A 144,179-nucleotide genomic window follows, 5' to 3' on the forward strand; every position below is an offset into this window, starting at 1 on the left:
GTTTCAATTATCTCTGGAAAAAAAAAAAGGATGGTAAATGCATGGAAATGCTATTGGTTAGGGAATATTTTGTCCCCCTCTATGTATCCAAAGTGTTTTTAGTACATTAGTCCAGCACTATTTTATGTTCATTGCATTTAAAGTTCTGATTCAACTCTTTCCCCTGCAAAACACCCATGGCATTTTGGAAGGAGAAGAATGCCTATTTCACTTTTTTTTTTTAATTTGAATTTTAGTTCTTCTTTTCTATCCTCAGGATTATTTTTAAGATTTTGTTTGTTGTCATTTCTCTGGTGACTAAATCGTGGAAAAAAACTATGTGCATGTGACAACTAAACTTCAAAATTCCTTGTTAATACGAAATTTTATTCTTTGTGGACTAGAAGATGCATCATGCAATCATCTATTGAGTCAAATACTTTTATTTGGTTACAAAATTTTCTTAAGTTTCTTTCTAATATCCACACACATAACCACGTTTATAGAAATTGTATGACAATGAAGCTTATTGTATATAACTTTATGAGTTTAACATTTTTTTCTTAATCTCTCTGAATTTTCAATACGTTTTAAACAGAACATCCAAAAAGCTAAAGCAGAGTATTAAAAAAATATTTTGGAAGGAAAACATTGGATTGGTAATGAGACGGATTAGATTCATTTATTTTGCTGAGGACGGGCTGAATGGGCAATTCTCTTTGTTGATGTGCAATTCAGTTGCCTTTTTTGCAACATGAGAAGATGGGTTAAAGTAACATTAGGAACTTAGTTTTATACTCCATATGCCCCATGATATTCACCACAATAAGAGTCATAAAGCGTTAAAAAGATTTGGGATTAAGATATTGCAAATACGTTTGGACATGCTGAATTTTAGATGGCCGCTACAGGTTTTTTGAAATTCTTCACAAAACCTTAGGAGGTAGGTCTGGGCAGAACACATAGAGAAAGAATAGAAAAAACATCTTAAGTATTTCATGTCATTGTCTTCTAAGATAAAGTGTTAGTGTCAAAAATTTTGATGGGTACCTAATATTCTTCCCTTTATGAGTGACTTGGTTATTTTACTTGGATGCCAATGGCTATATTTTTTTTCTTTTTTTAAATTGTCTTTGTATTACAGTGTCTTAATATTGCTGTAAAGGGTTAAATTTACCAGGTATGTGATGTGTCTGGTAGATATATGATTCTAAGTCAAATTTTTTTTTTTTTTTTTTTTTTTTTTTTAGGGCCACAAGTGTGGCATATGGAAGTTCACAGGCCAGGGGTTGAATTGGAGCTGCAGCTGCCAGCCTAAGCCACAGCCATGCCAGATCCAGTACCATCTGTGACCTACAGCACATCTTGGGGCAACACCAGATCCCTCACCCCCTGAGTGAAGCCAAGGTTTGAACCCAAGTCCTCATGGATAATAGTCAGGTTTGTTTCACTGATCTACAATGGAAATGCCCAAGTCAATTTTTTTTCAAATCTCAGGTAAGGTTCTGGGAGTTCCTGTCTTGGCTCAGTGGTTAACAAATCTGACTAGTATCCATAAGGATGCGGGTTCAATCTCTGGCCTTGTTCAGTGGATTAGGGATCTGGCATTACCCTGAGCTGTGGTATAGGTCACAGAGGTGGCTCAGATCCCACATTGCTGTGGCTGTGGGGTGGGCCGGCAGCTATAGCTCCGATTCAGCCCCTAGCCTGGAACCTCCATGTGCCGTGAGTGTGTTCCTAAAAAGAAAAGAGAAAAAAAAATCTTAAGTTACAGTTTCAAAATCGATTATGTTTTATCCTCTCATTTTCTTCCAAACCAACCCTTTATTAGATATACTTATAAATTTAAGATCTACTTGTTAGATCGTCTTTGCTTATTTTCCATAGTTAAACAAAACATTTATCTCTAATGTTTTGTTTTGTTGGCTTGACTTTTTTCTCATTTCTGTCTTCTGTTTTTAAAGATGCAATCTGTATTTTTTTGGTTTTTTTTATGTGTCTTCTGGTTGAGTCCTCATTTGTAAAATTCTTTTTTTAATAATTACTTTCTGAGGAGTTCCTGTTATGGCTCAGGGGTAACGAACCTGGCTAGTACCCATGAGGATGCAGGTTCAGTCCCTAGCTCTGCTCAGTGGGTTAAGGATCTGGTGTTGCCATTTGCAGATGCAACTCAGATCCTGTGCTGCTGTGGCCTTGGTGTAGGCCATTAGCTACAGCTCCAATTTGACCTCTGGCCTGGGAAATTCCATATGCTGCACATGCAGAACTAAAAAAAAATAAAAATAATAAATAAAAATTATTTTCTGAGTTATAACCTCTTTTATTTAAATTTTTCTTTCCTGCAGTTACATAATTTATGAACCTTTTTAATTTTTGATTTATGTTTTTTTTCACAGCTTCTATCATTTTTCCAATGACTTTAAGCTTTTTTTTAAAAAAGGAATATTAGTTTAGAGTTTTTTAAATCTGTTTCATAGAATTGTATCTTTTTTTTTTTTTTTCTTTTTAGGGCTGCACCCATAGCATATGGAAGTTCCCAGGCTAGGGGATGCATTGGAGTTACAGCTGCTAGCCAACGCCACGGCCACAGAAACTTGGGATCCGAGCCACCTCTGTGACCTACACCACAGCTCATGGCAACATTGGATCCTTAACCCACTGATCGAGGCCAGGGATCGAACATGCATCCTCATGGATCCTAGTCGGGTTCATTGTCACTGAGCCACGATGGCAACTCCCTGTAATTTTTTTTTTTTTTAAAGATTTGTATTCTTGGCAGAGTTTCATTGTCCGTATAGATTTTATACCTATACTAATACTGTTTTTCTTATGCTAATTTCATATATAACTCTTTTCTGATTCTCATTTTGATATGAAATGAGTTTTCCTGTACTTTTAGAAACATGGTAGTGAGGTAGGACAGGTTTTTAAGTTTCACTTCTGTGAAACATTCGCTTTTGTTGTTATTGCTTTCGTTTTGACATGACAAAAAAATTTTTAACTTCAAACTATCTGATTACTCAAAATTTCTGGATATTTTGTTCTTTTTCCCTGTTTTGCTTCCTCTGCTCAATTTGTATTCTCCTTAAAATAGGTAATTCTCTCTATGGGGCTTTGTCCTAGAACAGAGCTTTGGATTGCTTGTTTAGAAAAGTCATAGGGGTCAGACCACTCCCGCCTTTCCCAGCAGTACCCTCCCATTTGCAAATAAGTTGGGGTCTATAGTGGAGATTCCCAATTTTGCTGGCTAGCCTGACACTTTCCCAGGAGTACGTTTGGTGGACTCAGTGTGGTGCTAACCAAATTCCTTTTGATATGAAATCCTGCTTCTTCCACCTGCTGGAAGTATTGACAAAAGATGACATCAACTATTAGCCCTCTATAAGCACTGAAAGAGCTGAGAAAAACCTGCTTCGCCAGAGGTCCTGTAGCCTTGTCAGATTTGTTCGTACTCAATGACCCATCAATACAGAAGTATAATCATATCCAGGCAGCACCATCTTGGGACAACGCTGAAAGTCCATTCCAGCTCCAGAGCTCTCCAGATGTGCTATCGCCGTCTATAACTGCATCGCAGATGAACCTCTCCCCTGCCCAGCGGTGTTTGTGTTTTCTCCCTTCCGGAGGGATAGATCCTAAGAGAACTCCCCAGTGAATGTTTAACACGCAAATTGTCCTGGTGACGTACACTGCAACGATACCAGTCTTGCAGCTTTTCTTCTCTTGGGGCTTCCAGATGCCCCACTGCTTCCTCCTTGCGCTTTCCACCATGCAGATGTCAGTACCTCTCATTCTCACAGTCATATTTAGGGAGCGTGTGAAGATCCCTAATCACTTGGTTCATAGAGTTCGTAGATGGCTCAATGGGTTGAGGGTCTGGTGTTGTGACTGCTGTGCCTCAGGTGCTGCTGTGAGGTGGGCTCAGTCCCTGGCTTGGGAACTTCCACTGGCTGTAGCTACAGCCAGAACAAAGTTACTTGGTTTTACTGCAGAAATTTTCCATTGGCTTTTATTATGGTATCCTAGTTTTTCTCTTTGTTTTATTTGGGGATGGTGAAAATGGAATTCTAGGAGAACCAAAAACTATTTTGCTTCCATTATTTTCTCCCAGTATTATCTCTCACTCCACAACCCTTTGGAAAATATTTGCCTAAAAACAAGGATGGAAATGAGGTGGTGGCTTGAGAAGGAAGCAAAGTTAGAAAAGACATTTTAGGATAAGAAATGTATGTAATTGTGCTCTTTAATTCAATACAGAATTGAGTGCTAAGGAAATAATGTGAAAAGGACATGTAATCATAAGTCCTGAGTTCAAGTCCTGGTTTTTCCAGGTGCCTTGTGATTGGAGTAAACTGCCTAGTCCAATTAAGTGTCCATTTCAGTATCTGGAAAATTCAGATATAAATATCTTTGCTGGCTAAATCACAAGAGTATTGTGAGGATAAAAATGCAATATTTCAGAGTTCCCTTATGATGTCTCAGGTTAGGGATCAGAGGTTGTCACTGTGGAGGCCTGGGTCCGATCCCTTGCCTAGGAATTTCTACATGCCATGGATGTGGCCAAAATACTTGCAGTATTTCAAGTGGAACCTCCAAATAAACATGAAATAAGAGAAACTTTCCATCAGAAAGTCATGTAGAAGGTGCACAATCGGACAAATTCAATCCCTGATGAAATTGACACAAAGTCAATAAGACAAAAGAAAAGAGACTAACGGGCCTGCATTAACGCCAGTAACACAGTCTCTCATGTGATGCCAAGTAGGATAAAAGAAGACACTTTGGATTTCTCAGTTTTACCATCAAAGCCTCCAAAGAGTTCAAAAAAAAAAACCAAACAAACAAAAAAACAGATTTTACAGAGGTTAATCTATGGCAAGCACAGTTGACTGGTGCTGTTGACTTCAGAATGCAAATGTGTTTGTTTTGGCAAAGGGAATGAGGATGAATAAAGAGGGCAAACAAAAGAGCTCATTTCTTCTGTACATCTTTCCATGATCTTGCAACAGTGAGGACTGCCTCTCCTGGGGAGACAAGTTTCCTAGGAAAGGATATGAAAGGAAAAATTAAAGGCAAGGAAAAAATAACAAATAATGAAATAACCTTAGGGCTCTGTGTTGTGTCCTCATTCTTGGCTTTGTTTTCTGTCTTAATGGTTGCTCTTTTATTTCTATTTTTCATAGTAAGTTTTCTGGGAAAAGTCACAGATTTTTTATAAGGTAGGTATGCAATCAATATTCACTACAGAGCATGTGGCTCCAAGCATTCTTGCATAGTAATTTTGCTAGTTATTTTTTTAAAAAGAAACCATTGTCGTGTAACCAAAGGCAGGATTTGAGAGCAAGACAGATGATTTTACTAAGGAGCGTTAGCAAAATCATACAGAAAGGATTCCAAATCACGGAATTTGGCATGATAGAAATACATAGGACTGTGGGGCATGATTTGGACGTATTTAAGACTGAATGATCCATTCATAGACATAATCTCATCACCAAACGTTTTTAGGATGCTGTCATCTTTTACTCCAACAAGACTACCAGGATATAGCACACTAGATGTAAAAATACCAAGATACCACGTGTGGCTAAAACGACTAACTGGGAGCAAGACAGCAGGGTCGAGGTCCAGAAGCAGCATCTGTGGCTTGTTAGAAGTGTTGTGCCTGTACAGTATAACAGACAAAAGCGACTCATTCCACACGAAGTCATAGAGAGAAGCACAAAGCCATTGACTGTGAGGAAGACAGAACTGCGACCATACCAAAGGGGCTAAGGTTTTCTTCCTTCTTCCCAAATCCAACAAGACCAAATGCCAAACACGGGTTACAGAGTAAAAGAAACAACTTAGCACACAGAACTGATACAAACTATGGAAGAATCTAGGTAGGTCATAGAAGGGCTAAAAAAAAAAAAAAAAAAAGCAGATGGTCCTTAATGGAGAAATGGGAAAAACAAGATCCCTAGGGAAGAAAATGCACCAGAAAGGAATTGAGGAGATCTGGCCTGTGCCATAAAAATTAAACATATGACACTGGTTTTCTTTTTTTTTTTTAAATCTGGAAGTTGATATCAGAGAATCATCATCAGAGATTAGACTGGAATTCTGAGGGAACAGATTAGATTCCTAAAGACTGCGGTCATGCAAATATTGTTCATTTTTAAAAAATACTTTTTAAATACAAAAGGTAGATGCAAAATATTGAAGTTAGTGGTCAGACACAAATATTTAGTGTCATGCTTATCACAGAGATTTCTTAGAAATAAACATTTGCTGAATGATTAAATGGATTGTTATTTATGTAAAAGCTATGGATCAATTAAAAAAAACAGCACTAGTTCATGAAAAATGGGTGAGGGCAAAGTAAACATAACCATTTTTGACAGGGTTATTAGACTCAGAAATAGATACATATTTTAATCTGGATTTTAGAAGACCTTTGGCAAAATTCTCATGGTTACGTCCTTTTCAAGATGTAGAAATGTGGGTTATGTGACAGTATAATAATTTAATTCATAGGTGATTGCATAAATCACAAAGAAAGCATTAGTGGATCAATGTCAAACTCGACAGAGGTCCCTAGTGATGCATCTGAGGGCTTTGTCTTTAAGCTTGTTCTATTTAATAGTTTAATTAAACAGTGTTCTGATTACAGGTATGTGGATGGATGTAGATGGCATGCTGGTGGCATGCAGTAGGGAGCGTAAACTATCCTGGATGAGAGGGTCAAAATCCTCCAGAACCTGATAATGTCTTGTAATTAGGGAAAAAACAAAACAAAACAAAACAAAACAAAAAACTACATAAGGAAGAAAAAAGTATCATATCCAATGGTCTTTTAATTTTAAATAAAAATTCATAATGGGATCTTGGGTCCTTTACTCTCTGCACCTGTCTACCTCCTTCATCTCTCTGAGGACCACAGGATACACATAAGCAAGATTCAGACTTACATGTAATTCTTATCAATGTATGCGATACTATCGGAGCCAAGTCATTGTTTTCTGGCTCAAATTGATGATTTATCTTTTTAAGGGACATGAAATAGTCCCTTCTCTCTCTCTCTCTCTTTTTGTTTGGGGAGTGGGAGTGGCTTTTAGGTCTGCACCCACGGCATATGGAGGTTCCCAGGCTAGGGTTCAAATCGGAACTGTAGCTTCTGGCCCACACCACAGCCACGGCAATGCAGGATCCGAGCCACGTGTACGACCTACACCACAGCTCACAGCAGCACTGGATCCTTAACCAACTGAGCAAGGCCAGGGATCGAACCTTTGCCCTCATGGATGCTAGTCAGATTCGTTTCTGCTGGGCCACGAAGGGAACTTCTTCAATTTTTTCTTTTTGCTTTTTTTGTCCTTCTTTTTCTTTTCATTGAAAGTTGGAGATAAGTAAGCTATTTGTTTTATTTTCTCTGGCTATGCCTTTCTTCTTTGAAATTTTAAAATCCAAATTTAGTATCCCATCCTGCAACAAGATAGACATCCTGAAATACAGATTCCCTCCTGCATCGTATCATCATCTTTCATTTTGTTCCTGTATTCATTCATTATTTTACTAATTACAGAACATGAACCAAGTGCCAACTTTGTGCTAGAACAAATTAAATTCATAAAGTAACTCTTGTCCTTCATAAGATCATAAGTGATAAGGAGGGCACCATAAACAGTAATAAGTAATGATAGTATAATGTGAGTTCAATGATTGAAGAAAACATGGGAGTTTGGGGAATAAAAGGAAGAAAGCGTAGGAAGTTCTAGGGTAAAAACCACAGATAGACTAGCAAAGTTTCCAACAGATGTTCGAATTAAACCAAAAATTAAATAATACTAACACTGCTACTACTACTGACACTTAGAAAAAATTAGAGGCAGAAGTGGGGTAAAGAACTTTCCGATCATAGACAGTCAAAGCTCATTCTTTAGGCGATCTAAGGGAGCAAATCTCCTCTTGCTCCTTCTTCGCAAAACACTGACCTTTCAAACTCTAGACCCAAAATCTTGGCCGGCACTCTCTCTAGTGGCAGACCCATGAACTACCCCTCAGCAGATTCCTAAGTTGCAAGGACAGGAGGAAAATGAAGATACCCAGAATGAAAACAAGTATTTAATAACTCTTTGTTGTATCTGGGTAAGGGTAAATACATCAATACTGTAGAAATAGTTCTCCAAGAAAGCAAGTTCAAGAAATAAAAAAAAAAAAAAAAGAAGTACCCATGCAATCTCATCTAGGGAGAAGTGGCACCAGCCAGAAAATACACATGATATTCAGAGACCTGGAAATCTACAAAACAGTAAAGGACCTGGAACAGAGGGGGTCTGGTTTTGCTTCACAGCAAATTTCCTGGCTGCGGAGGCTGAGGAGTCATTTCAGCAGTCTGTATCTTAGTTTCCTTAATTGATATATTTGGGTTGACCATATGTCCCAGTTTGCCTGGCACAGTTTTGGTTTATGTCTGTTGTGCCCGGTAACAGTTAATAACATCTTATTTTACTCCCTTAATGTGCCTCATTTGGGTTATAAATTATATGGTCACCCTAGTTACATGATCGAAGGGTAACATCCTTTTGCTTTTATGAAGAGCTTTAAATGAGCTTGGGGGTAACAGAGGTTCAGCCATGACTTAGGTATTTGGTTCTTGCTGAGTGTGTTTTTACACTAAAGTGTGCCCTATGGGGCCAAACCCCTCAATGATTCTGATTAGTGTTTCTCTCTGTCTACAAGGTGGCATATTAAGGATGAATGGAGAAAGTGTGACCTGTGAATCTTCTCATAAAATTCATAAAGTTAACTTTACCCAGAAAATAAAAGCCCTCCTGAACCACTGGTTCCTTTACAAACTCTGGACTTTTGGAATTCTTTAAAAAATTTTTTTCTACATCTTTCACAAATAATGCTGAAATACTGCATGTTCACTCAAATCTAAAAACCTATGGAAAAGGAAAGAAAACCAGGAAAATGAATGCCCTGTATTTTGGGTTTGGGTTAAGCTGGGCTTCCCCACAGCTGCACATTTAGGCATCTAAAAACATAAATATAAAACAACCTTAATGTCCTAATAATCAGTGACTCGTGGAGTAAATTACAGAGCATCCATACAATGGGACACACTGCAGTCACTAAAAATGATGGTATAGAGCTATATTTATCGACATGGAAAATGGCTCACAGGATATTATCAAGTGAAAACTGCAGGTGATGAGAAGCAGGTGCACTATTATTGTAAAATTACATAAAATTATATAATACATAGTTTATATGTTTATGCATATAGATACAGAAATCTCTGAAATGCTCATCAAATGTTAATAGTGGTTATCTCTGGGTGGGATGATTTCAGAGGACTTTTACTTTCTTTTCCTTAAGTGACAAAAATATTTGCTTTTAATGAAAACATAAACTCTGTGATTTACATGAAGTTACAAAAGAAATATCCCTTAAACTATAGTATCAAAGGTTGCAATAACTCATGCACAGATGATGAGATTAGACATTGGACATAAAATAATTAGAACCTACACACACTAGAACTCTTTAGTCTATGAGGGGCTCAATAGCCTTTCTGTAATTCCAGTTCTTATAGCCACCTTATCCCCCACCTCAAAAAAGATAAAAATACGAGATTCTTAATACTAACTCTACAGTTCTTGAGGATGTTAGCTTTATTATTTTTTTAATTTTTAATTTTTTTTTTGTCTTTTTAGGTCTGCATCCTTGCATGTGGAAGTTCCCAGCCTAGGGGTTGAATCAGAGCTGTAGCTGCTGGCCTATGCCACAGCCACAGCAAAGCAAGATCCAAGCTGCATCTGCAACCTACTCCACAATGTTGGATAATGCTTAGCCCACTGAGCGGGGCCAGGGATTGAACCTGCGTCCTCATGGATACTAGTGTGGTTTATTACCACTGAGCCATAACAGGAACTCCAACTTTAAATATGGCCCCCAGTGGTCCCTAACTCCTGGCAGTAACATCCTTGTATAAACCTGCCCCACTGAGTGTGAGCTAAGTTGGTGCCTAACTTACAGTGAGTAGAATGGACCAAAGTGAAGTGTGTGATGTAGAGACTAGGTCATTAAAAGCAGAATGATATCAACTTTTTCTCTCTGTATTACTCACTTTGGGAGAAGCCAGCTGCCCTGTCATGAAAATATTGAGCAGCCTAGGGAGAGGCCCAGAGGGTGCGGAACTGAGATCGCCGGCTAGCAGCCAAGGAGAAACTAAAGTCTGCCAACCACACAGATGACTATAGCCTTTGCCAACAGATTAAAGCAATCTCGTGGCAGACCCTGAGCCAGAATCATCTAGCTAAGACACTCCCCAGATTCCTGATCTACAGAAGTAGAGTAAGATAATAAATGTTTATTGTCATAAGCTGGTGGGTTTATGTCATAATTTGTTACAAGGCAATGGATGACTAATGCAATTCCAAACTCACTTGACAAGATTTCTTTCTGGAAGTATGTAGTCAAGGGACCCTAGGCTCAGCCAGCATGTCATGTTAACTCCCTCCTCTACTTGAGTTTCCTTGAATTGGCTCTTACGTGTTTTTATCAGTATCAGTCATATTTCATGTTCCCAGCACTGAGGGTCCAAGTCAGATATCTCCAAAGTATGTGATGGTTGGTTTTAGGCCGAAAGCTTGCATGGAATCAGGATTCCAGATGCATCACTTGTTCTGACTTCTGACCCATCCATTTTCCCTCGGGGTCCCTTCCACTAGAGCTGACTCATGACCCAAGTTTCTTTTCCACATCCACTCACATGGCTCATAACTCAGCATGTAAAGCACATCTCGTCCTGGCATGAAAGCTTAAGGTTTAGGGAGTAATTGTTAGTCATTGGAAATGTAGATGATTTAGTATTGAATTGCAAAACAAATAGGAAAGCCCTTCCATTTTGGTTATATGGCTAATGAATATTGGATTTATTCTTTGCCTGTAAAAGCAGCAACAATGACAAACACCAGAGAAAGTATATGAAAATGGTTTTCACCCTTGGCAACAGGGCTATGGTCTGTAAGTGAAATAAGACATAACAAGGAAATGAAAACAGATGAGACAAATATTAAATAAGAATAGGATAAAGTTCAGTTATATTATCTTTCAAATGATATATAAATGAACTGAATATTCCAATGAACGGCAGAAATTAGCCAGCGATGAATAAACAAGACCTCACTGTGTGTTGTTTACATGAAACACACTTAACAAAAAGACATAAATAGGTTAAAAGCTAAATGATGGGAAAATATATACCTTATAAACACTAATCAAAAGAAAGCTGGTTTGGCTATAGTAATATCAGATAATATAGACTTTAAAACTAGGATTGTTACCAGTAATAAAAAGAATTTTACAATGAAAAAGCATTGATTTTTCAAGGAGATGTAAGAATCCAAAAGTGCATTCAAAAATAGAGCTTTAAATATTATGAATAAAAGCTGATAAAACCAAAGCCCCAGACTTTTTAAAAAATAAACAACTACAGTTTGAGATTTTCAATATTTCTCTTTCAGAAACTGATAAACAAAAATATCACTAAAGATATAAAGAACTGAGAAACATTATTAAATAACTTGACCTAAATTATACTTATAGAATACTTCTCAAAGTGTAAGATACACAACATTTTTAAGTGTTATAAAAATTCACCAATATAGTCCATATCCTGGACTATAAAACAACTCAACAAATTTTGACTAAATTAAATTACACAATTTGTCTATAATGAAATTATAGTTAAAAAAACAATTTAAAATATCTGAAAGGTAGTCAGATATTTGATAAATAAATGAGAAGTCTACAAAATGCCACATGGATCAAAAGTAACTTGTCATATTTACTGTTAGTTAGCATTATATTAATACCAAATACAAAATAGTAAATAATAAAGATAACTTTAAAATAATAAATAGTTTGCAGAGTACAGTGAATTTTTCTTTAATTTTTCCCTTTTTTATTTTAGGGCTGCACCTGCTGCATATATAGAGATTCCCAGGCTAGGGGTTGAATCAGAGCTACAGCTGCTGGCCTATGTCACAGCCACAGCAATGTAGGATCTGAGCCACCTCTGAGACCTCACCACAGCTCACAGCAAGGCCAGATCCTTAACCCACTGAGTGAGGCCAGGGATCGAACCCACAACCTCATGGTAACTAGTTGGATTTGTTTCTGCTGTGCCACAATGGGAACTCCAAATGTTTTCAATAAAGATACAAAATTTGTGGATACGACTAAGCACTGGTTAGAGGGAAATCTATAGTTTCAAGTGATTCTATTAGAAAAGAACCATAGGTTTGATAATCTAAGTTTAAGACATTAAGAAGCTAGCAAAATAAGTGCAAATTAAATGCAAATTAAGTAGGAAGAAGGAAATAACATAAATAACAGCAGAAGTACATAAAATATATGAATAAACAATAGAGAAAGTCAACAAAGGCAACAACATTCTTTGAAATGAGCAATAAAATCAATAACCCCATAGTTCATGAGTCAAGAAAGAAAAGAGATGAAACACAGATTACCAGTATTAGGACTGTAGGTGATACCATTACTGAGAGTCTTATTAATATTAAAAGAATACTAAAAGATGATTATGAAGACCTCTGTACCATTATGCTTTCCAGTTTAAAAAAATATAAGAATTTCTTGAAGACAGGCATTGCCAAAACTGTCTCAAGAGGAAATAGAAGATCTGAATAGCCCTATATCTATGACAGAAAGTTACTCTGTATTTAAGTATCTTTTCACAAAGGAAATTCCACACATAAATGTCTCCACAGGTGAAAATTCACAGGTGAAATTCAGCAAATATTTAAAGTGTACTTTTTTTCAGAAAATAGAGGGGAAGGAAGCATTTATTTTATGAGACATGATTTGTAGAACACCAAAACAAGAAAAAACATTACAAAAAGCAAAAACTCCACACTGATATCTCTAACGAATAGACAAAAGCCTTTAACAAAAATGTGTTAACAAAATCATTTCTAACAGTATATGAAATTATAGTATACCATCGAGTCATATTTTTTTAATGCATGCAAGGTTAGTTTAACATTACAAAATAAATTAATCTATTTTACCATTTTAGACAAAGAAAAAAATGTGCATAATCATCTCAATAAACATGAAAAGAAAAAGAATCCACAACACATTGTTTATCAATCTCAGTAAATATGGAATGAATGGGACTTTTCAACCTGGTAAAGCCCATCCATAAATAATCTACAACTAACCTAGTGGTATTAAAGACAGGACAAGGATATCCATTCATCACCCATGTACATGAGTACATGGCCAATACACCAAGATAATAAACAAATGGCAGATGTACATTTTGCAATGTATTAGAATAATAAATTACTTAGAAGAAATAAACTCAGCAAAATATCTATAAGACCTTCGTGAAAACTATAAAAGATTACTGAAATAAATTTAATAATCTAAATAACACACAAATATATATTTTCTTGCTTTTTGAGAATACTTCTCTAATGAGTTTTCCATACTGATCAATAGATTCTACACAATACAAAGCAAATTATAGTAGACTTTGGTTGCATTCATTTGCAAGCCAAATTTTCATGCCAAACCTTAAAATTGCCAAAACTATCTTGAAAAAGGACAAAGTGAAATTCATCATAAAGATACGGTAATCAAGAGTATGTTAACTTGGCATAAAGATAGATAAATAAATAATTGTAAGAGATTGATTTTCCTCAAATACAGCCACAGTTATCAAGTCTATTAATTTTCAACAAGTGGTAGAAAATCAACTCAATGAAGAAAGTGGTTTTCAATAAATTAATCAAAATCAATCAATCAATCAATCAATCAATTCAATAAATTAATCAAAATCAATGGATATATATATATATGTATATATATATATATATATATATATATATATATATGGAATAAAATGACTCTCAACCCTTGGTTCACACTATGCACAAAAATTTATTTGAGTGAACCAGGCACCTAAATTTAAAAGCCAAAATTATAAAGTTTCTGGAGAAAATATAGGAGAAACATGTTTGTGACTGAGTGGAAGACAAATATTTATTTGAAGACAGACCCAGTATATTTTATTTATTTGTTTGTTTGTTTTTATTACTCAAATGAATTTATCACATCTGTAGTTGTATAGTGATCATAAGAATCTAAATTCACAGGATTTCCATCCCACAGCCCAAGCACATCCCCCCACCCCCCAAACTGTCTCCTCCCGAGACCATAAGTTTTTCAATGTCTGTGAGTCAGAATCTGTTCTGCAAAGAAGTTCAGTCTGTCTTTTCAGATTCTACATGTCAGTGAAAGCATTTGATGTTGGTGTCTCATTGTATTTTAAAACATACCAAATCGAGCTTTATAAAAATTAATTTCCTTGGTTCATCAAAGGACCCTCGATAAAATAAAAAGGAAGGTCACAAACTGAGAGATAACAACATTTGCACAGACATCTGGGGAAAGGAACTTTTTTTTTTTTTCCAAAATAAAGAATCCTATGATTAACCAGCAACCCAATTGAAAAATGGACAAAAGACATGAATAGACATTTCTCCAACAAATATTTACAGATGGCCAACAAGCACATGAAAAAATGCTCAACATCATTGATTATTAGAGACATGCAAATCAAAACCACTATGAGGTACCACCTCACACCAGTCAGAATGGTCATCATTAATAAGTCCACAAATAACAAAGGCTGGAGAGGTTGTGGAGAAAAGGGAACTATTCTACACTATTGGTGGGAATGTAAATTGGTACAACCACTATGGAAAACAGTATGGAGGTGCCTCAGAAAACTAAATATAGAACTACTATATGACCCAGCAACCCCACTCTTGGGCATATATCTGGACAAAACTTTCCTTGAAAAAGACCCATGCACCTGTATGTTCATTGCAGCACTATTCACAAGAGCCAAGATGTGGAAACAACCTAAAATATCCACTGACTGATGAATGGATTAAGAAGATGTGGTATATATACACAATGGAATACTACTCAGCCATAAAAAAGAACGAGTAATGCCATTTGTAGCAACATGAATGTAACTAGAAACTCTCATACTAAGTGAAGTAAGTCAAAAAGAGATAGACAAATACCATATGATATCACTTATACCTGGAATCCAATGTATGGCACAAATGAACCTTTCCACAGAAAGAAAACTCATGGACTTGGAGAACAGACTTAATGGCTGCAAAAAGAGAGGGGACAGGGAGGGAGTGGGATGGACTGGAAATTTGGGGTTAATAGAGGAAAACTATTGCATTTGGAATGGATAAGCAATGAGATTTAGCTGTGTAGCACTGGGGACTATATCTAGCCGCTTGTGATGGAGCATGATGGAAGATAACTTGAGAAAAAGAATGTATATATGTATGGGTGACTGTGTCACTTTGCTGTACAGTAGAAAATTGATAGAACACAGTAAACCAACTATAATGGGAAAAATGTAAAAATCATTTAAAAAATAAAATAAATAAAGAATCCTATGATTAAAATAAAAAGGAAGATATATAAAGACCAATAAGGAGTTCCTGCTGTGGCTCAGCAGGTTAAGAGCCTGACTAGCATCTGTGAGGATGTGGGTCTGAACCCTGTCCTCACTCAGTGGGTTAAGGATCCGGCATTGCCATGAGCTGTGGTGTAGCTCATAGACATGTCTCAGACCCTATGCTGCTGTAGCTGGGGCTTAGGCAGGCAGTTGCAGCTCTGATTCTACTCCTGGTCTGGGAGCTTCCATGTGCTTCAGGGGTGGCCCTAAAAAGAAAAAAGAAATACCAATAAGCACATATAAAAAATATTTAAGTGCTGAACCTCATCAAAGAAAATGAACATTTAAACCACAATAAGATACCATACACATCCACAGAAAAATCTAAAATCACTACATCAAAGTGTTGGTGATAATGGGGAGCAATCAGAATTGTTACACATTTTCCTTTTACAGGTTTAAAATATTATTGACACTTTGCAAAAAAACCTCTTTTCAGAATTCTTACACATTTTCCTTTTACAGGTTTAGAATATTATAGACACTTTGCAAAAAAACTCTTCGTCAGTTTCTTACAAAGTTAAATATACAACAACCCAATGATCACATTAGTCTCCTCCAGATATTTACCCAAGAGAAATGAAACCATATGTCATAAAGAGGCCTTTGTGAGAATGTTCAGAGTGGCTTTTTTTTTTTTTTTTTTTTTTTTTTTTTTGTCTTTTGCCTTTTGTCCTTTTTTAGAGCCTCACACGAGGCGTGTGGACATTCCCAGGCTAGGGGTCTAATTGGAGTTACAGCTTGCTGGCCTACACCACGGCCACCGCAACGCTAGATCCGAGTCACATCTGTGACCTACACCACAGCTCACGGCAATGCCAGATCCCACTGAGCCAGGCCAGGGATCGAACTGGCAACCTCATGGTTCCTAGTCGGATACGTTTCCACTGCACCAGGATGGGAACTCCCCAGAATGGCTTTATTTACAAAAACCAAAAACCAAAACAAACCCTTCTAATATCCAATAACAGGATGGTGAAATATTTATATAATTAAATACCACTCATCAACATATGAACTTATATAAAATATATATACATAAAATGGGTATATGCAACCATATGGATAATATCAAAATCATTGCACTGAGATAATAAATTCTGACAAAAAATACATTTTGTAATATTTCATTCTATTATAGGAAAAACTTAATCTATGGTTATTGAAGCCGGTACAGTGGTTGGTCTCTGGGTGGGAGAGAGAGGTCAGATTTTCTTGGGAGGTCGCAGTGGGGAATATTCTAGATTGCTGTGGATTCCATCTGTCTTAATCAGGGAGGGGTGACCTGAGCACATACGTACACTAAGAATTACTACAAGGCCCACTGAAGCCTGTGTGTGTCATGGCATGTAACTGCGTTTGTTTTCTCAGGCTAACATAAAAGAATGCCACGGACAGGGTGTCTTAAACAACAAAGATACATTTTCTCACGTGTCCAGAGCCCAAGATCAAGGTGTCTTCAGAGTGGGATTGTCCGAAGAGTCTTTTCGTTTGTGGACACCTGGCTTCTCCCAGTGTCCTCTCGGGGACTCAGCTCTGTGTCCGTGTGGAGAGAGAGCTCCAGCTTCTTCTCTTCTTATAGGGACGTCACCCCGTTGGATGAGGGCCCCACTTTATGACTCCATTAATCACCTGCTTAAGGCCTCCTATTGCGCTGGGGGTTAGGGCTTCACCTCATAAATTTGAGGGGGGGGGTCCCATTCCATCCATAACAGTAATTTACAGACTTAAAGAACAAACAAATGGGAATTCCCGTTTTGGCTCAGTGTGTTTCAAACCTGACAGGCATCCATGAGGATGAGGGTTTGATCCCTGCGCTCGCTCAGTGGGTTAAGGATATGGCATTGCTATAAGCAGTGGTATAGGCTGCAGACGTGACTTGGATTCCGCATTGCATTGGCTGTGGAGTAGGCCGGCAGCTGTGGCTCCGACTTGACTCCTAGCCTGGGAACTTCCATATGCAGCACGTGAGGCCCTAAAAAAAAATTTTAAAAAAAGCAAACAAATCCTAAAAAACAAATACAAACAACAACAACAAAAACTGGGGAAAGATATATTTCTATTCTTTGGGGATTTTTATTTCTAGTGATATGAAGACTTTATAATATTCAGGGTCACATTTTTTATAAAAAGTGCAGCAAAAAATGTTCTGAAGTATTAATCAAAGGAAGAAGATGTGATAGTCTGGAATTCACACAATTGAGCTATTTTGATTACCCTGGCCTTACTGGCACTAATATTTAGTTAGGGAAGGGTTCAAGTATGAGGTAGCTTCTGTTTCAATAAGGCTTTTGATTAGGCTGGGTTAATGCAAAGCCGCACCTACTACTCTGAATAATAATTCTCACTAATCTTTTTGTCCTTCTGACGAGCTAGAGCTATTTTCCAAAATTCCACTTCAACGGCCTATCTCCACGTATTACACATGTGACAAATTACTATTTGATAAAGCACAATTGAGCTGCATAGAGTCAGAGTTGAGCAGGAAATAAAGTCTTCAGGGCCGGGTAAATCTGGGAAGTTCAAAATGTTAATATCTATTTTATTTTATTTTGTTTTATTTTACTTTATTTTGCTTTATTTTACATTTTATTTTATTATTTTATTTTACTTTATTATTTTACTTTATTATTTTATTTTATTATCGCTTCCATAGGAATCCTTGAAGAGATCCATGGGAAATGCCTTTTTGGAATCTCTCCCAACGATATCCCCCAAGCTACGCCTGGAAAAGGCAAGATCTTTTTTTTTTTTCTATTTCTCCCCACATTCATAAGGGGCATGTCCTTTGTTTTGAAACACCGTGGTGGGTACAGGAGAGGAGAGGTGAGTGTGTTTTCTGCCATGAGAACATCCACATGTAAATAGATCTTTCCACGAGTTGTGCTGACAAAGGATCACACTGCTTAGGATGACAAGGCGAGCAGATGTGTGAACTTCAACTGTCAGAGTAAACTGGAGTTTGCTTTGTGGGATAGAGAGAGAATGATAAGAGAATTTGAGGCATGAGGAAGAGAGCATGACATGTGGTCTAGAACTCAGGGGATAGGTACGCCTTTGTGGCAAACAAAAAAGGAGAGGAGTTCCCATTGTGCCTCAGAGGGTTAAGAACCTGACAAGCATCCATGAGAATGCAGGTTCAATCTCTGGCCTTGCTCAGTGGGTTAAGGATTTGGCATTGCTGCAAGCTACAGTATAGGTTGAAGATGAGGCTTGGATCTGGTGTTGCCGTGGCTGTGGTGTAGGCCTTCGGCTGCAGGTCCTCATGGACCCCTAGCCTGGGAACTTCCATATGCCACAGGTGAGGCCCTAAACAGACAAAAAAAACAAAAGTAGTTAGAGGAAAGGTAGAAAAAAATACATGCTGTGAGCATCATGCTAAGGAAGATGAGCTTTTATTATTCTTTTCTTTTTCTTTTAGACATTAGGGAGCTCAAGGGTTTGTATGGTTAGGATTCTGTCTCATAAAAGCCAGAGTCACCTATGTGGAGGGTGGGTTCAAAGAGTTCTACCTATGAAGCCGTTGTCATTCTGCAGTTGGATTATAAAGAGGCGAGTATTAGAGTTGTTTATGATTATACCATTAATTGATGTGCTACTTAGCAGAATAAAGGGGACCAGCTAGGTGCAAAAGGTCTGTTGGAGGATACGTCAGTGCTTTGGCCCCTGGTCGTGTTCTTAACCCACTGAGCCACAGTGGGAACTCCTGCATCCTTTTTTTTAGATTCCATGGATAAGTGATTTCATACGATGTTTGTCTTTGTCTGACTGACTTCACCTCATTCCATTATTTCTTTTACCTGCAGCTCAACAGCATGGAGAAACCAAGTAAAATTACTCTCCTCCACTTTACAGCTGGAAAACAAGGGCTCCGGCTCAGAGTGATTCAAGGACTGACCCAAGGTCAGACCAGCAGTTAGCCGCAGTCCCCAGTGTGGAAATCAAAACACAAGGCTCCAGACCTAGTAGGGAATCTGCAGACCACACGTTCACTCACACGCCTCGCTCCTCTGAACGAGCTCTGCATACAGGCAGGGTGCCTTTCTAACCTCAACCTAATAATGTGATAAGTTAGATAAGCCACAGTCACTCAGAATTTCTCTACCCATAAGCCACGATTACAGAGACACTTAAAGGACTGGGAACAGGTCTCTTGAAAATGGAAGGATGCAGGTGTGGGCCAAGTTTGGAGATGTGCCTGCGAGAATGTCCCCTGCAGCCCCCAGGAGCCCACAGATTGGTGTCTCAATGCAAACAGAAACAATGGAGTGCCAGAGCCAGGGAGATTAAGGCCCACAAGGGAAATTTGTGGTCCCTTGTTGGAATTAACTGAGAAATATGTTGATAGGTGCCATTTTATTAAAAATGCTCTATCTGCCTCATGGCTGTTAACTCTTTTGTAAGTTAGCTTCGCTTCTCCGTCAGGTTAAATATACCTCTCCTTTGCTGTCGAGATCACAGATGGATCCATTTCATGTGCAAATTATATGCAGTTAACTTTAACTGTGCTGAGCTACACTATGGCTGAGTTATCTCAAGTTTCAGGCTCGTTATGCAGCCTTGCTGAAGTTCCACAGACAATTTAGGGGTAACTTCAATGGCTAATGAGTTCAGTTCCTTCCTTCTTTTCTCAGTCAGTTTTCTCTTACACCCTTAGCCATTCAGTCATCCCAACGACAAATTCCAAACCTAGAGCTGCTGGTGGTCTGACATTTTCTAGAACCTGCCCAGAGGCATTTTCTCCCTGGCTCCCCTTAAAAGCTGTAGAGCTAGTAACAGGTACTCTCTTTCCAAGAGGAAGATACAAGACTGGAAGAATTTTGGAGACAGGCCTGAGGTCACACATTGAATGCATAGCCCACATTGATGAGAGTGCAAGCATTTGAGGGTTTCTCTTCTGCAGGACACTGAATCTGAATATAAAATTGCAGTTGATGCTGCCACATAGTCGTAAAAATTCTTTATATATGAGGGTGAGAGGCAATTCAGATGCTTCCCTATACTGCTCTTGTTTCAGAACCAACTTTCTTTCACTCCTTCCTATTAACCTTCTCATGCTGAACAAATAAACCCATTCTTCTCACAGCAACTTTTGCTTATTCTCCCACCCTTTTCCTGTATACACTGTACTTTCCCTTCAAAGGAAGGACTTGTCATTCTGAACCACAGCTGTGTTCTCTCCTGTCCCAACAGACAGTATTTCTCTGCTGCCCTGCTGCCTCTCCTCCCTATACCTGGTGAAAATCACTACTTGTGCCTATTCAGGTCACATGTCAACTCATTCCTGACATGCTTGATTCTCACTCTCTTAAGGTGTAGCGCTAGAAACTTGAAGTCTAGAGAGGGTGACCAGTTGACCTGGTTTGCCAGGGCTTAAGACGTTTCCTCCATTTTTAGACTTGAGTGCTAAAAAGGAAAATGCTCCTGGGAAAATTCTTGTTTATCCAAGATCTAGAGGAAACTATTGACCTCAAAGGTGCCCTCTCACCTTTGCATATTTAGATATTGCCTCCTTTGGGTTCCTTGGTTTTATTTCTACTTTTATCTCATTGCTCTAAATGTTTTCTTACAAAGCGCCCATCACCTAAAAAGATGTTGAAACCTCGTGGGGGAGGGCAGGGAGTGCAGACCTTGCTTGGCTCATCCTGGCTCCTGGCTCTTTGCCTGGCACACAGTGAGTATTCTTTAGATGCTTGGCAAAATGATCTGCAGGAGAGAACTTACATTCCCCCAAAGGACTCAGGAATTGGATAGTGGGTGTTTTAGTTAAGACAGGAACATTCTGTCCCCTGAGAATGTCGATGGGCCAGTTCCTGAACCCTGATATGCTCCATTCTCTAGGGTCCTTGAAATTTTTTTAGGAAAGCAAATTGGGACGGAATCCGTTCGGACAGTTACATAAAGTAGATGTACCTGAAAGGGATGCAAAGAAGGCGTGTCAGAAGAATTAGAATGAAAAATAAAGACAGTGTGTGAGTAGGAGCATAGGATCGCTAATTGTATAATTAATGTGTTTTTTTAACTCAAAATATATGACTATTAGATTAAGGATGGAGTGATTCTCAAGAAAAAAATGGCTAAATCTAACGGCAAAAATTTGGCACTTTGCTCAGAAGGTATTACAGGCAAGTTTCAGTAAACGATCAAGATTTGGAAGAGTTAATCTGAAACTTACACAAATTGTTCCAGAGAACGGATGAACGAGTAATCCACCTAAATTTATTTTATGAGGCTGAGATAATCTTGATATCAAACTGGACAAAAGGCAGACGACAAATAAAAATGATATGGCAATCTCACTGAGGAACATAGATGCAAAATTTTTAACAAAATATTGGCAAATTGATTCCAGCAATAGAAATAAAATCAAGACTGCTTTGGGTTATTCCAGGAATGCTGACATGGCATAATATTAGAAAATGTTTAAAGTGATTCACCTCATTCATTCATTAAGGGAGATACACCATTAAATGACTTCAATAGATTCAAGAAAAATACTTGCTAAATTAACTTGTTAAAACCTAATAGAAAATATAAAACCTTGAGAAAAGTGTATGTCTAGATAAGCATTTTAATAATCATGGATTTCAGAAGGAGGATATTTTACACACAATGCCAAAGCACGAATTGCAACATAATGAATTCTATATCAAAGACACCATAAACATGGTACAGGAAAGGTCATTAAATGGAAGAATTATTGTTATTTTTTTTTGTCTTTTTGTCTTTTTCTAGGGCCACACCCGCGGCATATGGAGGTTCTCAGGCTAGGGGTCTAATTGGAGCTGTAGCCACTGGCCTACTTCAGAGCCACAGCCATGCCAGATCCGAGCCGAGTCTGTGTCCTATACCACAGCTCACGGCAACGCCGGATCTGTATCCCACTGAGCGAGGCCAGGGATGGAACCCGCAACCTCATGGTTCCTAGTCAGATTCATTTCTGCTGCGCCGCAACGGGACTCTGGAAGAATATTTTTGTAATATGTGTAGCCAACAAAAGTCTAGGATTCAGAGTATATAAAAACCCTGGACTGTACCTCTGCCTTAGCACTAGTGCTTAAATGTAAACACTTGTGTTTTTCTCCCACCTTTAAGAAAATGTGAGAAACTTGACATGAATTGGCTCTAGATATTGTTGTATTCCCAGAGAATAGCACAGTACCTGCCAAATATTGGTACACAGCCAATGCTTACTAAACGGGTAGAAATATTAACTCTGTGGAACCCCCAGCGTGGGTGGTCTGCCATGCACACGATGCTGAGCTGAGTCCCTTTCAGGGGCTTACAAAGAGGTCACCCTCCACATCGCTCAGGGCTTTGGGTTGAAAGAACACAGTGCATTCAGTCTGCTATAGCAGAGTACCATAGCCTGGGCACTTTACACAGACATGTATTTCTTACAGTCCTGGAAGCAGGGAAGTCCAAGATCAAAGCATGGGCTGATCCGGGGTGCAGAGAGGGTCCTCCTTCTGTTCTGCAAACAGCAGCCCATTGGTTGACCCCTAACGTGGCCAAGAGCAGAGGGAGAGGAAGCAATTCCGAGGTGTCTCTTCTCCTAAGGGCACTAATCTCATTCGAGAGGACTTCACCCTCATGACCTAATTGCCTTCTACATGTCACCACGGAATACCACCTGACTGGGAGTTGGGGTTTTAGCACAGGGATAGGCGAGTACACAAACAGGCCGTCTATAACACAAACCAACTTGAGCGACTTTAAGTGGAAAAAGTATTTACTGAGGAGACAGGGAGCGATTTGTTTCTTTCTGCAAAGAGGGAAAACACAAACTCAGAAAATAACAGAAATGAGGAGAGCCTTATTAGCCAGAACAACAGCACACACAGAGTGACGCAGCTAATTTAGGGAGAACCCGGGCACTGGATCCCTTGAACAGCATGCAGGACCTCCAGTGCATTGTGGGCTACCCACAATTTGATGTTATTGTGGTAATTTGAGGTTCCTGCTAAACCTGCTTCCCACCAGAAAATAAATTTCTGGGGTTCCCATTGTGGCTCAGTGGTAACAAAGCCAACTAGTATTCATGAGGATGTGGGTTAGATCCCTGGCTCCACTCAGTGGGTTAAGGATCGGGTGTTGCCATGAGCTGCGGTGTGGGTCACAGACATGGCTTGGATCCTGCATTGCTGTGGCTGTGGCATAGGCTGGCAGCTAAACTCTGATTTGACCCCTACCCTGGGAACCTCCATGTGCCACGTGTGTGACCCTAAAAAGAAAAAAAAAAAAGAAAAGAAAAAGACAAGATATTTCTTCACTCCCATCACTCACCCCAGATACACATTTCTGGCTCCTGAGTGAATGTGCAGACCTTAATCTTCATTCCCTTAAGAGCTTGGAAAAGTTAAATCTGGACCCTCTTAACCTGTGGTGACAGGCAGGGATTATATAAACATGAGGAAGGGATTTAGGTTCTGGGCTACCAAAAAAAAAAAATATCAGATGTCCATTATACAGCCATTCTTATTTTGCCCACTGAAACCTTATTTTTCTTCTAAATCTAAGGGTATATTCAGTACAGATAAGAGAAAGGAGTTCTCAGATTCCTCGTAAGAATCCAACCTCAGCCACACCTGGATATAAACCCAGAGGCTCCTGGCACTGGTGGTAATTCCTCCCTAGGAAGCATTCGGGAACGTGTGAAGGCCTTTTATAAATTCACTGTGAGACCTCGTAGACTTTCATATTGGGAGGAAGTTGGAAACCATCCTGCAGGGCACAGAGCACTCCACCTGGCAAGCACTTGTCCCGCTTCCTGTGCCCGTGAAGCCCGGAGGAATGTTGGGCCTTGTTACCCATGGGGGAGTGGGCGTTGTCACTACATGGCTAGTGCTCCCCTCCATGCAGGAGCCCAGGGTCAAGGTGACTGGGGCCTTGGGGCATTCCAGAAGCAAAATTTGTTATCTGCCTCAGACTAGAAGAAAGGAGAACAGACTGATCTGAAGATGCTTCCACAAGAGTAAAGGTGGACCAGGAATCTGGTCTGTTTCACTTGAATTTCTCCTGAATTGAGGGGACCCTCTGAGAGTAGCTCAGGCCTCAGGCTATAAACCTAAGAAAACTCCAGACTCCCTCCTGCTTAACCTACCTGCAGCTGATGGGGGAATTTTTTTTTCTTTGATTTTTAGGGCCACACTTACAGCACATAGAGGTTCCCAGGCTAGGGGGTCTGATTGGAGCTACAGCTGCTGGCCTACAACACAGCCGCAGCAACATGGGATCTGAGCTGTGTCTGCAAACTCACAGAAACACCAGATCCTTAATCCACTGAGCGAGGCCAGGAATTGAACCCACAACCTCATGGTTCCTAGTCAGATTCATTTTCGCTGTGCCATTTCCTTTCCTTTTTAATGCTATGTGTGTGTGTGTGTGTGTGTGTGTATGCTAATATAAGGGTCTCTAGACATTGGGTCACTAAGAATGTTTTATTGAAAGCAACTCTTTCACATGCTGGGTCAGTCTGTACTTTCTAGCACTCACAGTGGTGTTTACAATTGTGGCCAATTTTAAAGACCATATTATTTGCTCTGAATAAAATATAAATGAAAAATAAAGGCATAAACAAATAAATATATATAAATGTATATACAAAACACTCCAGAATTTGTATGATATTAGCTTCCTTAATGTTAGTATTTAAAGTTTTTCACAATATTGTTCATGGAATTATAAATAACAGAAATTCTTATTGATAACTTCCAGCACTCTTTTCCCTAAAAAATTCATAATAATAATAGCAAAAGTTTGCATAGCGCTTGATGGTTTATGGAACCTTTTCAAATGCTACACACCAGGGAATAGGATTATTAATGATGCAGCTGCAGTTGATAGAGTTTGAAATCATGTGAAGAGAGCAATGCAGCTTACACAAGTGGGAGCCAAGATGTAGGCTAGGTCTTGTGTCCTTCCAACCTTTGCTCATCACTGTCTGCCAACGGCTTCCACTGAACGCGATTTTGAAAACCCGGGCCTCATTCCTAAGGCGAAACTCCAACACCTCTTTCCTTCTCAAGGGGAAGGATGCTCACAACGTTTATTCTTTACACCATGAATACCTTTAAACTTGTGAAAGAGAAAACACAAAGAAAGCAACAACATAATTAGAGTAAAAAATCATTTCTCTTCCTCCTGTTTAATATGTATATATACACGCTTGTTGCAGGACAAGCATTCTAGGTGAAAGGGGAACATTTAACTTGAAACAACGCCAATAACAAACACAAAATCATTAAAGAGCAGGACCAAACTCTAGTGTGTGTAGCAAGCCTCCCTGTGGTTTGATAGTTTCCTGAGCTGGTGGCAATTTAAACAACACATAGAAGGACAGTGGTGGAAGAAAACGCAATAGCTATATTAACCTACATTTTGATAAAGAGGAATTTTCCATTCCTTACATTAAAGACTGTAATAATGAAAATAAAATTAAGAGAGCGTTCTGATGAAGGCGAGAGCACCAGTGGTGACTTTTCTATCATTAGGAGGTACGTCTGGAAACTTTTAGTGCCTAGACTTCTTCTAGTCACATATCAAAGGTCTGATTTCTTTAGTGGGTTTAGCATATATTTAAGTGCTGACTTTCTTTATAGAAATTTTATGCATAAAACATTAGCATAAAAATAATATCAACCATGTAACAGATCACTCTTTTAGTTCTACGTCTGCTGGTGTCAACATTCGTGTAGGCATCAACATTTTTTAGATAAAAGCAGTTCTCGGGGCATTTGATCCTAAAATATGCACATATAAGTATTTTTAAACATTATTATTATATACTGAGACCGGGGACAGCTAACACTTAATCGACCTGCTTAATATAATTCAGTGGCTTGTAAGGAGCAGAGCTGGGCTGGAACCTCACCTCTCTGGCTCCACACCCTGAATTCTCCAGGGTGATGCGTCCTGCTGTTTTGCAGCATGTCAAGATTTTGCCACAATACGAGGTAACCCATTGGTGACCTTTCTTGTTGATTTTCTTTTCACTCTAAATATACTTCCAGAAACATAGAGTCCCTCCCTGTCACATCCTCTGGAAACCTTAGTCATTCTGTTCTATGCCAACACCTTAACTCGTTCTGTTTCTACCACTCTGTGTGGCTGGCTAACAATGGCCTTCTTGGCAATTAGATAACTTTGCTGTTTATTTTTCCCAAAGTCCCTAAGTGTCATCTCTGGTCTTTTCAAGTTTGGAGAAAAGAAACCAAAACAAACACAGTAAGTCTTTTGCTCTAAGTATGGCATAATATTCAATTCTCCCTTCCTTAGTGTGAGGGAGTCATAAAATAAATCTTTTGTTTAAAAAATGCCCTTAACTTTGAAAATAAAGATTTTGATCCAAACAAATTGTCGATAATATTTCTGGGGAATATCGGAGGAAGGTATTTGGCCATATACATCTTTTCCAAATTTATAGAGAAAGCTAGGTTAATTTTTAGAATTTTCTCAAGTATGAGATCTTCTCCCCCTAATTTCTTTATAATAAGGCTAGCTCCTGTGAAGTATCAACAAAAGACAAACTGAATGCACATAGAGTGCATAAGTAAGCATCAACAGCAACAACAAAAAAATTGGTAAAACTTTGTTGAAAATAATGGCCTCCAACTACCTTCTCTGTAGGTCTTATTATAACAATATGATTTTCATGTTGCATTCATCTACCATAATCACACATTCTAATAGTAAATTATACTTTATTCTTTTTTTTTCCTTTTTATAATGGCATTTGCAGCACAAGTTCCCAGGCCAGGGGTCAAATCAGAGCTGCAATTGCAGACTATGCCATAGCCATGGCAGCACCAGATCCAACCCACATCTGCAGCAACACCAGATCCTTAACCCAATGAGTGAGGGATTTAACCCGCATCCTACCAGAGACAGCGTCGGATCCTTAACCTGCTGAGCCACAACAGGACCTCTGTACATCTTTATTCTATATGAAAAATTTAAATATACAGTATTAGCATCATATCAAAGAATTTCATAAAGATACTCAGATTTCTAAGAGGGTTATCTCGTAAATGAGTTTGCAATCCATTGAGCTGGATATATAAGATCTCCCATGAAAGCAGTAATTTATAGAATGCAGTGGGCTTTTTGAAATCAGCCCTGTACTAGCAAATCAGTCAGATGTGATAATCCCCATACAGACAAATTGAAAAAGTTAAAGAATAAACACACCTCAAAGACTTTCAGCATGACCAAACTTGAGAGAAGAGGAAGTAGCCCCTTGAGACTATTTGTACTTTTTTTTTTTTCAAACAGTGGGGCTCCAGAGCCTGTACATGTTGCTGGGTGTGCAGTAAACACACAGAAAACAGTATATGCCCACCCTGCTCGTGAAGAGGGAGTTGCTGAGTCTACACTCTGTGCCATCTACCATGCAATTCACCACAGTAATTTCGAATAGCTTCTTGGGTCTTGCATCATTTGTGAAAGTGAAGCAAACCTTCCTCTACTGTACAGAGGTAAGTGCTGCAGTATTGGCACCTGTTATACCATTCTATGTGAGTACCAGAGAGAAGAGGATGGGGGATTTTTAAGCTTGAAAGTACTAAAGGAAGTGTAGGAGACAAAGAAGTTAGGGAAGATGAAGGGTGGGGGTGGAAGCCGAGAGACCCCATGAAGGCTATTGTAATCACTAAGAGATGAGAGGCTCTGGACAGAATCAGTGGAAGTGGGCTTGAAAATGCGCGACCTGATTTAAACGGGTTTGAGATGATGAAAGTAACATATTTTCTGCCAGATAAAATACGGGATAACTAATAGAAAAGTGTCCTGTGTACAACTTCCTAGGTAAGAGAGAGGTATTTAAAAGAGGCAGGATTTTGTGGGAAAGGAAACAGGCTTGCGATGCCTGATTTTGAGGGGCTTGGGGGACATAGAGCTAGATACCTAACGAGAGCGCCTAAGTTCCCATTTCTGCACTAGTCCTCTTCTCCCACACTCTTTCCACGTTAGCAGTTTCTTATGGGAACCCTATTACTAAGATGACACACATTTTCCCTCTCCCACTGCAGACTGAAATTTAATGTTCAGAAATTAAACGCACTGCCAAGTTAGGAGATTGGGAAATGTGGCTGAGACCGTGTCTCCCGTTTGCTGGGGGCCATTCTGGTTGAAAGTCTTGTCCTAAGGTTATCGACACTGTCCTGGGTGGGTCATCTTGGCCATTATAATTTTCTTCATCACCACCACCACCGTCATTTTAGGGATGCCAATAAGTTTTACTTTACATAGCTTCTAGTCATTTAAAAGCATGTCAACATGCTTTGCCTGTTTTAATCCTTGCAACATTCTTGTGGGCAGGTGGAGGCAACATCTGTCCCCATTTTCAAGGAAAGAAACTAGGATTTCAGTATCTTCACAGTTCAGATGGCTCTTTGGTATGGAAGCAGGGCTCGAATCCCTGTTTTTGAGAGCACAATTGTGAGTTTTCCCACTGTACCATACTACTTTCTGCACTTGATTGTCTCATGACTTTTTGACTGTACGATCTGGTGGCCTGAAAAAAATCTGAAAACCCCAGAGCAATGGGAGATTATCTGGCAATGCACCACTGATATGAACTGGAACATTTTGAGACCCACCCTGGGTTCACAAATTCACATAATCTATGCCCAGATGTTTCCTCCTGCTAACCACGGCCTCTTCCTCCTTATCAGCTTGAAGGCTGAAGTCAGCAACTTTTCTTTACCCCTTCTGCCTGGGCAGGGCAATAGGAAATATTTTTTTAAATCCTCAAAGAGGCATCATATTTAAAAGGAAATCCCATGAGAGGAAACAAATCTTCGAACAAAGAACCAAAACTTTTACTTGGCACCGAAAGATTATTACACACACATGTTTATGTTTCTTTCCTAGTTCACAGAACATACCTACGGATCTTCACCCATTTAATTTTCACTCCATAAGTTACGAGTGCTGACAAGTCTAATGCAACCTTGGTCTCTCAGCAGATCTTCAGATTCTGAGCTGCACACTTTCCCCACGTTGGCACCTGTTTTCTCTAAGTTGAACTTATGCTCCCAAATGTGTGTGCAGTGGCACTGTTCAAGTGCATCTTGCCTGCCCTGGAGACGTCTTTGGGGTTCATCTCATACTGAGCTGGGAAATCTGAGATCCATCTCGAAAAGACCAAAAGAGACTTGACCTTGACGGTGACTTTGCTTCTCACGGAGCCTCAGTTTGTTTATCCAGGGCTCAGTCATCACATTGTGGTAGGCGCCACTGGCCATTTCTCCCCTCTTGCTTCTACTCTACTCAACCATTGTCTAAGCTCAAAAGCAGACATGGACTAGACTTAGGTTTTTTGAAGAAGGCTGTATTCTAATAAAACATTATTTACAAAAACAGGTGGCAGGCTGGATTTGGTTGGCAAACCAGAGTTGGCCACCCTTTTGCAGGGCAAAATATCCTCCACTTCACAAGATTGTTCTGAGAATTGCATCGCCTGAGATGTACAAAGGGCTTGATAGAGGAGCTGATGTTAAATATGACGGGCAATTTCTTCCTTTATCCATCCCAGCTCACGGCAGGTCTCTGTGGGCTGTAAGCTCTTAAAAAATGGAACACTGTCGGCTGCTATCTCATATTTGAAGCAAGCCTTTCTGTCGTTTCCTTTTAATCTTAATATTTTGGGAGAAAAAAAACATAGGGAACTGAAGATGTGCAGTTATTAACCTGACAAATTTGTGAAATTAAAGCTCTATTCAACGTCATTTTCCCCAACATTTATTCCTTTAAAAATGATACTCTAGAACAGAATTTTTAGTGAGATTCACAGCGGATGCATAAAAGAGCGTGTGGTTTGGGCCAAAGGTCCAGGTAACAGCTGTGGCTCTTTGTTGGAGTAACAATAATAATGAAGAGTCAGCCTCACAGGCATTTATTATTTCAAGCTTGACCTCTGATTCCTGCATTTCATGTTCTCCCTTATGCATCTCTGGGAGCAGTCACTAAACTTGCCCCTTAATTTCTGGGAATTGGTGTAGTGTTCTTTAGAGTTTATTCTTTTCACCTCAGTTTTAAAATTACTTTTTTCTAACGGTTTTACACATCTCATTTGTGTGTGTTTTTTCCCCATATGCTTTTAGTGTATTAATGCAAAAAAAAAAAATCCACAAATTATTATAATACACGAAAATACAGTAAGTTGAAGTAAAAATACACTGAGATTGCAGCCAAATGACTCCAGTTCATGATCTAACTCTATGGCTAACAATTTACCTGACCTTGAACAGACTGCTTCCCCAGAACGAGCCTCAGGCTTCTCATCTGTGATTGGGAATAGGAATTGTTGTTCTTGCTACCTCACTAGATTTCCTATGTGAATAAAACGGACACTAGCTGTGAAAACAAGACACCATGTAATTGCTGGTAATTTATTTCTTAATTTCAGCTGTTACTAAAATCAAAATATTGGCTGTATTTTACATAGCATTCGTTGTGGTCCAGGAAGGATATTACACGTTGTTCATAAATTTATTTATTAATCTTCATAAAAAATGTGTGAGGTAACTATTTTCTTCCCCTACTACAGACGAATAAAACCAGAAGCCCAGTGGTCAGGTAATATGGCAATGTCTCACCTTAAATGGATGAGCTGGGATTAAAAGTCTGGAATACAGAGCTCCAAAGCTCTTCCTCTTAACCAAAATGCAACTTGACGTGAATACAAAAGTTTGCTTCTTTTTTTTTTCTTTAATTTGATTGTACTCTCGTTGACTTACAAAGTTGTGTTTGTTTCAGGTGTACAGCAGAGTAAATCCGTTTACATATACATATATTCATCCCTTTTCAGATTCTTTCCCCATAGAGGTTCTTACACAGTATTGAGTAGATGTCCCGGTGCTCTACAGTAGGCCCTTGTTATCTATTCTATATATGAGAGTGTGTATATCTTCTTTATCAAACCAAAGAAGACCTAAGCATTCTGCATTCACCTTATACAATATTTTAAGGTTTACAATAAAATAACACCATGAACATTTTTTTTTTCTTTTTGGTCACATTTTATTCTAAAAAATAGCTTAGGAGTTTAAGATTAACTTATACACACTACTATATACAAAATAGATGACCAGTAAGGACCTCCTGTACAGCGCAAGGAACAGCGCTCAATACTTTGTATTAACATATAAGGGAAAAGCATCTAAAAAGTAATATCTATAGCTATACAATTTTCCTGTGCTCCTGAAACTAACACAACACTGTACATCAATTAAACTTTTAGAAATAAAATAAAGAAATCAAATGTAATTTATGAAGCAATAATTTCAAAGTTCATCAGGATATGATCTGGACCACAATTTTTACGTACAGTTTTATCAGAAAAGTTTATATCAAACAGAAAACCATAAGTAAGTATAAGAAAAACTTGAATAACAAAGTCAAAAGGCTGGAGCAAATATTTATAGAGCAGGAGAGAGAAAGAAAAAACCTTACACAAAGGAAAAAGAATACTTGATCTTTAGAAATATAAATTTTGGTTATAAACTATGCTATGTTCTTTATTGACGTATAGTTGACTTAGAATAGTTTGCTAGTTACAGGTGTGTAACGCAGTGATTCAATATTTTTATACATTATGAAATTATTACCATGACGACTCTAGCTGCCATCTGTCACCATATGAAGCTATTACAATAATCTTGACCGTATTCCTTGTGCTGCAGCACATTGCAGTGACTTATTTTACAACCAGAAGATGGAACCTCTTAATCTCCCTCACTTATTTTACTCATTCCCCGGAGAGCCCACCTCATTTGTTCTCTGTATCTATGAGTCTCTTACTGTTTTGTTTTCCTTTTTATGGTGGTACCAGCAGCATGGGGAAGTTCCCAGGCCAGGGATTGCCTCATTAGAATTGTTTTATAGTCTATTTTCTCTGATATAAATATTGCTACCATATCTTTTTATTTTCATTTGCATAGAATACCTTTTCTCCAGCCTCTTACTTGCAGTCCATGTGGGTCTTTAGATATGAAATGAGTCGCTTTTAAGCAGCATAGATGTGTCTTGCTTTTCTATTCATTCAGACACTCTTTTTATTGGAATTTTTAGTATATTTTCACTTAAAGTAATTAATAATAGGTATGTACTTACTACTATTCAGTCAGTGTTTTCTGTTTCTGGTTGTTTTGTAGTTCTTTTTATTTATTTCCTCTTTTTCTGGCTTTCCTTGTGATTTGATGACTATCTTTAGTGTTGTGTTTAAGTTCTTTTTTCTTTCTTTTTTTATTTTTATTCTATTCATTTATTATTATTATTATTTTTTGCTTTTTAGGGCTGCACTAATGGCATATGGAGGCTCCCAGCCTAGGGGTCTCATCGGAGCTACAGCTGCTGACCTACGCCACAGCCATAGCAATGCCATATCCGAGCCAAGTCTGAAACCTACACCACAGCTCATGGCAATGCTGGACCCTAAACCCACTGAGTGAGGTTGGGGATTGAACCTGCAACCTCATGGTTCCTAGTTGGATTCGTTTCCACTGCACCATGACAGGAACGCCTCTTTTTTTAATGTGTATCCATTACACATACTTTTTGGGTTTTGGTTAGCATGCCATGAGGTTCATATATAACATTATTTTTGTTTGTTTTTAAGTTGATAAGATGCTCTCTTATGGTTTGAATGTATTCTGACAACACTGCATTTTCTACCACTCCCTCAATAATGAATGTTTTTGATATCATATTTACATCTGTTTATTTTGCATATCCCTTAACTACATATTACAGATATAAATAACCTTACCATTTTTTGTCATTTGACCTTTACTGAAGAGACTTTTTTTCTGTAATATAGTTCATTTCTAGTTATTTCTAGTTTCTGTAATATAGTTCATATTTCTAGTTATAGTTCATATTTCTAGTTTTTCATTTAGAGAAGTCCCTTTCACATTTCGCATAGAGCTGATTTAATGAGGCTAACCGTTTTTTTAGCTTTTACTTGTCTGAAAAACTATTTCTCCTTCAAATATAAGTTATAGTCTTGACAAGTCGAGTGTTCTTGACTGCAGGTTTTCTCCTTTCAGTACTATGAATATGTGCTGACAATCCTTTCTGTCCTGCACGAGTCAGCTGACGGCTTTACTGGACTTGCTTTTTATGTAACTAGTTTCTTTACTCTTGCTGGTTATAAAATACTATCTTTACTTTTACTTTTTTTCCGTTATGGTTATGATGTATTTTGGTGTAGACCTCTTCACATACATCTTATTCGGGGCCTCTACTTCCTGGATCTGGACATCAGTTTTCCTTCCCAGGTTAGGGAATTTTCAGCTATTATTTCTTCAGATAAACTTTTTGCCACTTTCTTTCTCTCCTCTCCTTCTGGGACTCCAATAATGCAAACGTTCATATGTTTGATGCATCCTGGATGCATCTTAAATGATCCCTTTTTGAAAAAAAAAAAATTCTTTTTTTCTGTTCGGCTTGTATGATTTCTACCACCCTGTCTTCAGTTCACCGATCTGTGCCTCTGTACCTCTAAGCTACTGTCGATTCCTTCTAGAGTATTTTTAAGTTTCAGCTATTCTATTCTTCACCTCTGTTTGGCTCTTCTTTATATTTCCCGACTCTTTGTTGATATTCTGACTGCGTTTATCCATTACTTTCCTGAGTTTATTAAGCATCTTTGTGATGCTTGCATTGAGCTCTCTATTGGACAGATTGCTTGTCTTCACTTCACTTCGTTCTTACCCTTCGGTTTTGCCTTATTCCTTGGTATGGAACATTATCTCTCTGTCTCCCCTTCTTTCCTACTTCTCTGTATTTATTTCCATGTATTAGGTATGTTGGTTACATTTTCCAAGTGTGAACTGGCCTTATGCACAAGATGCCCTGGGGGTCTGGCAGCAGACACCCCTCTAGTCACCAGAGCTATGTGCTTCAGGGGTACCCCCTGTATGAGCTTCATGGGCCTTTCTGTTGTGGAAAGACTGAATTATTGTGAGTTTACAGTAGATGGGGCTGGACCCTGGCCTGTTTGGCTTCCAGGCCTTACCTTTTTCCATGGTTGCTAGTTCTCCAGTTAACAAGATAGCTGGCAGTGGGAACCAGTGGGGCCTGGCACAGGAACTGTCCCATTTAGTGGATAGATCTGTGTTCCAGGGCCAGCCATCTGCTGGTCCCTGCGGTCCCAGGACTTGCATTTGTTGCTGGTAGGTGTGTCAGCCCCCAGTGCTAATAGACTAGAAAGAGAATTCCAAAATGTTACTTGCCATCACCAGCATCCTCATGGCAGAATGAGCTCCCAAAGTGACTGCCACCAAAGTCCATGTTCCTGGAGGAGTCTCAGTTGTCAACTGCCTCCCCAGGAGGATCTTTAGGATCCATAAGTAGGTCTGACCCAGACTTCTTTCAGACTCCTGTCTCTGCATGGAGAATCGAGGAGTATGAGATTTTGCATGTGCCCTTTAAGAGAACAATCTCTACAGTCTTCTGACTCTGCCATGCACATAACCCACTGGTCTTCAAAGCCACATATTCTGGGGGCTTGTCTTCCCAGTGTAGGACCCCTGGGCTGGGGGACTCAATGTGGGGCTCAAACCCTTTGCTTCTAGGGATGAACCTCTCCAATTGTGATTATTTTCCTTGGGGTGTGGGTCTTGACTATATGGTGTTTCCATCCTCTTATCTACAATATTCTGTAATAACTTAAATAGGAAACAAATCTGAAAAAAATGGATCCATGTATATGTATGACTGATGTACTTTGCTGTACACCTGGAACTAAAACAACATTGTAAGTCAATTACACTCCTATAAAATTAAAAAAAAAAAGTTAAAAGAAAGTTGAAACATATTATTTAAAAACCTAAAGAGAAAAAGACACAATGTTAATGCAAATTACAAACTGTGTTGATCAGAATTACAATGAAAATGCAGCATTGTAAAATCTGCACTATGCAGTTAAAATGATATCAAAAATATGTACACATCCTTAGCTATGTGATATCAAGAAGTGGAGGCAGAAGCAGAAGATGGTTCCAACAGAGAAGAAAAGGAAAAAGTAGAAGATCTAGGGTTCAGAGCTCCTCCCATGGGGAGATAGGAAAGGAGATAAGCATAAGGACAGCGTTTTATGGCTGGTGTGCTTCCTCATATTCCAAGAGGTAGACTGGCCTTATTTCTGAGCATCCTGTTGATATTCGAGGAAAATGGGACTGAGTAGAAATGAGGTTATAGTGTGTGATGTTCAGAGAGATTAGCTGACTTTCTCAAAATCATGTGGCTCTTATCAGGGTTAGTGTTTAATCTAGCTTCTCTGAGCTTCCAATGAATTTGAACACACTTTAATGCCCTTCTCAAAAATCATAAATATTTGTTTAAAACATACATAAATACATTATTTTGATAATGCATCTATTAAAACTATATCCATGTGCAAATATCACTTAGACTGATATGAAGCAAGGCATGGCTCTTCGTTTTCTTTGAAAAATGTGCATATTTTTTCATGTACTGTTTCACTTGCTTCTTTGCTGTAAACTCATAAAAAAAAAAACTTAGGAGTTTAACTGAAATGTAGAAGAAAATTTGAATTGGCATAAAGCTAAATGAACATACATTAGCCTTTAAGATGTCTTTATTAGCAACGAGACTCTCCAATTCTTTAATTGCTGAGTGAGTTATACTTACTGTTATGCAGTAAGGGGCCCAGAAAACTGAGTTATAGGGAAAACCACCTAAGGACACGAGAAGACTGGCCTTTGAATTACTCTCTCTGTGTGTGTATGTGTGTGTGTAAATATATAGTGTAGTGTTAACACACTCTTTTGCTGTGCCTGTTCATCTGAAGGTCTTTCTTCTGTATAGTTCAGGCACATTATAAGTGTCATCCTATAGTTATTGTATTATTACCCAAACAGGGCTGCTTCTAACACTTTCAGGAAAAAGATCTGAATGTTTGAAGTCATATTACAAGGTAAGGGTTTGTACCAGTTTAGGACTTATATATGTCCAAAAAGATACAATTTAGTGCACGTTTAACCTTGAAGCACTGGATAGAGAATATATAGATTTGACCACCCCCTGTTTTTATCTCTTTGAAGTATAGGTAAAAAAAATATGTTTACACAAACAAAAAGGACACTGAAAATTGGAGGGTAAAAAGGGAATCAGGAACGATCACACAGTGGTACACTGAGTATGCCTTGAACTGAGTTTGGACAATTGCTGGCTTGAGGCTCAATTTTTTAGCCAAGGTCTTACTTTAGCCACAGACAAACTAGCCCATTCAGAAGGAGGAAAAGAACCTGCCAGCAAATCCCTGGTTAGAATGTCAAACTTGTGCACTGTCCCATGGTTCCATAAGCATCTCAGGGTTCCTCAGACATGCTCTTGCTTAAACTCTGGGGTCTTCTCTCTCCTGGTTGGTGAGGTATACGGGCTTTGGAATTAAATTGCACAGGAACAGAGAGAACTACTGAAAATGGACCATATCAACCAGTGAATTAGGTATCATTCCAAAAGGGAGGTGTTCTGAAGACTTATTTCAAAAAGACACCTTTGTGAAGGCAGCAAAACTGAGCAACCTGGAGTTTCTGCTGTGGCTCATTGGGGATGAATCTGACCAGTATCCATGAAGACGCAGGTTTGATCCCTGGCCTTGTTTAGTGGGTTAAGCATCTGCTGTTGCATGAGCTGTGGTGTAGGTCACAGATGCGGTGCAGATCCTGCGTTGCTGTGGCTGTGGTGTAGGTCAGTGGCTAAAGCTCCAATTTGGCCCCTAACCTGGGAACCTCCCTATGCCATGGGTATGGCCCTAAAAAGGGGGGAAAAAAAACTGAGTAAACTTATGAAAATCACCAGCTGCAGTATAGTACAGACCTTTTTCCAAAATGGGATGGATTGGCTCTGTCCAGTTCTAGAATCTGTCCTCCAGAAATAAAGCATAAGTAAACATAGTCTAAAAATATACATATTCCAAGATATGACATCATCATTTAATTTAAAGTAAATTCCTAGTTGGTCTTGCTATTAGATGGGCAGATTCTTCATGAACTATTCTGGCATCAGATTCACTTTGGGTTGTTTCTCATACTAAGGTTAAGTTCATCATGTCTGAGAAACAACATGTCTATTCAACATGTCTATTGAATGACTGTGTCCAGCAGTAAAAATATAATAAGGCCTTGTCTGGCCTCACTTACCTACAGTAAGTTAACATACATTACAAACATATACAAGTTGGAGGTGATATCGTATGGCTTGCTGGACGTGTACAAAATAACAATACTTCAACCGTGTTCTTTTTCTTGAAAACAGTGTCTGCATCTTACTCGTATTGCGAAGAGTCTAGAGTTTTGTCTGATATTTATTAGTAGCTCAAAAATGTCATTCTCTTCTATTTCCACTTCTCCTAAATACTACATAATTGATTTCCAAATGGGCGCCATAGATTCAAAGAAGGACCAAATTAGTTTAATAACAGAAACGTAATGCTAGTACAGCACTTGACATAATAGGGTATCAGGGATAATTATTTTCTGAACCACTTTAGACGGGTCTCTGGCAGCTACATTGTCTGAGAGTCTTTGGAATTCTTAATTTCAAGTCCTGAACTTTTTGAATCCCCATTTCTGCAATACTCATTGGAAATTTTGATGACTTGTAAAAACACTTTTGATTTCGGGACCTGTCTAAATACCTTTTCCTGTGATGGTGTCATCTGTAACCTACATTGTGTTTCATACCTTGTTCCATCACAGCATATGCATTGATGCCCATAAATTTAGAGTCATTAAGGAAGTAACTGTGCTGTTAGACTCGTCTTACACAAGACACATCTCGACTCAACATGTCAATTTGAAATAATCTTCCTTTGTCTTAGAGGGCATATGTGCAAGGGGAAACGTGGTCACAAAAATGCCTAGTTTTTGGGCCACACCCATGGCATGTGGGAATTCCCAGGCCAGGGTTCAAATCTGAGCCTCGGCTACTGCGAGCTACGCCACAGCAGCTGCAAAGCCAGATCCTTAACCCACTGTGCCACAATGGGAACTCCAAAAATGCCTCTTTTAGAACTGAGATCCCATGTGTGCAGTTGCTGTAGATTCTCTGAAATAAATCCATATTGTGAAAAGGGATTGGCAGTTTTTGTCAATAACGCCCATGCGAAAAGTTGGCATCTGCATATTTTTCTAGTTAAATAATCCTAGAGCACTAATATACTCTAATGATACAGACTTCCTTTGGCTTTACAAAACCAGACAACAGAGCGAAAGTAGCTTGGGTATTCATGGGATGTAATAGACAACATTCAGTGACAATGCTCACTGAAGTTTAAAAACAAAGGATTCAAACAAATGTTAAGGATGAGGACACTGGCCTCAGAGCTCTCGCCCTAAATGGCAATTTGAATTTAGTTACAAATGATATCTCTATACATTTTCCATCAACATTCAGAAAAACTCTCAGCCTTGTTCTTCTCTGCTACAGCACTTCTAATTCTTATTTGCATTCTGTGATTGCCTAAACCAAATCTTTTTGCCATTATGTGTTTATAAATCTTTCTCTTCTACTGAAAAGAGACTGAGGACAGCAAATGTATCACATTTGTTTCTGTATCCTTAGAATCTAGTCCAATGGCTCTTAAGTGTTATGTGAATAATGTATATATATTGAAATGATGTAATTGCCTTCTTTCCTGAAATTCAGCATAACCTCATTTGCCTTAAATGTCAGTTCTCTTCTATATTTTTTTCGCAGATTTTAAAGCACTTCAATTCATTAACTGCAGAGATAGCATTTGATCACCTAGCATGGATTATTAGCTGTTTTATTAATTACTCAATTGTTTAATGCATTTATTATTATATTACTTCATCTAATAGTCAGATATTACAGAGTTTTAATTAATTACTTTATTTTATTTTTCATTTTTTTTAGGCCACAGGTGTGGCATATGGAATTTCCCAGGCTAGGGGTTGAAATGGAGCTGCAACTGTCCGCCTATGCTATAGCCAGAGCAACACAGATTCAAGCTGCATCTCGACCTACACCACAGCTCAGGGCAATGCTGGACCCTTAACCCACTGAGTGAGACCAGGGATTGAACCCGCATCCTCATGGATACTGGTAGGGTTTGTTTCCGCTGAGCCACAACAGGAACTCCCGGAATTTTTATTTGTTAAGGACAGACAAGGCATCTAGAAAATAATTTTTTAATTTCTAAGGATTTCTAATCCAGTGTTATTATGCACACTAACTGTATAAATTTGAACAAGTCACCTAACCTCTGTTTGCCTCGGTTTCCACTACTGTTAATTGGAAATACTGCATTTGTATTTGTGGTAAAGATTAAACCAGCTATATAGGTGAGGTGTAAGTGTAGCCACAGAATAAGTTATTACAGAACTTTTTTTTGTTGTTATGATAATAGCTGACCACCAAATTCATACAAACCTTCCCAAGATCACATACTTTGAGACTGGAGAGAAAGAATTTAACAGTGGTAATCTAAAAAAGATTTTCTCTATTTTTCAAAGTCCATAAGGGTAATTTTTTTTCCTTTTATAATCACAAAATAATTAAAAAAAAATAAAGACGAAACTGTTTAAAGCATGGTGATGTATGTAACTACAATTATGAGAAACAAATGAATTAATTACGCAAGTTACCTGTCTTGCTTAAATACAGTATGTTGTGAACACACAGAATTGTTTTCTTCTAAAACATCTGGCCATTATTCCTTAAACTTCTCATGGTACTAAAAATGGCCAATCCAACCTTATTTGAGCAGGTATGTTTTAAGTATGCTTACCTGAATTTTGGAACGCATGGTTGCAAGTGATTTTTTTTTTTTTTTTTTGTAACTACTTTCAAATTGCTCTTTGAAAATAACAAAGCTAAATGGCAAAGTTGGAGCCAGAAAAATAATTTTCGGCCGTTCTCTACAAATTCATGTGTGTTTTCCAACTAATATGTTTCCTAAATTAAAAAAAAAAACAAACTGTATTATCATTGGCAAAATATGGAGCTGGAAGGGAATCTGAAAGTCTGGCTTCGTGGCCTTGATCTGCGCCTTGGTCACTCTGGTCCCCTGAATAAGTCACTTGACTTCTCTGAACCTTCGTGTCCTCATTTGAAAATGTGATGTGCAGAAAAAGTAGGAGATAGAAGTTAATAGAAGTTGAGTGCCTCACATCTTGTTTGGTACAGTAGATGCACTGGGAAGGTTAGTCCCATCACCCCCAAGTCTCCTTGGAGCTACAATTTATCTAATCGAAGTAGAGCAATGATTTTTCATTCCTTTCATTGGAAATCCTAGCCATTTCTTCTTCCACAGGAACTTAATCATTGGTGTCATTTCAGCCACTCTTTATTAAAAATTTATATTAAAAATCATGCAAGATCCTTGAAAAACATCTAATTCCAGATTCTTTCTAGTGCTTTAATCATCATTGCCATAGCCCTGCAATCTGATCCTATGCATTTTTCTTGAGCATCTCTATTTTCCAAAAACCCTCTCCTTCCACAGAAAGAGTTGCATTTTAACTCGCTTCATCTCTGCTAAGGTCTGAAACTTCATTTCCCTAGTTTCTCCTCATTGACGCCAACCTGACTCCTTGGGTACCTGCAAAACAAGTCTGACCCATCTCTGGATGCCAGCCCTTAGCTGTTACCCAGCTGCCCTAATGCCCTCCTTTCACCCTTTCTTCTCTCAAAGGAAGCTTATTACTTGCTGAGGTTTCAAGCCATTTATTTACTGCCTTTGAGCACTCAGTTTATTCAGCCGAAAGTATGGATAAGAATATCTAGTTTTCTTAACTGTGAGGAATAAAGTGATACATACCATTCAACAAATATTAGCATTTTTATGTGCCAGGCATTCATCTAGAAACTAGGGATTTAATGGCAGGAAAAAAAATGTACAAATATCCTGCTCTCATGAACTACTTTCTTGTGAGAGGCAGAAAGGACACAATCTATAGTGCAATATAGAAAGTAAGTAAAAAGATTATAGGTCGGTAGGTACTAAGTATTAAGAAGAAAAATGGCGTGATAGGCTATATGAAACACTGGGACATTTTATATTAAATTTTAGATAAGGTAGGGAGTTCCCATTGTGGTGCAGCGGAAATGAATCTGACTAGGATCCATGAGGACGCAGGTTCCATCCCTGGCCTCGTTCAGTGGGTTAAGGATCCAGCATTGCCATGAGCTGTGGTGTAGGTCACAGACAAGGCTTGGATCTGGCTTTGCTGTGGCTCTGGAGTAGGCCAGCAGCAATAGATCCGATTGGACCCCTGGCCTGGGAATAGCCATATGCTGTGAGTGCCACCCTAAAAATAAAAAGAAGCTACCATTATAAACTATTAAAAAAATAGCTTTATATATATTCTTTTTAGAAGTTTTCAAGATTAATCATCAGAAGTTTTTCGAGAAATTTTATCAGAGACTCCCAGGGTAAAATTTGATTCTCAATCTTTTACCTTTTTTCTTCAGAAAGATCAAACACGACACTATATAAAAATGGAATTGTAAATCAGAATTTGTAAATTAGACTATTTAATACATCAAACATTGCTTCTGCTTATTGAAATTTCATGTGCCTGAAGGAACTAGGTAAATGCTACAGAAGGAAATTCTTATTTTTTCTCTTTACAATCAGATATAATAGCATTAGGATTCCCATTGTGGCTCAGCAGGTTAAGAACCCAACGCAGTGTCCATGAGGATGCAGGTTCAATCCCTGGCCTTGCTCAGTGCGCTAAGGATCTGGCGTTGCTGCAATCTGCAGTTTTAAGTTGCAGATGTGGCTTGGATCCAGCGTTGCTGTGGCTATGGCGAAGGCTGGCATCTGCAGATCTGATTTGACTCCTAGCCCAGGAACTTCCGTATGCACTCAGATAGGGCCCTAAGAAGAAGAAAAAAGTAATAAGATTAGATAAAAAGTTGATATTTCTCAAGCAAGATTACTTGATGAGAGGTATTTTGACCTCTCATGTTTCGGGTAGAGGAACACAGTATGAAGAAGTCAAATTTTACTCTAAGGTCATCTTTGGAATCAGCAATAAAATTCAGATGTGTGGGTTAACAGTCTGTTTTAGGCCCCAGTATAGTTTCATAAAGGATACTGTCAGCAGAAAGCTGGTAGACTTTATTTTTTAATTCAATTTTTTATTAAAGTACAGTTGAATTATAGCCAATTTCTGCTGTACAGCACAGTGACTCAGTCATACATGTATATACATTCATTTTTATATTATTTTCCATTATGTTATTTTTTTACTAAAGTATGATTGACTTACAATGTTTCTTCACTTTCTCTTGTACAGCAAAGTGACCCAGTCACACACAGTTCCCTGTATGCTATGGAAAAAAGTATAGAGGCACCTCAGAAAACTAAATATAGAACTAACTACCATATGAACCAGTCTTTTTGAAAGCAACTATGAAATAATGACTGTCCTGGAAATAAGGAATATCTCTTTTTAAGAACCTGCAGGAGTTCCCGTTGTGGTGCAGCAGAAATGAATCTGACTAGTATAGATGAGGATGCAGGTTTGATCCTGGCCTCACTCACTGAGTTAGGGATTTGGTGTTGCTGTGAGCTGTGATGTAGGCTGCAGACACAGCTCGGATACCATGTTGCAGTGGCTGTGGTATAGGCCAGCAGCTGTAGCTTCCGTTTGACCCCTAGCCCGGGAACCTGCATATGCCTCAGGTACAGTCCAAAAGAAGGAAAAAAAAAAAAAAAAAAAAAAGAACTTTGCAAAATCGTGTCAAAGTGGAAAATAAGAGACCCAGTGAGTAGAATAGCCCTGGAAGGATGGGTGTCATCCAGAAAGCATTCCCAGATACTTCTGTGGTCCATCTCATAACTGAGACATATCAGAAGCTCATTCTCCAGCATCTTCTGACCTTGTTGTATCAAACTGGGTCACCAAAAATGTGAAAGGTGGATTATTTCTATGCCCTCAAGATTCACATAAAAAATCAGGACCATCTTTCCTTGTCAAAACTGGCAAAAGAGAAGCTAACATCAGATTGGTAACCTAATGTCAACCAGTTTGTGTATGATTCCTATAACCATCACAGCAAACTCAAGAGTAAAATTTTGTTATTCACACCTAGAGATGAGAAAACTGGGACATTGTGCTCACATTTGCATATTGATTTGGTGCTTTCATGTGTCTTTGTTCCCTAAAGACAAAAATTGATATACCCATGCTTATATTCTTGATCTATATTTGCTGCTTTTTAACATTTTTACTAAAATTTCAGTTATTCCTGACAATTTTTATTTTGTTGAGTTATAGTTTATTTACAATGTTACATTAGTTTCAGGTGTATAACATAGTGATTCAAAATTTTTACAGATTATGCTCCTTTTATACTTATTGTAAAGTATTGGCTATATTCCTAGTACTATACAATATATCTTATTTATTTTATGTATAGTAGTTTGTACCTCTTAGTCCCCTACCTCTGTGTTACCCTTCTCTTCTTTCTTCTTCCCACTGGAAACCACTCGTTTGTTTTCTATATCTGTGAGTCTGCTTTTCTGTTGTCTTGCTGTTATATTCACTACTTTGTATAACTTTTTAAGAATCCACCAGAAGTGATAACAGAGAGTAATAACTTGTCTTATCTATCTGACTTCTTTCACTAAGCATGACACCCTCCAGGTCCATCTGTGTCCATCTGAATATATATCTTCATTTTTCATTGTTTGTTGATAGACACTTAGGTTCTTCCATATCTTGTCTATTGTAAATAATGCTGCTATGAACATTGGAGTAATGTATTTTTTTTTTCAAATTAGTGTTTTCTTTTTCTTCGGAAATCCATACCCAGGTGTGGATTGATGGATCATATGGTAGTTATATTTTTAGTTTCTTGAGGAATCTACATACTGCTGTCCGCAGTGGCTTGCTTGCACCATCTTATGTTCCCACCAACAGGATAAATATTCTCTTTTCTCTACACCCTCTCCAGTATTTGTTTTTTGTGGGTTTTTCTATGGCCAGCATTCTGAGAGGTGTGAAGTGATAACTCATTGTGGTTTTGATTTGCATTTACCTGATGATTAGTGGTATTGAGCCTCTTTTCTTGTTCTGGTTGGTCATCTGTATGCCTTCTTTGAAAAAACATCTATTCAAGTCTTCTGCCCATTTTAATCTTTTTCTTTCTTTGAGTTGTATGAGCTGTTATATATTTTGGATATTAACCCTTTTGTAGATATTACTGGCTACAAAATAAATATTTCCCTTATTCAGATGAATTATATCTCCTAAACTTAACCTGATCACTCTCAAGTATTTAAGTTCGATTTTTCATAGAAATAGCTCAAAAAACAGAAGGTGAGCATACCATTTTTTTAAAAAAAATTAAACCTGGTGCCCCATTTTTCTTTCACCAGTGTCCAGAAATAGAGCTCATCAGAGTAACCCAGTTGACATAATGAGGTAGGAATACTTTCCCAATTGTTCATTTACAATTGTAATTGCAATTTATATCACCGTACAAGTTAAAATCATAACACGTGATTGCCATCTTTCAACACGTATATATTATATTTGTTTGGGGTTTATTTATTTATTTATTTTTGTCTGACCTGCACCATATGGAGTTCCCAGGCCAGGGATCAGATCCGAGTCACAGCTGTGACCTATGACACAGCTTTAGCAATGCCAGATCCTTTAATCCACTGTGCCAGGCGGGGGAATGAACCTGTGTTGCAGCACTGAAGAGAGGCTGCTGATTCTGTTGTGCCACAGCGGGAACTCCAACACATATATACTATGAATAGGAGAATTTGTTTAACTTATGTGAATTTTTTGCCCTAAAAACCCTTTATTATCCAAATAAAACCTATTTGTGTATGGCTTACCCTTTTGATAACATAGGGTCTGCATTCAGTTTGATATTACATTCTTAAAAAGCCCCCATAAATGTTTGCAAACAAAGTCGACACGCTTTGGTGAATTGAGGTGAGATTCTACACACACAATTTATCCAGCATATATTCATTTGCTTAGGCCAGACAGATAAATTATTTACCTATAAGGGTCCCTTATTTATCCTGTATTCGGGGGGCTTTATAAGCCTAGAATGTAGATTTTGAAGAAATGGATTCTGGAGTGACTTGTAAATAATCTCACACGTTGGCAAATTCTGAGAGAAAATGATGGGACTAGACGTTTCAAGGTCTGATAAGTGAATAAATAAAGTATTGAAGCTAGAGAAATAAAGTGCTTTCCAGTGAATGACATGTGCGACCAGTAAGGTAACTGTGTGATTTTGCTAGAGCCACTGTGATAAAGCGTCACGCATTGAGTGGCTTAAAGCACAGAAGTGTATTTTCTCACAGTTCTGGAGGTTCACGTCCAAGATTAAGATGGTGACAAGGTTGGCTCCTTCCGAGGACTGTAAAATCATCTGTATTGCGACTTTCTCCTAGCTTCCGGTACTCAGCTGGCAACCTTTGTTATTCCTTGGTAGGTAGAAGCAAAGATTTCTGCCTTCACTTTCACATGAACGTGCTCCCCGTATGTGTGTCTCCGGGTCCAAATTTCCCTTTCTCGTAAGGACATAAGTCGTATTGGAATGGGTGCACATCTTACTGCTGTATGACCTCATCTTAACTAATTACAACTTCAATAACCCTATAAGCCACGTTCTGAGATCCTGGGGCTTAAGTCTTAAACATACTAATTTGAGAGGACATGATTCAACCTATAAGAACAGTTTTACTCTATAGGTGGCACTGGGCTGGGGACTCAGGGACACTATATAACAAAGAAGTTATCTTTGTTCTCATGGAGGTTATGTTGAGTTCAAAAAAGAACACAGAGTGATTCCTTGGGGGAGATGCTGGTTCAGATAAAAGGGAGGGGCTTTAGATTTGATATAGAATCAGTTTTAACCATAACTTCCTATGACCTTGAACAACTTACAGACTTCAGTTTCCTGATCTATAATGTGATATTTTTGCATTAGATACATGGCTGATAAATGGTAATGAGCATTAGGGCTTTGGGCTTGAATTGTTTGGTGACCCACACGTGGAGAAGCACTGCACTCGATGATTCCTGAGGCCGCACGCAATTCTCAGAGGTCATGACTTGCATCTGGAAAAAAGCCTGAGAAAAGCTTTCAGAAAGTACAAAGCTGTTTAAAAAAACGAATTAGCCCTGTCTTGGTTCCTGTCTTTTTTTTTTTTTCAAATTGTCCGTTTGGCACCTGTATTGGCCAGGGCCCTAGAAGAAAAGAAAGGGGTGATGGACTACAGAAAAAAAGGTTAATGAAGGAGGGATTTTTTTATAAATAGGTGGACAGGGTAAAGGAAATCAGCTGCATATGATGAATTACCCTGGGGCTTTACAGGAGGAGGAAGCGGTTTAAGGAGAAAGGGAGAGGGTATGAGAAACCAGTGGAGGAGGGTCTGGGCAGGAAAGGGCCACCAAAAGGAGCCTTGGAGAGAGGAATGCAGTAACTGCCCAGGTGAAGACATCAGCTTGCCTTCAGTTGTTTGGTTAAAATTCTCTGTAACGACATCCAGCTCTCACATTTTATTTGTGGCAGAGGAGTTAACCATTGACTCAATTTTATTGTCTATTAAACGAGGCCATTTTTAAAAAACAGAAATAATTTCAAAAAGTTTACTTTTCTACCAAGATTACCCAGCTTTTAATTTACTGGCATAAAGTTCTTCATGCTATCTACCTGATCACTCAACTATCCATAGCTTCGTTTTCTTTTAATTAGGGCCGAGACCAGCTCAGCGGGATGGGGCTGAAGAACAGGTGCTGTGAAACTTAGGGAAAAAAGCTAACATAAAACAAGACACGGAGACATTTATCTTAAGTAAAGGTGGGAACCAGGGGACACAAGGTCTCGGGGACCCAGAGCGCTGCCTCAAGAAACCGCACTGCTTTTATTGTGGTCTGGAGGATGACATCAAGTGAGGAGGGGGCTATGGGTGCAGCATATAGGGTTTTTTTTTAAGTTATTTTAAAAGTCACATAGCTGGTTGCCAATTAAGCTTTTATTCTGACCTTTAGGCATTTAACAATATTAGCATTTGGGGAAGCTTGGCGTCAGCTATCTATGCATAGCATCTAGAGAATCACCACTGTGCTTCTGCAGACTGCATGCCTATCTGCAGCAACCCGGTGCAACCTTGCTAATGCATATCTGGCTAACAACCCCTCATAAACACCTTGGGGCCTTGAGGCTCCTCTTTCTTTTATTCTTAAGAGGACATATCATGCTTGTGCAAAGGGCCTGCCAATCTGCGCAGGTCCTGGGTGCCTAGACCAACGCATTCTGTCCTCATTTCAGCTGACCCCATGAATAACTAACTTATGCCTTTAGGTCTTTGTTTTTAAACTTAAGTCATTTACCAGCACTGTGACTGTTTTCCAAGCAGGAAGATGGGGTAAAGTACAGCAGGACAGGATGGAGTTTTTAGCAAAGAGGCTAAGAAAATATTGTAGAAACATGTCTCGAGACAAATTAGTACTTTTATTTCACACCTCTATTTTATTACTCTTAACAGTGACTTGCCATTTTTTTGTCTTTTTAAAGAACCAAATATTGGCTTCCTTCTTCTTCTTTTCCTTCTTTTCTTCTTTTTCTTTTTTTTTCCTCACCCACAGCATGTGGAAGTTCCTGGGCCAGGGACAGAACCCATGCCACCGCCATGACCTAAACCGCCGCAGTAGCAACACTGGATCTGTAACCCACTGCACCATCAAGGAAAACTCCTTCCTTTTTCTTGATTTAGTTTAATTCACTTTGCTTATGTTTCACTATTTTTGCTCTAAGGCATTTTCTTTATTATTCCATTATACGTTTTCTAATTTCCTTTGAAAAATATGGTACATAGCTATTCATAAGAATGTAGTGTTGCTATTATTGGTAATCAGAAATCATAATGTATAAGAATCAATTTTTTGAGATGTGTTGATCTTTGCTTTATGACAAAGAAATCTAATCACATTTTGTTATTGTTTTATGTGTGATTGAACATAATGCATCTATCAACACTACCTTTGATAATTAGATCAAAGTTTTTAAATATTTTGTTAAAACCATTTGCTTTATTACTTTTTTCATTTTCTCCTAAATGACATTGATTTTCTTAAATTGATCCTCACTGTTCAAAGGAGCCTGAGACAAAGTTTGAGTCACCACATGGTAAAAAGGAAGCATTTGTAAAACTAAATTTCGTATTCTAATCTTAAGAGAAATAGACTATGGGGAGTTCCTATTGTGGCTCAGTGGTTAATGAATCCGTCCAGGGACCATGTGGTTGCAGGTTCAATCCCTGGCCTCCCTCAGTGGGTTAAGGATCTGGTGTTGCCGTGAGCTGTGGTGTGGGTCACAGACGCAGCTCAGATCTGGCGTTGCTGTGGCTGTGGTATAGGCTAGCCCCTGCAGCTCCAATTCAACCCCCAGCCTGGGACCCTCCACATGCCACGAGAGCGGCCCTAGAAAAAGCCAAAAAAAAAAAAAAAAAAAGAAAGAAGTAGACTGTGTGGAATGGATCATGAGTTGATTAACTTTTTTGCCAATTTGGCCTTAAAAATAAAATTACAGGAGACAATACAGAGTAATAGTTAACCTCAGTATGTCCTTTCCTTAATTTATTAAGTGTTAATAGTAACCATATTTTTCAGAATAATTTGACATGTTCAGACACCATGCTATTTCATCCTAAAGAGCATTAGCAGAGCTGAGAAAATAACAACTGTCATTAACTGCACAGTAAGGCTGCCAGATAAAATACACAGTATTGAGTTAAATGTGAATTTCGGATAAATAACAAATGACTTTTTAGCATAAGTATATCCCAAATATCACACTTGTACTAAAATACAGTACTACACTACATTGTTTCAGGAAACTCAAATTTAACTAGATGTCCTGTTTTTTATTTGATTACTCTGGTAACGCTAATATACTACCCGTATTCAAATTGCCCGTAAACAATCTCTCTTACAGTTACTTTCATTTTTTAATTTCTGGATCAAGTCAAGGTTCACATGTTGCATGTGGTTGTTAGGTCTTTTTGATTTCCTTTAATGTATACATTAATTCTAGTATTTAATTCAGAAGGGTTTTTTTTGGGGGGGGGGCGGGGACTGCACCTGCAGCATATGGAAGTTCCCAGGCGAGGGGCCAAATCAGAGCTGCAGCTGCTGCCAGCCTAAGCCACAGCCACAGCAAGACGGGATCCAAGCCACGTGTGTGACTTGACCTACACCACAGCTCATAGCAACGCAGGATTGGATCCTTAACCCAATGAGCAAGGCTGGGGATCAAACCTGCATCCTCATGGATACCAGTCGGATTTGGAAGGCACTGAGTCACAATGGGAACTCTTCTATTTTATTTTTTTTAATTTCACTTTTTCACAATCCCTGTTTTGAAGACTCTGGGCCAGTTGGCTTGTAGACTATCCCACATTCTGAATTTCTCTAATTGTTTCCTTTTGAATATGTGAACATGAAACATTTTTTCCAGAATAATTCACAAGTGATTTTCTATATTTCCTCTTAAATAATATCAGGAGGCTCATGCTACTCACTGTTTTCATTTTTTGACAGTCCTAATTTTGATTTTGAGATTTTTAAATTGTTTTAAATTGTTACTTGCATTTGCTTTCAAAAATATTTCCTAGTAGAAACACAGAAGATGCTAAGGTTGTGAAGTTCTTTGTATCCACTGGGCCAGAACAGTAGCCCGTTACATCTTTGAGAGAGAGAGAGAGCATGTTGGTTGTCATCATAACCTCTTGGTGTCAAAGACAAGTTTGATCTTGATGTTTTCAGTGTTAACTACTAAACATTAAGGAGTTCTGTCCTTGCTGCCAGAGGCTTGTTAGTGCTAAATTCCTCTCAGCCTGCTGAATCATAAGCAGATGCAATGAAGAGGGGGAGGGAGGGCTCCAGTGTTTCCAAACCTGAGCCGAGCCTGCTATTTAAATAAGAAGTCATGGCAATGACACCCCTCAAAGACGTGCTCTGCCAGCAGTGATCCGATGTCTTAGACAGTGAGCTTAAAGCAGTCACTTAGACTTTCCTGAGTCAGCTTGAAAAAAAGTTTTAAAAACCCTTAAATTATAGACAAAGTGATATGAGGCACATCTCTCTGGTCTTCTACTCCCAATTTAGGCAGGTCCCTCTTTATTTCAGTATGAGATCAGACAAGGAGCTACAACAAGTTGATTCCAAAGTCCTCATACACTCTTGTTTGTTTGTTTTATGTTTTTTTGTTAAAGAAATTTGATGTTTAAAAATTTTCATTATGGTTGATTTACAGTGCCTGTCTATTTCTGCTGTACCGCAAAGTGACCAGTCATAAACATATATATATATATATATATATATATATATATATACACTCTTTTTCTCATATTATCTTCCATCAAGTTCTATCAAAACAGACTGGATATAGTTCCCTGTGCTGTACAGCAGGACCTTATTGCTTATCCATTCTAAATACAATAGTTTGCATCCACTAATCCCAAACTCCCCCTCCATCCCGCTCCTTCCCCCTCCCCCTTGGCAACCACACGTCTGTTCTCCATGTCTGTGAGTCTGTTTCTGTTCTGTAGATAGGTTCATCTGTGCCATATTTTAAATTCCACATATAAGTGATATCATATGGTATTATCATCTTTTTCTTTCTGACTTACTTCACTTAGCATGAGAATCTCTCGTTCTCATATATTCTCTTGTCACTGTGCAAAGCAACAACTCTAAAGTCAGGTGGAGCTGTCGTCAAGAGCACTAATTACATTAAATTTGATATATGTATATGTCTGTATATATGTTTGTATGTATATATGTTTCAGTGTATATACACACACACGTGCATGTGTGTGTATATATATATGCAGTCATACACAATTAATTATAACATGTATAGTTCAAACTTTTAAAATAGAATAGCTTATTAAGTGCTAATCAGGTGATTGTTCTATCAGCAATTCAGCTCCTTATTTGGGGCATGTAACATATCTGGTTTATTTCCCACACGCTAAACAATGGCAGTTGGTACATATGACTTCTATGCTTTTTTCCAGTTTTCAGATGCATTTTATAAAGCAATTTGCAAAGTTAAGACGTAAACACCCAACAGGAAAAATACAGTGGTGTACTCTTCAGTCCAGTGTAAAATTGATATTCTTTCCACGGACATTCAACCAGATTGATCAGAGGATAGGATTTTATTAGCTCCATCCCTGAGAAGGATGTGGTAAATCTCACCTCAGGCCTAAGTGGGTTCATGGATTCCAAGGCGGGCTGTGTTATGGCTCCGTCTTCTCGTAGCCCTACCATTTTCTCTGCACTGGGATATATATATATTTTTTTGGTCTTTTTTCCTTTTCTAGGGCCGCTCCCGTGGCATATGGAGGTTCCCAAGTTAGGGGTCTAATTGGAGCTGTAGCCACTGGCCTATGCCAGAGCCACAGCAACACAGGATCCGAGCTGCATCTGCGACCTACACCACAGCTCACGGCAACGCCGGATCCTTAACCCACTGAGTAAGGCCAGGGATCAAACCCACAACCTCATGGTTCCTAGTTGGATTCATTAACCACTGAGCCACAATGGGAACTCCTCTGCACTGGGCTCCTATGCGCCTGCTGCAGGTTGCTGTTTTCACTTGTTGGTGAATGTGGCCGCTTTCCCAGTGTCTCTTTCCCATGATCGCCAGCATGAGAGGCTTGTGGCATGAGGACAGTCCTGGGTGGATTGGGATGGACCTGACTGGGGACACGTGTCAGTCCCTAAAGCAATCACTCAGGCTGTGTGGACCATGTGCCACGGTAGCCTAGACCAGGCTGATCCATCCAGCCTGTAGGAAAAACAAAGGGTGCACTGGGAATCTGGAGTTAATAGATGCAAACTATTGCCTTTGGAATGGATAAGCAATGAGATCCTGCTGTATAGCACTGGGAACTCTATCTAGTCACTTACGATGGGGCATGATAATGTGAGACAAAAAGAATGTATATATGTATGTGTGTATAAAAAATTGACAACACCCTGTAGACCAACTATAAGGGAAAAAAATCATTTAAAAAAATGATACAAGACCAGACAAATCAGTCATTAACAGCAATTAACATATTTATTCCCATAATAATAAATCTTCAAGAAAGGGAGCCATTATGCTTAACCCAATATAAATTGAGCTACAGAGCTTACAAATAAGAGATCTGATACAGTGCCTTGAAGACATCTCCTGCCAATTTTTTTTTTGGGGGGTGTCTATGGACTAGGGCTAGGGATCAAATGAGGCTGCATCTGCAAGCCTCTGCTACAGCCATGGTAACACTAAATCTGAGCCACGTCTGCAGCCTATGCCACAGCTTGTGGCAATGCCATGAGTGAGGCCAGGGATTGAACCTGCATGTTCATGGATACTATGTCAGGTCCTTCACCCACGGAGCCACAATGCAAACTCCTCTTCTGCCACTTAGACTCATCCTGCATCCTCCTCCATCTGCATCTCAGACATTTGCCACACACACGCACAATTAAAGCGATAAATTAACAGCTAAACAAAACAATAGCAAGAGCTACCCTCTGGTGACGTTATTTTCCCCAATGCTGAAATAGAAAAGGTTGTCTAGCTCCCACCACATCCTAGAATTTCCTCTGCACTTACATGCCACGCAGTACATTTTCTTCCCTGACCCTATTCGATTCTCCAATAAATAAGCAAATAAGGATATTTTGTTTGAAAATGGCAGAAATTGAACTTGAAGTATTTTATTAAAAAAAGGAAAACATAGGATTCAAGGCTCTTAAGTAAGAACTTCAGGGATCTCTCTGTGTGTCTCTTGCATATCTTCATATGTGTGTTTCATGTTCTTTTTTTCCAGACATGCTGGGCTGTATGGCTACACTGACATCTGAGCCACTCCCCATGTAGCTGTCATGACTTCGCAGGGCTTCATTCTCTGTCTTCGTTTCCACTTTGAAAATCCCTGAAAGATCTGTTGGGTCAGGTGATCAGATTCCACTTCTGTGCCAACAAGTGTCACCAGTGCGGTTTAGATCATATAGCAACCCCCTGTTGGGGGTTCTATGTCACATTTTAAAAACTGTTTTAAAACATCATTTGTTTTTCCAACAGCTGGCACATAATATACACTCAGTAGAGAAAATAATTCAGGGAGTTCCTTGTGGCTCAATGGTAAGGAACCCAACTAGCGTCCATGAGGATGAAGGTTTGATCCCTGGCCTTGCTCAGTTGGTTAAGGATCAGGCATTGCCATGAGCTGTGGTGTAGGTCATAGACTGGGCTTGGATCCTGCATTGCTGTGGCTGTGGTGCAGGCCAGCAGCTGAGGCTCCAATTCAACCCCTAGCCTAGGAACCTCCATATGCTGTGGGTGCCACCCTAAAAAGGCCAAAAGTAATAATAAATAATTCAGAAGAGACATTATTGTACTCATACTACCCAGAACTGAAACAGTGAAAATGTTCCCATTTCAGATTGATTGAATAGTTCCCAGTTGGTGTAAATGTTGGCTCTTCTCCCCTTTAGAGGATTCTTAAGAACAATTGACTTTTGCAGACTTCGGCTCCTTGAACTTTTCATCTGTATTTATACGTGTGGACTAAAGGTCTAATCTCTGATTAATAGCCCAAAGCTTTCTGTTGGGTTAATACTGTAATCATTTAACATTTTTTTCTGGTAGTTTTCTCCATAGTCAAAAAGGAGTTTAAGAAATTAAAGGCCAGCTTGGATGTAGAAACACAACTATAACTACGGGGCAAAAAAATAATTCTTGTCATAATATTCATGAGTGGTTATTAATAACAAGGACTTGCAATGCTTTGGCCTAAATTATCATGGCTATAAAATTAAAATTTACAGATTAGTTTCCATTAATGTTAAAATACTATGAATAAAATATAACATTTGTAATAATTAGAAGAGTATTCCCATTTTTGCCCTGCACTCCAGCTGTTACATTTTCTTTCTCTTGTTGAATCTCAGTGCTTTCACGTTCTCATCATACGATGCGGGTTTCAACAGTGTTCCTAGGAGTTCCCATCGTGGTGCAGCAGAAGCGGATCTGACTAGGAATCATGAGGTTGCAGGTTTGATCCCTGGCCTCACTCAGTGAGTTAAGGATCCAGCGTTGCCATGAGCTGTGGTGTAGGTCACAGATGCGGCTCAGATCTGGTGTTGCTGTGGCTGTGGAGTAAGCCAGCAGCTACAGCTCTGATTAGAGCCCTAGCCTGGAAAACTCCATATGCCATGGGTGCGGCCCTAAAAAGACAAAATAAATAAATAAATAAATAGTTTTCCTATTTTTTTGTGTTAAAAGACATTTTTATTCCACCCTTAAGCAACAGTGTTTCCAAAATTTCTTCATAGGCTCTAAGAGGAGGCATGTGGTAAGGCCAAGATTTGGGAAACTTGAAGTTCCTGTTGTGACTCAGCAGTTAAGGAACCCAACTAGTGTCCATGAGGAGGCGCGTTCCATCCCTGGCCTCACTCAGTGGGTTAAGGGATCAGGCATTGCCTGAGCTGTGGTGCAAGTTGCAGACGTGGCTCAGATATGGTGTTGCTGTGGCTGTGGTGTAGGCTGGCAGCCTAGGCTCGGATTGGACCCCTAGCCTGGGAAATTCCATATCCTGTGGGTGTGGCCCTAAAAAAACAAAACAAAAAAGATTTGGGCAACTTGTCTTGAGGTTCTATTTGAGCACAAGCATGTTGTACTTTAGGGTTTGAGTTATAGAACAAAAACAAACAAAAATCAAATTATTCAGATTATTCCTCCATAAACTCTACTCCTAATTAATAGGTTGTTAATTCTTCCTCTTAGACTGTAAGCACACCAAGGGGAGTTTCTGGACGACTAGAGGACATCTGAGGAGCACGGCTGAGCCCCAAACCTTCCTTAGGACTACTGTGAACCCCTATACTTCTGCAGCTACAGTTCCAAATTTCTGGGCTCCGTCCCAACAAAATGTCTAGAAAAATTTGCTCTATTTTTGATCCTCGTTTTTTTTTTTTTTTTTTTTTTCTCATTTCAGAACAGTGATGGCTTTTCCAGGTAAAGCATCTTGTTACCTTATAAGTTTCATTAAATAGATGGCCTTTGAACTAGACCTTGCAGAATGGGTAAAATTTATTTTGGAAAAGAAGTGAAAGAGGGCTATCAGAGAGTGTTTTCATGAATGTATAAGCCTGGAATCTGGATGTCTTTGATAAGGAGCGATAAAAGGGTACATTTGGGTGTGGATTAATTCACTTACTCAGTATATATATATATATATATAGAAACCACAATTAGATACTGGAAATATAGCAAAGGATTAGACCTGGTCCAGCTCTCATGATGTTCAGAGACAGTGATGGTTCCGGGGGCAGAGAGACGCAATGGACATCAAGAGGTGGGCTAATTCATTATTTGAAGAATCTTCAATGACACACAAAGGAGTTTGAATTTTATCCCATCACTACTCATAACAGCACTTTTTTTGACACTAATCACATGCTGGGCAGTATTCACTATTTATTATTGTAACAACCTTATGATATAGAGAGATATTTGTTATCTCCATTTTACTGACAGGGAGACTGAAGCATGGAGTAGGTACCTAACTTGGCTAAGGACTCAGAGCTAATAAGAGGTAGAGTCAGGATTGAGTCCAGGTATTTTGGCTTCAGAGTCTATAGTCTTATCATTTGTAAATATATAATATGTGGCTAAAGCGAAGCTTTTTTATATGAAAAAAGTAAAACAAGGTTAATGATGTTGGGAAAAATCATTGGAAGATGCAGCAGTGTGTATCAGAGCCTGGACTAGACTCCACAAGGCTTTAGGTCCATTGCTGCTTCTGCTCCACATAGAGTGTGCACTAGTGTGCAAAAACTTTGTGGATGCACTTGGATAAATTAAGAGGAATATGTTTACACTACAAGAGGTGGTAATGCTGCAGTCCTTTTTTTTTTTTTTTTTTTTTTTTTGCTTTTTAGGGCCAAACCCATGGCATATGGAAGTTTTCAGGCTAGGGATTGAGTCGGAGCTGTAGATGCCAGCGTACGCCACACCCATCACCAGATCCGAGCCATGTGTTTGACCTACACCACAGCTCACAACAATGCCAGATCCTTAACCCACTGAGCAGAGCCAGGTTCAAAACTTGGATTCATTTCTGCAGTGCCACAAGGCTTGCTGCATTCTTTTGTGCTGGTGAGACTAATAGTGAGCAGTGAGAGGGTTCAGTTGTGTCTGTCTTCCTCTCCGAATACATCAGCTGGGGCCCAAAGTTAACATATCCAAAGGTAGAAATGGTTTGTTTTTGTTGTTCCAAGCAAGGTCAAACTTGCAGAAAGGTGCGTTTGGTTGGGTGAGGATGACCCAGCTATCTCGATGTCCTTTTACTAGTCATGGCATACGAGGTGGTAGAGTCACAAAATACCTCATCGTCAGCTGCCTTAGAGACTAGCTTGACCTCCCCCAGGACTCGATCTACTGTGAAATGCATTCAGGCACAGGGAATATCAGTGAAAAAACCCCAGGATTTATTCCTCTCTAAAAGGTGGCTTGGAGTGATGTCACACGTAGAAAGTGGACTGATTCAGTTCCACTCCCAGCATTGTTTCAATCGAGCTTGGCACAAAGATGATCAATGCTGACTCAGAGCTATGTCCAGATGGAGAGAGAGCCTTCTAAACTATCACATCCAACCCAGTCCTGGTCTACCACTCCCCCTCGAGTCTCTAGAATCCTCACTGTCCTATCTATAGGGTGCACCCATTCCAGAGGATAAGGCTCCACTCATATTTGGTCCTTTGCCTTCCCAGCAGGACCCCAAAACCCCCTCACCCTTTCGTCTATGCAGACTGGCACAGAAGAAATGATTCTGAAAAATAAACTAGCTAATCATTAGATGAAAGCAAGCTATTCTCTTTATTGGTGATGCATCCTGCTTTGAAGGACCTGGTGCATGAGTTGTGGTGGAGACACTGCTTGGCATTGACCCATTTCCCAAATTAGAAAGACTTAACTCTTCATGCACAGGTATTGCTAAACCCCTACAAACCTTGGATCCTGGGGAGAGAACTGTACGATATAGGATGGAAAGGAACAGAAGAGAACTCAGACTCTTCCAAAGGGAAAAGGAGTTGTGCCAAGTATGTACAGGTTGTTACTTCCCAGATTACTCCAGGATTAGTCCTGCATTTCTCCGCAAGAGAGTGAGGAATGGAACAGAGAGGCACTAGGAGTGTTTCCCTGATTGAATTCCCTCCACAAGGAAAGAACCATGAGGAAGAGGGGAAGAGTAGTTCCCTTTCGCCAGTGTTAAGAGCACATTTTGTGCTCTTATTTATTTGTTTATTTTTCTTTTTAGGGCTGCACCTGTGGCATATGGAGGTTACCAGGTTAGGGGTTGAATTAGGAGCCTTAGCTGTTGGCCTATCACACCACAGCCACAGCAATGCGGGATCCGAGCCGCATCTGTGACCTACACCACAGCTCACAGCAACGCCAGATCCTTAACCCACCGAGTGAGGCCAGGGATCAAACCCGCATCCTCATGGAACCTAGTTGGGTTTTCTAACTGCTGAGCCACAAAGGGAACTCCACATTTTGTGCTCTTAACACTGTGTGTTCCCTGCCCAGGAAAAGAGTAAATGCTTGTCAAGCCTGTTCTTTGCTGACCCGTGTGGGCCCCTCCCACAAGGATGACACTGCACCTTGGGTCCCATGAGCAGGTCTGAATTCCCCCAACACCCCCTGCTCAAAGACCCTAAAATGGGTCAGAAGGGCCTATTGTTTATATCAACAAAAAGAATGAGCATTTCATCTCTGGTTGATTTTCCAGTCTACATTTTTTTCCCAACAATGTTGCCCATCATAATCAGTTATGTGATCTCTTTTGAGCTTGACTGATAACATAATTATTCTCCAGCAACAAAATGTCAATAAAGGGATGGCCCAAATGTGAACATAAACACTCTGCTACTATGCCATTACTGGGGAAATATTAAAATAGGGAGATGAAATTAGTTTAAAGGTAAAGTCCAAATATGTTACATTTCCACAGAATTAAGGTCCAAAATCAATTTTCCTTAGTCCTGTGATTTAAAATTCCAAAGTTTATAAAGTACTTCTCATTTTTTTTTTTCAGTCCTTTCAGTCTCTGTTGAAAGTTTTCAGAGATAGTATTCTTTTAGGACCTGAAGATTGTGTTTCTTTCTCGTTGGAAGAAATGTGTTTCCTCTACCAGGACCTAAGAATTGTATTTGTTCTGAGCCTCTGATGTCATCACTGTTTTACAGATTCCCAGGAGTTATTATGAAAAACAAGATTATCACAACTCTGGCACCACATCCCAGCATTGGAGAAACAAAGCAATCCTTGCTCCTAAAAGAGTTACTTCAGACAAAATTATTTTCAGCCAGTCTTTTGTGTTGCCAAGACTGTCACAGGAACTTATGATTGTCCGAAAAGGACATGGCTGTCTTGGTTGGGGTCTTCCTGGGATACCAGGAAGTTTATGTCCATTTTCTGATACTTAAGAAGTGGAATTAAAACCCATTTGGGAAACTCTCAGCAAGAGGTTAATTTTGGCACTTACTGCATCAATGAAGCCCACTTATGAATCCTACACAGTAGGTCCGAAGAATGCTTGCCTGTTTTCCCACGTCTGCATTGAGCCCCATGGTTCAGGCAGCTGGTGGTTAATTGAATCACAGAATCTACAAATTAACATGGAATCTACCACTTGCTCTTATGAGAAGCATTTTCAGTCCTGCAACACTAAGTCTGTTTCTTCTTCATTTATCTTTGGAAGTTTTAAGACTTAAAAAAATTGTACTTAGAATTTCCTCCCATATAGGTAATTAAATGATACAGAACAAGCTTGACACCAGCTGGTGACGAGAATTGGAAGGGGTGAGTGGCTTGATGCCTGACTCTGTGGAGAAGCCTGTGCTAGTTCTAGCCTTGAAATTTCCCTCCCTGGCCTTGAGTCTTTTTTAAAATTATTATTATTAAAGTATAGTTGATGTACAATGTTGTGCCAATTTATGCTGCACAGAAAAGTGACCCAGTCATATATGTATGTACAAATATATACATACATATATATTCTTTTTCTCATGCTGCATCTTCCATCATGTTCTATCCCAAGATATTACACATCGTACCCTGTGCTATAGAGTAGGACTTCCTTGCTTATCCATTCCAAATGTAACAATGTGCCTCTACTAACCCCAAACTCCCCATCCATCCCACTCCCTCTCCCACCAACCTTGGCAACCACAAGTCTGTTCTCCATGTCTGTGAATCCTTTTTGAAACTAGGGGCAGTCAATGCAGTCTCCTACCTAGAGCTAATGCTAACAATTTAATGCTAGAAGTTCTGTTGTGCTCCGTAAAAATTCACAATTCACTCTTTTATCAAATGAAGGACAGCACATATCCTTCAGAGACTGATGTTGGAAAGTTCTGCAGGGACAATCAGTTGGCCCCAATCAAATTCTTTTCCTCTGCTTCCCCTTTATACCAAAACCTCTGAGAAGAGCCCCTCTCTCAGTCTCTGCTCTTCACACACATGAACTAAGTACAGGGAAAAGTTGAGGTGCTGTAAGCTGCCTCCTGAGGAAGTCCACACATGGTTGGGGTTTGAGAAGAGCCCTGAACATTCTGGTCATTGCCATCCTAAGTAGCAATAACCTGCTAAGGTCAACATACTGCAAAGATTCAACACCGCATACCCAAGCCACACATTCATAAAGCCAATCTTTCAACTGAAAAATCAGCTTTTGTGCAATGCTAGGCTGCAAATAACTAGAATTAAAAAAAAAAAAAAATCCGGGGTTCCTATTGTGGTGCAGCAGAAAGGAATCCAACTAGGAACCATGAAGTTGCGAATTCGATCCCTGGCCTCACTCAGTGAGTTAAGGATCTGGTGTTGCCGTGAGTTGTGGTGTAGGTTGCAGACGTGGCTCAGATCTGGTGTTGCTGTGGCTCTGGCGTAGGCTGGACACAACAGCTCCAATTCAACCCCTAGCCTGGATCCTGCATATGCAATGGGTGCGGCCCTCAAAAGACAAAAAAAAAAAAAAAAAAAAATCAACACGGTATATGCTTAGGAAATTACTAACAAAGCTCATAGCCATCTGTTCAAACCATGCCCAAAGCCCAAATCATTCCATGCATAATTTGTTCTACACAATTTTACACCTTGCCCATTTCTCAAGATCTGTAGCTCACTCATTAGATTTACTTGAAAGGATTTAAATAAACAATACTCCTCTTTGCTATGACCTGGGTCATGAACTAATTGAGAAATAAATAGTAAATAGGAGCCAAATTATCCCCTTTATTAATAATAAAGAGTTGGTTGGAGGACAAGGCTTGCCTATGTGGGTAAGGGGACTTACTCACACTCAGCATCAGAATGAGCCATACTTATGGATCATCTTACAAAGAAGCAGACTCTGAAGGTTACAGCATGAAGAAACAGGAAAGAATGCGTTCTCTTGGGGCAGCTCCCTCTCAAGACAATAAGGAGAGGAACTAAGCCATGCAAGTCAAGTTTCAGTGAGAAAGTTACTTCCTCAGCTCAAACTTAAAGAAAACTGAAAACAGGCATCTGTGTACACCTGTACAGGCTGTGTACTGAATAATTCCATTGGGTCTATTTAAATAGAATATAATGTGAATGGTGTCCCTAAATTTGCACAGTGCACAGTACAGACAACTACACCTGGTGCACTGGTAAAGAAGGCAAAAGAAACCAGGACATTTCATTATCTGAGCTTTCTTCCAAAGGAAGAAAACATCAGGATGAGAGAAGAAATTTTTTGCCAACATGAAGTGCCTAAGAAATTACTGAATACAAAAATCTCATTCTTGGTTCATTTATTATACAAACTCTTCCTTTATGCCTCCCCATGTTTCTGTTCAAGATATAAGTAGACTCTGTGTTGATTCATTTCTACTTAGTTTATTTCCTAATTTTCTTGTGACTTTTCTTATTGTGTTCTCATTATCATGAGGTAGTTGGACTTTAGCCAAGACAACTCCATTTGGACAATTTTGTTGCATTTTAATTATGTTTTCCTTCACCTCACTCATGTCATGAATGGAATTCAATAGTAAGCAATCCCTCTTCATTATTTTTTTCAAGTACCCATGGATCTATGTTCTCCTAAGTTTGCTAATTTTACTTATTAGTTTCTATATCTAATAAATTTTATTAGCTCATTTTCATTCTCCAGCAGTAACTTTCCTCCTGGTTTCCTCTCTCTCTCAATAATTAGATAGATAGCAAGTTAGCTAGACAGATACATAGACACACACATACATAGCTACATACATAGAAACATGGGTAGACAGAGGTAGGCAGATAGATTTAGATATATTACAATAGTATGACAATAGTAATCAATAATTGCTTTAAAGGTAGTGATATTTTCTATTTATTGTTTTTTAAATCCTGCATAAAAATATGTAATATTAAAATTCATAATTAAAAAAGTATGGCCACACCCATGGTATGTGGAAGTTCCCAGGACAGGTACTGAGTCTGAGCCATAGTTGGGACCTATGCTGCCGCTGTGGGAAGCTCAGATCCTTTTATCCACCGTACTGGTCCAGGGATTGAACCCACACTTCCACAGAGAACTGAGCTGCTGCTGTGGGATTCTTAACTCACTGCACCACAGTGGGAACTCCTATAACTTATAATTTTTAACGAAGTCTTCAGAATTGGGATTCTAAATCCTCTTTAAAGATAGAAGAAAACTGCCTCAGAGAAAATAGGTAACTTGAGTCCATCCAGCTAATAAGCAGTGTAGAAAGAAGCACTGATTTTTTCTACTTCACAGCACCCCACATGGCTACATGTTAGGAAAGGAAACTTAGGGTATTATTTATGCCAACAAATATGCAATAACTTATAGAGGGAAATTGAAAGCCAATTATATGAAGATCAAACATAGGCCTAATCTGTATTATGTATCTATGTGCAAACTAGATAACGCAGAAATCTCATATAAAATTCCTGAAAATATATAGAGAAAGCCCCCTGTCTGTGATCTCTGGTAGCAACTATTGGAGTTGGCAGAGTGCCTTTAAAAAAATGTTATAGTTAACTGCTATTTACTAAAATTCTCAGGTGTCCATTCATCCATTCACAGTGAGACTCCTTGTTAGCACCAGGAATCCTGAGGACAACCCAGTGATGGGATAAAGAACTCAGAAACTAGGTGAGACCTGGAATGATAAGGCTGTCACCATAAATGTAAGAACTTACCAAAAAGAGCGAGCTACTGGATGCACTTTCCAGGCCCACCGGTTGTACACAGACAAACATGTGTTTGGCTTCAGCTGAATATTATGAACCTGGACTCTCAGTGAGGCTGGAAGAGAGATCTTTATTTGGGTTGGATTCACAAGGTTTTCTTGAATCTTCCCAAGTGGGGAAATGAATGGACGGGGATTCTAGGATTAATGACAAAATTGAAGCCCAGAAGGGCTGTGTTATCATCCTAAGATTAAACAGTTGATAGGTGACAGAGGAAGGATTGGAACTGAGAGTGCATGCTTCTATAATCCATGCATTTAACTATGATTTAAGGCTGCTTCTTTCAATATGGTATGCCTTGGGATTCTACCTTAACATGATTGAACTTTGCTTTGTAAAATATGACCATTTCAATTGTATTATCTAATAATATTAGTCAATGGCTGAATTCTATTCACTTTTCCAGTTTACCCATCCTATAGTGTAAAGAACTTTTCTTGTTTTAACTAATCACTGTGTTCATATATACAGTAAAATGTTCACCCATGTGGTTACTCATTGCTTTTGAAATGCCATCAATCTCTGGTGATAAGTTGTATTAATTTTGCTATAAATTTGAAATCACAAAAAAGAAACACAGACCCATGCAGCTGTTCACTTTCTCAAGTGACTTGTCTCCATCTGTCATGATCCATCCAAGCTAGCACCCCTCAGAATCTCTGCCCATAAATTAATGTCCTTTGGAGAAGGTGGCTTTTTGCCTGGGTGCTGCCATGTAGCTTTCCCCATTACAGGTGAGATTAGCAATGAGTCACAAAGCAGAGAATGATCAAAATGTTCAAAAATGAGGAAGAAGGTTGAAATTCAATAGGACCAATGTGTCATCTTTGGCAGGGTAGGACTCCTTTTCTTTCCTTGTTAACCAACCGCTTGCTACCATCTAAGATCTGAACACTGCTGAGAGTCCAGACTCATCTTGCCCCGCCTATTCCCATTCTGGCCTCCGGTTAGATAGAGTTTTTGTTTTTTGAAGTATAGTGAAGTATAATGACTTGTAATGTTGGGTTAGTTTCAGTACAGCAAAGGGATGCAGATTATTTTCCATCATAGGTTATTACAAGATATTGAATATAGTTGGTTTTTGTAGTATAGTTGACTTACAATAGTGTGTTAGTTTCAACTGTATAGCAGTGGGATTCAGATTCTTTTCCACTATATGTTATTATAAGATACTGAATATAGTTCCCTGTGCTGCACCATAGGCCCCTGTTGATCACCTATTTTATATAGCAGTGTGTATCTGTTAATCCCAGACTAATTTATCCCTCCCTCCCTGTTCTTTCCCTTTTGGTAACCATGACCTTGTCTTCCATGCATGTAAGTCTATTTCTATTTTTTTTTAAATAAATTCATTTGTATATTTTTTATATTCCCTATATAAGTGATATTGTGTGGTATTTGTCTTTCTCTTTCTGACTTACTTCACTTAGTCTGATAATTTTTTTGACATACCTTTTTATTTTTTTATTTTTACTTTTTTTATTGTTATTTCCCCAATATAATTTTTTTCTACTGTACAGCATAGTGACCAAGTTACACATACATGTACACATTCTTTTTTCTCCCATTATCATGCTACATCATAAGTGATTAGACATAGTTCTCAGTGCTAAACAGCAGGATCTCATTGCTAATCCATTCCAAAAGCAATAGTTTGCATCCGTTAACCCCAAGCTCCCAATCTATTCCACTCCCTCCCCCTCCCCCTAGGCAACCACAAGTCTCTTCTCCAAGTCCATGATTTTCTTTTCTGTGGAAAGGTTTATTTGTGCTGTACATTAAATTCCAGATAACAGTGATATCATATGGTATTTGTCTTTCTCCTTCTGACTTACTTCACTCAGTATGAGAGTCTCTAGTTCCATCCATGTTGCTGCAAATGGCATTATTTTGTTCTTTTTATGGCTGAGTAGTGTTCCACTGTGTATGTATGCCACATCTTCCTAATCCAATCATCTGTTGATGGACATTTGGGTTGTTTCCATGTCTTGGCTATTGCAAATAGTGCTGCAATGAACATGTGGGTGCATGTGTCTTTTTTAAGGAAAGTTTTGTCTGGATATATGCCCAAGAGTGGGATTTCTATGGAACCACAAAAGACTCAGAATTGCCAAAGCAATTCTGAGGAACAAAAACCAAGCAAGAATCATAACTCTCTCAGACTTCAGGCAATGTTACAAAGCCACAGTTATCAAGACAGTGTGGTAATGGTACCAAAACAGACATACCTATGGTCAATTAATCTTTGACAAAGGAGGCAAGAACATAAAATGGGAATAAGACGGTCTTTTCAGCAAGAATTGCTGGGAAACCTGGACAGCTACATGCAAATCAATGAAACTAGAATACACATTCATACCATGCACAAAAATAAATTCAAAATGACTGAAAGACTTAAATATAAGACAAGACACCATCAAACTCCTGGAAGAGAATATAGGAGAAACATTCTCTGACATCCACCTTACAAATGTTTTCTCAGGTCAGTCTCCCAAAGCAACAGAAATAAAAGCAAAAATAAACAAATGGGACCTAATCAAACTGACAAGATTTTGCACAGCAAAGGAAACCAAAAAGAAAACTTATAGAATGGGAGAAAATAGTTTCAAATGATGCAACTGACAAGGGCTTAATCTCTAAAATATACAAGCAACTTATACAACTCAACAGCAAAAAAGCCAACAACACAATGGAAAAAGCGGGCAAGAGACCTGAATAGACAATTCTCCAAAGAATATACACAGATGGCCAACAAGCACATGAAAAAATGCTTAACATCCCTGATTATCAGAGAACTACAAATCAAAACTACCATGAGATACCACCTCACACCAGTCAGATTGGCCATCATTAGTAAGTCCACAAATAATAAATGCTGGAGGGGGTGTGGAGAAAAGGGAACCCTCCTGCACTGTTGGTGGGAATGTAAGCTGGTACAACCACTACGGAGAACAGTATGGAGATACCTTAGAAATCGATACATAGGACTACCATATCACCCAGCAATCCCACTTAGTCTGGTAATTAGTATGATAATCTCTAAGTTCATCCATGTTGTTGTGAATGGCATTATTTCATTATTTATTATGGCTGAGCAATATATATATATATATATATATATATATATAAAATACACACGCACACACCGTATCTTTTTTATCCATTCATCTGTCAATGGACAGTTAGGCTGCTTCCATGTTTGGCTATTGTAAATAGTGCTGCAATGAACATTGGAGTGCATGTATTTTTTCAGATCAGAGATTTTGCTTATCCATTCTAAAAGCAAGGTCCTACTATACAGCACAGGAAACTATGTCCAATATCTTGGGTTAGAACATGGTGGAAGACAGAATGAGAAAAAGAGTGTGTACATATGTGTGACTGGATCACTATGCTATGCTGTACAGCAGGAATTGACACAACACTGTAAATCAACCATGCTCTAATAAAAAAAATTAAAAATAAAGTTTTCTCCAATAAAACTAAAAAAAAAAAAAGAGGGTTTTTTTTTTTTTTTAATCTTTTCTGGTTGAATGCTCAGGAGTAGGATTGCTGGATTATATGGCACCTTTATTTGCATTTTTTGTGGAAGCTTAATACTGTTCTCCATAGTGGTTACACCATTTCAGATCCCACGAACAGTGTAAGAGGGTTCTCTTTGCTCCACACCCTCTCCAGCATTGACTGTTTGTGCAATTTTTGATGGTGGCCATTCTGACCAGTGTGAGGTGATACCTCATTATGGTTTTGATTTGCATTTCATATTTAGAGTTTATTGATGTTCCCTGCTCTCTCTCTCTCTCATTGACTCTATTTTGCATGGACTGTTCTCTAAGCTTGGAACACTTTCATTTCCCAGGATCTGCCTCCACAGATAATGTCAGAACCTGATAATTTTAGGCTACCCCTCACGGACACTCTCCCTCTGTGTGGGCTTGCTAGGGCTGCTGCAACAAATTAACACAGACTAGGCGCCTTCAAGGGCAGAAATTTATGTCTCACAGTGCTGGAAGCTAGAAGTTAAAAAAAAAAAAAATCAAGGTGTCATAAGGGTTGGTTTCTTCTGAGGCTTCTTTCCATGGATTGCAAATGGCCTCTTCTCCCCTGGTCCAACCTCTGCAGGTATATGCATCTTAACCTCCTCTTCTTATAAGGACACCAGTTGTATTGGACTAGATACACCTCGATCACCCTGTTTTACTTTAATTACCTCTTAAAAGACATCGTCTCAAACACAGTCACATTCTGAGGCCCTGGATTTGAGGTGGAGGGGAGCATGGGTCAGTCCATAATATCCTCCAACCCTGGCAGTCCTGCTGAGATTCCTGGAGAGCAGAGTGCCTCCATCAGAGCTTACTTTATGTGTCTTATGATTCTGTGTTCACCTGTCATTTCCTAAAGACTGCTGTCTCTCAAGTCATGGTCTACCTCCTGTCTGTCTCAATTATATAGCACACTTCCTGACAATATACGTGGCCAATAAACATATGCTGTATTGGTGAATGAGCCAGGAGAAAGAAATAAAGTTAAACACATTCATTAGGCTATAAATGTCAATGTATCTAGGGGTCAATCTATATATCTCTCTATTGATCTTCTATGTACTAATGACTTATTATTATTCGACTAGGAGATGTGATGTCTGTTGGTTCTTCCATAATTGAAAAATTATGAAATGGCTTTGATTTTTTTCAGCAGCTTTCAAGATAACACTAAACTTCTATATGTCCTTTTACATGTCCACATGTTTTAAGGAAGCTCCCATACTATGCAATTAGCAATAGTTAATATATGGCTCTGAAACAGGGTGCCTGTGAATGATTTTCCACATGAGGCATGATTCACCCTGGAATTTGAAGATGGGAGAGTGTGGGGTATTGACAGGTAGACTGGAATAAAATAGAAAATATCTGGTTTATAGAAAACCCCATTTGATTCCTGAGTCCCGATTCACTCTGGTCAGATGGAGCTGTGGGAAAAAGGTCCATCAGGTTGGGTAATTTTGAAATCTCTGTGTTGGGCATTCTTTTATTTATCCAACTTTATCAATTCCTAGGAGGCCATCTAAGAAGATAGAAGGGACTAGGAAATAAACCAAGGGGAAGAGATCTGGGATGAGGGTGGGGGTGGACAAGGAGAGACAAAGAGGCTACTGATGGATGGCCTCCTGGCTCCATCTGTAAAGCTCTTGTTCTCCCACCCACTGCCCTACTAGCACAGGGCGATGTTTGCTTCAGGTGTTTAATGAACTGCTGAGAGATCAATAGCCTATGGCAGACAACTTTGAAAAATGCCCCTTGATTCAGTCAAGTGTTTTAATTCCTCATTAATCCCAATGATGTAAACCCTTTGTGCTTAGCGTGGTAGTTAAATACCCACTCACGAGGGGAAATGAAGTGTAAGAAATCTCATCCTCTTAGACCTCTGAACCCCTCTGGTTTTGGTACTCACTCCATCGGTGCCTATAGCTGTGAAAAATTACCCTTCCAACTTCCCAACTGATAAGGTCATGTCTTTGGCCAATTCCAGGGTCAGACAGGGTATTTTTTTTTTTTTCAGTAACTCTCTCCTTCAAATACTGCAATACATAACACACACACACACACACACACACACACACACACACACACACAGCACTTATTCATTTATTAAAATATATATCTTAAGATCAGTATGTATCCAACACTGAACTAATTTTTCAATACCCTAAAATGGAAAATTAAGGTCTGAATGAGTCCATGTGTGAGAAGCATAAATGAAATTTTTTTAATTGTCAGGCTAAGTTTGAGAAGGTGTAAAAAAACTAGCCTGATTCTTTCTTCCACTCTCCCTTCAGCCCCATTCTCTGGGATGGCACTCTTTCCATTTCCATTTGAGATTTAAGAAATAGTCCATGGATTTTCTGATGACTCCCATCTTCTACCCTTTTCTGTCATTAAAAATCCCTTCTGGGAGTTCCCGTCGTGGCTCAGTGGTTAACGAATCCGACTAGGAACCATGAGGTTGCGGGTTCGATCCCTGCCTTCACTCAGTGGGTTAAGACTCAGGCCTTGCTGTGAACTGTGGTGAAGGTCACAGATGCGGCTGGGGTCTGGCATTGCCATGGCTGTGCTGTAGGCCAGCAGCTGTAGCTCCAATTAGACTCCTAGCCCGGGAACCTCCACATGCTGAAAGTGTGGCCCTAAAAAAAAACAAAAACAAACAAAAAAAAACACCTCTTATCCACCTGGAAGCCCTGCATCTGGTTTAGCCTTCCTTACTGCTCTTCTCCCTCATACTATCAGCTTCGATCGATCCCAGTAATTTCAGAGACAGTTTGAGGGAAATGGATGGCAGGGTGGCAGGGTTGTCAATTAGCAGAAGGGCCCTGAGGTATCAAGGAATTTTTGATGGTTCTTTCTCTCATTAAGTGCTGCTGTGGGTTTCTCAGGGATTCTCTGCCTAGGACTTCAACTACAGGTTCCTTCTAACTAGGCCTTTAGGCCCACAGCACCTGGGGGAAGGGCATCTTGATTTCATGGTTCTCTTTTTTGCTCTGATATCAGAAGAGGACAGGTCTTGAGCTCGCTCCCACATCTAGAGTTTCTTAGCCAGAATCAAAGGGAATCTGATGTTCTGCCACCTCCTCTGCATCAAGCTCTCTGGAAGTCCTCCTTTTAACTTCCTCTTCTCTTGAGTGAGATCCTTGATGGATGCAGAGAACACCAAAGGTGTTCTTTAAAACAGCCCCTCTCGGGAGTTCCCGTAGTGGCGCAGTGGTTAGCGAATCCGACTAGGAGCCATGAGGTTGCGGGTTCGATCCCTGCCCTTGCTCAGTGGGTTAACCGTGAGCTGTGGTGTAGGTTGCAGACGCGGCTCGGATCCCGCGTTGCTGTGGCTCTGGCGTAGGCCGGTGGCTACAGCTCTGATTCGACCCCTAGCCTGGGAATCTCCACATGCCGCAGGAGCGGCCCAAGAAATGGCAAAAAGACAAAAAATAAAAATAAAAAATTAAAATAAAACAGTCCTGTCTTCTGAACTGTTTCCACCTCAAGTCGATCCCTGACACGACAGAACTGTTTTGAGTAGGAGTTGATTCTTCTGTTTACAATTGATTCTTCTGTTTACAATTCAGTGCATCCAATGCTTAGAATGATTTTCTAAGGATTAGATGTTGGCTCCTTACATCCCAAACTTTATTTCTCCTCCATGCTTCTGATGCTAGGCTTCAAAGGACATGTTTAGGTCACTGTACGACATCTGGAGCTGAATTTTGGTGTTATAATGTGCATCGGACTTACTGGAAAGAACTTCCTATGCTGACATAGCTAACAGTAATGAATCTTGAATGTGAACTTAAGTTTCATAAATACAATTTGCTAAGGTCATGTGTACAAATGGGAAGTGCAACAAATCCCTGCTTTAACGTCCTCATAGCCAGATCCTTACATACCTGGATGACACTAATGAAATCGAATGAAGTTAGAATTTTATACAAAAAAAAAAAATAGCGGTTGAGTCTCTTACTTTTGCAAACTTATAAAAATATAGGACCCTTTCATCTCATTAGCAGTGTGCTTCCCAGAGCCTTAATAAGGACCCCTGGCTAGAAAACCTCCAGAAGCCTGAGATTCATTAGTTTACAGTTAATCTACCTGCAGATCCAATAAGAAGCCACAGTTGGACATTTGGGAGCACTTCAAACTTAACAGATTCTAAATTGGACACTGTGCTATGTTGCCCAGTTTCCTACTTTGGGACCAAGACACTCATCTCTCAGCACCTGATGGCTCTCAGCAGAATTCCTCTCTAAGAATGGCCCTTAACTGAAGAGTTTCCTCATTGGAGGTCCCTCTTTACTTAAATAACATATATTCATCATTCAGGTATCAGGTTGAAAAATAGCAATCAGAGAGTCTATTTCACAACTCTCCAGATTAATTATGTACTCTCGCTGTGCACTAGTGGTTATTGGTTATTAACCAGTAGCATCACTTAAAATCCTTTATATGATTTCCTCCAGGCTTATAGTTATAGGTGTGATGCTTACTACCTACTTACTCTGCAGAAAGAGAGAGAGAGAGAAACACCTGCCTTGTTTATCACTGCCTTTCTTTTCCCCAAATATACAGCATATGGAAGTTCCCAGGGTGCTAGGGATCGAATTGGAGGTGCAGCTGCTGGCCTATGCCACAGCCACAACAATGCAGGACTTGAGCCATGTCTGTGACCTACACCACCGTTCAAGGCGACTCTGGATACTTAACTCACGGAGCGGGGCCAAGGATTGAACCCGCAGCCTCGTGGGTACTAGTCGAGTTTGTTATGCGGAGCCGCAACAGGAATTCCCTGTTTATCACTGATTTCTAAAAGGGCTACCTTACAATTATGGAAAGTGTTTTGATTTAACTTGCTGTGGGATAATAGTGAATGAAGCCTTCCAACTGACTGCAGACTAACAAAATAAATAGACTCCAGATTAAAGTATAACAAAAAAAATTGTTTCCATTTAAGTTTAATACTTATATTAATACAATATTGAATATGATTGCCTGTGCTATATAGTAGGACATTGTTGTTTATCCATTCTATATATAATAGTTTGCATCTGCTAATCCCAAACTCCCAGTCCCTCTCTCCTCTCTCCCCCTCCCTTCCTCTTCGTAACCACAAGTCTGTCCTCTAGGTCTTAGTCTGTTTTTGTTCTGCAGGTAAGTTCATCTGTGTTATATTTGAGATTCCGCATGTAAATGATAGCATATGGTATGTGTCTTTCTCTTTCTGACTTACTTCACTTAATATGAGAATCTCTAGGTCCATCCTTATTGTTACAAATGGCATCATTTCATTATTTTTTATGGCTGAGTAGTAGCAGTCCGTTGTGTATATGTACCACATCTTCTTTATCCACTCATGTCTTCATGGATTTGGGTTGTTTCCCTGTCTTGGCTATTGTGAATATTGCTCCAAGCAAACTTTTCAATTGTCACAGAAACAATTCCAGGAACCATAATGTACAGTGTCAACTAAGATAATGGGATAGACGCTTCCCCCACATATGTAGGACAAATGTGGCAGCTGGATAAGGCAGGCACGCCTCTCCCACCTAAGACCAAGCATACAAAATTTAAAATAAATGATGGGCAGCTCCTGTGCAGGTGCATGACCTGATGTGGTTATTCTACGTTCTCCCTGCAAATGCAAATCCTAATGTAAAAATAACTGCATTTGCCAAGGAATTCTTTGAATGCATTCTATTTAATGACAGGTTCTAGTCCACTTTCTTCAAAAGACATCTCAAAACCACACCTCCCACTTAAAAAAAAAAGAAAGAAAGAAAAAGAAAAAAAGGAAAACTGTATAATTAAATGATTCGTTTAAGAGAGCTGCATCTCCGAAGGAGATGTGTCATCTGTCATCCGCAGAATAGTCTGGTTGGAGAAGTTTTCCGTGGCTATTATGGGCCCTGTGTGAGAAAATGCAATTTAGACTGGCAGGTTCATCCAAACGCTGTCATTCTGCTTTTGTGTTCACAGTGTGTATGCACTTCGCAGCGAGGAACGCGCCCACGTTGCTCTAGATGGAAGACCTCCGAAACACAGGTCTCCGCAGGCCTGTAACCTTGGCTGAGGCGCATGCTCAGTTCAAACTCAGCATCATCAGCATTTCAGCCCCTTCTTTGCAGCTGCACTCTCTGGGGCCAAAAATAAATACGGTTTGAAAAGCTTTGCATATATTTCTGTTACTAGTCTTTTTGTGTCTTCAAAAATTAAAAAAGAAAACAGATAGGAACTCCTTTCAACCAATCAATCCAAAATATGTCTGTGTAAATCGAGATGCATCTAAAATGCTTCATCTTCAGTGTTTTATCATCACCTATAGCAATTTTTTTATTGATGAATATGTGATAAAAAAGGTGTGCTTCATCAAGTGAAATCATGCCATATTTGCCTTTCTCTCTCTGGCTTATATGTGGAATCTCAAAAGCAAAACAAACAAACCAAACAAGACAAACCCAGACTCCTAGATCCAGAGAACAGGTTGGTGGTTGCCTCAGAGGAAATAAGTCACAAAAGGGATGTAAGTACAGCTTGGAAAATATAGTCAATAATCTCATATTAACCTTGTGTTCGGACAGATGGTAGCTAGACTGATTTTGGTGATCATTTGGAAACGCATCCAAATGTCACATCACTCTGTTGGACACCTGAAACTAACACAGTATTATATGTCAATTACACCTAAAGAAAATAAAGGGTTTTCCTCAAGTGGAGATATTTTGTTGGAATTCATCACACAAGACCAAAGATTCTCCTGTATTGGAGCGAAAGAGTGACATATATGGTATGAAAGGATCCCTAAAACGCTTGGCATTTCTGCTATAAGACGTGTTGAAATTGGCTGGAATTTTTTACAGCATTTATGATTTGTTGGATAAGTGACATAATTTAACAAGTTAGAATACCCCACATATTCTAAGGAAAAGTAAAGTGTGTGTGTGGGGGGGGAGATTAACATTTGTTGCACACATGTTTTTCCCACATACCATAATAACACTTTACATGCTTTATTGTTTAATTCTCACAAAAACCTCATGACATAGGAGTTATGTGCCCACTTCACAGATAAGTTAAATAAAGATGTAAACCTTCAATTCTATGAAAGTGTTACAGGAAGTTTAGATTACATTTTTCCCAAGTGGGGAATTATCACATTCTGTTGCTGTTAAATAGGGACTTTCCAGAAAAGGAATAAAAATAGGAGTGAATATGCTGCCAATATTTCTGTATCATGCTATGTAGTTCCTATGCATTTGTTCAAAGTATGTTGTGAACTCTGCGTGTGAGCCAGGCTTCAGACACAGGTCAGAAGCCACAGAGAAAAATACAGCCTCATTATGCTATAGTCACACTGAACTATTGATTCCAGTGTCCTAGCTTCTCCACCAGTCATCTACATTAGTCTTGGTTCCACGTGCTTTTGGCAGTTTTGAGAGGTTAAGTCAACTCTCACAGGACCAAGATTTTGCCAAGAGTTGACCCTGGTTATTCTAGGGAAGAGTTAGCGCTAATGACAACTTTCAAAAGGAACAGTTTCAGAAATGTTTTCAGCAATGGCAGTTGTGTCGGCAGGAATGCATAACCCCTTATAGGACCTAAGAAAAGAGTCACATTCATTTGCATGTAGAAGCTGAAAATATCACTTATATTACTTTCTTAAATCCTGTGTATCTGCATAGGAGTAGATACGTCTATTATGTGTTTATTTCTGGCATTTACTCTTATGTCATGAAAAATACGTTTTAGTGAAATTCAGTGATAGATAGATGTTGATATTTCAGATAAAATTATCTCATAACATACCGTTTTCATAGTCTGAAAACCTGAAAGGTGTTTGTGTGTGTCTGTGTCTGTGTGTCTGTGTATATATTTAGAAGCTAAATAGATATAATGTCTATAATTCGAGGGATGGAAATATATTTTACCAGATATCTAGTAATTTGGCACTACAGCCCAAGGAAAAAAGATAAACAGAAGCCATAGTTCTGGGGAAAAATATATTTAAAAACTTCTACTTAAAATAGAAAAATGAGATGATCAATTAAGATGCCAGAAGTTCAAGAAGTTAATTGAGATCTAGTCCACTAAGAACGTTCAATGTGAAAGTAATTTCTTAATTATAAGTCTAATGTGACTTTCATCTGTTTGATATTTGCTGCCAAGGACAAGCTGTGTATAATTTTGTCCCATTAAAACATATAAGTTCAGGAATCAGGAAAGCATGTTAGCTCAAAGAAGATGACTGCCTATAGATAGGACAAAATCTGACTGTTTGGTTTATGTTCTGTAAGTAATTTTATAGGCAATGTACTCTGTTTTTTTATTTATTTCTTTTCTTCATTTTAGATTGATTGATTGATTGATTGATTTTTATTTATTTTTTCCGCTGTACAGCATGGGGACCAAGTTACACATACATGTATACATACTTTTTCCTCCCATTGTTGTGTTGCGATGTACGTATCCAGACATAGTTCTCAATGCTACACAGCAGGATCTCATTGTAAATCCATTCCAAGAGCAACAGTTTGCATCCGTTAACCTCAAGCTCCCGATCCCTCCCACTTCCTCCCCCCGACCCCACCGCCCCGGGGCAGCCACAAGTCTGTTTTCAAAGTCTATGATTTTCTTTTCTGTGGAAACATTCTTTTGTGCTGTATATTAGATTCCAGTTATAAGTGATATCATATGGTATTTATCTTTCTCTTTCTGACTTATGAGAGTCTCTGGTTCCATCCATGTTGCTGCAAGTGGCATTACGTCATTCTTTTTTATGGCTGAGTAGTATTCCATGGTGCATATATACATTTTAGATTTAAATAAGTACTCAACATCAGTGAGAGAACACTTTAATTCCGGCAAAAACACAGAATTAAAAAGGGTGAAGATTTGGAAGAAGTAAAACCATCAACAACCATCATCTCATTGGTTTCCTGCATCTGATAGAAACTACTACTATGGTTTTTATTATGTTTGTTACAACTGAATTGACTTTTTAAACATTAATTGTCTTGAAGTAAAATTTACAAAAATCAAATTCACTCATTTTAAATTTTCCATAAGCTTTGACAGATGTATATACCAGTACAACCACCACCATGACACATACACACACGCAAATATACATATACATATACATAAAAATTGCCCAGTATGCACACACATATAATATAAATTTCACACACACACATATATATAGTATGCCTATGTCAAATATGTTTATATGCATATATGCCATTTATATATTTGGTTATATAATGAGTAGTAGAAGTAGTGTTTAGTAGTGAAGTAGGTTTCCTGATGCTTAATTTTGGGTATAGACTTTTCATTCCCATCCAGGCAACACGGGAGCTTGAAGTCCATTCTCACGGTGGCTGAGGTCTCTGATGAACTGACTGCATTCCCAAGATCTGTCAAAACTCACACTCTGCACAGGCAGGCCAGCTCCAGAGAAAACAAAAGAGGAATGCCTTCTCCGTATATGACTCATTCTTGCTTCTACTTGCACCTTGCAAACATTCGACCTGCCTCTCAAGGAAGGAAGGTGCGGAATCAAAAATGGGACAGATGTTTTATGCTAACGGAGCCCCTTCCCCTTGAAAGAAAATGGCAAATATGGGGAAGGATTCCCACATGTGTCTGCACCAATACTGGATCTAGACCAATTTCGTTTCACAAGTTCTTGGGTCCATCATCAATAATAATATAACAGTAGTTTCCACATCTTGAAAATAATTTTTAAAAGTTGCTTCAGATAATTTAAAAGGGTCCCTGAGTGCCACATTTCTATTCTTCTATTCTAGGTTTCTATATCTGCAGTTTGCTGGAACAAAAGCTTGAAGTCTATTTCAATGCATTTATAAATTCCGAACAACTGAGCCTTTCCTTTCCACAGGAAGGTCACTTTTGAAAGCTTTTAAGCGAGGGCAAAGGGGAAAAGTTCTCTGACCTTCTTTTCTATGGGACCAAATTAGAATGAACAAATAAGCTGTTACATTAATATAAGCATATGCCTATTCACGATATACATATAATAGAGCCATTCTATCTTACCATTTAGCAACTGAGTACATCTTTCTTTTCCCTCTTGAGTTAAGGCTCAGAGAGAATTGCCTCTTCACATGAAAGAATCTTTAGGTGAAGAATTTGTTGATCTGATATTGTTCAGTAATTGTCAAGAAGGTCAGAGACCCACCCTCAAGCACATGACTGTCCATTTTCTGTGCTTCTACCTCACTCATAGATCTTTTTTTTTTTTTTTTTCATCCTTTTGGCCCACAGCAACCAGAAGTTCCTAGGCCAGCATTGGAACCCTTGGCCCATCAGTGACCCAGCAGTTACAACCCTGGATTCTTAAGCCCCCGAGCCACAAGGGAACTCCTTTCAATGTTCTTATCATTCTCGGATGTAACTTGTTTCTCGTCAGTGCATTAGTTCTTAAGGCCAAGTGTTGTGGCTTTCCTCAGTATCCCAAATGTCCAGTGGAATGTTTGGCATGGCAAGTTTGTGGTGTTTACTAGGTAACCCAGGAAAGGCATGGTGAAGGATTTGCTTAACCCATAATCTAAAATACATATGCTTATCAGAACTAAGCCACCTATTTTTCTTGCCTTGATATCTAGGGGTTTCAGGGAAAAAAATCTAGCAATAAGAAACCAAACCAAAAATTAATTATTGTATATTTTAACTGAAGGCAACCCCTTGATAGCAACTCAGTTCCATATTCTAATACACCACTCGTGCCCTATTAATGGAATTACCTCGAACATAAGAGAGAAAATGAGGACGCAAATGAGCATGATGGCAATGACTGATGTGGAAATCATTTTGTTTGATCTTCTAAAGCATAGGGAATCCTCTCTGCAGGAGGCAGGCCATCTTGGCAGGGTTAGAACTGCTGATGTTTATGACTGCTACCAAGTGAGCGCCACCAAAAGCAGTGCTTTGCAAAAACAAAATGTAATTGTAAAGAGAAAGCCAAATAGATAAAGGAAATTTTCCAATTTTGCTTTTACTTATGCAGAAGTACTATTAAGTAATACAATAAATAAAATAAATAATTTATTTATAAGATCATCAATGGCTATTTGTGATTTCTCTGAAATCTTTGGTTTTACTTGTACACACTTGGGAATCCAGGTGGTTTTTTTTTTTTTTTTTTTTGGTCTTTTTTTGTCTTTTTGTCTTTTGTAGGGCCGCACCCATGGCATGTGGAGGTTCCCAGGCTGAGGGTCTAATCAGAGCTGTAGCCGCAGGCCTACGCCAGAGCCACAGCAACACCAGATCCGAGCTGCATCCATGACCTACACCACAGCTCACGGCATCACCAGATCCTTAACCCACTGAGCAAGGCCAGGCATCGAACCCACAACCTCATGGTTTCCGAGTCAGATCGTTAGTCACTGAGCCGTGATGGGAACTCCTCCAAGTGGTTTTAATCATCTTTTTTTATTGAGGAACAGTTGGTTTATAAATTACATTAGTATGCAATATAATGATTCAAAACTGGTATAGCTTATACTCCATTTGAAGTAATGAGATACTGTCTATATTTCCTGGGCTTTGCAATTACTTTTGTAGTCTATTTTATTCATAGGAGTTGGTACCTCTTAATCCTGTGTCCTTATTCTGTTGCTCCTTCCTTCCCTCTCCCGATTGGTAAGCAGTAGTTTTCTCTGTATCTGTGAGTCAGTTTCCGTTTGTGTTAACATACAGTATCTGCCTTTCTCTGACATTTAATTAAGCATAATACCCTCACCAACAGGTGTTATTTGTGGTCTTTTTTTTTTTTTTTTTGTCTTTTTGCTATTTCTTGGGCCGCTCCCACGGTGTATGGAGGTTCCCAGGCTAGGGGTCGAATCGGAGCTGTAGCCACCGGCCTACACCAGAGCCACAGCAACGCGGGATCCGAGCTGCGTCTGCAACCTACACCACAGCTCACGGCACGGCAACGCCGGATCGTTAACCCACTGAGCAAGGGCAGGAACTCGCAACCTCATGGTTCCTAGTCGGATTTGTTAACCGCTGAGCCACGACGGGAACTCCTGTGGTCTTTTTAATGATAGTCATTCTTTTTTTTCTTTTTCTTTTTACAGCTGTACCTGTGGCATATGGAAGTTCCCAGGCTGGGGGCTGGTTCAGTGCTGCAGCTACAGGCTTACACCACAGCCACACCATATTTGAGCCATGTCTGTAATCTACATTATTGTAGCTTGCAGCAACTCTGGATCACTGACCCACTGTGCGAGGCCAGGGACTGCATCCGCATCCTCATAGACCATGTCCGATTCTTAACCCACTGAGCCGCAATGGGAACTCTGATAGATGATAGGTGATATCTTTTGGTTTTGATTTGTGTTTCCCTGATGATCAGTCTTAAACATTTTTTTTCTTGTGCCTGTTGATCGTCTGTACGTTTTTTTTGGAAAAATGTCTATTCAAGTCTTCTACCCATTTTTTAATCACATTGTTTTTGATATTGAATTATATGAGTTGTTTATATTATATATAGTACTATTTAGATATTCTGTACCATAGATAATCTATTTATATATTAATCCCTTACTGCTCGTATCACTTGCACATATTTTCGTCCTTTCCAGAGGTTGTCTTTTTGTTTTGTCAGTGATTTCCTTTGCTGTATAAAAACTTGTAAGTTTAATTAAGTTCCATTTGTTTATTTTTGGTTTTGTTTCCTTTCCCTTAGGAAACAGATCCAAAAAAATATTGTTACAGTTTATGTCAAAAAATTTTCCACCTCTATTTTCTTCTCTGAGTTTAGGATCAGCAATGACTTGAGTGAATGTAAACCAGTTTCCACTCCCAAATGTGGACATTATAAATAATTCACTTAATCTTATTTTTCTGTTCAGGTAGAACAGTGCTATTAAAAAAAAAAAAAAAAGCCCCCAAATAACAGGTTATGCTGGCCTCCAATGCCCCTGATTTTGTGTGTTATCCTGATTTTTCTTTTGCTGATTTTTTTTCTCTTTTGTCTAAAAGGAAATGGATGTAAACGTTATATCCACATTCACTCCAGATAACCAAGGGTGGACCCTAACGTGGTAACAGCAAGCTCCTGGTTACATGTCACAATATTTCTTGCTATCCGAGTGGGGTAAAGGTGTGGTGGTTTATCACCCTATTACAGGTTTGCGATGGCTTTAGAAGAGGCAACATTCTGAAGAATTTGCTGTCATCATTAATCTTTCTCTCTCTCTCTCTTTTTTTTTCCTTTAGAAATAAGCTGACCAGAAGGAGTTCCCATTGTGGTGCAGTGGAAACGAATCTGACTAGTAACCATGAGGTTGTAGGTTCGATCCCTGGCCTCGTTCAGTGGGTTATGGATCTGGTGTTGCCGTGAGCTGTGGTGTGGGTTGCAGACTCGACTCAGCTCCTGCATTGTTGTGGCTGTGGCATAGGCTGGCAGCTGTAGCTCCAATTCAACCCCTAGCTTGGCAACCTCTGTGTGTCTCAGGTACGGCCCTATAAAGCAAAAAAAAAAAAAAAAAAAAATTAAGCTGACTAGACATGCTACTTTGTTCAATACTTTGTTCAGAAAGATCTCTGATTTACTATATATTGAGGTTACCATTGTACATAACCCAGAATCACTGAATAAATATTTATTGAGTATTTTCTGTATTCGAAACACAATGTTGGGTGTGGTTGAAACAGCAAGTAGTATAAAATTTCCTATAGATGGAAATAATTGATCTTGTAAAAGAGACACTACACACTTTCAGAAAAATGCAAATTTTATATGGAATCCATGTATCAAAAAATAGATATATTCTTTAGAAATTTGCAAGATGTTGTAGTTTTTACTGGTTATGGGACAGAATACTTTAGTTGAATCCTGAGCATTGACTTGCAATCTAATCAAGTCTAGGGATGTCACATACAATTTTCCTGAAGTTGAAATTAAAAAAAAAATACAAAAAATGATTGAAGTTTAAAGTAACTATAAGAAAAGAAATTGAAAAAGAGGGCATAAGCCAATAAAATCAAAAGCAGGGAAACAATAGAGATAATAAAATCTGCTTATTTGAAAAGATCAATAAAATTTATAAACCTTAGCAAGGGTAACAGTGGGGGGAGAGGAAAAAAGGAGACACTCGCTACTGATGTCAGGTATGGAGAAAAGCTTATCAGTCTTGATCTAACAGACACCAAAAGAATAGAAACAGAATACTGCAAACAACTCTTATGTCCACAGGTGTGATGATTTACATGATATGAACCAACTCAAGACATAGACTACCAAAATTTATACAAGAAGATACAGATAACTTGAATAAGCCTACACATATTCATGAAATTGAATCAATAATTAACAATCTTCAAAAAAAGAAAAAAAGCATCAGATCTGTATTCTTTCATTAGTAAGTTATACCCAGTAATTTAAAGAAATTATCCATACGCTATTCCAGGAAATTGAGTCAGGGAAACACATCCTAACTCTTCCTATGAGGTCAGTATTTCATTCGCATCAAAACCAGATAAACCCTAAAAAAATAAAATAAAATATGAAAGGGAGTTCCCATCTTGGATCATCAATAATGAACCCAACTATTGTCCATGAGGACTTGGGTTCAATCCCTTAGCCTCTATCAGTGGGCTAAGGATCTGGTGTTGCTGCAAGTTGCAGTGTAGGTCTCAGATGTGGTTGGATTCCTCATTGCTGTGGCTGTGGTGTAGGCTGAAAGCTGCAACTCCAATTCCACTGCTAGCCTGGGAACTTCCATATGCCATGGAGGCAAAACAAACCAGATAAAGAAGTTACAAAAAGGGAAAGGTACAGACCAGACTAGAATCTCTCATGAACAGATGCAAAGCTCCCTGCTCCAGCAAATGTTAGGAAGTAATAGTGAAGATAATTTTATACTATGAGCAAGTGTGCTTTGTTCTAGGTGAGCGATGGAAATCAATCAAGATAATCAACTACATCAATAGGCTAAAGAAGAACAATTGGATGATCCAATCAATTGACATTTTGACTAAAGTATAGTCAAATTCCAGCACTCCTTCATGTTAAAAAAAAAAAAATCCAATCACTCTGTGAGGAGATTTATGGATATGCAGGAACCATTTTATTATCCTCCCAATTTTTCTGTAAATTTAAAGCTAATGTAAATATAAAGTAAAACAAACAAAAAGAAATCACATTTTTAAGACCTAACGATGGCTCAATGCTGCAAGTGAAGCTCTGAAAGAATCTTGCATTGTGCAGTAAAAATATTAAGCTTATTTTTCCTTTCCCTTCTTTAGAAACCTGATGACCTTAGAAAAGTCATTCAATATTTTCAAACACCAGTTTCCTCATCTCAGGAACAATGACCACTGTACCAAGCTTCACAGAGAAACAACAGAGAGGATTAACTTAGGCAATGAATGGGAAGAGACAGATATATTCATGTAGAGACAGAGAGATGGGACAGAATACAAAGTACTGAAGGAGAATGGAGAGAAAAAAGATAGAATGTAAGCACAAAACAAAATCAACAAAATGGTAATTAATTAAAGAGGTGCCCTAGTCTAAAAGGAAAACCCAAAGAAAGTTCCAAGCTACTGGTTGTGTTTAAACATAATTGAACTGCTGGGTGAGTGACCTGTTCTAATTTGCCCTCTGCTCCAGACTATTTTCATGACCCTCAGCAAACCCCTGACCCTCTTTTGCTTTTAACTTCTCATTTATAAAGTAGACATGATGTTTTCTCCCTAAATTTGCGGTCAAAGAGTCAGTCACATAGTATATGAGTAGCCGTGTCAAGTCCTCATCCAGTGAAAAGATCTGCCTCCACCCCTCCTGTGAAAACTTGTCAACCCAGTTCCCTTAATTTCTGATAAATCATTCTCATTTCATTAAGGCATCTTTGCCATTCTTCAGGGTTTTTTTTTTTTTTTCCAAATTTTTGTGTATCACCAAATGTTTTGCTAACAAATAGCCTTTGACCCGTAAATGTAAAACTCTCTCTTTTTCTATGTGATTGAACAATCTGATTTTTTTCCAACAAATTATGAAGTTTTAAACACCTTAAAAAGGAAGTTTATCTTACAACCAATTGCCTAGTGTACAGACTCATAAGCCAGGAATAGTCTTTTATTTCTCCAGTGAATTCGATTTATTCTTCCAAGTTAAGCTTAAATATTATTTCATCAGGAATCATTTCTCAGCTATCCCAGCATAAGATGTCCTTAGTCACAGCACCTGTTGCCACCACACTTGATTTTCTAAAATGTTGCTGGAACCTGCTGTGCATTGTCCCAATTCTCCCCACTAGGTGGCAATTCAATAGCAGGTTGGGTTAGAACTAACATACTCTCCTTAACCCTCTTTTCTCATGAAAGCAATGCCCAACATCTACTGTGCTAGCTATGTACTGGGAATTGCATTTGTGGCCTAAGTGCTTGTTGAATTTTTTTATCTCCCTGTACTAGAATTTGCGTTCCCAAGAAGCTCCCGATGATAAGAAACACGCTTTCATTTTTTGTTTGTTTGTTTTTATGTACCCAGTGTCTTTTAAAGGCCTTGATCCTTGGTGGTCCAATCGTTCAATATACATCAGAGATAGATGGAGCTAAAAGAGGAGGGAAGGGAGTAAGAAAGAGAAGTTTGAACGCAAGGAGAGGCAATGACATTGAAAATGTCCTACCATCTTCTCAGATTGGGATAATGTCATAGCACCAAGCATTTAAAAAAAAAGAAAAAAAAAAAAAGGATGTTTGGATCTTCACTTGGGTGGAGGCCTGGGAAACACTGATTTTCTGAATGTGAAGCTGGTGCAAAGGGGCGGACATAAGAGGTAACAGTTAGGAAACAAGTGAAATGAACAAAGCTGATCATCAAAATGACTGGAAAAGCATACTGTCATAGAAAAAGCCATGCATGAAATCAAGTTGGAAGCTGGGAAAGCTAGAAAAGAGTGAATATTCTGAATGGATCATGGGCGGGGCTTGTGAGAACCCTGAGCTGGCCTGCACAACTCTGCAGGGGCACTGAGTTTGACCCCAGAAACCTGGGTCAGGAAGCCTTACATTTAGTGGCACTTATTGGGAAACAGCAGGGAGTTTGATAAGAGATGCTATCAATAATTGAATGAGCAGGTGATGGATGGAACTGCGGTTAAGGAGACTAGTAATGGTCTACAAACAGGACCTTCATGGGAGAGTAGCATCGCCCCACACACCTGTATCTGAGGATTACACTAAATTTAGCCTTCAGCTGGGGGACAGGAGAATTCGAGGGTGGTGTGTAGTCAGGAGGCTAGATGTTTCGGACCTTGAGAAGCATGTCTGGGAAAAACAGATATTGTTCCCATTCACATCCCCTCTGGAGAGCTCTCCAAACAGGATTTGCCACCTTCCAGGGAGAGCTAAAATCAAATCAGCAATTTTGAACCAAAGCAGGAATCTATAAGGCATATCAAGGAGCCAAATAACTTCCAGGATCCAAACTTTGGGTATGCAATTCTCTAAATAGTCTTCAAGGCAGATGAGGGTGGATGTAGGTTCTGCATGGATATGCACTTTTGGGTGAAGTTACTCCCTGTCCACTAATTCCAGTTCATATGGAAGAGAGATGCTGACAGATGGAACTTTAGCTTTGAGCTTGTAGTGGTTTTAGGACAAATTGTTTCTTCATAAAACACTTCCTGAACTTGCTATGAGCAGCAGAGAAAACAGGATGATGTTGGGCCAGAGGATATACCATCTGAACATATTCTCTTTGCTACTTAAATACTTATCACCTAAGTCTAGGAGAGTCTACTTGGCAAGGCCATGGAAATATGCAAATCATTATTCAACTCCAGTTAAAATATTTAACCCATCCCAGCTTCAGCAATGGCACCTCCAAAAAAAGATCTAAAATGCTTTGATCGTTGTTTCTATTTTCACCCTGTAACAAACGAACAAAGTATTTTGAGACATAATCCATCCTTCATTTACAGATGTCTGAAATGCAAGTCCTGGCTTTTCTACAGGTGCAGAGAAAAACGTTACTTTTTTTTTTTTAATTTCAGCTTGATGAACACCTGTTTTCTGAGTCTTGAATTTGTAAGTCATAAGATTCAGTCCTGTTCCCTTTCAAATTTTAGACTTCACATTCAAACCGGGGGTGGGGGGGGGGAGAGAAGTGAAGGGAAGATCCTTGGGTACAATATGCAGAAAGATCATTCATTATTTCCCATGTCTCAAGCGAATTATCAAGCAGGTTTTAACCATTATGAAAGAATTTATTTATTTAAGATAACTTTGAAATGAAATATTTTTGTGAGAATTTAAATCTTAGAGCCTTTTTTTTCCTTTGGCAAGAGTCTTCCAAGATTTCTGAAGAAATTTTCTGGTGCCATAAGAAGGCAAGGAAAATATAAAACTAAGGAAAAATATAAAGGTTTTTCCCCCCCCCCCCCATTGGGCTCAGTTTAAATAACAAATCAGTTGCAGAATAAGAACAGCATGTTGTAACTCTCCTATTGTTATATGTGCTGCTGGGAAATCCTGCTTGTATAATTCAGAACACGACACATAATTGACAGAGAGCTATAAAACAGGCTAATAACAAGGGGAATCACCAGCAATAACAGGAAATATATGGAAGTCTCTCTCTCAAGCCTGTCAAGGCACATCTCTACTTAGTGTTAAGTGACGCCCTCAGAGATAACACCAAAGGCTTTGTGTAAAACAAACTTCCAATCTTAAATTAGTAGGTGGTAGGTGATCTAATAAAGTGTGTGGGGTTATAAAAGAGAAAAATATGTGATATTTTCAGCAAATCATGGAAATTATTTTTCTGGACATATGATGTCTTTTCATTTCAAATTAAAACTAATTTTTGGAGAAAATATTATTGACGGTTGGAGGTTGTATTAGCAGCAGAAGAGAGTAAAATAAAGCAAGTAACATTCATTCCAAGAATGTGGACAGATGACCTGCTGTATGTCAGGATCTCTCTCGATTCTGATGATGCAGTGGTGAAAAGGGGGAATAAACATACAAGTGGATTAGAAAGCATATGAAAGTACATTGAACCCAAACCTTCTAGTTACTTGTGGCTACTTCTTCTCCAGTCTCCTCTGCCCTCCCCCTTTGTACATCCTATGTGCTATTCCAGCAAATCGAAAACAGATATTCAAATAATTGTCCTCAAATGCACATAGTAGTTCTATTCAAAATATTCAAAATGTAGAAACAAGAAGTCAAAAGCCCACTGCTGAGTAAATGAATAAACAAAATGTGCGTCTATATGATGAAATGCTATTCATCCGTGATTAGGAATGAAGTACTGACATGAGCTACAACATGGATGAAGTCTGACAATGTTATGAGTAAAAGAAGCCAAGGCGCAAAAGAGCACATACTGCTCGATTTCATTTGTATGAAACACCCAGAATAGGTAAATCCCTACAGACAGAAAGCATATTGGTGATTGTCAGGCACTAGGGCTGGGAGTTAGGACCAGAGAGGGACTCCCTTGTGGATGGGTAGCTTGTAGTGAAGAAAATATTTGCAAATTGGTACAGGTGGTGGTTATGCAATATGGTGAATAAGCTAAAGCTGCTGTGTTGTAGACTTTAAAATAGTTACTGTTGTGTTGTGTGAATCTTACCTCAATAAAAGCATCTAGAAAGGAATAGTGCTATCCTAATGTCTGGAGGAGCTGAGGATATAAATTGCCTTGCCAACGAAAGTAGATCATTGCGTAATTGCTTTGATTGGGGTGACCACTAAGATGGCAGAAATCATTGACACGGCCAAGGCTGGTTGGGAACCCATGTCTAGACATTGTCCCAGCCAGGGCTTTCTTTTCTTCAAAATCATTACCATGGAGATTGTTTTAGGTTTGGGACCTGGCCCTCGGTTGACTGACTTTGCTTGATGAGGAGAATGTTGTACAGGAGCCAGGAGACAGCAATTCAATTTTAATTTACTTGAAGACTTCAGCTTGACTTAAAGCTTGGAAGAGAAATAGTGATTTCCAAGAAAGAAATAAGCTGCGACATAATTCAGGAGGCCTTCAAATCTCTAGTTTGAAGTAAATGAATAAACTATTCATCCTCCACACTAAAAATATGCATAGAAATAATCCTTAATTGGAACCTAAAAAGTCTCTGCTAAAACTGTCTTTCACCACACAAATCAGATCATCAACTGTTATTTCTACTTAATGTGTGTAAACTCACAGTGTCTGTAGTGGAGATAGTTACTTCCCTCATAGACACTGGATGTCCCATATATCAGAAATGACTGTTCTTGAAAAAGGACATATTTATTAAATCTTCAAAATGATACATAAATCTTGAGAGATAAAAAATGAGAAGTGGGAGGGGTCCCCATTGTTGCTCAGTGGATTAATGACTCGGTGTTGTGTTTGTGAGGATATAGGTTCCATCCCTGACCTCACAAAGGTGAAGGACCCAGTGTTGCTGTGGCTGTGGTGTGGGCCAGCAGCTACAGCTCCAGTTTGACCCTCTAGCTTGGGAACTTCCATATGCTGCAGGTGCAGCCACAAGAAAAAAAAAAAATTAGTAAATAAAGTATTAAAAAAAATGGAAGAAATGATAGAAGGCACACACAATTTGGGAAATAGAAGAGGAATAAGCCCCACCCTACTGATACCACATCTTATTCATGTCAGACACCCTACAGATATCTACAGCTGATTTATGTTAGTTTTATCAAAATCAGCTAAAAATTGTACCTGAAATCCTTTTTTTCTGGACACCTACGATTAAAATTTGAGCACCCTTCTTCATCAACTCTTCTTATGGAATACCCCTTCCCACCATCCCATCAAATCAATTGCTCCAAGGTCTGTATCTTTTAAATTGTTCTAAATGAAACTGCCATCTGCTCCCATCTTTTTAAACTTTATTATCACAGCGGTAGGCATATTAGTCAGGATTCTCCAGAAAAGCAAATATGGATATGATAGGTTATATGGATATAGATTATCTATCTATCTATCTATCTATCTATCTATCTATCTATCTATCTATCATCTGTCTGTCTGTCTGTCTATTGAGATAAAGAGAAAGAGAGAGAGAAGATTGGTTATAAGAATTACCTTGTGTAATTATGAAGAGAGAGAAGTCCCAAGATCTGCTGTTTGTGAGCTCGAGAGCTCTGAAAGCTGGGGTGTAATTCTATCTGAGTCCAGAGGCCCTAGAAGCAGGAGACCTAGTGTCTGATGGGAGGAGGAAATGAATTCACCCTTCCTTCACTTTTTTGTTCCTCAAAGGCCCTCAAGGGATTAGGAGGTGCAGGCATCAATCTTTACCCAGTCTACCAGTTCAAATGCTAACTTAATCTTCTTAAAACACCTTCACAGACACACCTACAATAAAGTTTTATCATCTCTCAGAGCATTCCTTAGCCTGGTCAGGTTAAAAATTAATCATCAAAGAGTTCCCATCAGGGCTCAGCAGTTGATGAACCTGATGAGCATCCAGGAGGACGTGGGTTTGGTCCCTGGCCTTGCCCAGGTGCACAGCACCAATTATCGTGACGAATTGGATTAAAATTCTCATGGCCTGCATTTCCAGTGGATCTTCAGATGGGGCTTGAGTTAGAAAAGCATTTATGCTCTTTACCATTTTATTAATCCAACCGTCCCCAAAGACAGCAGCAGCCTAAACGATCGCGGGTTGTATTGTTTTGTAGCTGTCTCCCAGAATCCAAGTCTTCTTGCTTCAGAGTTTTTTGCTAATTAATCTCTACCCACCTCCACGCTGAGCACTTAAGAAATACTCAGTTGGTGTTTTATTGAATGTAAATATATATTGACTAAAACACAGCAGAAGAATAAAAGAAGTACACAGCCCATTATCTTAGGAACTATATATAAAGCACATAAAAAGTTCTGTGGGGGCCAAACAGAAAAGAATGACCCCTCCAACAGCCTACCATGCAGAGTTTTATAAAAAGCAATACCATAATGTGCAAACGAGTGATTCTAAGACTTAAAAATCAATGTAATTACATTTTTTGATGACTAAAAATCCCCAAAGCTTCTCAACTATAATTTCCCAGTGAATATATTGACGATAGCTGGTATTAAGCCATGTTAAAAAGCCTCATTGATTTTATTATTTAATTATTTCCCATTAATCAACAAACAAATGTTTGTAAACATATGCTTCTATATTCTTCTAGTAGAGTGTTAGGTAAAAGGTATACAAACAATACAGTCTTTCTTCAAGAAACATTGACTTATGATGAGAAAAATCCATGATTTTATCTCTGTTTAATGAAACAATGACTATTACTCTTACTGCTAATGTTACTACACTAATAATAAAAATAGTATGAAGAAGGGGGAGGAGGAGGAGGAAGTGGAGGGAGGCAGTGGAAAGGGGAGGAAACAGTGAAATTAGCCTTAACAAGAAATTATTGCATATATTGTGCCCTGCATTGAGCAATTTATGTGGCTAAACTCATAGCTACCTTATATCTGTTTTTATCTCAAATTTATATTGGTGGTTAGCAAGTTGAATGATCAGATTAACAAGTTTAAATTACTGGACCACAGTCAAGGATGGCATCAGGATATCAGAATTTGATCATACACTTGCTCAAGCTCCAGCCTGGGTAGAAATTGGGACCAATTTACAGGTCACTCTTAATTTCATTGCATGGCTGAGGAAACAGAAGCTTGGGAAAATTATCCAAGTTGAGAAAGGCTGGCAGTGAAAGACGCAGTGGTGGGCCAGTTCCTTGGCACTCCCAAGACGGAGCCTTTCCCCTAGGCTCAATCTGCCAGGGTTGTTTTTGTTTATGTTGCCAATGATCTGGTCATGGGTTTAGTGCTGATTTACCTTTTCTATCCCTGTTACCTCCACAGTTTAAGTGACCACAGGACAAAAAAAGAGAGTTCAGTTTGGAGGAGCAGCAGAAGTGTAGGCTTTGGAGGAAAAACTTGCAGTTCTATCTAAATATCTTAGTGGCTTTGTGAACTTGAACAAAGCAATTACATTTTCTGTGCTTCTTTTCACTCAGTTCATTCCTTGGACCATATTTATCCAGTATTTAGCCAACTCTGTTCCAGCTTCTTTCTCTTCCCTGGAGAGCAGAAATCAAAACCAGGCTCTCTCTTCAGGGAGCATATAAAGATCTTTAAAAAAACATTGAAAATATACAGAACGCACAGTAATAAAGCAGGACAGAGAATAAGTGAGGGGAGGGGTGCAACTTAAAAACAAAGTGCTTATAAAAACCAGTAATCCAAATATTATTATTTTGCCTTCTGTTGACATGCACTATCAATAAACTGTATTTTCCGGACTTAGGGGTCACTCTTTAGAGCGGGGCAGCTTAGATCTTTCTGGATAGATGACAATTGCCAGCCTTGAATGAAGAGAGACCACAAACTATGAGATTATACCAGGGGAAGGAGGCCAGCAGGACATAACAGAAGAAACAGTGAAAGCACAGACACTGGAGATGTTATGAAAAGCCATGAGGTCCCATTGCTAGATAGATAGTGAGGGGTTGGGGAGTGGTGAGAGGACTGGGGCTTGAGGTCAGACAGGTGAGCAGGACCCAGTGGGTCATGGTTTTTCAGTCCGTGCGAGGTGGGAAGCCATCTAATGTCTTTGAATAGAGGAGTTGTAACTTAACCAGACCCTACGGGGCCCTCCCCTGACAGTCCCCCCTCCCCCCACATCCTTTGCCTGCCTCTTTTTTTTTGTAGAAAAGCTGTAGCTTCCCAGGCCTCCCCTGAGTCAAAAAAGCCAGGCTCAAGAATTCATGATTGAAAGCATGTGAACATGTAGTGACAAAAACAGCAGTTGGACTGGGAGAACGGCTTTAACAGTAAATCAGCCATATGGCAGTCGCAGAATCTTTAGTTCCTCCCTGAAGTACCTAGATAACAGTATCTGATGCACATTTCTGAGTTGTTTTATGGATGCCAAAATGCCTACTGAATGGAAGAAATTAATTGCTTGATGGCCACGAGCACATAACCCCCAGAGCTACTGGAGTCTGAGGATCGATAATGCTTAGCCCCTGTGATACCATGTTATTACCACACCATCGACCAAGCAGAAAATTTGGCACGGGCTGATCACCCACCTTGTAACTCCCCTTCCTCACCTCTCCCTTAAAAACGCTTCCCTGAGACCTTTTGAGAAGTTCAGGTCTTTGGAGCATGAACTAGCCTGTTCTCCTTGCTTGACCCTTGCAGTAAACGTTTTTCACTCTAAACGCCTACATTTCTGTTTCTTTGGCCTCACTGTCCAGGCACACAAACTTGAGATCAACACCAGTGCCATGTTTTTATTTTCTTCTTTAAAACAGGGCATTTTAGATCGGAGTGATTTTTACTTAATTCGTGAGCTGCGTGCAACCGTTATTTAACATAAACAATGAAAAATGCACTAGGCCGCATTCTTGACACAAAGCATATTTCCACAAATATTAGTTTTGGCCTGGCTCCTTGTCTTATTTAATACCTAGGCTTAGGTTTCTGCAGACATGAGGGAGCATTCTTAGAAGGAAGCCTCTCAGCAGTACTGTTGCCTTGGAAAGTAGTTCACTCTTCTTTGTTCTTTGGTTGCCAATTGGGCCTGGGCCTAAAAGAGTGGACTTTAAACCCTGGCTCTTGCAGTGTCCCTGGGGACACTGGCAAACGCAGGGCCAGAATAAGAAGTAAAGCCGAATAGAGATTTGAGCCAAGTGGGAGGCAGATAATGAGGATTAACTCAGGTCAAGAGAAGAAAAAAGTGAGAGAGAGAAATAGTTGAAGTGGGTGCAGATTGGAATAACAAGTGACTGGAAGTGACCTTTCCTGCAGATGGAACAGCCCCTCGAAGGGCACGCTGCAGCAGGTGAGAGATCTTCCTGAACTGCAATCTCTCAGGGGGAGGCAGGAAGGGGTGCGAATGCAGAGCGCAGAGAGGTTGGCCTGGTCCTTCTGCAAACAGCTAATGAACAGCCAAGCTCGCTTTTAGAGCTGATTAAAAACACCCTCTAGGGAGCTGAGGGCTTAGACCACTGCTTCCAAGAGGAAAGTATTTCACTCCCACGATTGCAAACTGGATCAAACTGAACTCCAAAAGTGTATTGCGTTTTCAAAAATAATTGTGCTCAGGTAAGGCTGGTGCTCGGATCAGGTTTGGCAAATTCCTTAGTCTTTCCATTTAATCTTTGAGACCCTTCTAGGAATTAAGGGCTCCTTTAAGGCCTGGGGATCAAATATTGTTCAAAATCCCTGCTTTCTTAGAGTAGAATTTATAGGTGCAAGAGGACAGAAAATATTCTATAAAATGTGTCAGATGGAACTAAATACTGGGGAAAATATAAAGGATTAGAGGGATTGAAGAGTAAGCAGAGAGGGTACGATGGAAGTGCCGAGGCGGTGACAACGAACCCAGGCAGGGAGAAGATTAACCCTGCTGTCTGGTGGCGGGGAGCCCTTCCTGGCAGAGGGAAGAACAGGAAAGACCAGCGCATCTGATGTGAACAAGCAAAGGAAGAAATCGTAGTTAAGGTCGGAAAGGGGAGGTCACAGGTCATACAGGCCACGCAGACAATCCTAAGGCTTTGGGTTTTTATATAAGCGGTGAGCTGAGAATCCAAGGAGAATTGTGAGCAGAGAAGTGACCTGGTGTGATCTGAACCTACTGTAAAGGCTCCTTCTGGCTTCTGCGCTGAGAATGGTGTGCAGAGACCTCAGAACGGATACAGGGAAGCCCGTTAACAGTGGTCTGGGCTTGTGTTGGCAAAGGTGTGGACCCAGGAGTCGTGCTGCCAGCAGGGGGAAGATGATGGGCCTATTTTATTTATTTATTTATTTATTTATTTATCTTTTTTTTTTTTTTTTTCTGCCTTTTCTAGGGCCCCTTCCCATGGCATGTGGAGGCTCCCAGGCTAGGGGTTGCCTATGCCAGAGCCACAGCAACGCCAGATCCGAGCCGCATCTGTGACCTACACCACAGCTCACGGCAACACCGGATCCTTAACCCACTGAGCAAGGCCAGGGATCAAACCCACAACCTCATGGTTCCTAGTCAGATTCGTTAACCACTGCGCCACGATGGGAACTCGGGGGCTATTTTAAATTTAGAGCCAAAGAGTAGGTTGACCTATTAGATTTGGTAAATAGACTTTGCTGAGACTAGGAGGACTTCAATTGGGTGTATGAAGAATGAAGTATGTTGCCAGTCATATCAGTAAACAAAGGATGACGTGGCCAGCAGCCACCACAGCCACCCTGACTGTGCACCCCGAGGGGGACTCGGGATGGACAAAACAGGATACTGACCCTAGAGAGTTAAGGTGCAGGTCAAAGGCATGATTTCCACAAGCCAAGACTCTTCCATCTTCCCATACGTAAGAAAAGCGCTAAATTCATTAACTTGATACACGCTTTTTCGTAAAATTGTAGTCTTTCGTCGATGTTCCAACTTTTTTCTTTAAAGACTCCTCTCCATCCTGTTAGAGGTCCCTCAGAGCCACCTGAGAGGCGGTGTCCTGGGCTGAAGTCCTCAGCAAGCCTCCCAAATAAAACACAATTCTCAGTTTTTAGGTTGTGCATTTTTTTCAGTGGACAAAAGCAATTGGGGGGAGCTGGAGTGGAGGGTGAGGAAGGGTTCATTTGAAGGGTTATTGAGTTTGACATAGTGATTAGACAGAAGAACAGAGGTCTTCTGAAGGCTGAGTGTCATTTGGGGCAGTTTCGTCCTCTCGTGTTGACCCTGAGAGGTAAGTAGGGGCTGGTCGGAGTGCGATGGGGTCTGGATCCAGAAGACCCATCTAGAAAGACTTGACTGATTAGCAATGCTGACCAAGGCTGCAAGAGTAGAGAATACATGACATTAACAATCCTTATTTCAAACCAGGTGAGTCCTTTTCACACTTCTTTCCATAGATTAGATGACTCGGGTAAGGTAAATGTTATGTTGAATCTGAGCTCCAGAGGCTCCAGTTTAGACTGTCTTTCCCAATCCGCTTCCACACGTCTCGTACCTGAGTTCCCGTTGTGGCTCAGCGATTCATGAACCCGACTAGTATCCACGAGGATGCGGGTTTGATCCCTGGCCTCACTCTGTGGATTAAGGATCTGGTGTTGCTGTGAGCTGTGGTGTAGGTCACAGATGTGGCTTGAATTCCACATTGCTGTAGCTGTAGTGTAGACCGCCAGGTGTAGCTCCAATGCGACCTCTAGCCTAGGAATTTCCATATGCCATGGGTTCAGCCCTAAAAAGCAATAAAATAAAATAAAATAAAATAATAAAATAAAATAAAACTGACCTCCGGCTGGATCCAGGCTGGATGATGGATGCAGTGGGAGCCTCTGAATCTTCCCCGGGTTTGCCTCCCTCCCCTTCACAGCACTGAAGCCTCACCATCTCTTGGAGAACCCTTGCCCACGAAGAGAAACATAATTAGAACTGATTATCTTCTTTCTCTCCGTAGAGAATTAGCACTAATTCCATCAAGCTTATAGCTTTACCTCATAGTCTGCTCTCATGATCACTCTCTCTCCGAAGGCTATTGATCAGATTCAACTCTTCCTAAATTCTTCACAATCTCCTCAACTCTGAAAGTCATCACCTCTCACTAACAAACCTGAAGTGCACTTTCTAATCGGCACCTCCCCGTATTTACCCATCTATCTATGGCTCCACCTCAATGATCTGTTCCTGGCTATTCCTGCAATCAATTAACTGTCCTTGCTCCTAGGAAGACCAAAGCTTGGATTTATGCGTTGACGCCTGCAAGCAATTACTTACGCAGGTGAGCAAGTATTGGCCTGATTATCCCTCTCTTTCTTGTAACTTCAGGTTTTCTTTGTGGAATCAGGACTAATATCCCCTGAAGTATATTAAGAGAATAATCTGCAGTAGCTCCCACCATCTCCCATCCCTGTAGCTACTTCCCAACTTCTCTAATTCACTTAGTGGAAATTATGAGAATGCTTGGCTCCACTCACTCTCCACCATTCTCACTTACTAGGTTGTCTTGAACTCATTGCTATCCAATCTCTCTCCACCACACCTCTGAAACTGCATTGATCAAGGTTATGAGTGACCTCAACACAGCTGACCCAATGGTCAGTTTCAGTCCCTGCTGTATTTGACCTGTTGGCAGTGTTCAGGGGAAGTGAACCCTCCCCCGCAGATCTAAACTATGTCCTGTGTGTCATTTCTCCAGGTTTTCCCCATTTTTCTCCAGCGGCATTTCCTCAGTCGTCTTTATTAGGTTTTCTATTTCCCTTAGAAAAAAGTTAAATAAGATGTCTCTGAACTACCTAATAAATGCACACCACTGTCTATCTACATTATTATGAAGAAATTCTAATAAAAATTAAATAAGATATCTCCAAGCCACCTAATAAATATATAATAAATATATACCGCTGTCAATAGGTCTCTTCTTCCACCCCCCCCCCGTGTGTGTGAGAGAGTGTTCATAGGTGTGTGAGGATGTGTACATGTGTTGGTTTTGTTTTGTTTTTCACCTGTCAGTGTGACTTGATTTATTTAAAAGTACTCTAGTGAGCCCTTTTTGCAGTAGTGTGGAGCTCCTGTTTTGAGATTGCTTTCTCTCTCATATCATTTCCTAGCTGCTCTCATTGACTTTCATGGCTTTCCAAATTCTTTGTATGCCAAATGAACACAAATTAAATTTCAACCCATCCTCTTTTTACCAGAGCTCAACAGTTCATGCATCACTAGCTTGTCCAAGAAGTATCTCGAAATTCATATATCCAAAAGAGATATATTAGGATTAATATATCATCCAATATCTTCTCCATCTCAATAAGTGGCATCTTCATTGAATCAGCTTCCAAGGTCAAAAGCCTAGTGGTTAACTTCGAATTCTTTCTTTCCTTCAAAATCGTTGTGGAATACCCCACCATGTCCCATTAGTTCTTCTGTCCTAATGTAGAATGCATGCAAGTATTTCTTAAGATCTCCACTGCTGCCACCATTATTCCACCTGTGAGCTATCACAATAGTGTCTTTACCGATCTCTCTACTTCCATTTTTGCCATCCTTAAAATAACTCTTTTTTCCTCTTGTTTTTTGTCCTAAAAAAACCAAAAACCAAAAAAAAAAAAAAAAAACTAGAATATAATCCCTCAGCGAAAGGAACTTATCTGTTTTGTTTACTAGTATATGTTCTGTGCCTTGATCTACAGTCTGACACCTAGTAGTTACACAATACATAATGCTGAATAGATGCATGGTGAGTGAATAAATGTTTGTATCATGAAAACTTATCTGAAGAATAAAAAAAATACAACCGTATTAAAGTAAATGTTATTTTTCTAACATTGCTTAGGTAATTCTTTTCACCTGAGCTGTTGATCTAGTAAACAGAAAACCACTCAGATATCTAGAAATTATACTTTAGGTATAGACTCAGCATAAACTTGTCATTTGATTACAGGCAAAGGCATTTATCTCTCCAGTGCTTCATATGCCTTTCCATAAAATAAAGGGGTTAGAATTGACTACTAAATTTCCATCAGGCTTTCACATTCTAATTTCATATCTAACTTAAGGCACCGAAGCATTGATTCTAAATAGATTTTATGTTTACATTTGTGCTTCAGTCTTAGGCTAAATAAATAATACAGGTTTCCATTTATAGCATGGAAAGATGCTCGCCACTCCTTTTTGTACAAGGGGCCATGATTTCTGCCTCAAAATTATCCCCATCATCAGAGGTGTTTTATCTAATAGATTTTATTAAATACGCTACATATAATATATAATTAATGCATTTATTAAAATGCATATACCCTCCCCAAAATTTCAGTAATGCACTGCAGTCTTCTTGTTCTAGGTCATGAGAGATAATTGCTGACCATTCATGAAGTTGGGGAGGTGATTGTCAAATACAATGTCTTGAAACTCTCCAAGGAGGAAGCCACAGGTGTCAGCAAGCATTGCAAATCAATTTGTTGGTTTTGATTTTTTGTGTGTTTGTTTACCAGCATACCATACTAGTGATTTTTTTTTTTTTTTTTTTTTTTTTTTTTTTTTTGGTCAAGAGAGCAATTAAGGAATCTATCAGGCCTGTATGTAGGGAAAGAAGAAAAGAAAACAGCTGAGGGGAGGGCAGGATACTCCTGGTAGAGTGTGTTGCCTTGACTCAATTTTACATAAAAATATGGTGTGGTGTCCACTATAGAAATGTGGAAATTAAGAGCAAGGGCCTGCATCCTTCTTCCTCTCGGTTTTTCCTTTGCTTTCATCTTTTCTCCTTTCCTTCCTTCCTTCCTTCGTCTCTCTCTCTCTCTCCATTTCTTTCTCTCTTCCTCTCTGGTGTGGAATTGTTTCTCATCAGGCCTCATCCCTCAGGTGATGTCTGAACCCTCCAGCTGCCTTCAGAAAGAATCTTATTAGATCATTTTATGAAGAATGCCCTCTTACCCTTGATGTTTCTTTATAGTTATTATTATTATTATTATTATTTTGCTTTTGGGCAGCTCCCGCAGCACATGAAAGTTCCCAGGCTAGGGGTCATCCTGGAGCTACAGCTTCTGGCCTACACAGCAACGCCAGATCCGAGCCACGTCTATGACCCTCACCATAGACCACAGCAACGATGGATTCTTAACGTGCTGAGCGAGGCCAGGGACCAAACCTGCATCCTCATGGATACTAGGCAGGCTTGTTACTGCTGAGCCACAACGGACATTTCCCCTCTTAGCAATTTTCCGTCCATCCTTGGCTATAAATGTCTTGTTTCCCACTGTATTTGGAGTTGAACCTAGTCTCTCTTCCCCATTGCAGTGATCCCTTCAACTATCATGATGACCCCTCTTGAATGAAGATAGCCTTGACGTTCTTCAAGGGTCTTGGATATTTCTGTCTTTAACACCACAGATACCTAATCATAAAGGATGGTGCGTCAATCGCTCACCAAAAGGGATCCCACTCATCTACATGGACTTAACAGGGGATAAGAAAAATGTCCTTGAGATCTTCAGAAAGGAGGGGAACAGCTCATCACATCCGCCATGTGATTGGGCTCTTAGGGGACTCCTTGCTCCCTTTCAAAACTGGAGCAAACACACAGAAAGAGGAGCTAAGAACAAAGGAGTGGGTCATGCCCCATCTCTATTCCAGGCTGCAGGAACTTCATGCCAAGCATTCACTGAAAAAGAGAGAGAGCGCTAAGCTTTATTAACCTTGACTGAGAAATTAAAGCTGCCACTGTCTCTATTACAGAGTTTATTCTCCTCAAGTAAACGAATTAAAATAGGAAAAGAAGGAAGGGAAACATTAGATGACAAATATGCACAAGTAAGAGCAGTGGGATAGCACATTAAGAAGTCATATTTGAACCAGGTTATGGAGGATCCAGCCGCTCCAGTATAAGGGGTATAATTTTGATCCCATCAGCTGTGGAATTCCAATAGAAATCACTGGAAGAGAAGCTTTAAAAATAAGCAAACAACTGCCAGGAGCTCTTTACTTTCCTTTGGAGTTTTACCATTATTTAACGAAGAAACTGGGGCCAAATAACTTGGTGATGTTTACAGTGTTTCAATTATAAAAGGACAAATATTGCGGCATTCCCTGGTGGGTGGCTCAGCCAATTAAGGATCCAGCATAGTCACTGAAGGGGTCCAGGTCACTGCCATGGTGCAGGTTTGATCCTTGTTCCTGGAACTTCCTCATGCTGTGGGCATGGCCACACACACACACACACACAAAGATGGAATATTGTTTTAATAAAAAAGACACTGTTGATCCGCTCTTAATGTATCTGGTGGACGAAAATTACTGAGCGAAGACAAAGTTACTCAGTGAATGAAAAAGCAAAAGATGAAAACAGAGCAGTGTGTGGGATGGAAGGGGTAGGTGAAGGAGGCCAGAGATAAATTAATGACCCATGTGTCCTGGTGTAATTTGGAGGAAATAAGCCCCTACATCAGCCGGAATGGGAGTAAGAGGAGGGAAGCTCACTCATGGAAGAACTTTGATCATGGTAGGTGGGAAGGTTCGACGAGACTTTGAGCACTAAGTTCTGGGTATATTTTTACGTAATAGAAATTAAGCAACTCTACTTGTCCATTGAAACCATCTTACTCTCACTCCTCCAGCAGCTTGCCTTTTGCCAGAGACCACTGAATTATACTGGGGGAAAAACCTTGCACATTCTCAAAGAGCTCATTTTTAGGAAGCATGGATAACTACCCCAGATGGCTGTTTAAATCTGCTGGCATTGTTCTACTGTACGTTCATTGTTTGGAGACCCATTTTGTTAGATTTCAAAGAGAAGTACAACGTTGCAATGGTCCTCATGTTTAGCATTGAACTCTTTTGTAAGCATTAAGGAAAAAAACAAAAACCAAAAACCAAAAACCTTCCACCAAAAGGAGGTTCACAAAGATGCTGATGTAAAGATTTTTAATAAATTAGGCTGGCAATGGAGCCAGCAAGCTCCTTCCATAAGAAGACAGTTTTAACTTTCGGTGGTTCCTCCGTGTGTTTGTGTGTATTTGTGTGTGTGCTGATATGCATAATAATGCTTTTTAAGATCGTTTTGGTTTAATTTTGTGTGTGTGTGTCTTTTTGTCTTTTCTAGGGCCACACCTGTGGCATATGGAGGTTCCCAGGCTAGGGGTCTAATCGGAGCTGTAGCCGCCAGCTATGCCAGAGCCACAGCAATGCCAGATCCAAGCCACGTCTGTGACCTACATCACAGCTCACGGCAACGCTGGATCCTTAACCCACCGAACAAGGCCAGGGATCAAACCCGCAACGTCATGGTACCTAGTCGGATTCGTTTTCCCTGCACCACGACGGGAACTCCTGGTTTAATTTTTTTTTAATGCAAAATTATTCTGCATAATTTTATCAGGTTGATTCAATAGAGAGACAGGACCCTTTTTATTTTCTATAGAACATGAAAATATGATTTTTTTATCTCTTTTCCTTCCCTCCTCCTTCCTTATCTCCCTCCCTCCTTCCTCCATTCCTTTCTCCTTTCCTTCCTTCCTCTCTCTTTTATTCATCAGTTCATCCATTTGTTTATTGATCAGTATTTTTAAGCTTCTTTCTACCATGCATTCTAATCGGTAAGCCATAAATGAAAGCTCATTTGTGGTACACTATTACATATATATATCTGCACTCACACAGAGCAGGAAGAACAGTTATTTCTCCTGGCAGAGCAGATGCAAAGCTGGGTTATTACATTAAATATAGGCAATGTTTCTCAACCACAATCTACATGGATCCTCTTAATCTCCACTTATATAACAAACTCCCCATTTGCCTGACAGTCAGACAGCTGAGAAACATATCTACCAAAAGCATAGGAATTTAGAATTAGGTTTATTTTAACATTACTATAAGCAGTAAATAGCTTTCAAATGTTCTTGCCCTTGGTTCTATATCAAGGGGAAAACTTACCCAGAGAAGTATTTGAAAGTATTTAGAAGCAACATAAAGAAATCACAATAAAATTGTGACAGATAATACAAGATGAATGCGAGAGTAAAAACTTCTGAAGGCAGAGGAGTAAAAAAATTTATGAATTTAACAATTTGGAGATATTTATCACAAGACCATAGAACCCTACATCCTACAATCCTAAAAAAAAAAAAAAAAAAAAAAAAATTGCAGATTTTAAAAAATTGCTTTTATTATAAGGAGCTTGAATCAATAATGCTTCTGGGGAGTTCCTGTTGTTGCACAGTGGAAACAAACCTGACTAGTATCCATGAGGATGTGGGTTTGATCCCTGGACTCTCAGAGTGGATTAAGGATCCAGCGTTGCCATGAGCTGTGGTGTAGGTCTCAGATGAGACTTGGATCCTGTGTTGCTGTGGCTCAGATTTGACCCCTGGCCTGGGAACTTCCAAGCTGCAGGTGTGGCCCTAAAAAGCAAAAGCAAAAAAAAAAAAAAGTTTCTGCATAATTCAGATTAGAAACTATTCCTTTTTTTTTTTTTTTTTTTAACTACACCCTCATCATATGGAAGTTCTTGCCACAAAGCCGGATCCTTAACCCACTGTGCCACAAAAGGAACTCCAGAAACAATATTTATTTTTTATTTTTTTTATTTTTTTTATTTTCCCACTGTACAGCAAGGGGGTCAGGTCATCCTTAGATGTATACATTGCAGTTACAGTTTTTTCCCCCACCCTTTCTTCTCAGAAACAATATTTTAAAATGAGACTAAAATAACAAGACAAAGAAAGCCATCGTAATACTCCTTTTTCATAATTTTAGGCAAAGTATGAAGAAAAATTGATATGGAATAATTATTTTAGGTAAAACAATATAATATTTATCATTTTGGAAATAATAATATAAATGGTTACCTGCAAAATGCAGTATGTTCAGTTTAGAAAAATCACTCGGGCTAATAAGCAACAATTGTGAAATAGTTAATTTTAAAGGCAAAAATTAATATTTTATTTAGTAAATTATAACTACTTCAAAATAAAGTATCCCAGACATAGTGAAAACAAAAAAATAAATAAGAAATCTTCAGAGAATATACAACCATTGTTTTAAAAAAATATGAAGAGGCATTAAGTCAGGGATATTAAATTGCATTAAGAGATGTAAGTAGAGTTAAATTGTGAACTCAAATGATAAGAATTAAATTATAAAGCTTTCAATTCTATCGAAATTAATAATACATTTTAAGAAACAGAATCAAATGTCAGTGGGGTTTTTGGACACACTTTGACAAAAATATTTTTAAGCTTCTCTGGAAGAGTAAGCAGAGCAGGAAAAAAAACCTACTGTAGAATACCTTGTCTTACTATCATTAAGACACCAAACTAAAATAATTAAAATGCTGTGATAACAATACAGAAATAAACAGCCAGAGTGAGTCAATAGAAAACAAAACTCAGAGACTGAACCACATTTGCAAATTAAGAATGTGATAAAGGTCAAGATTCAAATGATGGGGGAAGAATGGATTATTTAAAAAGCATTTCTCAGAGTTCCCGTCGTGGCTCAGTGGTTAACGAATCCGACCAGGAACCATGAGGTTGCGGGTTCAATCCTTGGCCTTGCTCAGTGGGTTAAGGATCCGGTGTTGCCATGAGCTGTGGTGTAGGTTGCAGATGCGGCTCGGATCCCGAGTTGCTGTGGCTCTGGCGTAGGCCAGTGGCTATGGCTCTGATTCGACCCCTAGCCTGGGAACCTCCACATGCCGTAGGAGCGGCCCAAGAAATTGCAAAAAAAAAAGACAAAAAAAAAAAAAAAAAAAAAAAAGCATTTCTCGGAGTTCCCATCGTGGCTCAGTGGGTTAACGAACCCAACTAGCATTCATGAGGATGTGGGTTTGATCCCTGGTCTTGCTCAGTGGGTAAAGCTGTGAGCTGTGGTGTAGGTCTCAGACACTGCTTGGATCCCACGTTGTTGTGGCTGTAGGCCAGTGACTACAACTCCAATTCGACCCCTAGCCTGGGAACTTCCACATGCCGCCAGCACAGCCCTAAAAAGACAAAAAAGACAAAAAATAAATAAAAAATATAAAAAAATAAAAAGCATATCTCCACAATGAGGTTTCTCTAGAAAAACAAGATTTGATCAGGCTCTCACTATCTATCAAGGTAATTTACACATTGATTAAAAAGTTAATGAGAAACATAAGTACAGCAATTCTAGACATGCATGGATATTCATTTGCAGGGAAGAACTTCACAGGGGGACTCCAAAGTCAGAAAGGGAAAAATGAAAATACTGTTACATCTGACAAGGAGAAACTGAAGAAACAGTGTATCATAGACATCACAATTACACAGTTATACAGCGAATTACTAATTAAGGAGTATGTGTTTAATATCAGGTAATGAGTTGTCCATATGCCAGAGAATTCTTATGAGCAGGTTATATAAACATCCCCTAGACAATTGAGCAGCAGGTATTAGCAGACAAACTCCTCCAGAAGGAACAAAACGGAACACTCGGCCCTTTCAGTCATTGATGGTGATGCGGAGAACAATCAGCCCTGGGGGTAACACAGCAGGGAGAGCGCAGACAAGGTCCTGAGCACCTGCTTAGGAAAAGGCAGCAGGTAAAAACACAGGATGCTTTCCGGTAGCAGTAGGTGTTACTAACACGGCAAAACGGGGTGACCTGTCAGAGAGCCACTGGAGTGGAGCAAGGTCTCCTGGGTTAGGGAGGTCTCTCTGGGGTGATGAGGTGTGATCTGAATCTAGAATCACGAGAAAGAGCCAATTGTCGGCTCTTCCAGAGTGTCCCAAGCAAGGGAACGTCCAGGTAATTCCTTGAGGAACAGAAGCGCAATGTAGATAAAGCTTAGGGGGGTGGCAGTAGGGCAGGAGGAGCTGTGGGAAGGCGTTAATAAGCAGAGTAGGAAGTTAAGTCAGGAAGGTAGGATGGACCCCTATCTCACAGGACCAGCTAGATCTTATTCTAAGAGTAAGATTTTACTGAAGGATTTTAAGTGGGGAAGGTGACAGAATGGACTCATTTTATTTATTTATTTAGGCCATACCCAGTGCGTGTGGAATTTCCCAGGCCAGGGATGGAATACATGCCACAGCAGCAACCAGAGTGGCTGCAGTGACAGTGGTGGGTCCTTAACTCACTGCACCACCAGGAAACTCCTGGACTCACTTTATAAAGAGATTCCCTTACCTGTCCTGTGGAGAAGAGATTGTCAACAATAGAACAGAAGGAATAAAAAGAGGTAGGTGACAGATCTTTGGATCAGGCAAGAGAGGATTGTGACAAAATAAATCAATACCATTTTCTATCTATGATATTAACAAAGATAAAAAAACACAAAGTGAAAATGAACATTTGTATATATGTGTATGTACTTATGCATGCATGCATGTGCATTTTTATGTATACATATTCTATTGTCATATTTTTTGACTTAGTTAGCAATATTTATCAAAATTCCTGCTAACTAGGTGGATATACTTTGACCAGAATTTTAACCTCATAAAGAATTATCCTAGTGAAATAATTGAATTGATTCTCAAAGATTTAATACCATAATTTTATCTAAGATTTATTTATAATATGGAAAAGTAGAAGTGCCTGAACTAACCTTCAAGGGAGAATTGGTAAATAAATCAAGCTTTATTCATTTCACAGATTGATTACTCAGAAGTCATTAAAAACGACGTTGCAAACCTCCACTTAATGAAGTGAAATAGTGCGTAGTGATCAATTTTGTTAATACACATGTCTATACATACATATAAAAGTATGAAATATGATAAACCAGCATATTAATTATTGTAATTTATGAGTGTGAGATCATTACCTAATTTTTGATATATTTGAATTTTGTTATGCTTCCATCACATAATGAAACTTCTAAACTTATATTAAAAGAGCGAAGTAAAAGCACAAGCTTTATTTAATAAAATGTTATTAAAACCATGTGACATTGCCATCAAAACTCTTTGTAATTTTAGATGTTATAAAATTTTATATGACCAGGCTTAATAAATAAATAAGCTCTTATTACTGAAAAGCTGACTTAGAGATATTACCTTCGGAGCTGAATAACCACCAATTATTTTTATGTATCACACAGGTCCCTATATGTTGGTCTAGGTCAGCCCCTCCATCCTTCCCTCTCTGTTCATATTTGGCAGGACAACACCTCTGAGCTTAACTTGTCATTTCCCTTAGAGACCAGGATGGTAAACCAAGACTCCACACTCCTATTATCAGCTGGTCACCTCTTCTGTTTATTTTAACTCACTCCTAGGATTTCTACTTCAGAACGTTCTCTGATCCCACCAAGGAAGAGTTGGGTGTTTCTCCTTAGAGTTTTCATAGCCCTCACATTCCTGTTTAAGCTTAGCCTCTCTCTCTTAGACCATGAACTCCTAGAAGGGAGAAAAGTGTTGCCCAAGTCACCTGTTTCCTTGCTGCTTGGTTCAGGATCCAGAACACAATAGGTACTTAACATACACGGGGTGAATTGAGGCATGGGAGGTCACCATAGTTACACACAGAAACATTTATACATATGTATACTTGTGACATTATCATAAGTAATTTATACATTACTCTTTAAAAACAAATGAATCAAAAATACTCAAAATCATATGTCATTGGGGAGTGGCACATTAAAATAATGAGATGAACTACACATCTACTAGAAAGGCTAATCAAAAATAAAATAAAATGACAACACTAAGTGTTGGTGAGGATGTGGAGCAACGGGAACTCTCACTCATTGCTAGTGGGAATACAAAAGGGTGCAGCCACTGTAGAATAGAGTTTGGCAGTTCCATGCAAACCTAAGTATACTTTTACTACACAGTCTGGGAACCATGCTCCTTGGTATTTATCCAAATGTTTTGAAAATTTGTGTCCACGTAAACACTGCACACAAAATTTACATCACCTTTTTTTTATTAGAGTTGATTTACAGTGTTCCTTCCATCTCTGTTATTCAGCAAAATGACCCAATCACACACAGTTCCCTATGCTGTAGAGTTAGACCCCACTGCCCATCCATTCCAAATGTATATCACCTTTATTCATAATTGCCAAGATCTGTGAGCAACTTAGATGTACCTCAAAAAAATTAATTTAAATAAACTGTGGTACATCCATACCCTGAAATAATTTCTTCGCAGTAAAAAAGCAATGAGCCATCAAGCATGAAATGGAATGGAGGGACCTTCATTCACTGCACACTACTTATTTAGGGAAGACAGTCGGCAGAGGCTCCATACAATATGATTTCAATTACATAACTCTCTGAAACAGGCAAATTATATAAAGAATTGCAAGATGAGAGGTAGCCAGGAATTTGGGGTAGGGAGGAAGCATGGGTAGATGGAGCACAGGGGAATTTTAGGGCAATGAACTATTCTGTATGATACTAGTAATAGTGAATCCATGACATTGCACATTTGACCAAACCCACAGAAAGTTTGAACCTTAATGTAAACTATGAATTTTAAGTTAATAATAGTGTATCAGGATTTCCTATTATGGCTCAGCGAGTTAAGAACCCAACATATTCAACATATTTTCCTGTACATGAGGATGCAGGTTTGATCCCTGGCCTCGCTCAGTAGGTTAAGGATCTGGCATCAGCATAAGCTGTGGCATAGGTTGCAGATGTGGCTTGGATCCCATGTTGCTGCGGCTGTGACATAGGCCTACAGCTGCAGGTCTGATTCCACCCCAGGTAGGGAACTTCCATATATCACAGGTATGGCCGGAAAAAGAAATAATAACAATAATAATAATAATGTATCAATGTTGGTTCATCACTTCTAACAAATGTATCACACGAACGCCAGATGTTAATAACAGGAAAACTGTGTATGGTAGGGAAAGGAGCATATGGGAATTTTTTGTACTATCGGCTCAATTCTGTGAATCTAAAACTTCTCAGAAAATACAGTCTATTAACTAAAAGAAAATATGTGGATTGATTGTTTAACTGAGATTTATTCTAAAGCCTTCTTGACCTTACCATTGATTCATATAGAAGCCTGAGTGATATTTTAATTGAATGCAGGGTTAGTTATGAGGTGCGCCCTATTGCATCTGCACTAAAGTGCTCCGTAGCCTGAAAAATGGCATGTCATGGGATAGACTATGTGCAATTAGGTGCTTAACAATCGGAGTCTATTGCTCCTTCATGTAAATCCCTCCAGTGGCTTCCCATTGCACTTAGAGTAAAATCCAACCCATGGGGTCTGGCCGGAGCTGGCCACTCGCTACTCTGCCATTGCTCAGTGTGCTGCAGCGGCAGCGACATCAGCTTTCCTCTGTGTGTCACCATCTCCAAGCTCAGGTGACTCTCGCACTTGTTTTTTCTACTTCTTCAAAACACGTTTCCTCACTCCGTTGGCTCCTTTCCAGAGTTCGTATGAATATGAACGCGAATGGTACATTTTTTTAAAAATTTTCTATCCTGCCAAAAACGATTGCCTCATTCTCCAATGCTATCCTCTTGCATTTTCTTCACTGTGCTTCTTTATGGTCAAATGTATTGCATTTGTATCAGATGCTCACCATTAGAAGGTAAGTACCTCAAAAGCAAGGATCTTGCTTATGCAATGCCCAGTAGTGTCTGTCATACAGTGGGTGCCCCACACTTAACTGTGGAGTAAAAAAATGAAGGAATATGTGACAATGAGATTAAGGTCATAGAGCACACAAGACCGGTTCGCTGGTCCTGGGATCTGGGATAAATTCTCAGTTTTGCCACACATCATTTATAAAGCTCATGCAACATCAGTTACCACCCTGAGCCTCAGCCTCCTCTGGTATAAAATAAGATTTTCAGATGATACGGGATCTAAACTCTTTTTTTTAACTCAGAAATCCTACACTCTTTATGGTTGAAATGATTGAGTTCCCACTAGAGAGCCTCTAATTCCATATTTTCTATTAGCAGCGCAATTTCTGCGATGATCTATGTCAGCTCAGCACACCGGAACCACCTTTCAGAGTGACATTGTCACACATCTGGTCAAATAAATTAACGTCCCCATCGGGATTCAGGCCTTTGGCGGGAACAGCGAGTACTAACGCCACATGACCCCTGCTTCATAAAACAGAAAAGACCTTATGATTTTGCACCATCAGGCAATGAAACTCTGGGCTTTCCATTTTCCTGTTGTTTTCACTGAGAGTCATCCATTGACCTACTCCTGGCACGCCACCATGTCATATAAAGGGACACAAAGTCTCCTATGTTTTCATGGGGCTGTGTGTGTCCTTGGCTCTATCTTGTTTCTGTGAGAACCATCACCCTATACTAGATCAATAATTATTTTAGGTAAAGTATGTTTCATTATACAAAAACACAATGTCTGTGATTTGAAACCTCAATGGACATTCTTACTGGCAGGGGCGGGGTAGGGGGGGAAACCAATTTTGAGATTTCACGTAAGTCCGAGTCGCTGCTGATCCAGGAAAAGGCAGCTTCCTTGCAGTGCTGTTTACTGGCAGAATTTTCAATGGGAGGACGAGGGTTCCATTTCTCTTCCTCCCACAAAGGTGAGTGCAGCTGGTAATGAGGCGGCAACTAGTCTTATAGATCTACCTCCTGTCTTGTATGCAGCTGCTTCTTGCTTCAAATTCCAGCTTTGTTGGTGACATTGGACTTGAGCCAGCCCTTCCAACATTGTCACATCTCCCATCTCCAGGAGGATTTTACCCTTTACTCTCTTGGTGGAGGTAAAAAAGTTTGTAGCCGATTAGTCACTGGTAACAAAGTAATAGATGCTTTATAAAGAAGGCGCTGTTTGGAGTTTCCCATTATGGCACAGTGGAAACAAATCTGACTAGTACCCATGAGGATGCAAGTTCTATTCCCAGACTCTCTCAGTGGGTTGCGAATTCCACATTGCTGTGAGGTGTGGTGTGTAGGTCACAGGCATGGGTCAGATCCCACATTGACATTCCTGTGGCTGTGGCTGTGACTGGCAGCTGTAGTTCTGATTTGACCCCTAATCTAGGAACCTCCATATGCCAAGGGTGCGACCTGGGGGAAAAAAAAAAAGAAGACAGTGTTGTATACCAAAAGCCCACCCAAAAGAGTGAGAAATGACAGTTAGGGACACTTCTAACAAGGCTCTGAGTTCATACTTCTCTCTCTCAACTAGATCCTACCAAGGAAAATGTTAATGATAAAAAAAATTGAGAAGATGAAATGGAAGAAAAAAGATTTGCTATTAACCCAATTTAACTTAAATGCCACAAGAATCATTTATAGTTCCCAAATAGGTATGAAGAATAGAAACTCCTGCCAGGAGACAAATAATATATTTTAAAATGCCTGACACATATATTTGCTTGGTAAATATTCGTTTTCTTCTTTATTATAAATCAAACCTCACATTCTATTTGTTTAACTCCAAAAGCCTCAGTGTTTTTAAGAGCTTTCTGGGTGCATAACACCTGGGAGAAACCGGTATGAGAGAAATGCTATTTCTCACTTCTTGAAGCATTAACTCTATTGGGGGAGACGCAGATGCAAACATGTTTGCAGATTAAATGAAAGTCCAAGGAGAGGGTGGGCAGGAGAGGGTTAAAAGCGTAGGTGGGCTGGTGATTAATTTGAGTCAGAAAATTAGAAATTGACCAGAGATGGGATAGCATATGAACCAAGCTTTGAACTATGCTAAGATCGTGAGAAGCAGAAAGAAGGAGAATGCAATGTGACTTGATAGTGGAAAAAATCAGATTATTACATTGAAGGTACCTAGAGTAGAGAAGACAAGAAGCTGGTTGGAAAAGCTGAGGAAAAAAAAAAAAAAAGAGGGAAGGAGAAATTAGATAAGCCTGGAGGGGGTAGAGGAGAATAGATCATGAAGGGTAATTAATACTGAACTATTGGAGTTCCTGTCGTGGCGCAGTGGTTAACGAATCCGACTAGGAACCAGGGTTCGATCCCTGGCTCATTCAGTGGGTTAAGGATCCCGTGTTGCCGTGAGCTGTGGTATAGGCTTGGATCCCATACTGCTGTGGCTCTGGTGTAGGCCGGTGGCTACAGCTCCGATTGGACCCCTGGCCTGGGGGCGGCCCAAGAAACAGCAAAAAAAAACCCAAAAAAACAACTTAACTATGATGTTCTGGTTTTATTCTACATCTAAGGTGAACTAAATATAAAAGGTTTTTCTGCTTATTTGTTTTTGTTTACTGGCTTAATGAAGTGACTTGAGTTTGAGCAAGTTTTTTGGTTTTTTGTTTTTTGTATATGGAAGTTCCCAGGCCAGGGATCAAACCTGAGCCATAGCGGCGACCCAAGCCACTGCAGATCCTTAACCCACTGAGCCCCCCGGGAACTCCGAACAAGAAAACTTTATATTCCAAAAGACTGCAAAAAAAAAAAAAAAAAAGCACAGGCACACATGCTGTATCACACAAGAGCAAATTAGCTAGGTGGGTCTATTAAATTTATTCATTATACTACTATTTACTATTATTACAATCTGTATTTACTTGCACAACCTGAGGTGCCCTAGCTACAAGTTTCAAAATTGTGACTTCTCAGCCATGACGATTAAGCTGTCAGTGATGGAACTTGGCTCAGTGAATTGAAGGATACAATGCGTCATAGACACTAGCCTCTGTGGCGGGGAGAACGAGGATGCAAGCTCCACTATTTCCAGGAAGCCACCAAGGGAAAGAGAAGGCAGGGCCAGGCCAGGGGTGGGTTATGGTGACTGAACCCTGCAATAGGCTTAGATAGAAGGTCCATCATTCAAAGGACAACTGGCGCCGAGAATCTTCCGCATGCCTTTGTCACCGGCAGGGACATGAACTATCTCAATCTTCTCAGGCCATTCACTAGAGGGAATGGGTCTCCTTGGGTCTTGTAAGGTGTGACTTTGGTGGCTTTGGGGAGTGGAGGGGGCTGAGCAAATTCGTGAGAGCCCTTTCGTGAGAATGCTGGGGTAGAGTGGCGGGGTGGAACAGTGAGTAACAAAGGAGTATGTACCCGGTGAGATCTTAACCTTTCTATTGATGTGTCAAGACACACCTGATATTTGACAAAAGCTCTGACTCACCTAAAAACTCAAGACAACCTGTGTGTATATACATCTCAAATGTTGCCCTTCATTACTCTGCCCTTGGGTATTTACCTTCACATACCCCCAACCCTTTTCCGCATTTTTTTTTCCTACAGGACCCTACCATGTATTTACCATAGACTTCATTTTCACATAATTAAAAAAATAACAACGTAGGTGCAAACAGATGGGGATCCTATTTCTAGGGAGGCTGTGGATGGTGCAAGCAGTTTTGATAAAGTTACTTAACTCTGCTGATGTTTTCTCTTATATTTTTGGTTTACCCCACTCATCAATTATAAGCCTGATTCTTTCTATGTCTTGTTTTGCTGGCAGATCAATACAATTCTCCTCAATAAACCAACTTGATTTTTTAAATTTCTACTTGATAAATTTAGTTTCAACCTTTGCTTGGCTTCTTAATTGTCATCATGGAGAGTCATTTCCATTTATCTGTAAAATGATGTGTACATGGGAACTGGTTATTTCATGGGCAAGTATAAATTTCAAAGGTTAATATATGTAAAAATTAGTCTTAAAATCAAAAAGCATTAAAATTGTTTATTCATGACCAAAGTAATGTGACCTCTGTGTATTATAAAGGGCATGTTTATTGCTTTTGTTGTGTATGCCTAACAAATTGACCACTCTGTTCAAATGTTGTATTTTAATATTCTAGAAACCAGTGAGGGTGTGGGGAAATGAAAATTAAATTTAATCATTGGAGAATTGGTAGAAACTTTTGCTAAAAAAGTGGCAATGTGAAATGTCTTGAAAGCTTAATCTGATTTATATCAATCCCTAAAATATGTTATTTAGACTCAAGAATGATAATAACAACATTGCTTATTAGTTAACTAAACAGGTATTTACTGAGCTGCTCCTATGAGCTGGACACCATCCTGGAATTTGGAGACAAGTATCCATTCTTTCATAGACCTTGCATTTTACTAGGGAGCCTGGAACTGATGAGTGCTAACTATAGTCTTTTGGAGGGACTGAGTTGTTTAGGTATCAGGGGAGATACCTAAAAGGTATCCAAAAGGATGGCACTTGAGCAGAGATTAAATTAAATGAGGAAGTTAGCTTGGGGACCTCTGGGGGAAAAACATTTACAGTAGCAAAATCTGTTGACTGCTTATTTTGCTACAGCAGTAGCAAATGGTAAAATACTTGATATCGTCACATCATTCTGGTTTGCCCAGGAAAGTTGAGGTTTACATCTACTGACCTAGAGCGAGTAAAACACCATCACTCTTTCTTTTCACAAATGGCCTGGAATGAGCAAAACGTTTTATGGACATTTCTCATAAAATAGATTCACACGTTATGAGTTGGGAAGGTCTCTTTCTTTCTTTTTTTTTTTTTTTTTTTTTTTTTTTTTGCCTTTTTGCCTTTTTGCCTTTTTGCCTTTTTGCCTTTTAGGGCTACACACCTGTGGCAAAAGGAGGTTCCCAGGCTAGGAGTCTCATTGGAGCTACAGCTGCCAGCCTACACCACAGCCACAGCAACATGGGATCTGAGCCACATCTGTGCTCACAGCAACACCAGATCCTTAACCCATTGAGCGAGACCAGCGATCAAACTCATGTCCTCATGGATGCTGGTCAGGTTCGCTAACCGCTGAGCCACAATGGGAACTCCAAAGGTCTCTTTCTTTTTGACAAAACTTAGTTTCATACTCAAATCTCCTAAAGGACTTCCTTAGTATAAATGTAGGGTTTTACCAAGGTTCAAAGCGCAGTCTACTTTTTTTTTCCTACATTCTCTCCATGTATGACCTCAGTTACTACTTTGGCTTGAAAACTAGTATTTATTCATATTCAAGTCACAGAAATTTTACTGAATATTCACTCACTCTGACAAGTGCTAGGGATCCATAGTGGAAAACACTCATGACTTCCGTTTTCACAAATCGTGCTGTGTAAAGGAGGAGATGGATGGAAACTCAGAAATTCATAGTAAAATCTTGAAAACATCTGGGATACGCAGAGAACTCCGTAGGACTTTAAGGCAAGGGTTTCTCAATTGGTGGGGGCTCTGAAAGAAGTCACTTCATATATGACAATCTTTGCATTCATTTGGGAGAACAAGTTCTATTAAGCAGGTGAAGGAGGAGGAAGGCAAACCATTCCAAGAAGCACAGATCGAGGGGTTTAAAGTGCAGAAGAGCTCGTGGTGTAGAAAAGCAAAGGCGAGTATTTTTTATGACTCAGAAGGGGTGAACAGAAGTGGCTAGAGATGAGGCTGGAGACTTAGGAAAAAGCCAGATTACACAGAACATATATATTGACCACATGTGTTTGAATTTTATCCCATAGAACAGGAGGAGTTATGTTTTCAAACTGGCCAAGGGCATAGAGAGAATTTAGTTTTGAATAGATTATTTTGTTAGCAGGCAGACACACAAATCACCTGGTTCTCTTTTATTGAGATATATTTCACATATCATAAAATGTATTCTTTTTAAAGGGTATGGAGAAAAGGAAACCCTCCTTCACTGTTGGGAATGTAAATTGGTACAACCACTAAGGAGAATATTATGGACGTTCCTTAAAAAATATAGAATTATGATATGACCCAGAAATCCCACCCCTGGGCGTATATATGGAGAAGAGCATAATTTGAAAAGATACGTGCACTGAAATGCTCAGTGCAACATTGCTTACAATGGCCAAGACATGGAAACAACCTAAGGGCCCATCAAGAGAGAAATGGATAAGAAAATGTGGTACATATACACGACAGCCATAAAAAGGAATGAAATAGTGACGTTTGTAGCAGTATGGATGGACTTAGAGATTATCATATCCAGAGAAGTGAGCCAGGCAGAGAAAGACAAATATCATGTGATATCACTCATATGCTGAATCAAATAAAAAAATGATACAAAAGAATTTATCTGTATGACAGATACAGACTCAAAGATTTTGAGGTCAAACTTAGGGTTACTGAAAGGGAAACTGAGGGGGGAAGGGATAAACTGTGAGGATGAGGTTGGCACATACAGACTACTATGTAAAGGGAAGATAAATAACAGAACTTACTGTACAGCACAGTGAGGTCTACTCCATGTCCTGTAATAATCTATATGGGAAAGTAGATACATGTATATGTATAACTGATTCACTTTGCTGTAAAATCTAAAGGTTAAACAACACTGTAAATCAATTATGCTCCAATAAAAATTAAAAAAAATAAAAGTCACCATTTAAACCACTTTAAAAATTAAAAAGTAAAATTTTTTCCATTTGAAGTGTACAATTCAGTGGGTTCTAGTATACACACAAGATGTGCAACCATCATCAATACCACTATTCAGAATGTTTTCATCACAGCAAAAAGAAATGCCATACTTATTTGCTGCTATTCTTACCCCTGCTTCAGTCTGTGGCCAACTCTAATTTCCATCTCTGTGAATTTACCTATTCCTCACATTTTATATAAATGGAATCACACAATATGTGACATTTTGTCTTTTTTCACTTTGCATAATATTTTCAAGTTTCATCCATGTTGTAGCCTGTATCCATGGTTCATTTTTCATGGCTGAATAGTATCCCATCATGTGGATATATCAAATTGTGTTTATCAGTTATCAATCCATTGGTTGATGAAAATTTGACTTGTTTCGACTTTGGGGCCATGAATGTTGGTGCTAACAGACATTTGTGTGCATTTTTTGTGTTAATAAATGTTTCCAATTATTTTAAGTGTGTATACCAAGAAGTGGAATTGCTAGGTTATATGGTGACTTTATGTTTAATTTTTCTGTGACCTGCTGCTGAGTGGGTCATGCTTATTCTTTCATTGTCCGCTTGAGCATTTGTACCTCAAAGAAGAATTTTACATTTATCCCAGCATTAAAGAAATTCTCTGACCATAACATTTCCTACCCCACGATTCTGTTTTAGCACTTGTAATTATCTAAAATGTTCGTATTTACCTATAGTGCACTTGTTTTCCTTGACTGGAATATAAAATTCTGAAGGGGATTACTATTTATCGTCATCGTCATTATTCGTGGTAGTCAATACTGTATTGCAAGCATCTATTTTGGCATTTGACACATCACACAGAGTAAGCAGTTGTTGAATGAAACACTTAAACCCTGTTATGTTTCCTTTCATTTGTCTTACCACATTATTTTATCTATTACATATATTAAAAAATTATAATTTGTTATCCAAAATATTAACACTTTTTCTAACAGATTTCCTATGAGGGGACATGAATAAGCCATCTCTTTAATTCCCTTTCTTTGTCCACCTCAGTAAAGTTTCTAATGACTTGGAAAAGGGCAAAAGTCAGACATCAAGAGGCAGAGGAGGCGGTGGGGGACTGAATAATTCACAGCATGGATATTCAGTACCTGAATAATGTACAGTGACTGTGTGCAAAGTCAAGGGAAAGGAAAAGGAGTTATTTATAACAACTGTGTATCTGAATGGATTCATTTTGGGCATCTCTGGTGCTGTTTTCTGAAGATCGGCTGATAGTGCGGAGTTCCTGAAGATCAGGGGACATCTTTCTTAGCAGGGTCAAGAGGCACGGCAGCTGACTGCAGATTTCTGTACCTCACTGGGCCTCCCATATGGCTGGAATACAAACCATGACACAGGCAACTTCTCTGCAACCAGAAACGCTGTTCAAATTCTGAGAGTCTGGTTGTTTCCATAACAGAAAGCTACTGCTTTAAAAGTGTGAAAAACAAATGTAAAAAATAAAAGTCTGAAAAGGAGTTCCCACTGTGGCTCAGTGGATTTAAGAGCTTGACATAGTCTCTGCAAGGATATAGAATTGATCCCTGGCCTCAACTGGTCAGTGGGTTAAGGATCCAGCATTTACAAAAGTTGCGGTGTAGGTCACAGATGCGGCTCAGATCCAGTGTTGTTGTTGTTGTGGCATAGGCTGGCAGCTGTAGCTCTGATTCACCCCCTAGCCTGGGAACCTCCATATGCTGCAGGTGTGGCCCTGAAAAGCAAAAAGCAAAAAAAAAAAAAAAAAAAAGTTGGAAAGAATTCAAAAATGAAACTATTACCTGAGTCCCAAATTCTGGTATCTTTATTTTTCTAAAAATTCTATGACATTTATAAAGCAGCCTTTTAAATATCTGCTAAAATACAACTCACCGTTAATATGTTGCTAGTTTGTATTATTGTGTGGTTTTAAAAACAAAAAACCACACAAACAAAAAAAAACAAAAACAAAACTTTGGGCTAATTTTGGTTTGAGGGAAAACATATTAATTAGATAAAGAAATCAAAGTAGGTCACGTGTCTCTCTATCAAGACGTATCCAAGTACACAACTTAAGGTTCATCTTCAACCAATGTTCACTGAAGTGGACATAAGAAGTTGAGTCAAACCGAAAATTTAACTGCTGGGAAATGTAGGGGGTGTAACTTTTTTAAAAGAAAGGAAACAGTTGCATTAGAGGGATGCGGAATCAAAAGAAGGTTCCTTGACTCGATCTTCATTTGGCAAATATGCACGCTGTTTATTTCTACCTCTACAGTGGTGGAAATTGAGGATAACTGCCCAAGGGAATGAAACAGTTAAACAGCAGGATTTCAGCAAGCTTTAATTCCTCCTGCTGAAATGGCCTAGAGCAACAGAAGGTGGTAATTTGAAGATGAATACTGGGGGACTTCCTTTAGGTAGCATCCAGAAGGAAAAAGGAAGCTTCACACCCAAGTAGGGTTGTAAGAAAGAAGACCTTGGGTATCAAGCAATTGTATTTGGATTGTGTGTGTGTGTGTGTGTGTGTGTATGAGAGCATAACTTGGAGAAATCTCTGTATTTCAGCAAAAACATAAACGCATGAGAAAGCAAATAACAAAAGCTGTGGGAACACATGTAAAGATGACTTTCCTTCTAAGCACAAGACTTGAAAAGAGGGGGAGATGTCTTCCTAACAAATAAGAGCAGAGGCATTTTCACTATGTGAATTGGCTGTGTGTCTTGGATGCCTTAATAGGAACATGGCTGTTATAGCAAAGCTACACCGAACCTCTAGATGTGTGCAGCATTTACTTATTTGAGTACTACCTCTAAAGAGGAAGGAGGGATGGATAAATGCATTGGGCTCAGAGAAGAGGAAAGGGGCGGCTGAGACAGACCTCCAAGTCTGAGATCTTAGATGGGGTCTTTGTTCAAAACAATCTGACTGGCCGACCTGTTTCTAGAGTTGAGGAGAAGAAGCAATTGAGAATTCAAATGCTACCTCTCAGATGTCATAACATGAAGTCTTTGCAGAAAAAAAATGTTATATTTGTTCAAGATTCTCACAATTTTTTTGTATACGGAGTCTTGGGTATTGACATCCTGAGCAGCCTTCACTCAGATTGGCTTCCTTATTCAGCAAACATTTGCCAGGTACATACTATGTATTTAGAACATTGCCAGTGACAAAAACTGTGAAAAAAGACAAGTCTGTCATCATAGATTGACATCCTCCTTATGAAGAGAGAACAGTAAACCAGTGGGCAAATGCATTTAAATCAAACACCAAGACAGTTACAGGTACACACACACACACACCACACACACACATACAAACACAAAACAGGGCAAGGGATGATATCACAGACACACTGTTGTGTAAGAGTTGAAAAGGTTTGTTTCTGTTTCACCACCACCAAAGAGAGGTTCTTTTCTTTTTATTACTCAGATGAATTTATCACATCTGTAGTTCTATAATGATCATAACAATCCAATTTCACAGGATTTCCATCTTTTCTAAAAAATTTATTTAAGAGCTGGTTCAGAAATTATGTTCTGAGCAGGGAGATCATGGCTAAAATTGGTATAAAGTTTGACTGATTAGGTAGCCTTCTCATTTTGCAGGATGCAATAATTCATGATTATATATGTATTTCTGCAATATTTTAAGTCTGCCGTCAATATTCAACTGTAAACTTTGTGTGTGACTGTGACCGCCCATCGTTAAACACCCACTGCTTGGTAGAATAACAACAAACAGCTGGATGAATGAATGTATGAATTAATGAGTGAATAAATGAAGCAATCAGGATTACCAACAGCAGTCATTCCATGATAGTCATGGTGCAACTGTGCCACATTTTTGAAAAAAAAATATATATATATATACAAAAAATTCAATTTGCTTAGTGTCCTCACTGATGGGGAGGGACTGACCGTGCTCCCCCGAGGAAAGAGTCTGCCTTGCTCTTCCTGCTCCCTTTCCCTCATTCCCAAAATGGGAGAAATGATTAACTGGGTGATTTTTTTTTTTTTTAATATTGTAGTTGCCACTTAAAGATGTTTAACATATTTGGGGTTAGAGCCAGCATTAGCATCTCCGCCAGTAATCAGTAGACCTTACACATCTTAGGCAATCTTTGTAAATAATACCCTTGGTCTCAAGTGACTCTCTTCATGTTGTGATTCTCGTCATGTTATCTCCTGAAGCACACACCCCAAAGCCAGCTGGAGAGCTGTGACGACACATAAATCACCTTTTCCAAAGTCCTGGCTTCAGCAGAGACAAAACCATACTGACTCAGAGTGAAGACTTGTACAGACATGTTTTCATTTTATAATTTTTCTCTCATTCTTTCCCCTGGTGTTAAAGTAATTTATAAAACAAGATAAATGATGCTGTTTATCGAAAGTTGCCTGGATGTTCTGTGTTTCTTCTCTGCCTCCCAGCCCCCACCACCCTGTTATTGTTATTGAGGTTCTCACAATAGCAAACCAGATCTACAGATCTACAGTCAAAAACGGAGACAAAAACCAACCAACCAAAAACCCCTACCACCACCCAAGGCGGAAAAGAAATACAAGATCAGACACATTTAGGGCTTTTTCCCCATCCCTGGATTTACATGGTCCAGGAAAAGGAGAACTGCTCCCATATTCCTTGGGGCTCAGGGACTGGCATTTTCAAATCCTTTTTCTATAGTTTGACCATAGGGTTCTCCACTTAGAATCTCATGGCCTCAGTGCTGGGGTCACGGTCCAGAATCATCTAGCGATCATATCAGCGCAATCCAGATCTATGGGATTTGACCGCAGTTAGCTGTCATTCCTCAGAAACTCCCCAGGTACTCCCATGTCTGAGCCAGTCCACTTTTAATACTATATGCATCTTCCTCTTTCTGAGACATAAGTTTAATGCTATCAAAAGCTCTACAAGTTCAGAACATAAGAATACCCTGCCAAACTGTATATTGTCACTCTGGAACTGTATATATAGTATATACAGTATATTATATATGTATATTATTTTAAATAATATATGTAATATTTAATAGAGAGGGAGGTATGGAGTAATGGGTTAAGGATCTGACTATAGTGGTTCAGGGTGCTGTGGAGGTGCAGGTTCAATCCTTAGCCCAGGAAATTCCATGTGCTGCAGGTATGGCAAAAGAAAATTAAAAAAAAAAAAATTAGAAACAAGGGCTAAATTAAAAAAGAAAACAAAAAAAGAGGTTTTCTCACTTTCCCTGTGAGTCCAGGCAGTGGGTTGAGAAAAGGCATCACCACTGGCCAAATTGCTACAGCCCTGCCTTTATGGGTCATTAGCTAAATTTAAGTTAATTTATACTCCAATAGCTAAAGGATACAATACTTTGTAGTTTAAAATAAACTTAATAAAGTTAAGAGAAGAACGATAGTGCTAAAAAAATCAGTCTAATGTTGTGTCAAATTAACACTGATTTAAAAAAGTACAGCATGAAGAAAAAAGTCACATAGGACTCGGTCTAAATAAATAATGATAGTCAATTAGAAACTAATAGACTGTTATGTTCAAGGTGAACTAAGAAAGGTTTTAGCTTGGCTCCTCCCTTTTTGGCAAGGGACAAACATTACTTCAGCAAGAGATGAGCATGTAATTTCAAATAGAAAAGGAATCTAAATCATTTGAAATGTGGTATCCATTGCTTTGGCAAAGCCATTGCACTCTTAGAACCTTTTCCTAAGGCAGTAATTTAGCAGGACCACAAATACGAATGTCCAAGGATATTCATCTCAGTTTTGTTAATCAAAGCAGAGGAAATAAGCTCAATGTGCATCAATATTGGATAGGCTCTATAAAGGATGGTGATACAAGTAATGGACTACTCTGCAGCCTGTACAAAATTTGATGCATATTTGGTTTTTACATTGACTTGGAAAGAAGCCCATAACATATTTTTGAGTGGAAGAGCCATGGGATCATCTTTTTAAATAAAATTATCTGTGATGTAAGAAAAAAGAAAATCAGAGGAACAAGAGCCAGTTCCAGAAAGAGAAATCAAGCAGATTCTGGAAATGAATGCTTGTGTTTGATGTCCCAGGTGGCTTGAAATATGTCATCTAGGATTTTGTGGCTTTGGAGGAGTTACTGCTGTTAATGGTTAGTGCTTAGGCACCCCCCAAAATGTTAACATTTTTCTCATACTGTAATGGGCTGAATTGTGTGCATTGTGCTGTCCCTTACCTCAAATGCATATGTTGAACCCCTAACTCTCCAGTGTGGTGACATTTGGAAATGGGATCTTTGGGAGGCCATTACATTTTGATGAACTTAGGAGGGCGAGGCCCTCATGATGGAATTCTTGTTCTTATAAGAGGGGCTGTCACAAAGCTCCCTCTCTCCTACTCTCGCTGATGTGAGGACACAGAAAGGAGGTGGCCATCTGCAAACCAGGAAGAGAGCCTTCACTGTGGACCCAAATACACTGGTACCTTGATCTTAGACGCCTCATTCTCTAGAACTGTGAAAAATCAATTCTGATTGCTTAAGCCATCCAGTTTACGGTGTGATATATGGCATCCTGAACTAAGACAGGTTTTAAAAAATGTATTAGTTACAGGTTTTTTTTAGTGTTTTGTTGCTGTATAACAAATTACTCCAACACTTAGTGGCTTAAACAACAAATTGTTATTTACTCAGAGTTTCTTGGCTCAGGATTCAGAGGCAGTTTAGCCTAGATGTTAACTGGGCTGTAGGCATGTGAAGACTTGACTGAACCTGAAGGATCAATTTCTAAGGTCACTTTTGTGGCTGTTTGCCAGAATCCTCCATTCTTTGCTGGCTGGTTGCCGGGGGCCTCAGTTACTCACCAAATAAGCATTTCCTCACAAACGACAGTTTGCATCCTCCAAAGTGTCCGCAAAGAGAGAAACCTGTAATACCATCATCCCTGCCTTATTCTATTTCCCATCAGACTGATATAACATTGGAGAGGACTACACAGGGTCATATATGTCAGGAGTCAGGGACCACTGGGCGCTATCCTGGCACCAACTCCTACAAAAACTTCACCGCCCTATTTCACTTGCTTTCTGTATTGCATTTGTATTATATAAGAGTTTAACTGAATTTGTATTATATCATATTAGTGTTAACTAGAAGAGAGTGTATTATCTATACAAATAAGATATACCTTTTTAGAATGATTTGAAAAAGAGTTAGTATGTTAAAAAGAAACCCAGTATTCTAAAAGATAATTTTAGTGTATCAGCTATCTGAAGCACGCAGTTTTCTTATCGCTCTGATGACCTTAGTGATACACTCTAACTCTTATGACTCTGCCTCTTGTGAAGCTCTTGTCAGTCTAACTGTCATTCCTGAGTAAGTGACAAAGTTTTGCCTTTATGGTTGTTTTAACATTTTCTCCTGGTCTTTGGAAGTCTCAGGTTTTGTTACAATGCTCCAAGATACAGAATATTTTTATAGTTATTATTCTTTATATGTAGAATCGTATCTTTAATCAGCTCTGTATAATTCTCAGCCATTATCTCCCCAAATATTTCCTTTACTTCATGTCCTTCCTCAAATTTCCTCCTCTGAGACTTTAAACACAGGCATGTTATAACTTCTTACTCTATCTCTCTAAGCTTCGTATTTATTTTTCTATTTTATATCTAGGTTTTTTTCAGTGTTATACTCTTAGTTTTGAAAAATAATATGATAAAAATTGATTATTTTATTTAGCTATGTCTCAGTGGCTGCTAATTGCTAAACATACATTGAAATGTCATTTCAACAATTTTATTTTATTTTGTAATCTTCTTATGTTTCATTTGTAGCTTTTTTACATTTGACTTGCTTTTCTTTTTCCTTTTAGGGCTGCCCCTGTGGCATATGGAAGTTTATGGGCCAGGGGTTGCATTGGAGCTACAGCCATTACCTACAACACAGCCACAGCAACAATGGATCTGGGCCACATTTGCAACTTAAGCCTCAGCTTGCAGCAACATCAAATCCCTAACCCACTGAGTGAGGCCTCGAACCTACATGCATCTTCACAGAGAAAAGCAGCTGGGCCACAATGGGAACTCCTGATTATGATTTTTTTCTTATAATGACCACTTTTTTTTTAATCTATTTGGTAATTTTCAATTTTGAGCTCTTATTTTGTTGACTGTATTCAATAGGAAACAAATATAAATGTCTCGAGAAATAGGAGTTTAAGGTACAATACAAAATAGAAATTTAAAGATATGTGCAAATTGTGACAGTCAACACAGCTAACATAAAAACCTTTCAAAATATCAGATTAGGTAATTAAAAGGAAAAAACGATAAAGGGCTTTGTAACAAAATGTTTTAAAGGTTATAAAAAACAGGATATAAGGCTAAACCTTAACATATGAATTCCATAAATCTAAATGAACTAAACTCAATTTTAAGAAAAAAACATTTTATAATGAAGCAACCCCTAATTTGTGGTGATTATAATAGATAAAGATTAAGCATTTCTACAGTTTTGAAAATAAATGCATTAGTGAGTGCTTTGATTTCTAAGAACATATCAGTGTGTGTTCTCTGAAAAACTCTCCCAAATATACCTAGTTTATGCAAAAGTTATAAAATTGTAATGTCTAAGGTACTCTTTGCCTCATTAGAAATTAAAGGAAAATTCTAATGGTTAAAACAAACAAAAAATAAACAAATAAAACAATATGACAACCCAGGAATCCAAACAGGGACAAGGAGAGAAAAGCAAAGATACAAGACAACATCTTCTTGAACGCAAACACTGGTACGAATATCAGGTCTACCTTGGACAAAGCAGAGAGATGAACTTGAGATTCCTCAGCTAAATAGGGGCTATCAAGAGGGATAAAAGAGCCTCTGGTTGATGTCAACATGTGAAACCTGACAGAAGCAAACCAAATCTTCTTGTAAAAGAAAAATGAAGACTAAGTTAATCATGTGTTGAGAATCATTTAAAAAAATTAGGCACAGATGAGCAATATTAGAAATAAAAAAGAGAGCCATAAGTAGAAATCAAACAAGTTTAATGATAAAATACAATAATTTATGAAGTACCATATAACAATATGTTTCAACACTCAGAGGAAATTCTAGAAATTATAAATTACTGAAAGTGACAGAAGAAAAAAATTGAGAGCCTTTAAACATTATAACCATTAAAAAATTAAATTAATAGTGAACTAAAATTGAACAAGAAAGACAAATGGGCCATAAACATACATATTAAGAAAGAAAATACCTGGTATGCTCCACTTCATTAGCAAGTAGGGGAATCTAAATTAAAGCCACAATTAAATATCATTTTACACCATGAGAATGGATAAATAATAGTAACAATAGTAATGTATAACCATATCAATGTTCATTGTGAAAATCATTAAATTGAACCTTGGCACATTGCTGGTAGGAATGTAATTAATCAAAGTACTTTGACAAATCATTAGAAGTTGATGTTATATACCTGAACGAGTATATAGTGAAAATCAGCAGTCCCATTTATAGAACTTTGCTGTAGAGAAACTCTTAAGTACCAGAAAACAAAAGCCAAAATATTTATAGCAGTGCAGCTCATGCTATCAAGAAAATTGCTGTAGAGAAACTCTTAAGTACCAGAAAACAAAAGCCAAAATATTTATAGCAGTGCAGCTCATGCTATCAAGAAATCGCTAACAACCCAACATGTGGAGTATTGTACTACAATGAAAATGAATCAATTACAAAAACTTACACAACAACAAGAGTGCTTTTAGAAAAAATATATTGAGCTGAAATAGCATAGATGCCTCAAAACAGTAAGATTTTATTCTCAGAGATTACAAAAATAAAAAAAACAAAATGTTACATTTTTAATGAGACCTAAGTATGTTTTTTTGTTGTTGTTCTTAAATTAGATATGAGTTTTTAATCTAGGTAATCTAGATAGATAGAGAGATAGATGAATAGATAGAGAAATAGATATACAAATATAGTACGTATAAGGATAAAAAATCATTATTTATTAAGTAGCAAACAACCTATGTTAACATGGAAATGTCTTTTTAAGTGTTAAATGAAATTAAATGGCTCTTAACCCATTCATACAAAATTTTCTAACTGAGGCATAACCACATTTAGAATTCCAAGGTTCATATTCCTACTGATTTAAACTATAATATGAAAGCAGTGATAATTCCAAAGCTATTTGAACTGTTTTTTGAGATTTTTGTGAGGTGTATACACACACACACACACACAGAGAAATTCAACAAAAGAGGTAAACAGAAGAATCTCAATTTGCTGAATTTAAAAAATCAACATTTTTTAGGTTTTAGTAAAAAAAAATGAGAGATAAAATTTGTCCTTATGGACCCCTTATAGTAATGGGGAAAAATATGTAACCAAAAATTAATGAAATAATTTGATGCAAAAATCATAAAATTCAGTTTCAGCAAATAGGTTTTAGAAGCATATTAAAAAATTAGTAGACCATCATTATGTAACAGGAAGATAATGATTCAAAACTAAGAAAATTTTAATATAATGACATTACTTGATCTCAGTGTAAAAAAAGTTTACATCTGTAGATATGAAAGTGGTCTTTGATAAAATTAAATGTGTATTATGGATTTTAGAAAAAATAAAAAATGCAAATGTAACAATTTACAGCTTATAAATATATCTTCACCTCAGCCTCAAAGCAAACAGATATGAAAGAGAAACAAAGTATTCTTACTAAAGTCTAGGGCAAAGATATTGACTGTTAGTTATCATGTTTCTGAATACAAGCAAACATAAATAGATAAGAGAAATACATTATAAGTATAAAAATGATAAAATAGGAATTAAAATTATCACTACTGGCAGGTAAAATGATTATCTGGAAAATTCAAGATAATCAACTGAAAAACTCTCAAAACCAACGTAAGAATTCCGTCAGATAGTGAGATATAGTGGAGAAACATAAATGAGTAAAACCAATAAGCCATAATATGTGATAAAGGAGAAGTTACATGGGATAAGGGAGATTCTTTTAAGATCTGAAATACATGAGATAAAATATGTAGAAATAAACTTTAAGACTTCAAATGGCTTTGAAGGAGTAAAAAAGAAAGCTTGAACAAATGGAAGGTACATTGTACTTTCGGATGGAGATTTTAAACATTGTAAACAAGTCATTTTTCCATGTTAAACTATGCATTAGTAGTTTAATATTATGCTCATAACAATGACAATGCATTTCGGGGAAGGGTTGTGTCTTTTTTATTTCAATAGATGACTCCAAGCGCTTTTTTTTTTTTTTTTAAGTTAAAAGTGAAGTAATCAAGAGTAGAATGGAAAAATATGAATCAAAACTAGTAATGACTTGCGTTTACGCCTGCCACACACTTAAATAATTACAAAGACATTGCTAAACAGTACAGAGTACTACATGAACTTAAAGTCATTAAACAGAATAGGCAGCCTAAATATAGACCCATGTCCATTAGAGAAATTTAGTTGTGACAAAATAAAGCCTAAAATATTTGCGAGAAATATTGGCTCTTCAAAAACCATCATGGCATGAATAGATAAACATATGAAAAGAAATAAAAATCATTGTGCCTATGCTTCAAATGTTAACCAGAAAAAGTGCCAAATGGAAAAAAAAAAATTTTAATGTGCAAAATACATCTAAAATGTAATAGAATAAACAATGGAAGGATTACTGTACAACATCTGAAATGAGAAGGGCTTGCTTAATGTATAAATAAACTCCATAAAACATTCAACTTCTAAAACTACATCAAATTTTTCAAAATTTATCATGGTGGTTTTGATGTATTAAACATTTGTAATTCATATCACAGACACAAAACTAATTTCCAAAATATATAAAAGGCCCAACACACTGATGAGGAAAAGATTAACAACCAAACAGAAAAATGTGCAAAGGATATGACTGGACTGTTCATTAATCAAAACCCATGAATAGATTTTCAACATATTAAAAAAATTGATCCCTGGCTCATTCAGTGGGTTAAGGATCCCGTGTTGTCGTCAGCTCTGGTGTAGGCTTGGATCCTGTGTTGCTGTGGCTGTGCTCTAAGCTGGCAGACGTAGCTCTGATTCAGTCTCTAGCCTGGGAACTTACATATGCAGTAGATGCAGCCCTAAAAAAAAAATTAAAAAATAAAATAAGTGCAAAAAAAAAAAAAAAAAAAAACAGATTGACCAAGATCAAGAAATCTGACAGCGCATTCTGTTGACCTCTGTGGAGGAAATGAGGAATGGGAATGATGATAACCACTTGGAGATCATACTGAAAATTATATCAAAACACGTGAAAATGCATCTCAACCTAATAATTCTGCAGAGATACTTGCGTATTTGTGAATTTTTAGATGTGCGAGTTTATCCATCGCAGCATGATTAAAAAAAAAAGACTGGAAAGAAACTTAAGGTCTGTATGTAGGCTTAATGTCATAAATCATCCAGCTTCCATACAATGCGATGTAAAGAAAACAAAGAAAGAATCTCTTAGGTACGTGATGGAAAGAGCTCCAATGTAGGTAAGGAAACATTAAAGTGCAGGGAAATGTCTCTAGTGATCTCACCTAAATTTATCCATTATATTTTATTTGTATTTATTTACTTATTTATAATTTTGAATTTTTGAAGCTTATGTTACCTAGAAAATAAAATGAAATGATGTAAAAATTCCAGTGATTTTTCCCAAAGAAGCATAATAATAACAAAAATACAATATATGGTATTAATAATAATAACAATAAACTTCAAAGAACATGAGAAAACTCAGGCTTAGATGATGGCCTGCATTATATTTACTTATTTATAATTTTGAGGTTTTGAAACTTATATATTATCTAGAAAATGAAGTAATGTAAAAATTCCAGTGATTTTCCCAAAGAAGCATAGTAATAACAATACAATATATAACAATAAAAATAATAGTAACAATAGCTGTCAGGGAACATGACAAAACTCAGGCTTAGAGGATGACCTGAATTGCCCAATGCACCCCTTGAGATGCAACCAAGTTCTGTCTGATTTACTAAATCTGCAAGTGTGCCTTTAAGATGCTGATGTTCCAGTGAGCACAGCAAAGGACTTTGGACAGTGGGGACCCTTCCCAATTCTTTCTCTCTATTAATTATGCTTTTGAAAGGGATCCTCAACTGAGCAGTAAGCTGCTTATTTAAAAACTTATTTTTCTAGCCGTACACAGTAAACTAAAATGACTTTTTAATAAGATAGTCCCTGTTGCCAGAAAATTAGTTATTTAGGGGATTTTTCAGAACATGCATTTGCTATAACTGATAGAGCAGAACAGCTCTCATAATATGTATTCTCTGTATGGAAAAATATGCATTTGTACAAATGAATGCCTACAAGCCCAGAATTGAAAATGGGTCTCAGGCAGTTACAGATTATTCATTATAAAGTTCCCCCCCTCCTCTCAAATCTGTCTAGAGGGGGGGAAAAAAGGAAAAAAAAAAAAAGAACTTTAACTGGGTCCACATTTAATTTGAGATCAGTGACATGAAGTTTTTCCTCCTATAAAGCATGCTTTTACTTGCCAAATGTAGTGTGAAAACTTTAAGCAGGAAGTTTTTTTTTTTCCTTTGCTTTTTACAGATAGACATTTCAATAATTGATGTTAAGTATTTTCACGAACCGAGATAAAAAAAAAAAACACATGAATCACCTTTTGTTTTATGAGCATTAAAGAGCAAAGTGAATGGTACAGTAACTCTGCTTGGAGGTGCAAGGGTTCTTAGACAGATGAGGAAAAGGAATATAGGTGGTGAAATTGCAGAACTGTAAGAAATATATAACAATTTCTCCCTGTAGCCTTTCTCCCAGTTTCAAAGGATACAAACAATCATTAATACAAGGAAAGTCTTCGGGCTCAGGTGGATCAAACGTCACCTATTTGGTTTGAAATTAGTTTCTGCAGACGTTTGGTGTTCTTAGCCATTTGCAATCCATCAAGTCAGGTTAAGAAGAAATAGCCACAGGTAATGGATACAACAGGGAGGCACACCCATATACAGGGCACTATTTTGATTCAATCTCGGGACTTGCTCTAAAGATCATAACATTATGAAGCTGAAAAGGATCCTGGGAGTCGCCGTATCAACCCTTCTCATTGTAGACAAAATAAGACTTCAACAAGGAATTGTTCCCGTTGACCAGTCATAATGGAACACAGAGGTCTGGAACCCAGATTTCCTCATCCCCATCCTCGCTCCCATCCCCCAAAGCAGTGGCCTTTCAGAATGGATCTACCAAAATGGCATCTGATGCATTAGGAGAGTGACAGGGTACATGTCATTTGGTTTCCTAGAATTCATTGTCACCTGTCTTAAAGTATACAGAAAAGCTTCCTTTTCATTTATTTGATAGAATGTATTTATGAGCAAGAATTTATTGGAAATTAATATCACAGGGTTATTTTTCATAGAATTCCTAGGGACACTAGAAGTTGGGCAAAAACTACAACAACCAAAAAAAAAAAAAAAAAAAAAAAAAGAAGAAGAAAGCAGTGTAATAGTGTCATCATATGAGTCAAGTTAAGAATGCATCTGAGACTCTTCAAACAGGTAAAAGACGCCTGAAGTTATCAAATCTCAACTTCAATTCCTTTCATTAGTGATTTAACTTTACCTTTATCTCCTCACTAGCTTGGTTGTTTATTAACTAACGGATTCTTTCCTTCCTCCTCAAGTTCCTATAAATCAGGATGTTGCCTCACTTGCTCTATGCCCAGTTTGTCCCCAGCAACTCACCCCAGGTCCATCTGTCCTGATTACATCCTTCCATTCTGTCAGGTGCATACATTGGGGTTTAATGGGCTTTATCTCAGAACATAGCTTTTCCTTCTTAAACATACATGAATAAATTAGCCTTCCTTTGATGTGACATCCTTCATACCCAAAGCCACTATGGGGTTTCTCTCTCTCCCATCAAATTTTTTATGAGCATAGTCTTTGTCCAAGTCCTGCGTTCTGTGGGAGCCGGTGCTCCTCATTATGGAGGATTTAGCCCCAAATTCAAAATCTTTATGCATTTGTATAGTTCTGGAGCAGCTTTTGGGTTAAGGCATAAGGACATGTAGAAAATATGCAGACTGGGAAGCCAAGTGTGTGGTCCCCAATTCCAGGTACACTTCTTAGTGTGTGAACTTGGGCAAATTACTTAGCTTTTTTGGGCCTCAGTGTCCTCTCATATAAACTATGGGCCATGATACTTAACACAATAAGGTGGTTGTGAAAATTGTCATACACAAGAGATTCGAGACAAGAATTTTTTGTTCTATAACAAAGATAAACAAAACCAGATGCTGATTAAAGCCGGATGTAAGGAGAGATTTTATTCACAATCACTGCTGCAATGGGGAAGAGGAGGATCCAGCATGAACTGAGATCAACTTCACTGAAGCAAAAGGCTGGAGACTTTTTAAGATTGGGGGTGCTAGGGGAGAGGACTCCACCCTCTGCCAAATCCCCAGTGGGCACAGTGGGAATTTAGGTAGAGGAGTGAAGCCCGAAAGCATTGTCCATTGGGTATCCCCAAGGCCAGAACAAGCTCACGAGAACTTTACCACCACTAGTGTGAGATGGATACACAAAATTTTAAACATGGTTCAAGCTGAATGTCATCATCCTCTTTTGCAGAACAGAAAGGCACAGCTATGCCTGAACACCCTTTTCAGGATTATAATTTGTGGGTCTTGCCTCTCTTCCATGTTTGTGGACAGTACCTGAGGTGGCAGGAAAGAGAGCTGGCTTGGGATCACACAGACCCAGTTGCAAAACCTCAGCCTTATCTATCGCTCACTACTTGTGCAATTTCAGTTAAAACATTTAAAATCTGTGAACTTGTATTTTCATCCATGTTTATTGTATTTAATTCTCAAATACAAAGAACAGCAGCTATTTCAAAGGGTCCTTGTGAGAATTAAGAGATGTGGTGCATATATTTAGTGAGGATGTGACAAAAAATACATAGTGGGTTTTTGTTTGTTTTGTTTTGTTTTATGGCTGTTCTCATGGCACGTAAAATTTTCTGGGCCATGGACTGAACCTGCACCACAGCAGCCTCCCAAGCCACTGCACTGACAACACCAGATCCTTAATCTGCTAATACAGATAAGGTTTTAATTATCAATGTACTATTTAACTTATGAAGTAATGATTTAATGTTATCTAATATTAATAATGAATTATGTAATTATATAGTTCACCCACTTAAAAGGTACTATTTAATGTTCTTTATCCTTCAGACAGATTTCCCCATACTTGCCGGAATCCAGCTCCAGCAGCCAGGGTACCCCTCCAGGGATGGACGGTGTCGGCGAAGCACATGGAGACAGCCTCTTTGTCCCTTCTTTCAGGGCGCTGGACTGCTCAGATTTTATTAGCATAGGTAACAGTTTATGTAGACAGCTTAATTATAACTTACATCACAGTGCATAGATCATATTTTCAAAGGTTAAATTTTAGACTACATGGTGCAGTAGATATACAACGTGTTCTAAGAATTTTAATTAAAACTAACAGATACAATGCATCATGTAAAATTACAATGGGTACAAAACATCATGTGGAAAAGACATTATATGAAAATAGGGCAATTTGGTATAAAAAGTCTTGTGGTTACTTTTAGCAAGCGCCACCTGTTATTGTTTTAAGCTAATCTTTAAAAACTAGAAAGGTCACAAGCAAAAGAATTTAACATTTACAAAAACTCATTTTTTAGATTAAAGCTTAGGGTACTAACTTCAAAGCATTATGGTCAAGGGACAGTATGAGAAAATATTTTCTATATCAAAGCAACTTAATTTCATAAAACTTAAAAGCTTATTACAAAATGCATTAAAAGCAAGATTATTATTATATTTTTTCATGTATGTCTAACCTATTCTTAAGCTATTGTACATGCCACAATTACCTAACTCTAAAACCTATTTTTACTTGTAACAAACTAATGAACACTTTGTTTTTTCTTGCTTTAGATCTGAATAGGGGGAATTTCACTCAGGTGAAACTCTTATTATTTTATTACTGTTCCAATTTTTGTTGTTCCAATTTTATTGAATCACAAAACAATATAGAAAAATAACAAAGAACAACAAACAAATAACAGAAAAAGCTGAATAATAAGTAAATAACAGGAAAGACGGAATTTTCCAAAAAGCAATTTTTATTCTTGCACTATTGTGCAAAGCCTTCATTTTGTTATTGTTGCCGCTGTTGTCGGGTTAGCAGGCGAGCCTCATTATTTTTAGAACTTGCCCTCAGAACTGTGCCACCGGGTGAGTCCTTTTCCCTATTTCTAAACCTGCCCTCGGAACTGCTTTTTTCCCTTGGTTAGGAACCCTGCCTTGGGAACTGTGCCATCAGGCTAGTTCCCTTCCTAGGCCTCCTGTATCTCCTTGGCTCCCCACACATACTGGCTCAGGAAGGAGAAGGAACTTCCATGGCTACTCCTTTCATCCCGTTTGTCATTGCCAAGCTTTTTTGCCTAAATATCAGAAGAAAATTTGTACAGTTACTTGTAGAGTAGGATACTGCTGAGAGGTAATAACCACATTTTGTCCCCTATCCCTTATTTCCTTTCACTTCCTTTCACTATATCCATTGTCTCGAGAATTTATTCTCTAAGAACAAAATAGTTCAATTACCGGCTTTTGCATTCCTAAAGCAGACAGTCTGGCTTTTACAATAGACTTGGAATATTTCCTGAGCTAGCTTTGCTTCTCTTGCCCAAGAAGAAATACAGCCTTTCTAGAAAAAGGAGCATGGATATAGTCAGATCCGAGAGCTGCAGGGTCAGCATTTTTTGGACAGCGTTTGCCGTGGGTCCCGTACTCCCTCCCATCCTATCACTCCCCCAGTGTAGATCCAGGGCTGGGAAAGGATCATGGGTTGGGGGTCTGGAAGTAGGAAACACCAATGCCAACTTGTCACCTGAGGTTCTTGCAAAGGTTTGCTTACTGCCATGGCCCAGGAGCAGACCAGGCCGAGGCAAGGAGACAGCTGTACTCAGCATCCTGCACCCCCAGGAAGTGCAAGACCACTGCTGGCTTTCCCAGTTCTTCTGGGAGAGGGGGGAGAGAAGGAGTCTGTGACCTTTCAGGGGCTTTATGATCAGGACAAGGTCATCCACTAAGAGTATCAGCATGCATGGTGAGACAGGAAAGCAAGTGGGATCACGGAAGTCTCAGGTGGTGTCTGTGAGAAGAGCTGAAGGAAAAATCACTCCAGGTAGCCCATTCACCTTTACAGATGCCAGGTGGGGAAATATAACAACTGCTGGCCAGGTGCACACTCCCCTCTCATACCCTGGTACTACCTAGGAATTTGGATAAATTTCTAAGTAAGCTCCTTCCTCTTATCTCCTCAGTAATTTAGGTGAAACCCTGGGTAAAACAGAGAAGTTGGAATGCCCAGTATTGACTTTTTCTTGAAAAAAGTCTTTGAAAAAGAGAGGAAGCTGAGATTTAAAACATCAAAGTTCTCACACCATTAAGTTTGATAGTCTTAGATTTTTTCATTTTATTTTTTCCTTTTTTGGCTGCCCCGTAGCACATGGAGTTCCCAATCCAGGGAACTGAGCCTCAGGTGTGACCTAAGCCCAAGCTGCGGCAATGCCAGATCCTTAAATCACTGCCGGCTGCACCCGGCAGGGGATCGAACCTGCGTCCCAGTGCTCCCGAAAGGCCACAGATGCTGTTGCACCGCAGCAGGAATTCCAACAGTTTTAGAATTTTTGACCTACTCATTTATTTGTGATTCAGTGATGTCGGTTACAATTGAGTCTGGAAGACTAGTTTAGCTTTTCCTTGTATCTTCATACGGAAGCTCTATCCTGCCCGCAACTTTTCCAAGTAATGACTTAAGGGTTTGAAATATCAAAGAACAGAGGCCAGCCTTTCACGTGCATGCATCTATATAAAGGGAACTTTCATTTGTCCTTTCAGTGGTTTTCAGAGAGCATTTCCGGTCACTCTTTTGGTGAAAATTTCCACTTTGCTCTAAAATTCCGATAATAACTGTGATTGCCAAATAAAATAAATATTGTATGAACCTCTCTGGAAAGTACACCTAAAAACCAAACAACAAAGACACAGTGCGCGCGCGCGCACACACACACACACACACACACACACACACACATGCACACCCCTGAAATCTAAGATTCTCATAACCAAATACAAACTTAGAAATCAATTCCAGCTTCCTTGTTTTACAAAGAATGGAATCTTGATTCAGCAAGCCACTTGAGTTACCTGGAGAATATCAAGCAGATCTATTTCGGGTCCTGACTCAAGTGTCCATCACTTGACCTGTTTGTTCGCTTTCCCCTACACCACACACGGTATTCAGAGGAGGCTCTGATTTGGGGATCTTGGCAAGGAAGGATGATTTTCCCTGTGACAGCCAGACAGACATGTGGGAGAGAGCAGCCTCCTCAATATATTCGATACATTTAAAATACATTTGCATAAACGTCAAAATGCTGTGGGCGTTGTGTGCTCTATATAAATTATCAACAGTAAATGAAGACTTTGGCAGAAAGCCAGTGCATCCAAATCAGCAGTCAGCCCATTAGAATCTGTGCCCTGCACCTTCGCCTTTTTGGAAAAAGCCAATGACAAGCATTGCAAGGTTCGTCCATGGGTAACAGCGAGCACATCCATACACGGTCTATTCCTTACTAAGTGCAAAGGAGCAATTAACAGTCTCATTTTATACATGTAGGAGCTGAGACTTAGAGAAACTGCCATAAGCTAAAACGTGACAGAGTCAGGAATTGGATCTAAGTCTGGTGATTTTTACAGTATCATTGAACCTGGCCCCACAGCCATTCTCTTCCATCTGATAAGCCTTATGCAGGAGCTTAAGGTACCATGGGAATGGTGTTAAAGAGTTTGCTCTGAAATGATTGTATGAGCGTAGGTTTTGGATTCTCAAATCTTGGTTCTATCACTTGCACTTTGCTCACCTCCCAAAGTTCAAGCCATAGATTTATTAATTCACTGAGCTTTTGTTTTGTGCTTATTCTTTGCCAGACACCACCAAGTGCTAAACACATAGCCCCAGACAGGAATATAACAATATTGCCCAGCCTTCCTAAAGTTCTTTGTTTTCTAATGGGTAGAATATGACTTAGAATTGCTGTTATGCTTACCTCATAGGTCTGTTGTGTGAACTGAACAAGATATTATAAATGCTTTATAAAATATAATATTGAAATCTAAAGGGTTATGATGAATGTACTTTACCCAAGGGCAGAAGGTAAAAACCTGTATATTTTTCTTCATTTTCTAACCTTTGTTTTTTATTTGTTTGCTTGTTTTATATTCCTGAGAAGGCCTTACATTCTCCAGGCAAGTTTATTAGGAACTGAATTGATTTTAAGAAAATGCAAAATAGGTTGTTGCTTCTCCATATACTTAGGAATTAGCTCTCCTTTTGTTTGAAATTCAATAAAGCATTGCTTCCAGAAGTTGTAGCAAAAATATAGGTCTCTTACCAGGCAGTGTGTATTATCTCAGTGCAGGAAACAGAAAGCACTAAAGTATTTACCAGGAAAGGATTCAATACAGGGAATTAGGTGCTTACAAAATAGGAAAGCCTGAGGGAGCAAATTTGGAGCATGTTCCAGGGCAATACCAAACTCTTCCACTAGGGGAGCTACTGCCCCCCTGGGTGCCCTCAGCTATTCTGGAAGGAGGCTCACACCTGTACACATGGTCACTGGAATGTAAGATTCCTGGATTAGAAAGTCATATGAGGAAATGCTCATGGCTTCAGCTTCTCTATAATAAAGACACGAGAATAAACTATGAAAAGTTGCTTTGAGAAGACCTCATTTGTCCATTGTTTTGTTCACACGAACAGTCTGGACCTCAGGACGTGGCCTCTGAGCCACTTCTGCCTCCCAAACATCCCTGTGTTCACCTAGAATCCTAGCAGCAAAGGAGACTGCAGCAACAAGCGTTATAGCTTTCCAACCTTTCCAGCTCGAAAGAAGATAGAATGGACTGTGAATGAGCCAATCTTCATTTTGTCCCTTGCCATTTCTAGATTCAATTTTGCCTCTTAGAATAAATGTATGAGGTTTGGGATAGAGGTACAGCCTCTGTTTCTCCCCCTGTGAACAGGAAAATACTCACCATTCTCATTTTACCAGATTGTTATATACAGTCTAGGAAATTAACAAAAGTGAATATTTTTTGTAAAGGGCTACAAGTAGAAAAATTGCCAAGCTTTTCTTTTCTTTTCTTCCTTCCTTCCTTCCTTCCTTCCTTCCTTCCTTTCTTTCTTTCTTTCTTTCTTTCTTTCTTTCTTTCTTTCTTTCTTTCTTTCTTTCTTTCTTTCTTTCTTTCTTTTCTTCCTTCCTTCCTTCCTTCCTTCCTTCCTTTCTTTCTTTCTTTCTTTCTTTCTTTCTTTCTTTCTTTCTTTCTTTCTTTCTTTCTTTCTTTCTTTCTTTCCTTCCTTCCTTCCTTCCTTCCTTCCTTCCTTCCTTCCTTCCCTTCCCTTCCCTTCCCTTCCCTTCCTTTTCCTTTCCTTTCCTTTCCTTTCCTTTCCTTTCCTTTCCTTTCCTTTCCTTTCCTTTCCTTTTCTTTTCTTTTCTTTTCAGGGCAGCACCTGCAGCATATGGAAGTTCCTGGGCTAGGGGTCAAATCGGAACTGCAGTGCCACAGTTGTGACTTTTTTTTCATTTCATGTATATACGTTGTCCTTTTTTCTACTTACGTGTATGTGAATATATGCATCTTTCTTTTTCTCTTTATTCTATGCAAATTGGAAAAGGGCTCAAAAGTCAAAACTGCCTGAGGTTAAAGAGGAATTGGGGAATATCACATTAATGAAAAGAGAAATGTCTTAAACTTAATAAGGGATGATTGCCCACCCAGCTTTGTATTCACCATGAAGCTAGAGCCCACCCAGCCCCTGGTAGGCAAAGACGATTGTAGAACCATTTTGGAATGGTGGCTGCTGTTCAAAGTCAGGAGAAAGTTCAAACCCTGGTATCACCCCCTCCTTAGTGGTTGGTTACACAAGTGACTTACATAATAAGAGTCAGATTACTTATTTACACAAGGGTTAGCAATGTTTTCCATCACAGAATTTGGGGAAGCTGGAATAAAATGGCATAGCAAAATGGATTTGTAAACTCAATACTAATCACATACAAGGAAATACAACTATTTGCTGAAAAAACAAAAACAAAAACAAACAAACCTGGCATGAGAACACTGAATCACTGAGAATAAAAGGGTAAACCTGGTTAGAGGCAGACTTCCCATTTTTTTCTCAAATGCCATCCTTGAGTAATTGTTACTGGCTTGCATGGGTGCATTTGATACCCCTCAGATCATAGTGAGGAGAGAGGGAGAAAGTAAAAAGCACTTATGAGACCTCTTAAGTATCTAGGATTATGATTTTATAACTAATCTTTTATTCTCAAAATAGATGTATGAGGTAGGTATAATTATCTTCATTTATTTAGCTGTAGGAACTGAAGCTTTTGAGTGCTAAATGGTGCAAGGTCACTTAAGCAGTGAGTGAGTGGTGGAGTCAGATTCAATCAAGATTCATCTGACTTCCAAGCCTGCATTCTTTACACAACACAATACTGCCTCTGAGTAGCAAAGCAATCTCATTTAAAAGAGTCAGAATAGTTTAGCACATGCTCAAAAAGCATTTTCTGAAGAAAGTTGCTAAATTTTCCTCCCAAGGAGAAAAATTGCTGGGAGAGCTGGCTCTTGAGCCATCCACCTGGTTCTGAATTCTAGCCCTTTCGCTTGTCAGCAGTGTAGCCTTGATAAGCTTGGGGTTCATTCTGTGCCTCAGCTTCTTGATTTCTAAAACTGGGCTTTAAATAGTAATCACCTTAGGATTGTTTTGAAGATTAAATTAATTAATACCTAGAAAGAGTTGAGAACAGGACTTTTTGGACCCTCAAACATTTGGTACGATTACGAAAGTAACAATGAAAGGAATGAGTGACAGCCCCTAGCACCCTCTCCTCAGCTGTCAGTAAGGAAACCACTTGGAAGAGAACCCCTGGGCTTTAAAATCAGCCAGACTGCTCAAACAGAAATCCAGACATGCTGAGAAATGCCAAATGACCCATCCCTGGAGGCAAGAGTGGAGTCTCTCACTGCGTCTTTATGGAGTACAAAGTATGAAGTCAAGAGACTTCATATTCACTTGCTGGTCACCAAAAGAGAAGAGGAGTAACCACAAATAAAAGCAAAATGCACTAAGTCCACTAAGAATAGTCTTTGAAAGGAGAAAAGTTCCCATCAGGAATGAATTCCTATTTATCAAAGGCACCCCACGCCTTAAACTTGATAAATGCATTTCCCTTTAGCCTTTACACAAATTGTATAAATTATGGATGGTAATTCCCCCTTCACGAATGGTTCCGCTGTGGCTGAAAAAATTAAGTGATTTGTCACAGGTCATAGAGTTATCAAGTGGAAGCTCTAGACTTTGGCTGAGATCATTTTGATCCTAGAGTCCACTCTTCCCATTATGTTACAGAGGCCCAATAACACAATGGGATTTGCATGATGATTCCTAAACAAAAGAAACAAAAGATTTCATGGTTAAAAAAAAAAAAAAAGTGGTTTAAATTAAAATGGCTTATTCCTACCAGAGGTTCAGGCTCCCACCTTTTTTTAATGCATAAGGTTTTCATGGACCACCATGGCCATTCCCCTTCTTTTGCATATGGCGGCTTTGATACTACAATGGCAGAGTGCAGAGGGTTGAGTTGCAAAAGACAACAGATGGCTTCCCAAGTCTAGAATACTTTCTATTTGACCCTTTTCTAGAAAAGTTTGTTAATTTCTGCTCTAGACTCCTCAAGGATCTAACACAGCCAAGGACTTTTTGGAAAATTAAGTTCAAAGCATCATTTCTACATCCATGCATGTGCATCCCCTTTATTTTTGTAATATCCACCAAGGTGTAGCATTCACCTTGAGAAATGCCACTCTGAGCTACAGGGCTTAGTTTAAGAGACCAACTTTATACTTTATTCCTTAGCTTGTAGATTTAACTGATAGCCTTTTTTTTTTAATGTTCCAGAATAAAATTTTGAAATTCAGTGAGAAAAAAATTCAACTGTTTCTGAATATGAACTGTAGATAGGCTTGAGAAACTGGAAAATTCCATTAAGACAACACATTTCAAGGACAGTTTAGAACATTTCTAGATTCTGGAAATTCTAATATGTCTATAATTTCTTCTATTAATTGAATATTCTGGAAATTGAAGTCTGTGTGTCTCCAGGAAAACTTTAACAGTTGAAAGGCTGCTCCCAAATGATATAAAGACTTTCTAAAGCTATTTTAGACATTTAAGGGGAAAAAAATTAAGATCTTTAGATGGCATTGATCACTTCAACTTGTGACAAAATTTTCCCTAGTTGTCATTTAAATTTGATATTTAATGAATGGACTAATTAAAAATAAAATAAATCTAGGGTAAAACAATACATAGCTAGGTAAGAAGTAGCTCTGCAGTTCATAATTAAATAAGATTAAAGCCCTGATGTATTACAATTATGAAAGAATCATTACAACTGTGACCCATACCTTTATCAAGATTTTACTGGTCTCTCTGGGAGTAGAGGACTCCATCTAGAAGAAAATGGCAGCTCAGTCATTGTTCTTATTTATCTCACTTTCATTGGCAAATTTGCTAACTAGAGATAAACCAAACCGGTGGGTTAAGATGACTTTGTTCTGATTAATTTTACGGTAATTCTGAGGGCTTCAGTTTTAAATGAATTGTTTGAATACTAAATTATGCAGCTTTATGATCCAGGAGATAAGCAGCAGCTCTAAAGATGCCTCTGAGACTTAAAAGAGACAGCATTAGAAGCTCATTATTGCCGGCACATTTAACATGGTTAAAGTAGGGGAAAATAGCCATTAAGTTAATGTAATAGTTAAACTGCATTAATTTGAAAAACTGCCCAGTGAAACGCTTACAACAGAGGATCTATTTTTTCCCCCTTATGTAGAGACATTCTTAAAAAATAAAATAAAAGGCATTTTTCCTCTCCTCCTCAAGGCACTCTGCAATGTGAAACTTGGGCTTTTTCCGTTGTGGTGTAGGGAGGACCATTCTCTGCTCTGTCATGTGATGAGGAACGGAGGGTGGTCTGGTCCCAGTTGTGATCAATGATCCTTGGGATCCCGTGTTGAGATGCGTGGTCAATTCAATGAACAGCAAAGCATCACTGGATTCTAACTGGAAAGCCACAGGGAACACAAGAATTTGTATCTTGGAGAATGGACAAGGCTTTTTAATCTCTTGCAATCTGGCTAATTTCTTGAGAAATCAATGAGAATTGAGTTAGAAAAATACTCATTGATGACACCCAAATGACCATTTTGTTAGTTCTCTCTTTCCTTGAAAAACAAAAACAAAAACAAAACAAACAAACAAAAAATCAAGCTTTGGCTGCGTGAAGTCCTTCCTTCCCTTAGCTTTCATGTCAGTGAGTTGTCCTGCTTCTGTGGTCTCTCCTGCTATTTCTATCTTTTATCACCAGCTTTTTTGTTCCCTCAAAGAGAGTCCACCATTTTAATTTAATTACTGGAAAGAGTAAAATAGTGTATATGCTTATTTTGATCACTGTTATGTCTGATAATTATGACAAGGGGTACATTTGATCGCATGACTTTGTTCATGTCCTTGAGGTGGAAGACTTATCTTGGTCTTCGGATTTCGTAAGATCAGATGTCTATTATCAACTGCTTTGTGAACATATCAACCTGAACAACTTAGCCAAAAATCAAACGGTTTAAAATCTTAATGCATAACATAAAATAAAATTAAATTAAACTCCATTCATACTCCAGTTTACTCCTTTGCATATCCCTTTCAGCAGATGGCTCTAATGTTTTTTTCAGTCAAATGTATATTTTAATGAAATTTTATTCTCCTTTCTTTCTATGCTCTCTCAGCCACAGAGATCAGCTCACAGAATGCTGCTTAAGAGAGCAGCCTGGTCACATCATTTGAAACTCTTTCAACCAACAAGCATCTAACTTTAAAACCAACGCAAGATGTATTTTAAACTATGAATGTTTTTATAAAGCCTCTACTAATAGTAAGCAAGGATCATAAACCGTAGCCCAGGGAGATTTCTGCCAACTATGAGTAGAATACAGCTGGCTCATGAAATATGACTCTGAATTATGTCTACACTTCATTCTGGCTTGAAACAGCAACACTGCTCAGGACAGAGGAAGAAAAGTGCTGTATTTTGACTTCACTTCCCAGCCCTGGTTTAGAGACATAGGAATGGTGCTGACTACATGATGAGGAACCAACTTTTGTATAGGTGGGAATGAGGAATGATTCTCTAATCCAATAGATCAATAGATGTGTTCTCTTCCCCGCTCCTTTCTCTCTTCATTGTGTTCTATATTTTGACAGGCAATCATTAAACCAGCTCTCAAGCCATACTCTATCTGAGCTACAAGAATGGACTCCACTTCCTGAAGAGAGTTCAGCCCTTTGATGTAGCAGGCAAAAGTCCCGGGGCTCTGCAAGCAGTAGGCTGTTGCATTTAATATGCCACACCAGGATAAAGGACAAGAATTACAGTTATTTTCCTTCAGATTCTTTGCTGTATCTCAAACCTTCGAGACCCTAGGAAGAGTGTTTAAAATGCTAATTTCTCTGCCCTCCACTCTGATTTCCATTCTGTGTATCTGGAGTGGTGACTGTCAGTCTGGAATTGTCATGATTTTCACATAACTCAGATGTTGGACAGCAGGTGTTTATTGAGTGGGGCCTTAAGAAACTCTAATTTAGCAAAAGATGAATCTTACTTCAATCAGGGAGAAATCGGATGAACGCCTGGTAGATAGTGGAGAATCACCCTCCTACTCTCTGATTTTTCATCAATACAAGACCATTTGCCAATGTCTACCTGAACAATAAAAGAACTGAGGGAGTTCCCATTGTGGCTCGATGGGTTAAGAACTTGACTAGTATCCATGAGGATGTGGGTTTTATCCCTGGCCCCCTCAGTGGGTTAAGGATCCAGCATTGTCATGAGCTGTGGCATAGGTGGCAGATGCTGCTCGGATCCAGTGTTGCTGTGCCTGTGGTGTAGGCAGGCAGCTGCGGCTCCGATTCAACCCCTAACCTGGAAACTTCCATATGCTGCAGGTGCGGCCCTAAAAAGGAAGAAGAAAAAAGAGTGTATGGTGATAACCATTGTTCAAAATGATTCACTTTTTTCTTTAGGCCATGCCCTGGGCTTGTGGCAGTTCCCAGGGTCAGGGATCGAACTCCATCCAGCCAACTCAGGGTCAATGCTGGATTCTTAGCCCGCAGCTCCTCCAAGGAACTCCCCAAACAAGTCACTTTAAGGTTGAAAGTGAATGAAAAACATGTTTCATATATTTTAATTAATTCTTCTCTGTAGTACAGACTATTTTTTAAGTAAACTGCTAAAGTACCTTTTAAATTGAGGATAACATCATTAAATTGAATATATTTTCAATTTAAAAACTTTATTTAAATATTTTACCCTAAATACGTTCATGTTCAAAGGTACCATATTTTTTTCCCTTCTGTCAGAATTCATTTAACAGATGTTTTTATAAGAAACTCATCAACTAAGTTCATCCATAGTCTTTTGTTTCACCCAATTTAGCTGCAGCAAAATCATAGGCCTTCTCAATTTCTTTCCATTCAATAGAATACAAATTCATCCAGTACAATATAAGGGCCCCTTATATTGAAACCCATTCTTCCCATGGGTTTAAATATCCAGGGTGCAATTGTTTCATATCAAAATTAAATATTGGACTCATAGTTTATTTTCTTTAGTCCTTCCATTGCTATTTTGAAAATAAATTCAAGATTTTCTTGTTTGCAAGGTAGCAATTGGCCAAAAGCTTCAAAAGCTGAATTTTTTAAGTTCCAGTTACTAAACAGTGTGATCCCAATTTCTAATTGATTTTGAAAAACACGCAAAGAGAGTTTAAAGAATTTATTTTGAACAACTCCACTTTCACCTAGGATGCTCTGATTATAAAGTGGATTTAAATATTTTTTAAATGGAAAGGAAAATGCGCAGCAGAGAGGAACTACATACATTATACTTAAGAATATATTTAGGAGTTCCCGCTGTGGTGCAGTTGGCTAATGATCTATCATTGCCTCTAAGGCAGGTAGATTTGATCCCCCAGCCCAGTGCAATGGGTTAAGGATTTGACATTGCTGAAGTTGCTGCAGCTGTGGCTCAGATTCGATCCCTAGCCCAGGAGCTTCCATAGGTTGGGGGTTTGACCAAAAAATAAATAAATAAATAAAACCACACCGGTTTCATAATAGCAGTATGGTAGTACAACTACTGTAAATGCATCTATGTAATGCTATTTGAATTTTTGACAAATACAGCTTCTCTTTCAATCAGTAGCATGTTGTTGTTGGTTTGGATACAATTATAACTTATAGGTGTACCACAGACAATTCCAATAACATTTCTGCTTCACATGTGTCTGAATTAAACAACAACATTGCTCTTCTACGATGTGGTATCCTACCAAAATTTACACTGTCGCCATAAAAATAAATAATGCCATTTTCAGCACTGAATTTTTAACTGAATTTACAGTGGCGTTCACAACATTGTCAAATGCTTAATGTGAAACAAAACAAAAATATTTCAAAAGCTTTACTTGATTATATGATACAGATAAAAGTTATTGAAATTGAGTTAACTGAGGTTTTCATTTGAAGTCCTTGGATGCAGTTTTCATAAAAGAAAATCCATTCTTTGAAGTAGATGCTGACACATCTTCCAGCCTTTATGTGAACAGAGACGCACCATGGCCCCATGGCGGTCATTTCTGATAAGCATGTTGTACAAATTATTGGCTCATTGTCAACTTTTTTTGAGAAATGGAAATGAAGAAATTAATTTTTCATTACAAATGAACTTTCATTTTCCCACTCAGGCTGCCAAAACAACATATTGAAGTGTAAAAGTACTACCAATGAATCCCTTAATTGTTTAACATTTTCAGACTTACATCACATACTAAAGGAACAAACCACTGTAGCAAGAACATCTGAAACATGCTCTATATACTCTATGCCAGGAATTCTCAGCTTGTATTTTCTATACTTCTTTCACATACGGATAACTTATGATTTTACCCATTTGCCGTGGGATCCACTGGTTGATGACCTGACAATTTTTTGCTCCTCACCAACCACAGCTAAGCTCCAGATAATTAATATTTCCTGCCACCCCAAGTGGTGGCAGAAATGCCCATCTTGAATACTTCTTCCATCCCCTTAAACCAAGAACGGTCACTCGCTAAGATAGCAAGTGCCCTGCAAACTTTCCTTGAAAGCATGTTGTTAATTTTGCCTTATCTGGGAAGCTTGAGGAAATGCAGATGAGTTGTCTTTTGTTTAATGAAATGAGTAACTGTCTTCATCCTATATGCCTCTAGGGGAGACCATGACATTAGCTAAAAAGACAAAGTGGGTTATAAAACAGATCAGGGTTTATTCCCATGCAAATATTAATACTAATACCCCATTAAAAATAAAAATATGAAACAAATTTTACACTGGACAGGATACTGTAAAACATGAATAAATTGGTCTGAGTTGGTGGTTTATGGTCACCAGGGTCATAAGCAATCATATTGTGGGCTCTGATGTGTTTGCAAACACGGATCCAAGATACACAGAGGAGCAAGAAAAAAACTGAACAAAGATGAATGAGCACTATAAAACAGAAACAAATAATTCAAAAGAAGACAGAATAATAACATTTTAATGGAAAAGATTTATTACAGGAAACTGATAAAAGTTTTTTAAACCGTTGAATGCCTGTGATCATGAATTAAGTTCATCAAGGCAGGTTGCCTTTCAAAAAGCAAAGAAAGAAACCTACATATTTATCCTCAAGAGATATGTGGGTCATATTCAGTGGGTCAGACAATTTGCAGGCATAAAGATAAAATAATAATTGAGATAATGGCTATGAGAAAAATAATACAGTTATAAATAAAGTAAAAGTTGCAAGGAAATCCAACATGCTGTAGCTACAACAAAAGTAAAATGCATATTGAAGTCAAACCAACAGTGAGCAATAGAGATCTATTAATGCTAATGAAAAATGGAGAGATTTTTCCCGGTGTTCAGAAAGCTAAATAAGAATGTCCTGAGCAAACTCATAAATGCAAAGAAAAGAGAACAGAAATCCTAATTATATGTGAAAGACATTCCAAAAATGGAGTTGATTCAGTGGAAATAGAAGTAATAATTCACCTTAGAAAAGAAGATATTTTATTTTCCAGAAGAGAAGATAATGTGGGAATACACCACACACTGGCTCACCACATTCTAGGAGAAATTTTTGGCAAAATAACTAATTTTTAAAAAATTTTTTATTTGTTGTTTATTACAGTAAGTTGACTTACAATGTTGTATTAGTTGTATTAGAGCAAAATTATTCAGTATCCTATACATATATCCATTCTTTTTTTCCCATGTAGATTATTGCAGGATATTGAGTAGATGTCCTTGTGCTATACAATAGGTCCTTGATAATTATCTATTTTATATGTAGTAATGTGTGTATATTATACACATCCTCCTAGTTTATCCTGCCCTCCAGGGATTCCCCTACAGTAACCAAAAGCTTGATTTTGAAACTTGTCTTTGTTTCTGTTTCGTTAATCAGTTTTTTTTTTTTTTTTTTAGCTTGAGAAGAAATTTTATTATCCATATTATTTTTTTTTCATTTTTTTTATTACTCAAATGAATTTATCACATCTGTAGTTGTATAATGATCATAACAATATGATTTCACAGGATTTCCATCCCACAGCCCAAGCACATCCCCCCACCCCCCAAACTGTCTCCTCTGGAGACCATAAGTTTTTCAATGTCTGTGAGTCAGCATCTGTTCTGCAAAGAAGTTCCGTCTGTCCTTTTTTCAGATTCCACATGTCAGTGAAAGCATTGGATGTTGGTGTCTCATTGTATGGC

The sequence above is a fragment of the Sus scrofa genome, chromosome 8 (genome assembly GCF_054392235.1).
Source record: "Sus scrofa isolate SSC_HxYL_T2T_F1_AM1 chromosome 8, Sscrofa_HxYL_maternal_Yorkshire_Landrace_v2.0, whole genome shotgun sequence".
Classification (NCBI taxonomy): domain Eukaryota; kingdom Metazoa; phylum Chordata; class Mammalia; order Artiodactyla; family Suidae; genus Sus; species Sus scrofa.